We start from the raw sequence: 143250 nt of genomic DNA, 5'->3' as shown, positions 1-143250 counted from the left end.
GATGCAGAACACTCATCAGAGCGTTACCCAGACTCCAGGACTGGCCCATGTTCTTCCCCAACCTCCTCACTGTCCGAGTCTGTTGCCAGTTCCGCTGGCCGCTGGCGGGCCACAATAGCCACCTTCATTTCTAGCTGTGTTACATGCCAGTGTCAAGCTGCTGAAGTGTGCAAAAAACCCAGTGTTTGGAATTCCGAAATGTGAAGGACAACCAGAATCAACATGCATCCATTCTGACAACCACACCGCCCATGTTGGATGATGAACAGAGCAGAAAAACACAGCACATACCAGCACTTCGTACGGAGCACTGGGCACAAAATAACGCTTGGTTTTCGACAGGTCCACTGAATAAGGCGATGATATGAATTTCACCGAGGTGAGTTCTTGTTCCTCCAGTTCTCCACCTAGGAGAATGAAGAAAAGGTCAACAAGCCACCCGTAAACTTAACCAAGTATTGCAGAGACGCTGAAGTCCCAGGTTAGATGAGAAGAAGGTTAACCAATCAGTAACATTTACAGGGAGACCTCGACTTCGTTTGGTGACCATTCAAAGCTACAATGGCACTGAAAAATGTGACTTAGGACCATTTTTCACACTTACGACCATTGCAGCATCCCCACGGTCATGTGATCAGGATTAGGATGTTTGGCAACTGGTTCGTATTTATGGCAGTTGCAGTGTCCTGGGGTCATGTGATCTCCTTTTGTGACCTTGTGACAAGCAAATTCACTGGGGAAGCCAGATTCATTTCACAACTGTGTTGCTAACTTAACAGCCGCAGTGATTCGCTTCACAGCTATGGCAAGAAAGGCCGTAACATGGGGAAAAACTCACTTAACAACAGTGGTGGGATTCAGTCAGGTCGCACCACTTTGTGAGAACCGGTTGTTAACTTTCTGAGCAGTTTGGAGAACTGGCTGTTGGAAGAACGTAATAGGTCAGAGAACCTGTTGTTAAATTATTTGAATCCCACCACCACTGCTTAACAACCGTCTCGCTTAGCAACAGAAATTTTGGGCTCAATTATGGCCATAAATTAAGGATTACCTACATTTGCTTTGTTCAGTCTGGCTGATTTGAAACAATGAGAACAGTGGGAAACAAACAACATTTGTTAAACAAGCCCAGATTGACTGAGTTTATATACCACATTCAGCTACAAATTCTGGTTTATAAATCACAGTGGCCGGATTCATTCTATACTCTCAACTCTCAACCAAATTCTCAACTGGAGGCTAAAACATATGAAGAACGGTGGCAGAAATTGGGTATGCCTACTTTGATGAAAAGAAGGACTAGGGAAGACATGATAGCAGTCTTCCAATATCTCAGGGGCTGCCACAAAGAAGAGGGAGTCAAGCTATTCTCCAAAGCACCCAAGGGGAGGACAAGAAGCAATGGGTGGAAACTAATCAAGGAGAGAAGCAACTTAGAACTAAGGAGACATTTCTTGACAGTGAGCAAAATTAATCATTAAATGTCTTGAGTCTAGAAGTTGTGAAGGCTCCAACACTAGAAGTTTTTAAAAAGATGTTGGATAACCATTTGTCTGAAGTGGTGTGGAGGAGTGGTGGCTAACCTTTTTGGGCTCCTGTGCCAAAAATTGTGTGCACACTTGTGCTTGCGCGCTTGCCTGTCAGCAGCCAGAAGGCAATGTACCCGCCCCCCCAAACCCCCTGCACTTGCGCGCACAATTCCCCACCCCCTTAACCTGCACTGTTCCTTCCAGCTGATTTTCGGCCCATTTGAGGCCTTTTTCAGCCTCCCAGAGGCTTGAGGAAAGCCTGTGCAGCCTTTGCAGGCCGAAAAATGGGCCCGTTTCATCACTTCAGGTATCTCTGGAAATACAGGAAGTGACAAAACGGGCCTATTTTTCAGCCTGCAAAGGATGCACAAGCTTTCCTCAAGCCTCTGGGAGGCCGGAAAAAGGCCTCAAAAGGGCCGAAAATCAGCTGGGAGGTGAGTTTGCCATAGGTTCGCCATCACAGGTGTAGAGTTTCCTGCCTAGGCAGGGGGTTGGACTAGAAGACTTCCAAGGTCCCTTCCTTCTATTCTATTCTATTCTATTCTATTCTATTCTATTCTATTCTATTCTATTCCATTCTATTCTATTCCATTCCATTCCATTCCATTCCATTCCATTCCATTCCATTCCATTCCATTCTAAATAACTACATTATGGTTTAGCAGTGTGTGTGTGAATCCCTGCTTCTAGGGATAAAATGAGCTGGGGCAGTCAGTGGGTCAGTCCCATTGTATGAAAGAGGTGACACAGCTTTACTTTCGCATGAAGGCTTTCAAACCAGTCTTTTAATTGTGCAGTGGTTTTGCCCCGTTGACAGATTTTATAAAGGGTCCAGAGACTGCATTGTCTCCTGTCTATAGGATTTCCCGTACCTTCTCTCGCCATTTTTCTTATCGCTGGAAAATGGCTAAGAAAGGAAAGGCAGGTAGAGGAGGGTAAAAAAATAGGTCAGAAACAGGTCCGTTTTTAGCCTCTAGAGCAGTGGTCCCCAACCTTTTCTGTACCACGGCTCGGTACAACTGATCCACCGACCGGTACCAGCATCAGCACGCACGACCAAGGCAAGGCGAGCTGAGCGACCAGCCAGCCAGCCGTCCCCCGCTTCTTCCCGCCACCTTCAAGTCCTCCTTTGTACCTTCTCGCGGTCGATGGGCTTTTCGGGCTCTTTCTTAATCTCCTCAGTAACGTCATTGGGACTTCGCTCGAAGCTACCCCCGATGAAACTAAGGTGCGAGGATTCCTTCAGCACCCAAACACCACTTTCCAACCGACAAGCTCACCTGGAAGCACTTTCTCAAGCGCCGTCGAAACAAGATGGCGGCACCTAAGCAAAATAGGCGGCCCGGTACAAAATGATCCACGGACTGGTACCAGACCGGGGCCCGGTGGTTGGGGACCACTGCTCTAGAGGGCTTCCGGAGGCCGGGGGAAGCTGTTTTCGCCCTCCCAGAGGCTCAAGGAAAGACTCCGAAGCTTGGGAAGGGTGAAAACACCCCCCCCACACACACCATGGTGCAGGAGGCCAACTAGGCCACGCCACCATGGCCACGCCCTCCCAGCAACCGGGTAGAGAACCAGTTGCTGATATTTTTGAAGCCCACCCCCGGTGCCAGAGTAACTTCAAACAGTCACTAAATGAACTGTTTATAAGTAAAGGACTCCCCGTGCTATTCTTGAGCTGGGCTATAAGAACAGAATCTTGCAAATCTGATTGTCCTCCTCCTTCTTATACTCCGGTGAATTAGGGAGGTCTCTGTCTGAGCCATTTCTCAATGTTCTCTGGGCATTCAGAACTTAAAAACGTTTTAACCTTTCTTGTCTTGGCAACAGGGCCTGCCTATTTCCCTCAAAGTTGTCTTCCTTATCTCCACAGAGGTTCTCCAAGAATAGCCTGGGAGTCAAAACACACATTAGATCAGTGGGGTCAAACTCAAGGCCAGGGGCCAGATCCGGCCCACGGGATGCTTAGATCTGGCCCGTGGGGCTGCCTGGAAACAGAGGACCGGCCTGCGATGCCTCTGCCAGTGAAACCAGAGGCCATCTCAGATGAAAACAGAGCTCATGAGGGCTATGTGAGGCCCTCCCGAGCTCCATTTTCGCTGGCAGAGGGTTGCAGGAGGCCGTTGCAGCTGGAAACGGAGCTTGGGAGCCCATTTTCGCTGGCGGAGCACTCGGACCGCTAAAGGCGCCCCCGACACAAGTGACATCAAGCTGCCCAGGCCCCCTGGCCACGCCCCTCCCAGTCCTCCCAAGGTAAAACACAACCCTGATGTGGCCCTCAATGAAATCAAGTTTGACACCCCTGCGTTAGATGTAAGCCGTGGCCAATTCAGCACTGCAGCCAAGAAAATTCCCAGGGATGTGTCTGTGAAACCACAACTCGAAGGAGATGGTCCTTTTTTTTAAAAAAACAACAACTTATGGGCTACCACTAATATTTATTATTCTTGTTTAAGACCAGCTAGGCCTTGAGATTCTATCACCGAGCTCTAAGCCCAGTCCTCCACCCACAATAAGGCTATGTGTCCTAAGTAATAAAGTTTAACAATTGACAAACAAGTCTCTGGCCTGTCTGTAGATCGCTTCTTGTCAGTAGCTTATGAAGCCATCATGTTTCATTTTTGCTACGCTGCTCTCCTTTCATTAAACAAGGAAGTGAAGATGGAATAATTTCCTTTCTATTCCCTCTCTGACAGCATAAGTAAATCAAGTAACCCTGACAATACTCTTCTACAAAGCCCTAAAGAATAAATTTACGTAATACCACCTGACAGCAGTCCTTCTCACAGGTGTTGGCTAAAAAGTAATATAAATTTAGCACAAGCAAAGGAAGCTTCTCCCTTGCCACCATGAAAGCCTTGAAAAGCATAAACAATCCCAGCCCGTGTGGAATACAAAACACCCTTCCACCTTTATTTCTCCTTTATTGGTACTCTTCCACTATCTGATGTGCTCAAGATATCCGCTGCAAACCTAATACATTTGTAAGGGACAGAACTGGATAAAGCATTTGGTACAGTGGTACCTTGCTACTCATTGTTAATCGGTTCTGGGAGCCGTGACGAATTCCAAAAGTACCAAACGATTTTTTTCCCCATAAGGGATAATATTAGTGAATCACAAGACAGCTGACACAAACAGGTTCTAGCTTGTGTGTTGATTACTAAACAAACAATGAGGACCGGGACAAAATGTTCCCGTCAAAATGAGCACCAAATTCAATGAGTTTCAAAGCTGTTGAGTATCAAACTTACTTGCTGTCTCTATGACGGAGGCTGCGATGTAAAGGGATGTCCCAACAAGGTCCTGCAGGGGGCGCCCCACTTTCTCTCTGAGAAAACTGTGCTGCAAGACCAGCGAGCCTTCACCATCCTCGATCTGAAACAGGGCAAGTTAGGATGGGGTTAAGGTCTAAAAATCACACCTGGTGTATGCATGTTACCACAGATACCATTCGGCCAGGACTGAGATCCAGAAACAACGGAAATTTTAGGCTCTGTTTTGTTCGTAGGTCGAGGACTGCCTGTTCCTGTTCAGCTTTAGCTATAAATTCCACAGATTCACGTCAATCGTGTGATGGGCGGGGTATATATTTGATTAGTAAGTTAATAAGGAAGCATGTTAAGTTCAAAGCGGGCCCTGATTGCCACTTCTATGTAGTAATCAAGGCACCCAGAGCCTGTTTTGAAGTTAGCATGTTTATTTATTGAGACTATGAGCTCTAATGCTGCTTTAGGGTGGCTTTGGGCCAGTCCCTCCCTCTCAGCCAGGGATGGTCTTCAAAATTTTTTAGCAACCGGTTCTCTGCCCGGTTGCTGGGTGGGCGTGGCCAGGGTGGGCGTGGCCTAGTTGGCCTCCTGCACCATGGTGGGGGGGGGGGCTTTTTGCCCTCCCCGGATTCCCGAGGCTTTTCTTGAGCCTCCAGGAGGGTGAAAATGGCCTCCCCAGGCTCTGGAGGCTCTCTGGAAGCTGGAAACGGGCCCATTTCCGGCCTTCCCGAACTTCCGGGAGGCCTGTTTTTCCGCCGTCCCTGAGCCTTACCTGCATCCAAAACCGGCTGCGTGGGGGCTCCTGGGAGGAGAGGTGTCGGCAGGCCCAACCAGAAATGGGATTTGAGGGTTCTCTAAACTGCACAGAATTTTAGCTAGGGGCTCTTCCGAACCCCTGCGAACCCCCAGAAGTCCACCTCTGCTCTCAGCTCCAGGAAGGAGGAGGAGGAGGAGGAGGTAAGGACAGACCCCTTCCAAAAATGTACCTGAGAAAATTACACCAGGACTTGTCCAGGCAATCGCCAAGAAATCAACATCTACCTGACCCACGTGAGTAGGGAGGCAAGGAACGTTACGGGTCCCATCCCCTAAGGAGATACACCTGGTGGGAGCCAGAAGAAGGAAGGGCCTTCTTGTGGTGGCTCCCTCCCTCTGGAGCATCATCCCTGAAGAGATTAGAATGGCCCCCTCTCTAACACTCTTTCGGAAGGCCTTGAAGACGTGGTTCTGCCAGCAGACCTGGGGACCCAGAGTGGGATGATGCCCATTAAATGGCTCATATGAATGTGTGTTATGGCTGGGGTGGAACAGGGTGGGGGTGGGTTATTATTTTATTGTTTTTCTTTTTATTTCTTTTATGTGATGTTTTTATAGCCTTGCAAGCCACCTTGAGTTGCCATGTGCGAGTAGGCGACAATATAAATTTTTCCAAATAAAATAAATTGACTTGAAGGCATCAAAAGAAAACTAGGACATCTACAATATGGCTTATATGTGAACCCCAGACACTGTGATTTGTGAATGGGTTTAGGGTAGCGGTGGGCTGCTACCGGTTCTCCCTGGTTCGGGAGAACCCGTAGCTCATTTTATGGCCGTTTTATGGCTGGTTCGACAAACCAGCAAATCCCACCCCTGGCTGACCCCACCCATCTTGCTCCACCTCTTCCAGGAATCCCCACGCAGCCCATTTTGGATCCCAGGTAAGTACAGGGCCTGCGTGGAGACTCGGGGAGAGTGAAAAACTGGCCTCCCGGAGGCTCTGGAAGGCCAGAAACAGGCCCGTTTCTGGCCTCTGGAGGGTCTCCAGAGTTCGGGGAGGCTGTTTTTGCCCTCCTGGAGGCTCAAGGAAAGCCTTCGGAGGCCAGGGAGGGTGAAAAATGGGTCTATTGGAAGTTCCAGAAGGCCGGAAATGGGCCCATTTCCAGCCTCCAGAGGGCCTCCGGAACCCAGAGAGGCCGTTTTGGCCCTCCTGGAGGGTCAAGGAAAGCCCGCCTCCATTATGGTGCAGGATGCTGACTAGGCCACGCCCACCATGGCCACGCCCATCTAGCAACAGGGCAGAGAGCCAGTTGCTAAAATTTTTGAAGCCCACCCCGGTTTAGGGTTTAGCGAGTGGTGGAAATCCAACCCATGGTGGTTTACCCAATAAACTATGTTTAAATAAACTAGAGCTGTGGGTAAAAGGTGAACCTGGCCAACATTGCCTTTATGACTTGCTCAGTTCCAGGTCAGGTTCTTGTCCGAAGGGATTACTATTAAGGATTTAGCCTGTTTGCGTCATATAATATTATATATGGGAATATGCATACTTATTTATTTGTTTATTTGTTTATTTATTTGTCATGTTTATGTACTGTATATTTGAGGTTTGAGAGCTATACGCGAAGAAATGTCATTTTAATGTATGCCGATTAGGTGTACATTCAAAGCGACAATAAAGTTATTCTAAGTTCTCCAAGGCTAAATTTAGCCTGTATCTGTTTTCACATTCAGGTTTCAGACATGGGCATATAAAGGTAAAAGTAAAACATTTGTGTCTGACCGTAAGAAGTCATGATGCTTATCTTTGTTTCTTAGCCAAGGCAGCCAGCATTGTACAAAGATACTTCCGTGGTCATTTGGTGGCATGTTTATACACCGAGGCACACGGAATGCTGTTACTTTCCATTGAAGTGGTACCTATTTATCAATTCGCATTTGCATGCTTTTGAGAACTGCTGGATTGGCAAACCCTCACGTGGTACTTGGGTCTCAAAGCGTCAACCTTCTTGTTGACAAGTCCAGCATCTTAACCACTAGGCCTAGTGGATACGGTATCATGCCTAGTGGATACGGTATATGGTGCATATACCATAAGGCGGGGGTGGGCAAACTACGGCCCACAGGCCGCATCCGGCCCGTTGGTCTGTCCAATCCGGTCTGCCCCTGAAAAAAAATCAGTGGGTGTGGCGTATTTCCCTGCGCCGCGTGGCCCCCAAAGCTGCAAAACAGTGCGGAGCGCTCTCGGGGTAGGAAAGAAAAGAAGAACTTTGCAAAGGCCTCGGCTGGGAGTTTGAAATCACCTTCGAGTGCGACCTCTCCGAAGGTGAGCCTCCGCCAATCCTCCTTCTTTTTCCGGGGCTTCCAGGCTTAAACTTTGCAAAGGCAAAGTTTGCAGGCGGGAGCGTGTTCCCGCCGAGGAGCGGGAAGGGTTCCGCCCGGCGGGCGGGTGGGCTGCTTGGGGCCACCTAAAGCTAGGCCGCTGCTGGTGGAGCCTTGCCCTGCCTTGGTGCCCCGTTTCCCGGCTCGGTGGTCCTGCTCAGGCGGCACTTTAAAAGCCCTCCTCCTCGCGTATGTGCCCGACGAGCCGCTCACCACGACGGCGGCTCCCAGCAACTTGCAGCGTCCTTTTTCCTCGCAGGCGCTCGCGCCTAGACCTGAGCCATGCAGCGGAGGGGAAACCCGGAGCGCCGTCAGGTCGCCTCCTCCAGGGCCCATTATAAAATGCAGCAAATTATAAATAAGATATATATATATATATATATATATATATATATATATATATATATATATATTAATATTCTTATATATAATTTGCTGCATTTTATAATGGGCCCTCTATAATGGCCTTTAGTAAAATTGGTTCGGCCCTCGAATGCAGATCTGATTTTCCATGTGGCCCCCGACAGAAATTAATTGCCCACCCTGCCATAAGGGATAATATTAACAGAAAGATAAAGGTGAGCAACTGCAAGCACATTACTTTCACTGTTGAATAGTAGCTATTGAATCGTGTGCTAAGCGCAGGGGTGGGATGCTACCGGTTCTATAGAACCAGTAGCTCTGAAGAGCAGCAGATACTGAATCGGTTCTGTGTTTGCTGCTGTTTGGCCCACCCGCCCTCCTGGGCTCTTACCTGTCCTTTATTTCCTGCTTTTTCAAGCTCATTTCAAGGTTGAAAAAGCAGGAAAAAAGAGGCTTTTCAAACACTACGCACCCACGCGCAACGCTTTTCAGCTGTCCGGGCAGCACAGCTGATGTTTATTTTACACACACGCGCAGCGTGTAAGGAGACTACACAAAACGTAGTCACCAAACCGGTAGTAACACTGGTTGAATCCCACCCCTGGCTAAGCGTGCACTATTTAAATCAAACAATTAAACATTTTTTTAAAAAAAAACCTATTACATTTGTCCCATCCCAGTCCACAAAAATGCATTCCTGCAGGGAAGGATATATCAAATGATGGAGTTGTAAAATGAAATCTGATCAGCTCCTATCTTGTTTGGCTTCAGGAAATCATTAAAAAACGGAATTGTTTAAGGAGGCCCTTGATTTATAGATGTTGCCATCTGCTTTTATCGCTGTTTGGTTGATGGTTTTATGATTTTAGTTACCGTTTAATTTTGGGGAAATTTAGTGGGGAAGCTGCTGAAAGTTTATTGATTGTAACTGTATCACGGACATTTTTTGTTTCTGATTTTGTAATCTGGAGTCCCCGTTTGTAAACTTGGATGGTTATATAAATTTGTTTAATAACTAAGTATTAAAGAAATAAACCTGCTGAGAGACTTGAGGGCAGGCAACAAATAAAATAAAATAAAATAAAGCAGAGCAGAGCAGAGCAAAGCAAAGTAAAATAAAATAACGTATCTTACCTTGATTTGATATTTCAGTCCTGAGATATAAACCTTTTCCTTGTTCTCACCCATCACACCAAATCGCACATACGCTGTACCAGTGACCCCTTTCCCATAGAAAAAACTGTCGGAGAAGCCAAGAAAAAAAAAACATAATTAACTTATAATAAATAAGGAATAAAAGCTGTGGGTGACCAGAAAAAAAAAGATGTTGCCTTCATCTAATCCACACCAGGAAGGGATCTTTCTGATTGATGATGTGATACCCAGTTGATGTTACCTCTTAAGCAACCCCATGGTCAGGCTTTTCTCCATGAGGATCATCTGTCCCTAACCTGGTCCTTCAGGTTTTGCAACTGTGTCCCTCATCACCGCTATAACTGAGTCTGTCCACCTTTGGTTGTTCTCTTCTCCCCTTTCCTTCCACCTTTTCCAGCATTAGGAACTTCTTGCTGGATAGTTAGAATTATGCCACCCTGGCTGCTGGTGATTTTCTTTAATCAAACGATGTTATAACACGCTCCTTTTTTGCAGTATAATCTTTAAGATACCCAAGAACAAGAAATATTAACCTTCCCTTTTCCTTTCCTTCCATCAATCTACACGCTTTCCTTTCCTTTCCTTTCCTTTCCTTTCCTTTCCTTTCCCTTCATTAATCCACACACCTCTCCTCTCCTTCCTTCTCTCCTCTCCTCCCTTCCCCTTTTCCCTCCTTCCATTAATCCACACACCTTCCTCCTTTCCTTTCCTTTCCTTTCCTTTCCTTTCCTTTCCTTTCATTAATCCACACACCTCTCCTCTCCTTCCTTCTCTCTCTCCCCTCCCCTTTCCCTCCTTCCATTAATCCACACACCTTCCTCCTTTCCTTTCCTTTCCTTTCCTTTCCTTTCCTTTCCTTTTCCTTTCCTTTCATTAATCCACACACCTCTCTCTCTCCTTCCTTCTCTCTCTCCTCTCCTCCTTCCCCTTTTCCCTCCTTCCATTAATCCACACACCTTCCTCCTTTCCTTTCCTTTCCTTTCCTTTCATTAATCCACACACCTCTCCTCTCCTTCCTTCTCTCTCCTCCCTCCCCTTTTCCCTCCTTCCATTAATCCACACACCTTCCTCCTTTCCTTTCCTTTCCTTTCCTTTCCTTTCCTTTCCTTTCATTAATCCACACACCTCTCCTCTCCTTCCTTCTCTCTCCCCTCCCCTCCCCTTTTCCCTCCTTCCATTAATCCACACACCTTCCTCCTTTCCTTTCCTTTCCTTTCCTTTCCTTTCCTTTCCTTTCCTTTCATTAATCCACACACCTCTCCTCTCCTTCCTTCTCTCCTCTCCTCCCTTCCCCTTTTCCCTCCTTCCATTAATCCACACACCTTCCTCCTTTCCTTTCCTTTCCTTTCCTTTCATTAATCCACACACCTCTCCTCTCCTTCCTTCTCTCTCCTCCCCTCCCCTTTTCCCTCCTTCCATTAATCCACACACCTTCCTCCTTTCCTTTCCTTTCCTTTCCTTTTCCTTTCCTTTCCTTTCATTAATCCACACACCTCTCCTCTCCTTCCTTCTCTCTCCTCCCCTCCCCTTTTCCCTCCTTCCATTAATCCACACACCTTCCTCCTTTCCTTTCCTTTCCTTTCCTTTCCTTTTCCTTTCCTTTCCTTTCCTTTCATTAATCCACACACCTCTCCTCTCCTTCCTTCTCTCCTCTCCTCCCTTCCCTTTCCCTCCTTCCATTAATCCACACACCTTCATCCTTCCCTTCCCCCCTTCCTTTCCCCTCCCCTCCCCTCTCATGTTCCACCGTAACACCCACAACGTTTTCATCGAAAATTTTGACAACCTTCTGACCTCTTTTGCATCTGTTTTTTTCTAGGTTTATGATGAGAATGGCAATTCAGCTCCCCTAAAGGAAAGCTGCCTTCATTTCACGCTTGCAGTTGTCCGTTGCCTTACTTTGGATTGCAGCTATCCCCGAAAACTTTAGCAGTCTGAGCATATCATGGTTAATGAATCCATTGAATAAGGAAGAGTTGCTTACTTAGCCTGAATGTTAATTTGCAAGTCAGATGTTTGCTGTCCAGTGACCAGGATGTATTTCTGGTCTGGGACAATCTTCACCTCGAAATGAGGCAGGACTGATGAGAAAAAGGAAGAGATAGGAATTTGAGTTTCACCACCGCCACCACCCATTCTGTACATGCAACATTAATGCAATATCAGGGGCTTTCAATTCAATTGTATAGAATGTGAAGGATGTGTGTTTGTGTTTTTTTTTATAGTTATAATGTACACTGAAGATGGCCTTTAATTTCGTTGTATGAAGTGCAATGACAATACAGTAAACTAAACTTTGATTGCCTTGAAAACAATATCTTGCTCCTGTTTCTGTTCAAGCAGAAAACAATACCCTAATCAAGGAACCTTCAAGGAGAAAACCACACACACACACACACACAAACGGTAATACTGGCAGGGTAAGCTACTGTATATAAGCAGGGAGCAAACGTCACACTTATTACCGCTGATGATATTACCAAGTCGGGTAATGAAATGTCTGCAAGCAAACAATCAAGTTCAGAGACCACTGAGGACGCCACAGTTCAGCCTTGGGCTGCAAATATTCTCTTCTTTAATGAAAAAAGTTTAATAAAAAGGAGGACTAGGAGTGACATGATAGCAATGCTCCAATATGAGCCTTGGTGGCACAGACTGCAGTACTGCAGGCTACTTCTACTGACTGCTACTTCTACTGCAATTTGACAGTTCAAATCCCACCAGACTCAAGGTTGACTCAAGGTTGACTTCCATCCTTCTGAGGTGGGTAAAATGAGGAGCCAGATTGTTGGGGGCAATAGGCTGATTTTGTGAACCGCTTAGAGAAGGCTGTAAAACACTGTTGAAGTGGTATGTAAGTCTAAGTACTACAGACGATATAGAGCACTGCACACCAGAACTGCTAGATACAAGGATAGTTTTCCCCCCGAAAGCCATCACTCCGCTAAACAAATAGTTCCCTCAACACTGTTCAACTATTACAAAGTCTGCACTACTATTACTGTTAATCTCATCACTCCTTATCACCCACCCCCTCCCACTTGTGAAGGTATGACTGTAACTTTGTTCCTTGGATCCTAAGATTTATATTGACTGTTTCCTAGTATGATTTGGTTGCTTATTGTACCCTATGACTATTATTAAGTGTTGTACCTTATGATTCCTGACTCTTGACGAATGTATCTTTTCTTTTTATGTACACTGAGAGAATTTGCACCAAGACAAATTCCTTGTGTGTCCAATCACATTTGGCCAATAAAGTATTCTATTCTATTGCTATTGCTATCTAAGGGGCTGCCACAAAGAAAGGGGGTCAAAACCTATTCTCCAAAGTGACAGAAGATGAGACAAGAAACCATGGATGGGAACTAATGAAGTCCAGAAGCAACCTAGAATTAAGGAGAAATTTCCTGACGGTGAGAACAATTAATCAGTGGAACAACTTGCCTCCAGAAGCTGTGAATGCTCCAACATTGAAAGTTTTAACGAAGAAATTGGACAACCATTTGTCTGAAATGCTATAGGCTTTCGTGCCTGAGCAGGGGGTTGGACTAGAAGACCTCCAAGGTCCCTTCCAGGTGGCATTATACCTGGGGCAGGATAGAGCTTGCCAATTGGGGCAATGGATATATATATAGTTTTCTTCTGGCTCAGGGACTGGGGGATTAGCAGAGTGTTTTAATGTAGCCAGGAGAAAGAGTCCCCTGTGTATATTTGGGAACAGAACCAGGGTGCAGCTATGTCAGAACCTACCATATTTTTTCACCTCAAACTCTGTGCTTGTGTTGTAACCCTGTGCACGGAGAAAGTGAGCTGTGATAGTCCAAATGCCAGGCCTGAATAGGAGAGAAACAAGAACAAAAGAAAACCTTAGCTGACCTTTTTTTTTTTGAGGTCAGTCATAACTTTGAATAGTTGCGAAGTCACCAGTGGTAAGTTGGGAACCATTCATATCCAAAGCAGTGGTGGGATTCAAAAAATTTTATTACCAGTTCTGTGGGAGTGGTGTGGCTTGGTGGGCATGGCAGGGGAAGGTTGCTGCAAAATCTCCATTCCCTCCCCACCCCACTAACCTGCTTTCCAGCTCCATTCTCTTGTGCAGGGCAACCAAAGGAGACCCAGCCGATCAGCTGGGACTCGGGGGGGCAGAGAATAGATGGGGGCGGGGCCAGTCAGAGGTGGGATTTGCTGGTTCTCCGAACTACTCAAAATTTCCGCTACTGGTTCTCCAGATCTGGTCAGAACCTGCTGAATATGCCACCTCTGAATTCTTTCAATTTGTTTTAGGGTGCTTCACACTGCACCCTGTCACAAAGAGTGAGGCTTCAATCTCACAGTTCTGACACACGCAGAAATAACCTCCTGGCTCCAGGCCAGTGTTTCTCAACCGTAACCCTTTAGAGGTGTGTGGACTTCACATTCCATATGTCTATGGAGATTCTCAGTCATCCGGTTCTCCGAATTACTCAAAATTTCTGCTACCGGTTCTCCAGAACTGGTCAGAACCTGCTGAATACCCACCTCTGATGCAAAGTCCTTTAGATCAGCGGTTCCCAACTTTTGTGGCTTGGTGGCCTGGCTGGGAGGGGAGAAGGGAACCGAGCCGTGTGAGCGGCAGACTGGCACACACACACATGTACACACACCTCGACTTCCGCAAGTGGTGGGTCAGAGCGGGTGTGTGCACACGCTTACACACCAGCCCATCGCTCGTGCGGCCTGGTTGCAAATAAGCCACTGCCTTTGATAACACAAACATTGGAAAGTTCCAGGTAGCCTTGCGACTGAATCCAAGTCTGTTTCTCCCCATCCAGGTCCCCAAAGTCTCCTAGCCTTATAATTAGAACGGGACACAACTAGTATGCTGAATTAAATAGTAGACTTGATTAAATACATCTGAAATAACTGCACGGTTTTCGACCGCCGGATCAGAGTAAAAATCCCAATTTCACCCTTCAACATCACTGCATTTGTATTTCGGGAAAAGCTGGAGTGTTAAGTGCTTAGTGAAACTTACTCAGCCACGTCAGGAATTGACAGGTGGTCGTTTATGACAGATTTAAGTGCGGTGCGTTCAATCTTCTTGACTTGAAAGCCCCGTGGATTCTGAGGGAGTGAAACAGGAAGACCGTGAGTGATTTCATAAAGCAAAGGGTGTTACAAATAGCAAGTTTCCATGTACAATGCTCCAGTTAGTACTTTTTAAAAAAAAATTGTTTTGTCAGGCTCTGCTTCACTGCATTATATTTGAAGCGCTTGCTCATTACCTTCACTGTGATAACAACGGGGTTGTTGGTGGGACGTAACTTCTGATCCAGAGGGAAGACTCGGAAGTTCACTGGAATAAACGAAGGAAAGTGGCGTGTAAAAGAAAGGAGGGAACGAGGTGGAATAAACGAAGGAAAGTGGCGTGTAAAAGAAAGAAGGGAGCGAGGTGGAATAAACGAAGGAAAGTGGCGTGTAAAAGAAAGAAGGGAGCGAGGTGCTAAGGCAAATCCAGAATCCTACCTTACAGGCAGAGAGGCTCCTCTGAGGCCCAGAAGGCCCAAAACCAGGTGTGTGGGGGGGGGGGGTGGCAGCCGCAAAACAAAAACAAACCCAACGCCCACCCAGTGACATGGCCACACCCACCTAACCACGCCCACCAAGCCACACCCACAGAACCGGTAGTAAAAAGTTTTGAATCCCACCACCGGAGGAGGAGTATTGTGTGTGTTTGCCACCTTGACTGGCGAAAACGAACAAAGGCAGGCAGGGTATAAATGAATAAATAAATAATATCATGTTGAGTAATGCGGGCAGTCCTCGACTTATGACCACAATGGAGCCCAACATTTCTGTTGCAAAGCAAGGCAGCTGTTAAGTGGATTCTGCCCCATTTTAAGGACCTTTCTTGCCACAACGGTTAATCGCTGCAGTCGTTAAATTAGTAACCCGGCTGTTAAGTGATTCAATGTTCAATACTTTCCTTGTAAGAAGGTTGCAAAAGGGGATCACGTGACCCAGGGACCCTGGCAACTGTCATAACTATGAGCCTGTTGCCAAGCATTAGAATTTTGATCGCGTGACCATGGGAATGCTGTCATGGTTGTGTGAAAAAGAGTGAGAAGTGACTCTTTTCCAGTGTGGTTGTAACTGCGAACTTTCACTAAATGAATAGCTGTAAGTCATGGACAACATGTATTTGCACAACCTCAGTAATTGGACAGCGAATATATACATTTTCTACCTGTATAAACTGTATCATTGTTAAATAAAGGTGGTGTGTTGTTGTTTTTAAACCGGATGAACGCAAAGGACAGAGCAAGCGATTGCAAGGTGCGTGTGAGGCAGTCTCACCCTTTTGCCGGGGGGTGTAAATGGGCTTGTCAGTCTGTATCAAGAGGTACCCCTCTCGGGTGCTCCAACGCAGGTTGAGGGTTTGAAGGTTCCTGGGGGTGTTGAGCTGAGGACTCTGGGCCACCAGTTGGATATAGCGGTTTCGCCGCTGGCCGCTCAAACCGCAAGACTCAAACAACCGCTGTGTCACCTGCGTGAATGGAAACAGTTAGACGTGAGAGCGAGCGGTGCCGTCTGGAGAACAGAATAGAATAACAGAGCGGGAAGGGACCTTGGAGGTCTTCTAGTCCTGCTCAGGCAGGAAACCCTACGTCATTTCTGACGACCAAAACGGGGTGCAGCTTTCTAAGTGTGGCCTTACCAAGGCGTGATAAAGTGGTTATTAACACTTCACGTGATCTTGATTGTATGCAGAGGTGGATATTCAGCAGGTTCTGACCAGTTCTGGAGAACCAGTAGCAGAAATTTTGAGTAGTTCGGAGAACCGGCAAATGCCACCTCTGACTGGAGATTGTACAGTATCTTTCCCCTGCCAGGCCCACCAAACCACCCCAACAGAACCAGTAGTAAAAAAAAAAAATGAATCCCACAACTGATTCTAACCCTCTATTTATGCAGCCTAGAACTGTGTTGGCTTTTTTGGCAGAGAGGCAAGAGAACAAATAAAGTAGAACAGGGGTCCCCATATCTATCTATCCATATCATATCATATCATATCATATCATATCAATCCATCCATCCATCCATCTATCTATCTTTTATCAATCTATCTATCCATCCATTCATCCTATCTATATCATCTATCTGTCCATCTATCTTTGTCAGTGTGTCTATATCTATCCATCCATTATCATCTCCCTCATCTATCTATCCGTATCTATCTATCTATCTATCTATCTATCTATCTATCTATCTATCTATCTATCTATCTATCTATCTATCTATCTATCTATCTATCCATCCATCCATTCATCCTATCTATCTATCTATCTATCTATCTATCTATCTATCTATCTATCTATCTATCTATCTTTCATCAATCTATCTACCCATCCATTATCTATCTATTCATTATCTGTCCATCTATCTTTGTCAGTGTGTCTCTATATCTATCCATCCATTATCATCTCCCTCATCTATCAAGTTTGTTTTATGGCTGGCCTGATGTTCCCTTTGGGCTTTTCCTGCTTGGGTGTCACCACTGTCCTCATGAAGTTCCTTTCCACAGTCTCTATATCTATATGATATGATATATGATATCTATCTATCTATCTATCTATCTATCTATCTATCTATCTATCTATCTATCTATCTATCTATCCATCCATCCATATCTATCTATCTATCTATCTATCTATCTATCTATCTATCTATCTATCTATCTTTTATCAATCTATCTATCCATCCATTATCTATCTATTCATTATCTGTCCATCTATCTTTGTCAGTGTGTCTCTATCTATCTATCCATCCATTATCATCTCCCTCATCGATCTATCTATCCATATCATATCATATCTATCTATCTATCTATCTATCTATCTATCTATCTTTTATAAATCTATCCATTATCTATCTATTCATTATCTGTCCATCTATCTTTGTCAGTGTGTCTCTATCTATCTATCCATCCATTATCATCTCCCTCATCGATCTATCTATCCATATCATATCATATCATATCAATCTAACAGGCTGGCCATGGCCGGTTCGAAACCTGGCTATGGAAGAGATAGGCAAGCTGCACATGTGAAGCTCCACTCATACCAAGTGCTAAAATGGCTGCCGCTCCCATGAGCGCACTTGTCCAAATATCACAGAAGCTGGTCACATGATCCCGGGGACACTGCAACTGTCATAAATACGAGTCAGTTGCCAAGCATCCAGATTTTGATCATGTGATTATGGGGGTGCTGCAGGTGTGAAAAAGATCATTGGTCACTTTTTTCAGTGCCACTGTAACTTTGAACGGTCACTAAATGAACTGCTGTTAAGTCGAGGGCTGGCTGCCTCAAGGTTCACAGCGAGGGATCTCTGTTTCTGAAGGTTTTGAAGGTTTAAAAATCCATCAGTACGGTGAACAAATTTTTAGACTCAGAGGATCTAATTCCTGCTTAGCAGCAAAACTTGTTTTGTTCACCCTAAAGAGCCTCACGGGTGTGTTGCCAGAGTTCAGTGGGAAAAACCCCTTTATGGATTTTAGCATCCTGGGAAGCGAGATAAATCCCAGTGTTATCATCCTCATCTACTGAATACAGATAAAGTTAGACAATAAAAGCATTCAGAAAGGCGGGCGATATCTCTGTAAGGGACTGTTAGCATTTGTGTGAAAAGCAGAACTTTCCCCTTGATCACCGAACAGCAATCATTATGTCAATTTTTATTACCCCTTTACTGGAACTTCAGGCTATTTCAAGGCAGCGTTTCCCTTTTTTCATGTTTCCACATGCACAATATATCCTTTTTTTTCCCCCCCTCATCAACTTCCTCCTTCAAGTTCTGCATGGCAGTTCCAGTCTGGTACAGCGATTTTGGGCTGTCAGCATCCAGTCCGGAAAACAACAACAGGTCGCAGTTCCATTTCAGTTGGTAACTTGTTGGCATCAGCAGATTGTCTCACAGGCCATCTTAAGAGCTACAGCTGATCACTTGGCCAGCCGGTGTTTTCAGAAGAGCCTGCAGAAACTCTGCTGCTAATTTTTAATTCTGGCTGGAAGAAAAGGGTGGGCTGGCATTTATCCCAAACCAGGCAGGGAAGACGAAAGAAACAGTGCATCTGAACTTGAGGGTTTCAAGCCAGGTCTTGTCTTAGCCTGGTTTTATAATAGAGTAATAGAATTGGAAGGGACCTTGGTGGTCTTCTAGTCCAACCCCTTACTCAGGCAGGAAACTCTATCATTTCAGACATGTGGCTGTCCAATCTCTTTTTTTTAAATCTCCACTGTTGGAAATTCTGGAAGCAAGTTGTTCCACTGGTTTATTGTTCTGTCAGGAAATTTCTCCTTAATTCCAGGTTGCTTTAATTAGCTTCCATTCATTGCTTCTTTGTTCTGCCTTCAGGTGCTTTGGAGAATAGTTGACGCTCTCTGCTTTGTGGCAGCCACTTTTGTTAAATTTGCCACAAAAGTAAATCGAGATATTTGTACTGAGCCATACCTTCAGGCCAGAGCCAGAATCTGAGCCCTTTTGTGACCCATCCTTAGCTATACATCCAGAAACAAGAAGCAAAATATTATGCTTCTGAGTGGAAAAATCAATATATTCCTTAACTGCTTTCCTCAAAGTACCAAAAACAAGCACCTAGGTTACAATCACGTGACTATGGGGACGCTGCAATGGTCATAAGCATGAGGGCTGGTCATTACGTCACTTTTTCTATGCCATCATCACCTTAAAATAATTCATAAATAAATGGTCATTAAGAAAAAGTGTAAGCTTTCATCCAAAACTTGCTTTGTAAAGCACAACATCTGGTATCATAAGAACATGTTGAATCAGCTTCTCCTTAGTCTATATCCTCCAGATGTGTAGACTTTAACATCTAGAACAGTGTTTCTCAATAGTGGCAGGTTGAACAAGTGTGGACTTCAAGTCCCAGAATTCCGATGCTGGCTGGGAAATTCTGGGAGATGATATCCAGACATTTTGAAGTTGCCAAGGGTAAGGAATGCTGATCTAGAATTTCCAGCAGGGCCATTCAGAAAAATTTTAGAAGTTAAAGCTCACATATCTGGGAAAGGACACCCAGGCTGTAGAACAGGGGTCTTCAAACTTGGCAACTTTAAGACTTATGGACTTCAACTTCCAGAATTCCTCAGCCAGCTATGTTTGGAGACCTCTTGTTGTGGTTAGCCGGCAACAAGTACAGATGGCTGAGGAGAGCGAGGACCCTGATGAAGGGCCAGGACCATTAAGGGAGTGGACTGCTGCCTTCAGAGATTGTGGGGGCTGGCAGCAGTGATGAGGAGGTTCTTGAGGAGCCTGTGCCAAGTGCACGTGCACAAAGGATTGCTCGGAGGAAAGAACAATTACAGCAGCACCGGTGACTCGGGAGTAAGGCTGCAAGGTAACGGCCCCTCCCTCAAGAGGATAAAAGCCAGGTTTGAAAAAACGTTCTTTGCAGAAGGCAAAGAAGCTCTGAAGCTCAGCCTTGTGGACATCATAGTTCACATTTGGAAAATCTTGTAAATTAGTTCTTATCTCTGGGCTTTTGGCAGCCTTGACAAACAACTTGGCAAGGCTCTTTCTTGTCGGAGCTAATTAGTGGAAGGCAGCCTTCAGAATAGAATTCGTTATTAAACCTTAAACATTGGGGCCTGCTGCCTTTGTCTGTGTTTGTTCTTTGGGAACCCAGTTGGGTCAGAACATCTCTACTGTAGAAAGTGACACCAAGCCACCTCTAAACATATTGGCTAGTCTAATGAACAGAAGGACTAGGGGAGATATGATTGCAGTGTTCCAATATTTGAGGGGCTGCTACGAAGAAGAGGGGGGTCAACGTATTCTCCAAGGCAACACAAGGCAGTACAAGAAGCAATGGGTGGAAATAACCAAGGACAGAAGCAACCTAGGACTAAGGAGAAACTGCCTGACAGCGAGAACAATTAACCAGTGGAATCATTTGCCTTCAAAATTTTCAGATGCCCCATCACTGGAGGACTTTAAGAAAAGACTGGACAGCCCTTCGTCTGAAATAATATTGGGTCTCCTGCTCGAGCAGGGGGATGGACTAGATGACCTCCAAGGTCCCTTCCAACTCTTGAATCCATTTATTTTCTCTCCCTAGGGGTGGGATGTGCAATCCTCCCGGTTTCCGGTCTTACCTTCAAGGTCAGATCTTGGACAAATTTTTTGTGCTGCTTGTCCTGGAGGCTGAACGATTTTCGTTCAGAACATTCTTGTCTCGTCAACTCATTTTGGAAAAAGACGTAGCCCGTGAGCCCCGATGGAGCGCCGTCAACCTGAAGCACAATCCGCACATCTGTTCCCACCGTCACCACACTGGGGGCAACGATCATCAACCTGCAGCATCGAGGAAAAGCAAGAATATTTCATAGTGCGCGGGCCATCAACCCCCTTCAATGCTTAGGTTTTCTCAAACTCGCCCCCCAAAAAAAGAAAAGGAAAGGAAAAAAAATGGGAAACAAGACCAGAGAAGCCCCCAAACTAAGTAAGCCACGTGTTTTAAATGCAAAGTGTAGAGCCTAACTGTGACCCACAAAACACATAGCTGGTATTCACAACAGGGCAGGCGTCTGTGAGCATCTGAGATGCCTCCTGGGAGAGACTGAGAAGCCCAAATCCCTTTAGGGCAAATGTGACATTGTGGTAAAGTTTGTGAGGTAAACTAACTTTCTTTCTTTCTTTCTTTCTTTCTTTCTTTCTTTCTTTCTTTCTTTCTTTCTTTCTTTCTTTCTCCTCTTTCTTTCCCCTATCCCTTCCTTCCTTCCTTCCTTCCTTCCTTCCTTCCTTCCTTTTTTGAAATATCTTATTGATTACATCATTAAAACCTTGGATACGGTGTGGTCGTCCTGGCATTCATTTTTGCCATATGTACTAAAGTATATGATACATATCTTACATACATTTATACAGTTAACTTACATCTATTGTATTATCCATCATGTTCCATTGTCCTTATTTACATAACCTCAGTTATCCATTCTATTAAATCCTAATCATTTTTTTAAAATTCTGGGTCCCTCCTTTCTGTTCCCACCATTGGTAAAAATTATTCCATATCTTGTAATATTCTGCCTCATCTTTATCTTTCTTTTTTTCTTTTTTTCTTAATTTTTATTGAACATAACAATTAAAAAATTCAACTACATTGAATGTAGTGGAGTCGTTTTGACATAACTTTTGGTCATCATTCTAGTGAAATATAATAGAATATAAATCTTATATACATTTATACATATATACACACAGATATACATTTATTCATCCTTATTTACATATTCTAACACTCTTAGTATTATTTAAGTCTCATGATCACTGATAATCTTCTTAACAATTCTTTTCAGTGTTGAACCCTTCCTTTCTGTCCCTACCAATAGTAAAATCTATTCCAAATTATATAATATTCCGATACATCCTTATTTTTCATCTCTAGTGTTAGCCTATCCATTTCAGCCCAAGTCAAAATTGTATTTATTACTTCATCTTCACTAGGAATTTCTTTCTCTTTCCACTTCTTATCTTTATTTTTCAATTCCATAGTTAGTCTATCCATTTCAGCACACATCAGTATTTTCTTTATCACCTTTTTGAGACAAACTTTCAGTGGCATTGAGGGCCACCCTTAACATTTCTGGACAAAAAGCCAAGTGCAGTGATGCAACATGGTTGTGACAAGGATCGGCTGATCTCTTTCCTGGCATGGGCATAGGATTTGCTATGTTTTTGTCCCTTTACTTTTTAAAGGACATCAAATTCTTACCCAATGGCTTTCTTTGTGTACTCGGAAGGAGGGGAGAAAAAAATAGCTCAGTCAATTTCCATACTTAAAACTGAACCACATTTTGGCATTTGATTCACCATCGACCCATTTAATTTTCACATTCACATTTTTGAACATTCACCAGTTTAACTTGGTGAGCTCCTGACTATTGCATTTGGGGTTTACCACACTGAATAATTACAGGTAGTCCTCAGCTTACAACAGTTTGTTTACTGAGCGATCAAAGTTACCACGGCACTGAAAAAAAGTGACTCGTTGTGACTGTTTTTTCATATGGTACCTATGACCATTGCAGCATTCTCGTGGTCACGTCATCAAAATTTGGACATCTAGAAACTAGTTCATATTTATGACGTTTGCAATGTCACATGATCTTCATTTGCGATCTTCTGACGAAGTCAGTGGGGAAGCCAGATTCAATGAACACCCTTGCTGCTAATTTAAAACTGCATTCACTTAGCATCTGTGGCCAGAAAGGTCATAAAATGGGGTAAAACTCACTGAACAACTGACTCGCTTAACAACAGAAACGTTGGGCTCAATTGTGGTCATAAGTCGAGGACTACCTGTGTAACTAATCTTCTCTTTAAGTCAAGAACATTTATTAAGATGCCAGTTGCAGGGCAACACAGATCTTTAACAAAGCTCACTTCTTACTTCAGTCCGTTGGAAAACTTGTCCATTCATTCTTAACCTTTATGTTTTCTTTGCTAACAAGAAAGCAGTTTGTATAAAGATGGGTCTTTTTATCTCCATGGATGCTCTGTTTGCTGACAGCCTTAGAGGTTAGTCTAAGGCTTTTTCAAAATCCAAGTATACACTGCTGACAGAGTTACATCCATTCACTCTCAAAACAGCCTCAGGAGATTGGTCAGGAAACACCAACTTTTAACTTTGCAGAGTACTCTTATTTATTTGTATTTCTTCTTCTTCTTTTAGCTGCCACCATCAAGAGATTCTTGACGTGTTACAATATCCACAATAAAATGCCTGCAGTAATTTTACACAGCCGTAAACAATAATTAAACACAGATAAGATCATAAAACAGGCAATCAAAAAGTCATAAAAATATATAGTGATATCCTTTAGCAAGAGTTCCTCCCCCACCCCCACCCCCACCTAAGGCTTAGGAATTTTAAGTGAGTTTTCGGGACTTTGGAGAAGGTATGGAAACCCGTTTTGCAGAGCTGACAATAATGGCAAAGATCAAGAAAATGATGAGAAGACCGGTTCCTTGGTCTCTCTCTGGAAATGGAGAAGATGGGAGTGTGCCCATATGTGCTCCGGACGGCTGGTCCTCTCAAAGAGACCGCGGAAAAGTGGTTTTCTGTGTGTTTGAGCATCAGGAGACAATGAGATTAGCCATCCCACTTGCAACTGCTGTGGAGACTTTCTGAAATTGCCTTTCTGAAAGGCAGGTTTGAAAAACCTTTGTTGGATGAGTTTACTTCAAGCCATGAAGAACTCTGAATTAGAAAGGCTTAGAAAAAAAAATGAAGAAAAATTAGATCCTATGACAACATTTAAATGAACTAAAGATGAAAACAGAGAAGTAACAGGGAGGAATATAAAACTGGTTTATTTGATCAAGGTTAGAACAAGATACTACATCTTGTTACTTCTGGGCTTTCTGCTGACACCAGAACTGAAAAGATAGATACAATATGGGATTAGGAAGTAATGGTTTGTAACCTTACTGGGGGCGTTAATTTTTTTTATACTTGCAACAAAATTTGGAAGTGACTTCTTTATAAACTTTTCTCTTTATTACATTCTGATACTTTTCTTCTCTGTTCTCTTTTTCTCCTTTCTCTTCACTTTTTGAAAGTTTAGTTTGTATTAGATTTCGCTATTATTATAAGGCAAATTCTTAATAAAATTGTATTTTTTTAAAAAAGAATCTTTGTCAAGTTTTTAAAGTTTTTTTCTAGGGCTTAGAGTTTTTTTTTTTTTCTTTGATTACTATTTCTAGCTATAATTCATGGCTGACATTTCCAAAACTTTCCCTAAATCTCTCCCTTAAAAAAAAACAAACTGGTAGTCTTTTGCAATCCTTTTGGCTGGATTTGAGGGACAAGATATTTTTGCTAGCAAGTCGGCAAGCTGACATTTGGCAAAACATTTGGGCGGATGCTCTTGAAACATAGCCTCTCTAAAAAGTCCTGGAATTATCACTGTCTGACCATCTAAATTTTTCCACCATTTCTCTCATTATTTACTTGGCCCTAATTATCAAGCTTCTTCCCCCCGTTGCAGCTCAGTACATCACTAGCGGCTTTTAAGAAAGCTTTAAAGCATGCTGGCTGGGGAATTCTGGGAGTTGAAGTCCCCACTTCTTAAAGTTGCCAAGCTTGAAAAAAATATATTAATCTGAAAACTCAGATTAAATTTAAATGTAAAGGTGCATGGCAGAATGGTGGTTAGTAAAACAAAATGGTACCGCTATTTTGTGATAGGCAGTCTCCGACTTATGACCACAATTGAGCCCAACAGAAATATTTCTTAAGTGAGTTGGTGTGATTCAAAAGTTTTTACTATTGGTACGGTGGGCTTGGCTTGGTGGGCATGACAGGGGAAGGATACTGTAAAATCTTCATTCCCTCCCCACTCAAGGGGAAGGATACTGTAAAATCCCCATTCCCTCTCTACTCCTGGGGGGGAGTTGCTGCAAAATCCTGTTCCCTCCCCACCTCATTAACCTGCTTTCCAGCTCCATTCTCCTGTGCAGGGCAACAAAAGAAGACCCAGCCGATCAGCTGGGACTCGGGAGGCAGAGAATAGATGGGAGAGGGACCAGTCAGAGGTGGGATTTGCCGATTTACTCAAAATTTCTGCTACTGGTTCTCCAGAACTGGTCAGAACCTGCTGAATATACCACCTCTGGTTTTGCCCCATTTTTACGTCTTTTCTTATCACAGTTGTTAAGGGAATCACCCCAGTTGGTAAGTTAGTAACACGGTTGTTAAGTAAAACGGGTTTCCCCATTGACTTTGCTTGTGAGGACACGAGCCCGGGGACACAGCAACCATCATAAACATGAGTCAGTTGCCAAGAATCTGAATTTTGATCACATGACCATCGGGATACTGCAATGGTCATAAGCACGGGCGGGCTTCAAGAATTCCGGCAACAGCTTCTCTGCTGGTTGCCGGGTGGGCGTGGCCATGGTGGGTGTGGCCTAGTCAGCCTCCTGCACCATGGCAGGGAGCCATTTTTACCTTCTCCAGACGGCTTTCCTCAATCCTCTGGGAGGGCTAAAACAGCCACCCCCGGGCTCTGGAGGCCTATTTTACCCCTCCCTGAGCCTCTGTGTGGGCCCTGCACTTACCTCGCATCCGAAACAGGCCGCGTAGCAACTCCTCGGAAGGGAGGGGTGGGGCGGGAGGGCCAGCCATGGATGGGATTTGGCGGTTCACCGAACCATGCAGAATCTTAGCTAGAGGATTGCCCGAACCCAGGCGAACCCATTGCAGCCCACCGCTGGTCACAAGTGTGGAAAAATGATCCTAAGTCGCTTTTTCCCCCAGTGATGTTGTAACTCTGAAAGGTCACTAAATGAACTCTTGTAACTCGAAGACTACCTGTACAAGCAGACGGAACAGTTATCCGGTCTATTTGTGTGTACGATGTTATAGGTATATGGCTGTGATTTATTTATCCATGATAAGAAAGATATTGTGGTGCATACTAAATTTGTTGCTTTTGCATATTTTTTTACTTGGTAATTTTGAATGTGTTCGGCCTGTGTTCCGACAGGTTGTCAGATAAACATATTCCTTTTTTGTTTATTTGATTGATCTTTGCTTGGCTCCGCAGGGAAAGCCAAGAATTGTAATCTAACACAGCTGTAGAATACAGTTTAGAGAGAGCTCAGTTTAGACATTTAATCCGATCTACCAGGGCACAAAGTATATACAGTACATATATGCGCATGTATACATAAACATATATGCAAAATCAGTCAGGTTCTCTCCCTTCCAAGATATGGTGGCAATCTATCAAATGCTGTTTATGGGCTGAATTTATGGTCTTTCTTTTCTACACAAACGACAAGCTTTCAAGGACCAGAGTGTGTGGTTTCCACAATTTCGCAATATTTATACTGGCTGAATTGTAGGCATTCCAGCGCTTCCCACTCCCCAACTTCAAAGTCTATTATACCAATATCCATTCTGGACTTTTCAAAATTGCTTAAACTCCGATTTACACACTAGATTAAACTCTATATCCACGAAACTTCCCCCGCCACAGCCTAATTTTAGGCCTTGCGTATTGCTTTGGAAGCTTGTTAAACATTAAGGCTGAGATCCTTGCTACATTGGGGTCTGTTTACTCCAAGTACAGCCTGCCCACCCAACAGCAAGAGATGCTGTGAATAAAAAGGGAAGAGGGGGGGGACAATAGGTTTTCTCAGTTGCAGCAGCCCCTGAAAAGGTGTGAAGGCTTCTGCTTTTCACAAATCCTGTCCTGCTTTAGATGGACCGCATCACGGGCTGGAGAAATTAACCAAGATGATGTTGCTTATTATGGGTTTTATAGCAGGGGTGGGCTTCAAAATTTTTAGCAAAGGGTTCTCTGCCCGGTTGCTGAGTGGGTGTGGCCTAGTTGGCCTCCTGCACAGTGGCGGGAGGGGGGTGTTTTCATCCTCCCCGGGCTCCGGAGGCTTTCCTCGAGCCTCCTGGAGGGTGAAAATGGCCTCCCCTGGGCTCCAGAGGCTCTCTGGAAGCTGGAAACGGGCCCATTTCTGGCCTTCCCAAACTTCCAGGCCCATTTTTCACCCTCCCTGAGCCTCTACATACGCCCTGCACTTACCTGCACCCAAAACAGGCCGTGTGGGGACTCCTGGGAGGGAGGGGGAGGGGGAGGGGGCCAGCCAGGAGTGGGATTTGGAGGTTCTCCGAACTGCACAGAGTCTTAGCTAAGGGCTCTCCCGAACCCCTGCACACCCCCAGCAGCCCTCCCCTGGTTTATAGGCAGTCCTCGACTTACAACAGTTCATTTCAGTGACCATTCAAAGTTAAAACATCACTGAAAAAAAGTGATTGTAAAGAAAATTATGGACTGCGCAGAAATGGTAAAATTGCACGTTAGAATTGCAAGAGAGGGAAGAGAAGGAATATTGTACAGCCTGGAAAAAATGGTATAACTGGTCGGATAGTAGGACAGTAGGAATAAAAAATAATATAAACGAATAAATGTGTGTGTGTGTGTGTGTGTATTTAGATATGTATGGTATTCAGCTTTGTTCGGGTATTTTCCCAAGTCATTATAGCTGTGCTTTTAAAGTTGTAGCGATGTTTCGGCGGAATCTCATCTGCCATCATCTGCCGAAACATCGCTAACAACTTTAAAAGCACAACTATAATGACATGGGAAAATACCCAAACAAAGCTGAATACCATACATATAAATACCCATGAAAACTTAAGAAAACACACACACACACACATAGTAAGTATAATTAATTTTAGTTCCAGAGATCACAAAATGTCTTTTTCTTTTCTTACACACACACACACAGACACAGACACATGGATGTATTTGGGTGTCTGTATGTCTGTCTGTCTGTCTGTCTGTATGTATGTATATAGTTAGTAGAAACTGGAAAAGTCGATGTCACAACATTGCAAAGATTGTATTCATGTTGTTTTATTGTTGTGTTGTTTTGTAGACTACCCACGGGTAAGACTACCCATCTTTTATGATAGTAAACTAGGCCCTGGATCGTCTTACTCCTGTTTGCAACGCTCTCACCGCTATCCTAACCTGGTTTGGGGGCTGTCAGGGTGGAACTCAACCAGGGTCACCTGTGGATCTTCTGTGGCTAAAGAGGGATGAGAATCTGGGTCTCCCCACTCGCGGTCCAGCACCCTTCACATCACCAGGATGTAAAAATGATGTGGAGACTCTAGAAAGAGTCCAGAGAAGAGCAACAAAGACAATTAGGGGACTAGAGGCTAAAACATATAAAGAACAGTTGCTGGAACTGGGTATGTCTAGTCCCGTGATGGCAGAGCCATTTGTGCAGGCACGCAAAGCCCCAGCCAAACTTACCTTCACTGTGCAAGCGCGTGCCTCCCAGCTGATTTTCAGCCTGTTTGAGGCCCTTTTCACCTTCCCGGAGGCTCGAGGGAAGTGCCTGCATCTTCAGGAGGCTGAAAAATGGGCCTTCTGGAAATACCAGAAGTACGGGAAGGGGCCCGTTTTTCAGCCTTCCAAGGCTGCAGAGGCTTTCCTTGAGCTTCTGGAAGGGCAAAAATGGCCTCCAACGGGCCAGAAAATCAGCTGGGAGGCGCGCACATGCACAGTGCAGATAAGGGGGCAGGGTGGGGATATTACACGCGCATGCGCAGGGGGCTGGGGCACATTGCCTTGTGGGTGCCAGCACGCATGCGCTTTCGGCACACCGCAACAAAAAGGTTCACCATCACTGGTCTAGCCTGATGAAAAGAAGGACTAGGGGAGACATGATAGCAGTGTTCCGATATCTCAGGGGCTGCCCCAAAGAAGAGGGGGTCAAGCTATTCTCTCCAAAGTATCTGAGGATAGAACAAGAAGCAATGGATGGAAACTAATCAAGAAGAGAAGCAACCTTAGAACTAAGGAGAAATTTCCTGAGAGTTAGAACAATTAAACAGTGGAACAACTTGCCTCCAGAAGTTGTGGATGCTCCAACACTGGAAGATTTTAAGAAGATGTTGGATAACCATTTGTCTCAAGTGGTGTAGGGTTTCCTGCCTTAGCCAGGGGGTTGGACTAGAAAGCCTCCATGGTCCCTTCCAACTCTGTTATCCTGAATTCTGAACCTCATACTACTTATTAAAGAGAATCCTGCAGTTGTTCAGCGAAAGTGGGTTTCCCCACTGAATTTGTCAGAAGCCAGCTGGGAAGATTGCTAATGGCGATCACTTGACTCCAGGATGCTGCCAAGTTTGATTGTCAATGTAGATATTGTGATTGTGGGAATGCAGAGACCATTGTAAGTATGAGGACCGGTTGTGAGTCCCCTTTTTTTCACTGCCACCGTAACTTCGACCAGTTGCTAAATGAATGGTTGTAAGGTTAGGATTATCTGTATTTTCCTGTTTGCATTCATGACTTAATAATAATAAGCTACAACTCCTCCAGCAGGACCTTATGGATCACGATCGTCATTTATACCGTTCTATAAGCCCTGGTTTCTCTTTTTTATTTTTTTAAATGGAAGTTTGTCATCATATAAAATATACATGGAAACGAAGATAACAGGGAGAAAGGGAAAGGAAAAGAAGGGGAAAGATTGAAAGATAAAAGGAAAAAGAAAAATAACTAGGACTTCCAACTTCACCCCTGGAAGCTTTCAAGAAGAGACTGGACTGCTATCTGTCAGATATGGTGTAGGGTCTCCTGCTTGGGTGGGGGAGGGGAGGGTTGGACTAGATGACCTAAAGTTCCCTTCTCACTCTGTTATTCTGTTGTTCTGAAACTTTTTTTTGGTGCAGCAGAATACGAAGGGCAGTCACAACCTCAACTTTTCACTTTACATGTTTAGTAAGTGCTAGCTATTTCTGTAGTAGCACATTAATCTAATCATCAAAACCTAAGATTAAAGTTTCATTGTTTGTTTGTTTCGAGTATAAAGTCCAGAAGTGGTTTCCAAGTACAAAGAAAGTTCGATAAATTATTTTCTTTAGTTAGAGCAGTTAAGTTTTGCCATCTCTGCCACTTAAACCCATGTTTTTCAACCTGGGCTACTTTAAGATGTACAGACATGGCTGGTTGGGGAATTCTGGGAGTTGAAGTCCACTTATCTTAAATTTGCCTGGGTTCAAACAGAGCTTCCTAGCTGCTTAGCCTCAGGGAAAACGCAGCCGTACCCAGAGACTGTTTAGACAGCCAACTATATGTGGTTTCTTCCCCAAACCCCCAAAACTTCAACCTTAGACTGTCTACTATTGACCTCACCCCATTCCTAAGAGGTCTGTAAGGGGTGTGTGCATAAGCGCACCAATGTGCCTACCATGCCTGTCCTAATGTCCCCTTTTATTTGTACCCATTTCATATAATCTGATCATGTTCTAATTATATCTGTTATCTAATACATGCTTGACAAATAAATAAAATAAAATAAATAAAAATAGATTCAGTCAGAGATCATAGCTGACAAAGCAGACTGGCTGATTCATAAAACGCATAAATGCCTTTATGGTATATATTGCCATGTGTGAACCAGTCCTTGACAATGTTTGTATAACAGATGAGTTATTGTTTGTTTAAACTTCGTTTACTGAAAAGGTAATAAATTGGCTGTCTTCATGTATTGCATCAGTTTATACTGGTGGTTTGTGCAATATGATGGTGACCATGTTATCTCACTAGAGTACAGGACGTCCTCGAATTATGGCCACAACTGAGTCAAAAAAATTCTATTGCTAAGAAAGGCAGTTTTAATGTGAGTTTTTCCCCATTTAATGACCTTTTTGCCATGGTTATTAAATGAATCACTGCCATTGTTAAGTTAGTAACACAGTTACATGAAATTGGCTTCCCCATTGACTTTGCTTGTCAGAAGGTGGCAACAGGGGATCACATGATGTCAGAACACTGCAACCGTCATAAGTACATGCCAGTTGCCAAGCATCTGAATTTTGATCACATGACCAGAGGATTACTATAACAGTCATGAGTGTGAACAGTGTTCCTAAGTCACTTTTTTCAGTATTGTTGTCAGTTCGAATGGTCACTAAACAAATGGTTGTAAGTTGAGGACTACTTGAAAAATAGGAAAATAAAATACATGGCATTGCATGAAACCTCTCGGCTGCTCGCTCAATGCAGAGGTCTTCAAACTTGACAGCTTTAAGACTTGTTGACTTCAACTCCCAGAATTCTTCCCCAAGTCATGTTAGTTCAGGAATTCTGGGAGTGGAAGTCCACAAGTCTTAAACTTGCCAAGTTTGATGACCTTTGCGCTAGAGGAACCAATAGATTGAGTTCCTTAGGAATCAGAGGCGTTTTAAGAGTTTTTTTTTAAAGCTACCATTTTCCTCCTTAAATTCTCTTTCATAAACAGGTCCTGTTGGGATTGTTTATGAAGGAGTTGTAAAACCATTGGGGGTAACTTCCCTGCCAATCAAAGCCACGCATTCTTTGTCCCAACAATTTTTTTTAAAAAGAAATTGTTTATTTCATTTTCATGATCTAAACATATACAATAATATTCTAATACGTTTTCATTTTAAAAATCTTATTTAGGTGCCCTTCTGGTCACATACTTCCTTGCTGTGCGAAAAAATGACAGAAGCCTTGAAAAAAGTGCCTAATAATAATAATAATAATAATAGTAATAATGATGATGATGATGATAAGGAGGAGAAGGAGAAGGAGGAGGAGGAGGAGGAGGAGGAGGAGGAGAAGAAGAAGAAGAAGAAGAAGGAGAAGAAGAAGAAGAAGAAGAAGAAGAAGAAGAAGAAGAAGAAGAAGAAGAAGAAGAAGAAGAAGAAGAAGAAGAAGAAGAAGAAGAAGAAGAAATCATGTGTTATCTCAGTTGTAACTGGAGCCCTTGGAGCAATACCTAAAGGGTTGCCTCGCTATTTGGAAATTCTGAATTTATCAGACTTGAATACCCTGATTCTACAAAAAAACCCACCCTACTTGCAACAGCTTATATCCCCCTACGCTACATGAACAGTTCCTAGGTCCTTGGTTAGGTCTCAAGCTGTTGAGCTACCAACCAACTCCAAAGGCTGTGACTCTCACTAAAGATTTACTACTACTACTACTACTACTACTACTACTACTACTAATAATAATAATAATAATAATAATAATAATAATAATAATAATGCAACAACGTTCAGTTTGATTTTGAAATTGTATTTTAAAGGAAGGACGAAGCAGTCATAGTTCATGGAGCTAGCACTTGTTTTCCCAGCAGGTTTTTTTTCCAGCCTTCCTCTAGCAAAATCAAAGATAATGAAGTGAAAACAAAAAGCAGAGCCTGAATTTACAAACTCACAGCATGCAAGTAGATTTAAATAAAACAAAAGCGGCAGTCTCTTTGACGGCTGAGCCCCTGAGGCTTTACCTCAATGGCGAGGAGAAACCAATAGGTAAAGGTTTACTTAGCGAGATTGGGCAAAGGCTGTAAGAGGGATTTCATGTGCTGGGGATTGCCTTTGCTGTGCTAAAACAGCAGCTTGCTGATGAGAATTATAACTGAGGAAGAGAAGCTGGTATTTTTGCCGGACGTTACCCACCTTGGTGCTTGATGGCTGATCGCTATCAAAACTCCCATCCATGATAGCCAAAGAAGGAACCGGTTTGGAGAGGACATCTCTGGATCACCAGGTCTGCCCTGCCCGATGCTTTCTTCAGCTCTGGCCAAGACTGCGAGAGGATTTTGCAATTAATTGCAGGGACAAGGATGGGGGAGGGGGAGCACTGCGTGAGTCAGATAACATGGAAGGTTTCCAAGAAAAGAAAGCAAAACTTTGCAAGAGGTGGCTCAGCCTGGTTACCCAGTGAATTCTGTCTGAGCTATCCAGTGAAGCTGTCTGGAGCAGGGGTAGGGAAACTTGGCTCTTCTATCACTTATGGACTTCAACTCCCAGAATTCCTGAGTGAGCCATAAAAGGTTCCCCATCTCTGGCCTACTGGATTTTCAGTTGTGGGGGAAATCAATTTTTGATTTGAATGGGACTGTTTAATATACAAATGTAGGACACATAAAGAATAATAATATAAAGAATATGTCCTCCATTTGTATATTAACAGTCCCATTCAAGTCAAAAATTGATTTCCCTCACAACTGAAAAACCAGTAGGCCAGGGATGGGGAACTTTTTATGGCTCACTCAGGAATTCTGGGAGTTGAAGTTCATAAGTGATAGAGCCAAGTTTTCCCTATCCCTGATCTGGAGGAACCTCAGGTTTGATGGAATTGAGCTGGCTGTGAGTAATGGGAGCTGTAGTCTTAACTCAAAGGTGGCAGTTTATGCTGTATCCTAAGGCTAGCTGCGCACATTGCCCTTAGCTATGGCATGTTTAACTGTGGTTCATCAAACAAGCCATCATGGTATTGGTTGGCTCAGCACATGAAGCCATAAACCAGTTTCTAAAAATCCTCCCAATGAGTTATCTTCAAGTTTAATTCAAACCAATTACAGTTTGACTTATTCCAGTTGATGGCTTATGGTTTAGTGTAACATATGAACAGAGTCAGTTCTGGCTTTGAAGTTATTTAAACTGTCATTTAAAGGCTGGCTTGGTGCAATTCTGGGTGTGTACAATGTACTACCTTAAATGAAGTTCATGAGTTTGCAACTCAATGAGCCTTATGAAGCCAAACTCTGATTTGTAAATCTGTTGCCATGTACATTCAAGCCCTCTAACATTTTTTTAGCTCAGTGTTTTTAAAACTTGGCAACTTTTAAGATGTGTGGACTTCAACTCCCAGAATCTCCCCCCACCCCACCCCAGCCAGCAAACTAACTAGGTGAATCCTGGGAATTGAAGTCCACACATTTTAAACTGGCCAAATTTTGAAGGGGGAAAAAAAAAACAATTTTAGCATGACGTGAGAACCAGTCCATCAAATCAAACCAAACCTTTTACTTCTCCCCTTCTCTCATCAGCTTTTTTTTTTTAAATTACACCTGGTATCAATATGGATTAGAACCTTGGAACTGTAATTTTCAAGGAGTTCGGCCTGGGTCACAAGAACTGTCAGCTGTGTGCAGGGTGGAGAGACAATAACATCCAATAACCTTGAGTGACAGTGGAGAAATAGGGAAATTCCCTGCGATAAAAGAGAACTCGAGTCATTCCAGCAGATTAGCCAAGGCCTGGTTGTTATGTGTAAAATACAAGTTGATAAGGAAAACAATCTTCCATCTATCTGCTTGTAAACAAGTTATTTGCACATCTGCTGGGATAATCATTTGTATGAAATGGTATAGGGCCTCTGGGCCATGGCCTTCTAGTTTGCACACAAGCTGTTTGCACCCCGGTTGTGAAACACTGGGCGAGTACATGCACGAGTATCCCCACTTGTGCAAGCAGCGGGTTGAGAGCTCCATTTGTGTGAGCAGTGGGCGCACGCAAATGGAGCTGTGCATGCTTGCCGTCCGCATGTTCAGAACCATCCCTTTCTCCCCCACCCTCCCGCCAGTGATCCATAAAGCCAGAAAGATTGGGGGACTTTAGACTAGAAGATTTCCAAGATCCTTCCAACCAGAGGTGGGATTCAGCAAATTCTGACCAGTTCTGGAGAACTGGTAGTGGAAATTTTGAATAGTTCAAAGAACTGGCAAATACCACCTCTGACTGGCCCCGCCCCCATCTATTCTCTGCCTCCTGAGTCCCAGTTGATTGGCTGGGTCTTCTTTTGTTGCCCTGCACAGGAGAATGGAGCTGGAAAGCAGGTTAGTGGGGTGGGGAGGGAATGGGGATTTTTCTTCCCCTACCATGGCCACAAAACATCCACATCCACAGAACTGGTGATAACATTTTTTGAATCCCACCACTGCTTCCAACCCTTTTATTCTTTTATTGTATTACCGTATTTCCCCATGTATAAGCACCCCCTTTGTATAAGCCCCCCCCCCAATTTTTGGACTGTGAAATTTTGAAAAAAATATTTTATTAGAGAAACAAGTTATGAAGAAAGAAAATTTACAAAGAAACAAAATTCGACGTCTAGATCTACAACTTCGGTCATGACGCCGAAAGCAGTGCGGGCGACGCTAGCAATCTACGCATCGGAATGAGAGTAGGAACGAAGCATTCAGGCCGATGCCTAGCGTATGCATTTCTATCGCGTACTCGCACTCGTAATCGTATCATCACGTACAATTTTTACAAAAAAGTATAGCATACTGCTGGAAAACCAGTTTATTCCTACTTTATTATTTTATGCATTTTTCACGTATAAAAAGTGTACCTGCTTTGTATATGCCACCCCCCTACTTTTTGGGCTTGAAAATTTTGGAAAAAAGGGGTGGCTTATACATGGGGAAATACGGTTAGTTGTTTTCTTCTCATCTTCAGCCCCAAAGGAGGTAGATCAGGCCTGTCAAACTGGCAGCCCGCAGGCCAGATGTGTCACATGCAGGCCACGCCCACCCAGGCTCGGCAAAGGCAAAAAAATGTCACGATACATCACAATGCGTCACGTGACACGATCGAGTTAGACACCCGTGAGATAGATTAAAGTGGTATTTCTCAAACTCGGCAACTTTAAAATGGGTGAACTTCAACTCCCGGAATTCTCCTAGGCAGCCATTTTAAAGTGGGTGGAAGCGAGAATCGCTGCTTGAGAGGCATTAGAACAGGGGTGTCCAACCTTGGCAACTTTAAGACTTGTGGACTTCAACTCCCAGAATTCCTCAACTCCCCAACTCTGGGAGTTGAAGTCCACAAGTCTTAAAGTTGCCAAGGTTGGACACCCCTACATTAGAATATCCAGATGAAACTTGAGCTGAAATGAATGGCTTAACGCTGAATAAGTAGAAACATCCAGAAACTGGACAGAAAAATGAAAAACCCAAAGATGGAATGGGGAAACCTGATTTGGCAGCAGGATCTGGAGGTCCTGGACCACAATAAGATTTTTTTCTTAAGAATAAGAAAAATCTAGTTTTTGATAGTGTGTGGGATTCTACCGGTTCAGACCGGTTTGGACGAACCGGATGTTAAAGTTACATATTTCAACCGACGGGCTGGCTCCTCCCACCCTGCCCCTCCCCTCCCAGGAGTCTCCATCTGATGCAGGTAAGTGCAGGGTCCACCTGGAAGTTCTGGGAGGGGGAAAAATGGGCCTTTCCAGAAGTCTGAAAACGGGCCTGTTTCCAGCTTCCGGAGGGCCTCCAGAGCCCGGGGAGGCCATTTTGCCCTCCCAGAGGCACAGGGGAAGCCTCTGGACCCTTGGGAGGTCAAAAATGACCTCCCCTGGGTTCTGGAGACCCCCGGAAGCAAGAAACAGGAAGTTCCAGTAGGCCACGCCTACCATGGCCACACCCACCCAGCAACTGGGCAGCGAACCGGTTGCTGGGCTTTTGAATCCCAACCCTGCATATCATGTGTACTAATCAAACAGGTGGTAAAGAAGGAGAACTCACACATAAGACAGGTTATATAGAAAACAAACAGAGGGTCAGTCAAAAAGGATTCAAATGCCTACACACCAATGCAGAGTATAAGGAATAAACAGGATGAACTAGAAATCCAAGTGTACGAGGGCAGATATATCGTCGCCATTATGGAAACTTGATGGGATGAAACCCATGAATGGAATATACAGCGAGGGGGATTTAAATTGTTGAAAAGAAACAGACCAAACATATATAAGAAATAAATATAGCACAACAATGATGAAAACTGTTTTGAATGCACCTGGGTCAATGTAAAAGGGCAAAAAGTGATATAGGTATATACTATAGGCCAACCAAACAGAGGAAATAGATGGACTTTTTGCTTAACAGCTAAGTCATGTAGGAAGAAACCATCATAGTAATGGGGGGAACTTTAACTACCCTGACATCAATTGGGAGACAAAGTCTACACCAAAGGGAAGAACAAACAGTTACCTGAGCTGGCTGTGTGATCCAGTTGTTAAGAAACTATCCTGAAATCCATTAACTGGGACATAGAGTTATGGGAAGTGGGACATAGAGTTATGGGAAGTCCCTGCTTGGAATATTCAACCCTGATTTGGACACATACTTGAAAAAGAATTAAGGTCATTAAGCGAATCTATTGTCTGCAATGAGTGGGGGGTTTTTTCCCTCCTGGAAACCCATATCCTTTGCTGGTTTCAGGCCAAAAAAATGTAACTTGTCTATCAGAGCCCGGCTGTTGGAATTTTGAATCCAGGCGGTAAGTACCATTTTTCCATTGTTCACTAAGTGATTGGTTGCAAATCGAGGATCCGTTGTCATGCCAAATTAGAGCAACCGCAGAGGGCTTACTCAGATGGTAAGGGGTTAATGGTTTGTCATTTCAGGTCAGTCTTGATAGAACCTCCGGTTGCAGCAGAGAAAGAAGCTCCCAAAACCGTACCAAGGTCCTGAAGGATGTGGCATTTACAAGCAGAAGTATTCTCTTCCTTGCATTAGTTGAAGGCTGGAGTGCTCAGTTCCGGAGCTGTCCTTCTCCCATGGGAGTGCCTTTTAATAGCTGCATGCCAGGCAGGAATTCAACAGAGGCAGCTTCCCTAGGCTGAGAGTGGTAGCAAAGATGAACTGAAACCAATCTTTCCCCAACTCAAAGCCTTCTTCTATGTCAGTGGCCCCCAACCTTTTTTGTGCCAGGACCCGGTACCGGCATCACAAAATGATCCATGGCCCGGTATCGGCATCAGCACGCATGACAAGGCAAGGTGAGCCAAGCGACCGGCCAGCCAGCCGTCCCCCGCTTCTCCCCGCCACCTTCAACTCCTCCTTTGTACCTTCGTTGATGGGCTTCGCTTCGGGACAGCTTTGGGACGGTCTCTCAGCTCGCCTTGCCTTGGGTGCTGAAAGAATCCTCGCACCTTAGTTTCGTTCGAAGACCTCCCGCTTCGATGAAACTAAGGCGCGAGGATTCCTTCAGGACCCAAACGCCGCTTTCCAACCGGAAAAGCTCACCCGGAAGCACTTTCTCATCAAACAAGATGGTGGCGCCCAGCAAACCGGCGGCCCGGTAGGAAATGTTCCACGGACCGGTACCGGTCCGCGGCCCGGTGGTTGGGGATCCCTGATTGATGTGCTTTAGCTTAAATGGTGGGGGAGCTAAGCAGGTGTGCTTCAGAGGGGAATAACACAATAACGGAATAAGAGAGTTGGAAGGGATTTTGGAGGTCTTTTAGTCCAACCCTCTGTTCAAGCAGCAGACCCTATAGACCATTTCCGACAAATGGCTGTCCAGTCTCTTTTTAAAAGCCCCCAGTGATGGAGCTCCCACAACTTCTGGAGGCAAGCTGTTCCTCTGGTTAATTGTCCTCACTGTTAGGAAATTTCTCCTTAGTTCTAGATTGCTTCTCTCCTTGACTAGTTTCCATCCCATGGCTTCTTTTCTTTGTGGCAACACCTTAGATATTGGAACAATGCTATCATGTCGCTCCTAGTCCTTCTTTTCACTAGACTAGACAAACTCAGTTCCTGCAACCGTTCATCCTCCAGCCCTCTAATCATCTTTGTTGCTCTTTTCTGCAACTCTTTGCTGAATCTCAACATCTTTTTTTTATAATATAAGCAGGAGATGCTATACCAAGGGTCTTCAAACTTGGCAAGTTTAAGGCTCTTGGATTTTAACTCCCAGAATTCCTGAGCTAACATGACTGGAAGAAGAATTCTGGGAGTTGAAGTCCACAAGTCTTAAAGCTGTCAAGTTTGAAGACCCCCAGCGATATACCATTTCCAGGGATTAGATTCGTTGACCAATCTCTTCTTAAAAACTTCCAGTGTTGGAGCATTCACAACTTCTGGAGGGAAGTCTCCTGATTAATTCTTCTAACTGTCAGTCCTTAGTTCTAAGTTGCTCTCTCCTTGATTGGTTTTCCATCCATGGCTTCTTGCTCTGCCTTCAGGTGCTTTGAAGATTAGGTTGCCCCCCTCTTCTTTGTGGCAGTCCCTCAAATATTGGAACACGGCTATCTTGTCACCCCTAGTCCTCCTTTTCATTAAACTAGACATACCCTTGTGTGTCCAATCACACTTGGCCAATAAAGAATTCTATTCTACTCTACTCTACTCTACTCTACTCTACTCTACTCTACTCTACTCTACTCTACTCTACTCTACTCTACACTACTCTATTCTATTCTATTTTCTATTCTATTTTATTCTATTTTCTACTCTACTCTACTCTACTCTACTCTACTCTACTCTACTCTACTCTACTCTACTCTACTCTACACTACTCTATTCTATTCTATTTTCTATTCTATTTTATTCTATTTTCTACTCTACTCTACTCTACTCTACTCTACTCTACTCTACTCTACTCTATTCTACTCTATTCTCTACATTCTATTCTATTCTATTCTATTCTAGTCTGGTCTGGTCTGGTCTGGTCTGGTCTGGTCTGGTCTGGTCTGGTCTGGTCTGGTCTGGTCTGGTCTAGTCTAGTCTAATCTAGTCTAATCTAGTCTATTCTATTCTATTCTATTCTATTCTATTCTATTCTATTCTATTCTATTCTATTCTATTCTATTCTATTTTCTACTCTACTCTAGTCTAGTCTAGTCTAGTCTAGCCTAGTCTATTTTCTATTCTATTCTATTCTATTCTAGTCTAGTCTAGCCTATTTTCTATTCTACTCTACTCTACTCTACTCTACTCTATTCTACTCTATTCTCTACATTCTATTCTAGTCTAGTCTAGTCTAGTCTATTTTCTATTCTACTCTACTCTACTCTACTCTACTCTACTCTACTCTACTCTACTCTATTCTACTCTATTCTCTACATTCTATTCTATTCTATTCTATTCTATTCTATTCTATTCTATTCTACCCAATTCCAGCAACTCTGCTTTGTATGTTTTACCACCGCAAACCTGCAAGGCCCCCTTTTCTCCCCCTCCTCTCTTGTGATAAAGGTCTCCCTCCCCAGCCCTCCCCCGACATCCCACTCACTCCAGAACATCACTGGACATTGACCTGCTAATTTATTGACTGTCTGCACAACTCAGCCTCCCTCTGCTGGGAAACACAGCCCACATGATTACCGGGAAATTCCTTCGCCTGCAGAAAACGAAAGTTACTCCTGGTTGGGAAAGTTTTGCATCTGGCAGGGTGTGTGGAAATAGATGGAGGAGGGAGAGGATCTGGAAGCATTTAGTAGTGGGAAGTGGTGGGGGCAGAGGAGAACATTGGCAGTCCCCATCTCTTTGGGGCGGCATGGCGTAGCCTAGCAGGTGAGGAAAATATGGATTCATCCTTTTCCTTTCATGGTTAATTAGCAGCTCATTAAGCCTGCAGTTGGAGATGATATTAATTAGCACTGATTGGGAGACAGGAGTGGAACCCCTAATAAATCCCCCCCTTTCCTGCCTCTCTCTGGTTTTAATTAAGCAAAACAGCCTAGTAATTAGGAGACTAATTAGAGGAAGAAAAATGAGCCAGCGTGTCTTAGACTCTCATTGCTAAGCTGTTGTTGGACACGCTCTGTCATTCAAGCTATTCCTCCCTCCCTCCTTTTTTCTATCTTTCTTTCATTTTATGCTTTCTATAGCTTTTAGCCCCCAAAGCTGGCTTTCTATAACAAATGGAATACTGATGTTTCTGAGCATTGAATAAAGTGGGCAGGAATAATTCATTATTCCCCCAGATCTGTACTGTATGGTTCAGACAGTCCAAAGGTATGGAAACCGAGGTGCGATGGGAGAGAAGCTTTCAGGTGTTATTATAGGGAAAGTCCTCAACTTACAACTGTTCATTTATCAACTATGTCCATTGAAGCATCTGCATCAAAATTCGAACACTTGACAGCCAACCCGTGTTTACGAATTCTTCGCATCTAAATGAAGGCATTATAGGCTCCTGAGACTTGTCAGGCAGTGTTTCTCAGGCTTGACGGCTTATACCATGTGAGGACTTCAATTCCTAGAATTCCCGAGCCAGCCATTCGCCATGCTGGCTGGGGAATTCTGGGAGTTGAAGTCCACACATCTTAAAGTTGCCTTGGTTAAGAAAAGCTGTTCTAAAGCATTGTGAGAGACAATGTTTGCTCCCATTTCTCCTTTTTTGTAAGCTGTTTGTACAGATTGGGACCAAAAAAAGTCACGTTGGGGGGCAATAATGGTATTATCAAAGTTCTGCTCATTTTTCAACGTGTACTGCAAAGAAAAAGCGAATTGAAGCAGATCTCCTAAACTAGAATCGAGTAGAAACTAGATCTCCCAAACTAGGGGTCTTTAAGAATTGTGGACTTCAATTCCCAGAATTCCTCAGTTTGCATTAATTGAGCCCACACTGGCTGAGGAACTTTTATTTATTTTATTTATTGTTTGTCAAACATGTACAAGATAACGAGTACAGGTATAAACATAAACATGAACAAAGGAAGTAAATACAGATAAATGGGAACAGTAAGACAGGGACGGTAGCCACGCTGGTGCGTTTAAGCACGCCCCCTTTAAGGACCTCTTAGGAATGGGGTGAGATCCACAACAGACAGTTTGAGGTTGAAACTGTGAGGGCTTGAGGTAGGGGTGGGATGCAAATATTTTTACTACCAGTTCTGTGGGCGTGGCTAGATGGGTGTGGCTAGGTAGGCATGGCCAGGTGACTGGGAGGGCATGGCTGCTGCTGCTTCTTCTTCTTCTTCTTCTTCTTCTTCTTCTTCTTCTTCTTCTTCTTCTTCTTCTTCTTCTTCTTCTTCTTCTCTTCTTCTTCTTCTTCTTCTCCTCTCCTCCTCCTCCTCCTCCTCCTCCTCCTCCTCCTCCTCCTCCTCCTCTCCTCCTTCGCAGCCACTGCCCATGCACCCCTTTTTGCCTCCTGGGCCCCAGGGAAGCCTTCTGGGCAAAGCAATATGGCAGCGAGGTGGATCCTGCTACAGCTGATCATCGGAACAGCTGATCATTGGGAGGAAAAAAAAAAGAAGTACCTTAAGGAGTGACTGGGCAGCGGAGAATGCAGTCAACGATGTCGGGCATGTGCATACACGATAAGGACTGTCTGCATGGGGAGGGGAGGGGCAGGAGGAGAGGGGTGAGGCCAGCCAGGGGCACGATTTGCTGGTTCTCCAAACTGCGCAGAATCATAACGACCGGTTCTAGAGAACTGGTCCAAACCGGTAGAATCCCACCCCTGGTTTGAGGTTGTAATAACAGAATCAGGTAGAGCATTCCAGGTGTTGACCACTTCAATTTTGGGAATTGAAGTCTACAAGTCTTCAAGTTGCCAAGTATGGAGACCCCTGTCCTTGACCAAATCTCCGCCACACACTGGCAAAATGCAAAGAACTTACAGAAGAGACAGAGTTTGAATGTCACGGTCTTGACTTTTTTCCCCACACCTGCAGACCCACCCGTGCTTTGGTCAACAGGTTGATGTACATTCTTTGCCCGACATTCTCCCTTAATGTTTAAGACCGCTCAGAAGAGATAGCACTAATACTCCAGTGAGAGTTGAACTTGATGTTTCGACAGTTAAGTCCAAGTTTCTGAACTTTCTTAATCTAGATAGAACAGTGTTTCTCACACTTAGCCCTGTTAAAACTCCCCGAAATCCCCTTTTCAGCATTACATACACAGCAGTGGTGGTATGCTACCGGTTTGGACCGGTTTGGCTGAACTGGTAGGAAAAAAGGCTGGTAGGAAAGATCAGCTGAGAAGAGGAAAAAAAAATCCCCCGACAATCAGCTGAGAGGAAAACCAAGAGAAAAGAGCAGAATTGGCCGTCCCACCTACCCCTGCACTTTTCTCTTCTTTATCCTCTCAGCTGATTGGCGCTGCAGGCCTCAGCTGCTGTGTGCCAGTGTTAGGCAAAGCATGCCCACCAAGCCATGCCCACCAAAACCAGTGGTAAAACAATTTGAATCCCACCACTGATACACAGACAACATGACTACTCCTTTGGCTCTACCTAGCATTTCTAAAGGAGGATGGTTCCCCTAAGCCAGTATATCTCAACTCTAGCAACTTTAAGAAGTGCAGACTTGAAGTCCCAGAATCCCCCAGCCAGCATGGGCTCAATTCATGCGGGCTGGGGAATTCTGGGAGTTGAAGTCCACATATGTGAAAAGTTACCAAGTTTGACAAACGCTGGGACTCGTAGATCTATCCCGGATGAGGCCTCAGCAACTGGGTCAACAGCCCGATCCATTTTTTTCCAGGGCCAAGAGATATACAGGTAGTCCTCAACTTATGACCAAATTGAGTCCAAAATTTCTGTTGCTAAATGAGACATTGATTAACTGAGCTTTGCCCCGTTTTACGGCCTTTCTAGCCCTGGTTATGAAGTGAATCACTGCAGTTGCTAAATGAGCAACACGGCTGTTAAGTGGATCTGGCTTCCACATTGACTTTGTTTGTTGTGAAAGGTGCTCACATGATTCCTAAGACACTGTAACTGTCAAAAACTGTTGTATTTTGATTGCGTGACCATGGGGATGCTGCAATGGTCGTAAGTGTGAAAAATGGTCATAAGTCACTTTTTTCATCACCATTGTTCAGTGGTGGAATTCAATTTTTTTTACTCCCGGTTTGGTGGGCGAGGCTTGGTGGGCATGACTTGGTGGACGTGGCATGGGAAGGATATACTGCAAAATCCCCATTCTCTCCCCATTCCACTAACCTGCTTTCCAGCTCCGTTCTCCTGTGCAGGGCAACCAAAGAAGACCCAGCCGATCAGCTGGGACTCGGGAGGCAGAGAATAGTTGGCAGGGCCAGTCAGAGGTGGGATTTGCCGGTTCTCCGAACTCCTCCAAATTTCTGCTACCTGGTTCTCAAGAAGTGGTCAGAACCTGCTGAATACCACCTCTGACCGTTGTAACTTTGAAAGTCACTAAATGAATGGTTGCAAGTCAAGATTAAAGATTTTCCTGATCAATTATGTCGGGGCCAGCCGTGCTGAGTAAGGTTGCCAAGAAAGAGGAGCTATAGCCAAGAATGATGGGCATATCTGTATATTTGATTGGTTTGTGGTTGGGGTTTTTTGTTTTGTTTTTTTGGCTTGGCTTTGCTGAGCGAAGGAAATAGCAGGACAAAAAGCTAAACAGGCAGAATTTGAAAAAAGGAAAATAAATGAAGAACTTAAACCCGAGCCAAGATAAAAAGGAAGAAATGAGAGCATAAATAGATGTTATGCGAGAATCTTTCCTGGTGATTTTAAATTTATGTCCCTTCTCCTCTCCAGAGGTTTAAAGCCGAATCAGTAGAACTGCCTCCAATTGACCCTGGCAACAATAACCCTGCCAGGTTGGACTTGGATCAGAGACGAACTGCATCATAATTGATAATTAATTAATTAATGACCTTCTAGTGCTAAGGTGGACTTGAATCCAAATCTCAACTTTTTAACAGTCTGAAGTTGGTCCGTTTTGGAGCCATCCAGGAAAATAACTGAATAAAATCCTGAGGCCTGGCGAGCAATGGAAGCTGTTATTCATCATATTGAAACAGTTGGGGAGACTTAGACAAAAAGAACCTTCCGAGCCCGGCAGAGAGAGAGACTGAGAGAAAGTGCCAAATAGACCTTCCTTAGACAATCCAGAGGAAAGGATTGTCAGGAGGCAAGGCAAGGATAAGCAGAATAACAGAATAACTGAGTTGGGACCTTGCAGGTCATCTAGCTCAACCCACTACTCAGGCAAGAAACCCCAATGGTTATCCAATCTCTTCTTGTTGGGGCATTCACAGCTTCTGGAGGCAAGCCATCCCACTGATTAATATTTCTAACTCTCAGGAAATCCCTCCTTAGTTCCAGATTGCTTCTCTCCCCGATTAGTTTCCACCCTTTGCTTCTTGTCCTGCCCTGAGGTGCTTTGGAGAACAGCTTGGCTTTCTCTTCTTTATGGCAGCCCCTGAGATATTGGAAGACTTCTATCATATCATCCCTAATCTTTCTTTTCATTAGACACGGCCAATTCCAGCAACTGTTCTTATTATGTTTTAGCCTCCAATTTCTGAATTGTGTCCAAAGGTGGCTTTTCCAAAAAAACCCATCTTTCTTTCTCTTTCTTTCTTTTTCTTTCTTTCTTTCTTCCTCCCTCCCTCCTTCTTCCTTCCTTCCTTCCTTCCTTCCTTCCTCTTTCTTTTTTTCTTTTTCTTTCTTTTTCTTTCTTTCTTCCTCCCTCCCTCCTTCTTTCTTTCTTTTTTCTTTCTTTCTTTCTTTCTTTCTTTCTTTCTTTCTTTCTTTCTTTCTTTTTCTTTCCTTCTTCCTCCCTCCCTCTTTCTTTCTTTCTTTCTTTCTTTCTTTCTTTCTTTCTTTCTTTCTTTCTTTCTTCCTTCGTTCCTCCCTCCCTCTTTCTTTCTTTCTTTCTTTCTTCCTCTTTCTTTCTTTCTTTCTTTCTTTCTTTCTTTCTTTCTTTCTTTCTTTCTTTCTTTCTTTCTTTCTTTCTTTCTTTCTTAAAAAGCACCTTTAAGAGAACAATGACCTGGATGACTGAGAATCTCCATAGACATATGGAACGTGAAGTCCACACACCTCTAAAAGGTTACGGTTGAGAAACACTGGCCTGGAGCCAGCAGGTTATTTCTGCGTGTGTCAAAACTGTGAGATTGAAGCCTCACTCTTTGTGACAGGGTGCAGTGTGAAGCGCCCTAAAACAAATTATAAGAATTCAGAGGTGGTATATTCAGCAGGTTCTGACCAGATCTGGAGAACCAGTAGCGGAAGTTTTGAGTAGTTCGGAGAACCAGCAAATCCCACCTCTGACTGGTCCCGCCCCCATCTATTCTCTGCCTCCCGAGTCCCAGCTGATCAGCTGGGTCTTCTTTTGTTGCCCTGCACAGGAGAATGGAGCTGGAAAGCAGGTTAGTGGGGTGGGAAGGGAATGGGGATTTTGTACTTTCCTTCCCCTGCCACGCCCACCAAGCCACACCACGCCCACCAAGTCACGTCCACAGAACCAGTAGTAAAAATTTTTGAATCCCACCACTGCTACCGGTTCTCCAGAACTGGTCAGAACCTGCTGAATACCAGCTCTGGCCTGTTCTGAAGCACAATTCATTCAAATAACCACCCAAAAACATACATTCTTGGCAATATTCCACCAGATTTCAGCAAACAGGATTTGGGTGGGAAAAAGAAGGAAGTGTCCAACCGTCTGTATAATCTGCATTCTTCCTTGTGTCTACAGTCACGATATGGCGGCTGACTTTAGATATTTTTTTTTTTTTGTATATACAGTAAATCACCCGTTTGAATTCTCAGCGTGCTGTGGCTTATGTTACCAGGAAGAAGACACTAAACCAGCTGGGAAAACCCCGCAGTTAGCAGGTGTGTTCATTTTTTTGAAAAGGAAAAACATGAAGGATGTGCCCTCTAATTGCTCAGTGACGGCTAGGTAAGCTTAGTAAGTATGGTGTAAATGAGGGAGTGAGAATCTAAACACTGGTGAAGGAAGAACGGGCAAGAAGCAACGTCATCTTGTGAGAGATCCCCTTATAATTGCTGCCACTGGGTTCACGCATCGCAATAGGCCCTTGTTGAGTTAACCCTGGTTTCAGAAATAAAACCTAATTGAATAGGCTCACATGGATTATCACTCAGTCTCTTGAAACTCTTTGTGATCTGTTGTACATCATTCTGCCAGGATTGTTTGTTGGAAATTGTGTTTCTGAATTCTTGTGTGCTCTCTCTTGTGTCGTCAGTGATAGTTACCTCACCACCTTCACCTCAGTTTCCCTCTTTTTCAAATTCCTTTGATTTTTTTTCCCAGACATCAGGGTCTTCTCCAGGGATGCTTGCCTGTGAATTATATGTTCAAAATATTTAGAGCCCTTGGCTGGATTTCCAGAGATGAACTTAATCAGAGGTGGTATTCAGCAGGTTGTATATAGTTAGTTGGGAATGGGAGCTGCCAACTTTGCTGTCTCTCTAATTTTCTGCCTGAATATAGAGACAGTTAGTTAAACATTACAAAGGCTTCCATACAAAGTTTCTTTATTGGATCTCATTAGGTATCCTCAAGGTATAACTCACAGTTATGTTGAGATTCATCGAACGTCCAATCTTTGCATTGTTGTCTTCATAGTGTGAAAAGACGGTTGTCTTCATCCCATAACAATACAGCGAGGGGGGCTCTAGCACGATGCTGGGTCCAGGCAAGAGTGAAGAAAACTACCCCCAACCCAACCAAGGGTCAATTCAGTGACCAATAAGGGATTACAGGTGTGGCCACATGACATTAACCGCATCTCCCATGAGGCATTAACTACATTTCCCATGAAGCATTCCCTTGAGGGGAAAGCTCCCATTCCCAACTAACTATATACTATTTAACCAGCACAAGGTTCTGACCAGTTCTGGAGAACCAGTAGCGGAAATTTTGAGTAGTTCGGAAAACTGGAAAATCCCACCTCTGACCGGCCCTGCCATATTTTATTTAGAAGCTTCAAGTCTGACAGGTGTCTGACTCTTCATGACACTATGGGTCATAGCATGCTATGCCCCCCCCGCCCCGCTCTTCCCATGTTTCCTGGAGTCTGCCCAAATTTGTGTTCATTACATCAACGACACCATCCCACCATCTCATCCTCTGCTGTCCTCTTCTCCTTTTGGCGTCCAGCCAGAGGCTCTTCTGAGGCCAGGAAGCTCCCAAAATGGAGCATGGAGGGGTGCTCCATGTTTTTTTTTCTTCTTCCTGAGCCTCAGAGGAGCCTTAGGGGAGCAAAAACGCCCCCCCAGAGGCTCCTCTGAGGCCCAGAAGGCCCCAAAAATGGGTGGGGGAGTGGCTGCAAAAAAAGCAAAAAAAGCCATGCCCACCAAGCCACGCCCACATAACTGGTAGTATAAAAAAATTTGAATCCCACCACTGGGGCTGATCTTGGAGCCCAAGGAAACAAAACCTGTCCCTGATTTCATTTAGAACATAGAGCATAGCATATAAGAATTGAGGTCTTTTAGTCCAACCCTCCATTAGGAGACCCTATATCTGTGATGGCGAACCTATGGCATGCATGCTGGAAGTGGCAAGCAGAGCCATCTCTCGGGTCATGCCAGCTGTTGCCCGTTGCTCTTCTGGCTTCTGGCACTCCCAAGCGTGCAAGGGAGCTGCTCTTCCGGTTTCCGATGCCGCCCCCCCCTCCAGGCACGTGCATGCGTTCCCATTTTGGCACTCGGTGCTGAAAAGATTCGCCAACATTGCCCTATATCATTTCAGACCGATGGCTGTCCAGTCTCTTCTTGAAAGCTTCCTCTGATGAAGCACCCATAACTTCTGAAGGCAAACGGGAGTGAAATTCAAATTTTTTCCCTACTGGCTCTGTGGGCGTGGCTTGGCGGGATTCAGTCTCTAAAAGGAAGAAGGCGGGTGGGCGTGGGTGGGGCCAACCGATTCAAATCCCAAGATGGTGTGAGGCGGAGGTGGATATTCAGCAGGTTCTGACCAATTCTGGAGAACCGGTAGCGGAAATTTTGAGTACTTCGGAGAACCGGCAAATCCCACCTCTGACTGGAGAGTTTACAGTATCCTTCCCCTGCCACGCCCACCAAGCCACGCCCACAGAACCGGTAATAAAAATATTTGAATCCCACCACTGGTGTGAGGTGGTTGAATTTCACCCCTGAAGACAAACCATTCCTCTGGTTGATTGTTCTCATTGTCAGGACATTTTTCCTTAGTTCTAGGTTGCTTCCTTCCGTGTTTAGTTTCCATCCATTGTTTCTTGACTTGCCTTCTGGCACTTCAAAAAATACATTGACCCCCTCCTCCTTGTGGCAGACCCTCAAATATTAAAACCCTGTTACCATGTCACCCCTTCCTGCAACCTTTCTTCCTATGTTTTAGTCTCCAGTCCTCTAGTCATCTTTGTTGCTCTTGTCGGCATTCTCAAGATCTTTTTTTATATATATAATTTGGTGACCAAAACTGGATGCAGCAGTCCAAGTGTGGTTTTACTAAAGCTTTATAAAGCAGTATTTCTTCCCCTTCTATTTCTTCTAAAATTTTCTTCCCCTTCTACATGCCAGGAAATGATGGGATTTTTTTTTTTTTTTTGTCTACCACTGTATTATTTTTTTCAGCTGCTGGTATGTTTTCATATTGGTTGTTCTTTGTTGCTCCTTTTATAAACTAAATCCTTGCATTTGTTGCTATCTAAGACTGAATGGAAGGTGATTGACAGAAGATATATGTATATAGACTGAAACATGGTTTATGGTATGGGGGAAAAATAAAATTATGCAAAGTAGCAACAATAAAAACCCAATAAAAGGGCCGGGGTGTAGAGGAACTGAAAGCAGCTTGTAAGGTAAAATGTTGACCTAAAAATATTATTAGTGATGTATAACAAAGATAAAATAAAATGATACGTTAGTGATAGTACAGTAAAACTCCATATGTTTCAGCAATTAAAATAAAAGGGAGGAAAAACACGAAGAAAAAAATTCAGACAATACTAATGTAAAATTAACCGAATCCTTAAATTTATTCTTAAACCCAGAGCAGACAGAAACATGGAATAATGTGGAAACATGTTATTCCAACAATGAGAAGAAACATGCTTCTTCTCATTTTTAGAATATAAAGACATTTCAAAACCTGACGGAGCATGTATCTTGCATCCATTCCTTAAGATCAGCGCAGGGGTGTGTTGCTAGCGATTCGCACCGGTTCAGGGGAACTGGATGTTAATTTTATATCTGGTTTGCCAAACTGGTAGTTGCAATGACTGGCTGGCCCCGCCCACCATGCCCCTCCCTTCCCAGGACTCTCCACGCGGCCTGATTTGGTCTGCATGGAGACTCAGGGTGGGTGAAAAACAGGCCACCTGGAGGCTCCGAAGCCAGAGGAGGCCGTTTTCGCTCTCCCAGAGGCTTGAGGAAAATGCCTTCCTTCATGGTGCAGGAGGCCGACTAGGCCACACCCACCATGGCCACACCCAGCCAGCAACCGGGTAGAGAACCGGTTGCTAAATTTTTTGAAGCCTACCTCTGGATCAGCGCATAACTTTCTTTCCATCAATGTAAAATAGTTTTCTTTATCAAGGTTCGGATTTGATAAGATCAGCGTTTCATAACATGTCAAATTCCATATATGGGGAATAAAATTCAAAACCATGGTTACACCTTCGCCTGCTATGTTTCCCCCTCCCCTCCAAGTCATTAAAGAGTCTGTTCAGGCCCCAGGCTAGAAACTGCAATGCTCCGAGTTCTAATCCTGCCTTAGCACAAAGCCAGCTGGCATGAAGACCATGGGCCAATCCCTCTCTCTCTCAGCCCTAGGAAGCAGGCAAGCCAAGCCACCTCTGAAATCGAGCCAAGAAAACTTGTCCAGGCAATTGCCCAAAGTCAACACTGACATTAAAAAGAAAAGACTACATTATCATCAGTTGCAACTTGAAAGTAACTTGGAACATGCCAGAACCATACGAATAAAAAACAAAACCTCAAATGTCATACTTAAGTTTATTTGTTCGTTTGTTTGTTTATCACATTTCTACATCACCTATCTCACCTAAATGACCCCTTAAAAGACCAGCATGAGATATCTAATGTCCAATCTTTTCTCAAACATGTTTTGAAGAATATCTACGGAGATTCTCAGCCATCCAGGTCATAATTGTCCCAAAGCTGCTTTTTCAAAAGGCAACTGAACTTCCTTTGTTTTTCCTTGAAGACATTTCGCTTCTTGTCCAAGAAGCTTCTTTAGCTCTTCAATTAACTGCAGAAGCTTCTGGGATGAGAAGTGAAACGTCTATGTTGAAGAGCCTAATAAACAAAATCTTCTTTTTGGGGTGAATTGTTCACTTTCCCATTATACTGGCTGGGAATTTTAAAAATTCAACAGAATTGAAGAGCACCAGGAGAAACAATTTGGAATTACACCATCATTGTCTTGGTACAGCAGAAGAATAATTGGCAGACATGGTGATAAATAAAGAAAATAAACATGCCAAATTATGGTTTGACTAATTATAATACATTGCACAAATGAATAGAATAGAATAGAATAACAGAGTTGGAAGGGACCTTGGAGGTCTTCTAGTCCAACCCCCTGCTTAGGCAGGAAACCCTATACCGTTTCAGACAAATGGTTATCCAATCTCTTCTTAAAAACTTCCAGTGTTGCAGCATTTACAATTTCTGGAGGCAAGTTGTTGTTCCACTGATTAATTGTTCTCACTATCAGGAAATTTCACCTTAGTTCTAGGTTGCTTCTCTCCTTGATTAGTTTCCACCCGTTGCTTCTTGTCCTACCCTCAGGTGCTTTGGAGAATAGCTTGGCTCCCTCTTCTTTGTGGCAGCCCCAGAGATATTGGAAATAAAGACATGATAAACATCCACATCTAAACAATGCATGAAACTATGAACTACTTAAACCACAACAGCTGAATTCACACAACCTATTCAACCAGAAGTGAACAAACTGCCTTGTGATCCAACTGACATTCAGAAGAGCCAATACAGAACTCTAACAAACAGTGGCTTTTCTTAGAATAAGGTAGCTTCCCGTTTTCTCTGAATACATACACTGTACTTCCTCTAAAAGAAGGACGGGATACTCACCTGATCCAAGACTGGTCAGAGCCAGAAGGAGTCTGATTAGTTTTCTTGTTGTTATTTCTGAAAAAGCTCTCCAATATTAGCAGTCTGAAAAATCCATACGCAGGACAAATCTGTTGACTAGCCTTTTGGTTACTTAGTGTACAGGACTGTGCAAATCCAGAAAATGGATTAATTTAATAAGTAGGTGAAGCTTCTTCTGTGAATATAATCACTGCATCATGAAATTCCAGAGAAGAGAAACCAATTTTTCATGGCCAAATGAAGCCATTACTGACAACAGTTCATTTAGTGACTATTCAGAGTTACAGCAGCACTGAAAAGAGTGACTTATGACTGTTTTTCACACTTATGACCTTTGCAGCACCTCCCATGGTCAGACTCTTGGCAACCGGCTCATATTTATAAAGGTTGCAGTGTCCTGGGGTCATATGATCCCGCTTTGAGTCCTCCTGACAAGCAAAAGAAGCCAGATTCACTTAACAACCATGTCATTAACTTAACCCCTGCAATGATTCATTTAACTGTAGCAAGGAAGGTCATATTTTGGGAGCAAAATTACCAAGCATCTCACTTAGCGATGGAAATGTTGGGCTTGATTGTGGTCCTAAGCCGAGGACTACCTCTTTAGGCTCCTGTAATGCAGTGTTTCTCCACCTTGGCAACGTTTTAAATGCATGGCGTTCAACTCCCAGAATTCCCCAGCCAGTGGAGTGGGGAAAAAAAGAGAATTCTGGGTGTTGAAGTTCACACATCTTAAAAAGTGGTGGGATTCAAAAAAAATTTACTACCAGTTCTGTGGGCATGGCTTGGTAGGTGTGGCATGGCTTGGTGGGCTTGGCAGAGGAAGGATACTACAAAATCCCCATTCCTTCCCCACCCCACTAACCTGCTTTCCAGCTCCATTCTCCCGTGCAGGGCAACAAAAGAAGACCCAGCCAATCAGCTGGGACTTGGGAGGCGGAGAATAGATGGGGGCGGGGCCAGTCAGAGGTGGGATTTGCCAGTTCTCCAAACTACTCAAAATTTCCACTACTGGTTCTCCAGATCTGGTCAGAACCTACTGAATACCACCTCTGATCTTAAAGATGCCAAAATTTAGAAACCCTGCCTACTGGGTGACCTTTACAGTTTTGGGATCTGGATGGGACAGGGCACCTTATTACAACAACTCTTGGTGATTTTGCTATCACAATAGCACAATATCCTCCGGAGTTGCTTTTAAGGGTTGAGGGGGGGATCAGAGACATTTCCTACTTTGGTAGAAGGTTCCAGCTTGTGGGTGTTCTTGTTGTGCAGGGTTTGCTCTTCCTGTTTAATGTGAAGCTTCTGGGAGAGGCCGTCCAATACTTAGAAATGTGCATCATTAAATTGCCTTCCGAGTGAGTGCCACCTGCAGAGGTCACCAATTTTTTTTTTGTAAATTTTTTTTTAAGACAAACATATACAAAAACATAAAAACATAAAACCATCTTCCAGTTACATACATGCAGTGTGTCAGTTGGTTACAAATCTTTTGTGCTATCCTTTCATAGTCCTTACTCACAAGTTGTAAAGGCTCTCGAATTGTCAATCTAACATATACTTATATGTTTATCGGTTATGAATCATTCATTTGACTAAACTCTCATTCCATCGTTTCATACGAGATATTCTAGAGAGGTCACCAAATCCTTGTCCAACAGATGTGGAGGTCTGGATGGGATGAAAGATGCTAAAAGCTCTTGGTGCTTTGCTGTCCTCTGCTGGTTCCAGTGTCATCTCTCTAACACATAGCACTTCCCATAAAGTAGCAAGTTTGTGAATTGGGGTTCTCTTGGATTCACAGGCGGTAGAAACTAGATGCCACCGAGTGGTCCTTCTTAAAGCAAGAGGACCTGGCTACAAAAAACTCATGCCCTTATTGCTGGGTTAGACTTCTGCCATGTACTCTACATGGAGCTGCCTTTGAAGACCACCCAGAAGCTGCAATATGCCCATTGCGCAGGTGCTGCGTTGGCTGCTAATAGGTTTCTGGAGGAAATTGAAATGGCTGCTTCAGACCTAAGCCCAAGGATGACCCAGGGAGGGCCAGTCAAGTCCACTTCTTTATTTGCTTATGTCTGATAGACAGAATCTAGACAGACTGTTGGGTATAACATTGATACACCAACTAAGTTTGGGTGAATAAATATATAAACCAAGGTTTGGGTGTTTGTAACTTGTAGCTTTAAGCACCAAACTGCCTGTAATTAACTAATTAAGGGTGCGGTTACAAACGGCAATAAAAGGCAGTAAGAGAAACGTAACCTCTCTCTGCTTGCTCTCTCTGCTTGTTATCTGCTTGCTACTGTTTTGTTTGCTACTGTTTGCTACAACTGTTTGAATACCTGAACGAAAGGACTATTTCATTGATGTGCTGATATCCTGTGAATACTCAGCGTTGTCTTCAAAAGGAAAGGTATCAGAGGAGAAGATATCTTTACAAGCAGATAAGGATATAGAACTGACTTGTAAATGGACTAAGTTACTGAATGGATATATTTGTGAATGACATATGGACTGATTGACAATGTTTAAACTCTAATTGGATTAAACAACTATTTAAACTACAAACAGTGTTTGTCATCAGTGTGTGTAAACTCTAGGGCCCTTCCTCTCTCATTTGGCTGCCTGGCTTGACTGCTGCTGCACATTCTGTTTGGGGGTTTGTCCCCAAACACTAACACAGACTAAAGCTATAACCTTCTAACCCTGGGAGATTCTAGGCTGTGTCCCTACCCGGAACCTTTTCCTCTCTCCCTCAGCCAGTTGAGGACAGTGCAGTCTCATGTGCTGGGCCCCTCTCTGGAATGTGGTCCCTTCTCTCTGGAAAATTGCAGTGCTGTTGCCGATATTCCCTACTGCTATCTCTCATTTGCACATGGCATTACAGTGTTTGACTCATAAGGCCCAACATGGCTTGGGACTAAGATATTTCAATCACATGCCAGAAATGGTATAGGGTCCTGCTTGAGCAGGGGGCTGGACTAGCAGACCTCCAAGGTCCCTTCTAGCTTTATTCTTATTCTTATTCTTATTCTTAGTCTTAGTCTTAGTCTCAGTCTCAGTCTCAGTCTCAGTCTCATCCTTATCCTTACCCTTATCCTTGTCCTTATCCTATGATTCTATTCTGTTCTATCCTATCTTGTTGTTCTGTTGTTCTGACCTTGGCTTCACCAAACCACGAAGCGGACTCTTCGTCTGGACAAAACCCCTTTTATTTACGCTAATGTGAATTCCTCTCATTCCCATCTAGCCAAGTCCCGGCAAACAGTCTTTCAAGAGTGATTTACAATCATAGACCTTATCAAGCTTGGAGAGTTGCCAGGCCGATAGCTTCCAAGCACAATGCTATAGCACAGTGATTCTCAACCTTAAAGACTTTAAAATGAATGGACTTCAACTCCCAGAATTCCCCAGTAAGTTTAGCTAGCTAGGGAATTCTGGGAGTTGAAGTCCATCCATCTTAAAGCAGCCGAGTTGAGAAACATTGCTGTAGCAGAACATGCATGGCAAGGAGTCAGGAATAAATCTTTACCCTAATTAAATGAACTGTCTCCTGCAAACACCACTCCCCTTTCGCTCCTCTTTATTCCCTATGGGAGGGCCCATTCACTGTCTACCTGTGCCTTTACTTCCGAGTTGACCCTTGTTCCTTAACTGTTCCCTTCTTCTGGCAGCTCTGTGCATGTCCACATCGGGAACAGGCTCCCACTGTTCTTCTGCCCCACTGATCTCTGACTCTGAAGGCAGCTGATAACTGTCGGACAGCCCCGGTCCCATCTGTGCCTCCGATGCAGAGCACTTGTCAGAGCCTTCCACAGACTCCAGGACTGGTTCATGTTCCTCCCCAACCTCCTCACTGTCTGAATCTGCTGCCAGTTCTGCTGGCCATTGGTCAGCCACAACACCTATCCTATTTTCTATCCTCTCCTGTCCTCTCCTATTTTCTACCCCATGTTTTATCCTATCCTATCCTATTCTTTGCAGGAGCACTTGGCTCCCTTGGTATGGCTGTCCAAAATTAAGCGAAAGATATTCTGGAGACTTTTTAGAAATTAAATCTTCGGCGTCCATTATTTCAATATATTGTTTTGACACTGTTCTTACGTTGTTGTTTATTGTCTTACTTGGCTGTATTAAGTTACTTGGGTTGAGTTGCATATTTTATGATGTGGTGCAACCTGCAACTGAAGTGGAAGGAGCAGTTAAGAGACTAGCTAACCTGGAATTGCAGAAAGGGAGGAAATGACATAAAACAGACATTTCCCCCGCCCCGCACACCCTTGGAGTCCTTATTTAGTAGTTCTGTCTGGCAAGATTATTGAAAATAGGCAAGTAGCAATAAACGTACTGCTCTGATCAACTCTCTCATATTGTTCCGTTTCCGTGCACCTGACAATTATTTTGTAAGCTTTTGCTGTTCTAAGCTGCCAGGAAACGTCACATCCTAACATCCAAATCCTTTGTCCTCACAAGTTTTTTGAATCGGACGAATGCTACATGTGCTAGAAAAAACATGGGTCTGATTTGCATATATTGATATCCTAGACCTATCCTATTATCCTAGACTCATCAACCAGTCTTGTTCCTCTGCCTCCAGAAGGCTAGCGTTTATCCCCTTGGATTTAACATCTGCTTATAAAAACATGAAGATTTGAAATCTGATTTTTTTTTTTTACAATGATGAAAGCCATTATATAGAAAATTGCTAAATTTAATACCCAATATTTAATGTTGCGGTTCTTTTATGCTTGTATGGGATTGGGATGCCTTGTTTCAAATACACGTGAGTTTAGTGGACTTTATGCAGGTTTTTTTTAAATTTTGCTTTAGCAAACGTTTATCTTTATAGCTGCTTCGCTACTCTTACAAACTGGATTTAGGGCAAATGTTAAGCATATGATATTTTGGGGGGAATAGAAAAGAATATCTGCATATCTGTCTTGAACTGTGGAGTCTTTGGTGTTCTTTGAACTTGGTTGTTTACTTGCAAACTTCTCACCACCCAGCTAGGTAACATCATCAGGATGTTAACCAAGTGGAATTCTTTGCGGTTTTAGAAACAGCCTTCAAAACTACAGATGTTGCTTAGGTTTGTCTGGTCTGTAAACCATGATTAATACCTTCAGCGCTATGTGGACCGCTCAACTGTAATTTACCAAGTAAACTATGATTAAGCCAACTCCAGTTCTGTGCAATGTACAACCTCATAGTCCCTGGGCTGACACATCCCAGAAAGCCGTAATGTGTCTATTTCAGTTTGCGTGTCCATGGGGTAAAGGTCTCTCAGCCCAGTGATTACAGATGTAAAAACCATGGTTTACAGCTTACTTTTATTTATTATTATTATTTTTTTAAAAAAACACTATATGGGTGCGCATCTCACTGAATGCAACTTTGGGCGGTGTACAAGCAGCAATGAAAATTTAACAGAATAACAGAATTGGAAGGGACCTTGTAGTTCATCTAGTCCAACCTCCTGCCCAAGCAGCAGACTATGGCCTACACCATTTCTGAGAGACTGTCCAGTCTCTTCTTGAAAGTTTCCAGTGATGAAGCTCCCACAACTTCGCAAGGCAACTTCTGTTCCATGGGTTGATTGTTCTCGCCGTCAGAAAGTTTCTCCTTATTTCTAGGTTGAATCTCTTCTTGTTCAGTTTCCATCTATTATTCCTTGTCTGGCCTTCTGGTGCTTTGGAAAATAGCTTGACCCCTTCCTCCCTGTGGCAGCCCCTCAAATATTGGAAGACTGCCATCATGTCTCCCCTGGTCCTTCTCTTTATACTAGACTAACCAAGCCCAGTTCCTGCAACCGTTCGTTGTAATGTTTTAGCCTCCAGTCCCCTAATCATCCTGGTTGCTCTTCTCTGCGCTCTTTCTAGAGTCTCCACATCTTTTTTTTCTTTAATAGCGTGGTGCCATTCAAACACTTAAACGTAAATAAATAAAAGCCAGGCGGTTGGCAGAAGAGCATCCCTGTAACCGCCGCGTACCCGTACAAGCACCGCGCAGGCTCCCATTTCAACCTACTACACACACTTGGTTTGAAGTGTGCCTTTGATTTCAAAACGCAATTCACAAAGCCGTAGGCCAGCGCGACAAAACGGACCGAGTCCCCGGTTGGGTGGCTGAAGCAAAACTGTCCCCTTCCGAGCCAAAGCCAGCGCCACTCTTTCCGCAAAGAGCAGGTCCCTGTTTGGGGAGGCGCGCGCGCGTGTGTGTGTGGTGTGTGTGTGTCTGTGTGGTGTGTGTCTCTTTGGGATCTTCTGAGGCGGGAAGGCTTAGCGGGCGATCCCGAAAGATCCCCTTCCTAGATCGACCGTCCCTAGCGGGAAGGGGCAAGCGCGGAAAACGCGTTAAGCTCCGGGGCGCTCCAAGCCTTGCGCTCGCTCCCCGAGTGCGCAAAAGGGCCGCGCGGTTCCTCCGCTTCCTTTTCTTTCCGTCGGAGCGGCTTCTCCGCCTCCGGGAGGAAGCCGGCGGGCTCTGGAGGAGCAGCGGCTCTTGGTAGAGCGGGGCTGCTCGGCGGGTTCCCGGCGTTTTGCTTCTCCCAAGCCAGCGGAGGGCAGCAAATATAGATAAAAAGCACAGTTTGCGCCCCTCCGCCTGGGCGCACCAAGAGCAGGGGAGGAGGCGCCGAAGGAGGAGGAGGAGGAGATGAGAAAGAGAGGGGGGAGGAGGAGAAAGGAAGAAGCGGAGCTCCTCTCCTCCTTTTTCCTTCTCTTCTTTTCCCTCCCCCTTCTCAGCTCCTCCTCCTCCCTCCCTGCCTCCCTCCTCCAGCCCTTGTGCGGGACTCCATTTTCCAGTCCCAAAGTCTCCAAGGAAGGAGCCGTGGGAGCGCACTGCCAAGATGGACTAGCAGCGCGCCAGCCTTTTCTTTCCTCAGCGTCGCCCTTCCGTCTCGGGCGGCCGAAGCCGGAGCGCTCGCCCGTCCGCCCGCCGCCGGGGCTCGCTCGCTCGCTCGCCCGCCGCCCGCCCGCCAGCCAGCCCCGATCGCTTCCCTCGATCGCTCGCTCGCGGCTCGGCGTGGACGCGCGGGAGAGTGGGGGTGTGTGTGTGGGGGATCCCTTCGCCGAGCATGGATGATCCAGGCAGGCTGATCCAAGCGCGGGGGGCGGTGGGGATCGCGGGGCACCCCCCGGTCCAGGGGGTCCAAGCCATGACCCCCCACGCTCTCCACGAGCCCCCTTCGGATAACGGAGAGCCCCGGAAGCAAGATATCGGCGACATCCTCCAGCAGATTATGACCATCACGGATCAAAGCTTGGACGAAGCGCAAGCGAAGTTGGTTTCTCTTTCTCGAGTCTTTGGGCGGCCGGGGCGAAAGGGAGGGAGGGAGGGAGTGTATGTGTGTGGGGGGGAAACCGGGGGCCTGGAAAGTTGAGCCGGGTAGGGCTCCCTTTGTGTGTGCGTGCGGGAGAGGGGTGCAAACTTTTCCCACAAAGCCTCGCCGAGTTGTCGAAACTGGGGACCTGGAAGGCCCTGCGGGTGGATTTGCCGGCTCGCCTTCCCCGCGAGGTTTTTATTATTATTATTATTTTGCCTCGAGTGGCTGGTTGGAAAAGAGCGCCGGGTGGGAGACTTTGGAAAATCCAGGAGTGGGACGGGATTCCCGACCCAGGCACTTTGAGGGGGGTGCCCTGAATAACCTGGCCGTGATCGGCTCCTGGAAGCCAAATTCGCCTTTGGGGCAGAAAGTAGAAAGGGAAGTTCTGGAGAAGGAGATATTCTTTAAAAAAGGGGGGCGGAGAAATGTGGGCTTTGCAAAGAAAGGGGTCACTTTTGAGGTACTTGATGGGTGTGGGGGGAGTTTCGTCCCAGCTTGGCAATGCAGAGCAAGTTTTGATTTTTATTTATTGTTGGGAAGAGGTGAGAGGGGTTCGTGGTAGGAGGCATAAAAAGAACTTGATTAACAAGCAAACGTGCAAGGGATATTGGGCCTTCTGGATCTGGCATTCAGGATACAAAGAGGGAACTATATCCGGAGATGCTTTGGGCTTTACATGCAAATCTGTGTGGGCAAACTGATTTGCAGTAGAAAATATTTGCAAAAGCAAAAACAGCTGTCGGTTTGAGGAAAACTGTAAGAGAGGATTTAAATACCCATATAAAAATTCAGTGGATCTGTCTGAAACAGCGAGAGAAATAGGGATTGAACCCTTAGCACTAAAGATCTAAGAGCTGATTAGGGGAAAAAAAGGGGGATTCTCTCCCCAAATTAACCATTCATACTCTTTTCACTTCTTGACTTTCCGCACAATTTTAGTATTGATAATTATACTCAGTAATTTTTTGCATTTGTACCTTCTGATCTGGAGTGCAACACTGGCTTGGTATTAAGGTTGCAACTTCTGAATTTTTAACTTTGGGTGGATTCAGGTTGTGGTTTTCTTTTAAAACTAGTTTATTTCCTGATAGTCTTTAAAGAGCCATTGTTTTGTGATGTTGCTGGGTTTTTTGCCAGGCAGGGCTACTGAGATGTGTTTTGATGTTGTGTGTGAAGAGCTTTGTATTACATTAGTTTGCTTCAGAAGATGGATTTCAGTTCCTGGAAGGTATTTGTTTTTCAATTAGAATTGTTGCTGTGAGTGGAAAGTACTCAGGCTATACTACTTAACTCTTGTGAGGTGCCAGCCAAAAAGAAGGAATATGGTATATTTGGATGGTTCCTCAAGGGTGCATTTTAGTAAGACTTGTGGCTTTGTGTCTGTTAAATCTAATATGACTCTATAGTAAATTGAATAGCAGGCTCTGCATGAGGTGTTTTTATGTGGAATTGCTGGGCGCTGAAGCTTGTAAGACTCCAAAGAGGCTTTTGCTTTTAAGATTTTAGTTAGGATGGCAAAAGTTGTGTTTTAGTGTGGAAGGTTCATAATTTTCACTCCATTTTGGGGATACAGTAATAAAAGATTAGCCCTTTGCTGTTTTACTTAAAGATGTATTTGTATGCATCAATGTTATCTAGGATTCAGGTCTTAGTTCTCTTTCTAGGTGGTGTTAATTTACAAAAAAAAAAAACCAATTACAATACTTTGTGTATTGGGTTACTCTTTAGAAGTGGGGTGAATTGTGTATGCAAAATGGAGAATCTTATTTCATGGAGGGTCCTTTTGTAGCAGGAAGAAGAGTATTTGCATGTGTGTGTGTGTGTGTGTGTGTGTGTGTACATATACATACATACATACACACAGACACACACACACAATTAAATCAGGCAGAAAAATGGATTAAAAACATCAAAGCTTCAACAAACACACAAACTTCGGACTGGTGTATAGTCCTGGCAGGCAATGAGTATAGAGTTTATTATTTTGTGGTTTTGAAAAAGTTCTTGAAAGAAAAAGTTCTCCCATTTCACTGCCCGTGGAACATTGTCCCATAATTTGGATAAAAATGTTCCATAATGAAAGGAAATGCATGTGGTTTTTTTTTTTTTTTCATTGCTGGGGAAATCCGGATGTTGGAATTATATTGGGAATTGCTGGGGGGGGGTGTGGAACGGACTCTGCTAGACGTGGATGAATCTTCATCCGAGCGAGGCCTGTGAGCGATGATGGACACGAAGGTTCTCCCTTTCCTTGAAACCACAGAAAAGGAACCAAATGGCTTTATCTTCTCTCTTTCTTCCACTGTTTCAACTGCAGGAAACACACGCTGAATTGTCACCGCATGAAACCGGCTCTCTTCACCGTTCTCTGCGAAATCAAAGAAAAAACAGGTATTGTTTGGGTCGAGGGGTGGATTGCTGCATTTCTAAGCAAACCTGCAAAGGCATTATTATTTCGACCTGTTAGGAAAATGCCGCTTCTATTTTTTTTTCCCCCCCCCTTGGGAATTCAATGGTTTGGGGTTCCGAGAATGGGGTGTGTGTGAGAGAAAGAAGAGATGGGTATTTTCTCTCTAGAGGCCTTGCCGTTTCTACGCCATCTTGACGCTGGCGTGTCTGGAATTTCTTTGCCGTCTGCCTGGTTTTCTTTCTTGTTTCTTTATCCTCCCGCCTTCCTCCTCTGCGTCCTTCTTCCTTAAACCCCGTTTGGCGGGGGGGTGGCTTTGCGGTCTGGAGGGGGAAAGGGGTGCCTCTCGCTTTTTTTGTGTTTGTCAATCTTGCTTGGAAAAACGGGCGAGAAGCCGCTGAAAACACCTGGATCTTTTGTCTGCAAGAATCACCAACCTCCTTCCCTCCTCGGTGGGTTGGTGGGAACGTGTTTTGTCTCCCTTGCTTCGATTGTCAACATTGACCCTGATTTGAGGAACGTTTGCAGGACTGGATGGATGGAGAGAGGGTGCGAGTGGCTTAAGGATACTCGGGTAGTGATTGTGCAAGTGAGAGAGGGGGAGAAATGGTGTTTCTCCAGCTGTTTGCATTTGCACTTTCCCTAGATTAAAAAGTGAAAGAGCAGGGGAGGATTAGGGAAAGGGATTAAGGGAAGGGAAAGGATCAGCTTTCCAAGTTGTCAGGAGAAGTTCATCTAAGCCACCGAGATCCGGGCCTCTCTGGCAGCCAAAATAGGAAAATAAATCTCAGAGATGTGTAGTCTGTGAATGATATTATATATGTGTTGCTACATGATTTTACTTCAGAGAATGGATCCAGTGAGTGGTTCTCACCTCATTCTTAGTAGACTCCTATCGCGGGGGGGCTTCACTGCTGAGTGTTCTGACTTTTGGGGGGAAGGGAGGGGAGGAGAATATTGCTATTTCTGGAAGTTGTTTTGTAAGTGGAGGTGGGAGAGAGAGAGAGAGAGAGAGATCACAGTGAATCTCAGTCTGCAGCTTGTTTTTAGCTGGGATCTGGGTCAGAATGTTTGCAAGGGTTTAAGATTATTGCTCTGTGTTAGTGATCATTCTGAAGGTGGCTAGCTTCTTGCAAACTAAACCTGGTTAGTTAGAAAGAGTAAGGGGCTCCATATCTGGGCTATAGAATTCCAGATGATCCCTGGATGCAAGACCAGAGAAAGTGGGAACTCACCCAGATTATTGCAGGCCAAATATGAAGCTAATGGAAACATATACATATATTATTATTAATAATTGTAAGCTGCCCAGAGTTACCTTGAGGTAAGATGGGCCGCCTATAAATTTTATAAATAAATAAATACTATGATGGTTTTACCAGTGTTTCTATCGATACTGTATATTACCAATATTTCTACTGAAATCTGATTTCCTTGTCAATGTTCTTTTATTGATTCTTAGTTTATACTGCACAGTTTTATCGTCTTTCTATTTTTTTCTTGTTAACATGTTTCTAGAGCTCTATTTACTTAGAATACCCTTCTAACGTATCTGATAAAGTTACTGATAACGTTACATCGCAATAATCAATCAATTAACTCAAAGGTGCCACTGAATTGAAAGGGGCTTTCTTTCTGCCCAGTAAACACATGTGTGCCATTGGTGTTTTAAGTTTGCTGCCTTTACTTATTTGTAAAATAGCGGGAATATGGAAGATTAATTTAAATTTAAGATTTGGATTAAAAAGGACTATGCAGTCTAAACTGCAGAATTACAACTTTACATTTATGCCTGTGTATCATTCTGTCTGGATCTGTAGCTGCATATATATCCCAATTGTACATGTGGTATTTTGGTTGTATTTTTATCCAGCATAAAAATACCAAGGTGACCTTGAATTGCTAGTACAGCTCATACCACTTAAAAAGATTCCACCCTCTAGACCAGGGGTCGCCAACCTTTTGGACCTCAGGGACCACCAAACTCATAATTTTAGATCCCAGGGACTACTAACTGGTTCTGTGGGCATGGCCTAATTTGTGGGTGTGGCTTGGTGGTCATGTGACTGGCTGGGCATGGCTTGTATGTAAATATTATAAATATTTATATAAAAATTGAATTTTTTATTTTAAAAAAGAGCAACTTTTACCCCAAATCAGGCAAAGCAGGCAGGCAGATTGAGTTGCTCACAGAATCACAGATTCATTCAGAGATCTATCTGCCATTAGCTAGCTCAGTCTGTCACATAAAATTTGCTTGCAAGCAAACTCACAAAATTAACTCACAACACACCAGGCATGTAAAGATTGGATTCTTTATTTAAAAAAAGAGCAACTTTTACCCAAAATCAGGCAAAGCAGGCAGATTGAGTTGCTCACAGAATCATTCAGTGATCTATCTGCCATTGGCTAGCTCAATCTCTCAAATTTGCTTGCCGTGAATCTGCACTGAATTTGCTTGCAAGCAAACCTTCAGTCCTAAGGGAGGTTGGGGCTGTGCTGAGCCGAAGATCTAAAGACTAGCTAGAAAGCAAGAAATCCAACCATTTCCTTCTTCCTAGCTAATCTAAATCTCCCGGCAGAGCAGAACAGATGATGGTTGGGAAAAGGAAAAAAAGGCACTTTAGCAGGCAAGTTTACCGGGTAAGGAGTGAGTGGGTGGGGAGGGTTCCTGTGGGCGGCTCGCAGCCTGGATTAATTGTTTTGGGGGGGTGCTCTGGGGGTGAGATTTCTCTGTGGCCCACCAAAATTTTCTCCTGGCCCACCGATTGGCGACCGCTGCTCTAGACGAGAAGGCAGTTCAACTTGGTGGTTAAAGGCAGTGAAGTAGAAGCTGGAGTGACTCTGTAACCTTGCCTCAGACACAAAACCAGCTGGGTGACTTGGGCCTCTCTCCCTCTTCCCGCCCTCTCCTTCCCTCTCTCTCCATCTCTCTCTGTCTCCTTCTCTGTCTCCCCCTCTCTTTCTCTTCCTCTTTCTCTCTTATCTCTCCCTCCCTCTTTCTCTCTTCTCTCTCTCCCTCTCTCTCTCACCCACTCTCTCATTTTCTGCCTGTCTAATTCTCTCCCTCCCCTCTGAGCCTTAGAAAGAAAAAGACAAAGAAATTACCATTTTTGAAAATGTTGCCAAGAAAACTGCTGGGACTTGCAAGGACTATGAGTTAAGACTGATTTAAAGGCTCCCCACCCTCCCCCCAAAAATCCCACACCTGCAAAAATCTGCCTGAGAATTCTAGGTATGTCAGCTAATTTCTCAAACTCTGCAACTTTAAGATGGATGGACTTCAACTCCCAGAAATCCCCAGCCAGCATATCTTAAAAGTTACTGAGTTTGAGAAACACTCATCCCGAACAATGCTAAGTTAGAGATGACTGTTTTATAGAAATACACTATAAAATTTAGAATAATACTTTCAGGCAAGCGCTATAGTTTGTTTCAGTGTGCATTCCCTCCAAAATCAGTGAAATTAAGAAAAATTTAAATGAATAGTACTCTAAGTCAAAAATAACTTAATTTTAAAAATTGTGTCTCTCTCAAATCAAGCTGAACTCCTGGTGGTTATGTGGGGTGGTTGTGTGCGATTTAATGTAATCACTCTCCATATATTTTATTGTTTTCACTTTGGGGGTTTATTATGCATTTAAATTTGGCACTGTAATCAGGACTTTTGAAAAACCACATAAGCTGTCTGGTTTTAAGCTGTTCAGTTTAGATCAACATTTGCAAGAAGGAAAAGAGCTAAGGATTATAAAATTTGGGGAACATGTATTATTTGCCTCTTTCAGGTTTTTTGAATGTTTGCAAAAATAAGCTCCAGTATATAAAGAGAGCCTGAATGAATAGCAATGAATTGTAGTCCTTGTCTTTGATAAATTTCATCAACTAAATCTTCCTAGGTGCATTGTTCCATTGTGAAAAAGTCACTACCTTAACCCCACTTCAACCAATTCAGCTGATTCGTTTTAAAGGGATAACTAAGACCAATTGGGTGAGTTATTAAAAATCAATCCATAAGCACAATGTACAACAGTACAAAAACCCAGAACAGCATCCAGAGATCTGCTGGTTTCTCTTATTTCGAATAAGTCAGGTTACATGACTTAGCCATTAAAAAAAACAACAATAAAAATGGAAGGAATGAGGCTGTAGTTCAAGGGAAGGCCATGCTCACGGAGAAGAACGTTGATGCTCATCAAGTTTCTCCCCTCAGTGATCTTCAAGATTTATGGAGGAATATTCTATAGATAGATGTGTTTTGTTTGGCAGAAATCAAACCACCCTAAAAGGTGTCCATTAGCAAGAAAGGAAGTGCTATTGCCAGGTTTTCTGGATGTTTTCCTACTTGTGGAAGATGTCATAAGTTGAAGAAAGAATGACTCCTGCTTTGTCTCAGAGAATTCCACAGGAGAACTTCTCAAGGACATATTGAACTTGAAGTATGAGTGGATCAGGCTGCAAGACAAAGATGATGATGATCTCCAGAACACAGGTAGTTCTCAACTTATAACAGTTCTTTTAGTGATGTTTGAAGTTACGGCAAGAGTTAAAAAAAAAGTGACTCATGACTGTTCTTCACACAACCATTGCAGCATCCCCACTCATATTTATGATGGGTTCCCACCTTTCACAACCTTCCGATCAGCGAAGTCAACAGGGATGCTGGATTTTAGCGTGGCTTGCCTGCTGAGTTGTAAAGATAGTGTATTACTCACTTTAAAAAACAGTGGCAAGAAAAGTTGTAAAATAAGGCAAAACCCAGTTGACAAATGTCTCACTTAACAACCGAAATTTTGGGCTCAATTGTGGTTGCCACACTATAAAAAAAGATGTTGAGACTCTAGAAAGAGTGTAGAGGAGAGCAACCAGGATGATGAGGGGACTGGAGGCTAAAACATACGATGAATCGTTGCAGGAACTGGGCCTGGCTAGTCTAGTGAAGAGAAGGACCAGGGGAGACATGATAGCAGTCTTCCAATATTTGAGGAAGGGGTCAAACTGTTTTCCAAAGCACCAGAAGGCCAGACAAGGAATAATGGATGGAAACTGAACAAGGAGAGATTCAACCTAGAAATAAGGATAAATTTTCTCACAGAACATCAACCAATGGAACAGCTTTGCCTTCAGAAGTTGTGGGAGCTTCGTCACTGAAAGCTTTCAAGAAGAGACTGGACTGCCATCTGTCAGAAATAGTGTAGGGTCTCCTACTTGGATGGGGGTGGGGTTGGACTAGGTGACCTACAAGGTCCCTTCCAACTCTGTTGTTCTGACTACCTGTATAAGCAAATCTAAAACACATGGGGCATCTTGGAACAGCCTAAGCAAAAATCCCAATCAGACTAGTAGAACCAAAACCAAGAGGCTCATGCTAGAAAATTCTTAGCATTCACACGAGACTTCAGCCATTTTTTAGAATTCATTGGGAATTGAAAGGGAAGGTTAGTTGGAATTTGGGGGGAATGTTGAAAGATGAAGAATGCAAATAGCTATGGGAATAGCTTGTCCTTGAGTCAGGATTTTCCTGTAGCCTTCAGGTTAATCCCAATGGGCAAGTCCAGTACCGATAAGAGTATTGACACCTCTTTCCATTAAATCCGGGTGGTGGGGTGGTTCTAGATCCACTTGAGTTTGCAATTGCAGGTTGTCCTTGAGTTATGACAGTAATGGGGTCTGTCCATCGCAGTTGTAATTTATGATGTTTTTTAAGTGGGCTGGTCAAGTGATCGACTATACAGGTAATCCTCGGCTTAACGACAACAATTCAGCCCCAGATTTTTGTGGCTAAGTGAGACATTGGGTAAGTGAATGTTGCCCCGTTTTACAACCTCTCTTGCCACAGTTGTTTACGTGAAGCACTGCCGTTGTTAAATTAGTGACACAGCTGTTAAAGTGAATCTGGCTTTCCCATTGGCTTTGCTTGCCAGAAGGTTGCAAAAGCGGATCACATGACACACACACACCCCCGGGACAATAGAACCGTCATAAATATGAACCAGCTGCCAAGTATCTTTAGATGCGATCACATGACCATAGGGAGGCTGCAGCAGTCGTAAGTGTGAAATACGGTCCTAGATCACATTTTTCAGAGTTCTAATTTTGAACGGTCACTAATGTCAGCGTTCCAGAAAACCATTCCAACCAATAACTCCCAAGACAGACATCTTCTCAAAGGTTCCTTTTTATTTTGGATAGTAAACTGATGCACAACTGTGGAATCCCGAATCTGAAAGTTCTGGGCTTCCTTGCAATAAGTAAAAACTACAAATCCACCCCTGCACCCATCATCACATCACATGGCCCAACCACCATCCGTCCCAAGTTAAGACTTCCTCTCACTTACGTGCAAAACAACCTGACCTTGAATCAGAAAAAGAATGTTATTATGTCCAGGGGTGGGATGCTACTGGTGCTGCCCGGATCTATAGAACCGGTAGCTCTGAAGAACAGCAGACACAGAACTGGTTCTGTGTTGGCTGCTGTTTGGCTCACCCACCCGCCCGGGCTCTTACCTGATCTTTATTTCCTCCTTTTTCAACCTCAGCTGCTTTGCGCGGCACAGCTGAGGTTGAAAAAGCAGGGGAAAAGTGGCTTTTCAAACGCTGTGCACCTGCGCGCAGCGCTTTTCAGCTGTCTGGGCGACACAGCTTAAGGTCTTCTAACACGCGCACAAAACGTAGTCACCGAGCTGGTAGTAATGCCAGTTGAATCCCACCCCTGATTATATCTAACTAGATACACTTCAATATATTCCCTCTCCCACTTTCCCAGACTCAAATGGGGCAGCATGGGAGCATCGGACCTCAATATGGTTTCCAAAGCAGACAACTAAATGAACTGTTGTAAGTTGAGGACTTCCTGTATAACGTTTCTTAAAGATGTGTTAGCTGTGTGGAAAAACTTTGAAGAAAGTCTTTTCTCACCTAGAATGGGTTCCACGATCAATGGCGGAAACAAGGCATTATTTATTTATTTTTAAGAGTTCCACCACCGGTAGTCCTCAACTTACAACCATAGTTGAACCCAAAATATATGTTGCTAAGGGAGACATTGGTTAAGTGAGCTTTGCCCCATTTTATGACTTTTTCTTGTCATTTGTTAAATGAATCGTGGCAGTTGTTAATAATCTGGTCGTTAAGTGAAACGGGCTTCCCCATTGACTTTGCTTGCCAGAAAGGTTACAAAAGGGATCACATGACTCCACCCCAGGACACTGCAACTGGTGTAAATATATGCCAGGTGTCCCAAGTTTCGATGATGTGGCCACGGGGACACTAAAACGGTTGCAAGTGTGAAAACGGTCATAAGTCACTTTTTTTTCAGGGCGGTTGTAACTTTGAACGGTCACTAAATGAACTGTTGTTAAGTCGAGCACTACCTGCAGTTCCTCGTTCTAGGCAAAGTCAAGGCACATGCCTTAACTTTTAAGTTTGTAGAGATGCTGGAACATTTGAGGGCTCAGGTAGGAATGTCCTGTCTTGAAAATTAACTATGGAAGGTAGTTGAGAATCTCACCTGTATTGATAAAGGAGAATATTTGTAGCTTGGGATTGACCTGAGGGGGCCCTTGGCGCTCTCTGAGCTTGCTTGTTTTCTGGCAGACATTTCATTACCGAAACTAGGTAACTAGCTAGATCAGTGGTGGCTAACCTTTTTTGGCACTGAGTGCCGAAACAGGAGTGTGTGCATGCACACGTGCCCAGTGGAAACCGGAAGAGTAGCTCCCTGACGCACATGCAGGAGCGCCGGAAACAGGAAGCATAGCTCCCGGTGTGCTCATGGGCGCCAGCCACCTTGTCTTCTGGTTTTGAACACACATGCGTGCACAGACCAGCTGGCCGGTGCTCCAGTTTCTGGTGCTCCTGCACGTGCAAAGAACGCGGAAGAGCAACGGGCGACGGCTGGCGTGCCCAGAGAGATGGCTCCGTGTGCCACTTCCAGCACACGTCGCACAGGTTCGCCATCATGGAGCTAAATGTTCCTTAGTTTGGGTAATGAAACCTCTGCAAGAAAACGAGCAAGTTCAGAGACTACCGAGGACCCCAGATAACAGATAATCAGAGTTGGAAGGGACCTTGTAGGTCATCTAGTCCAACCCCCTGCCCAAGCAGGAGACCCTACATCATTTCTGACAGATGGGAATCCAATCTCTTCTTGGAAGTCTCAAGTGATGGCGCACCCACAACTTCCAAGGGCAAGCTGTTCCATTGGTTGATGTTCTGTGAGAAAATTTATCCTTATTTCTAGGTTGAATCTCTCCTTGTTCAGTTTCCATCCATTATTCCTTGTCTGGCCCTCGAGTGCTTTAGAAAACAGCTTGACCCCTTCCTCTCTGTGGCAGACCCTCACTAATCTCACCTGTAAATATTATCATGGTTTTCTTATCTGGTGATTCCTCATCTGGACTCTTTGTTCGCCTTTTACCTTTATGATTAATTGCGCAGCAGCACTGGGGATTCGTTGGAAATACACGTCTAATCCACCATAGCTATTTTATACAACAAATGTGGCAAACCCTTTGCACTGCTTAATCCTTTCCCTTTTAGTATTAAACTGGTTACGGGCCTCACAGTTTTATGAAGTGTAATTTTAGTATAGTAGACCATGTGTACATTGACAGACTGGATTTTATCATAGATTTTATCTGTTGCTTATTATTTTATTCTAGAATTTTTAATTGTATATTTACTGAGTGTTTTTATTTCTTCTAGTCTCTGTAATAAATTGAATTGAATTGATTCATTTAAAAGTCAGGTATCCATTCACAACTCCATTGAGGGATTGTAAATATGACCAGCAAGGCTGCCTTCTTCGCTTCTGCCTCTCAATCTGTGTTGGAGAAGAAGGTGACTTTTTGTGATTCTGACCCAGATCCATGGACCTCAGCCAGATTGCTATGTGGGGAGCCTGGCATGGAAGGACATTTTTTTTCTTCCAAGTCAAAGGGGAGAAGAAGGAATAAGTTCTAGATCGGGAGTCTCCAAACTTGGCAATATTAAGACTTGTGAGCTTCCAACTCAACTTGTGGAATTGACTGGCTGACTAGGGAATTCTGGGAGTTGAAGTCTACAAGACTTAAAAGTTGCCGAGTTTGGGGACCCCCCCCCCCAGTTCTGGATTAAAAGCACCCGGGGTTAAAAGTCACCCTGATTCTCTGTTAAAATCCTGATACAGATCGACTTGGGCCCCTGGAGTAGAAGTGATAGTTTCCTTCAGAAATGGTGTCACGTTTGGTTTGGGCCCTGAAAGGGCAGTTAAAAACCAGTCATCTTTAAATGGTGTCTATTTTGCTCTGGGGGTTTCTGCTTTGTTATTACGTCGTCCTCTTCCGTTGCTTGTCTTTTGTACGTTTTATGATCGCTGCGTTGTTGCAGATGTGGGCCCAGTTCTATTTTGCTGTAGGCTACCACAAAGTCGAGTAGTGGCATGCAAATTAAAACCATATTATCAAGTGTACAAATCAGTTATAATATATCTGGGCTTGTTGGGCGTACGTGCCAAGTCAGGATGTACAGTATATTATTTCCGCCCCTCTTACTTTATGACGTTAATTAGGCATACTTTTATTTATTGATTTGAATCTTCCCCCATGCCTTCTTGGGTGCCCTCTAGGCAGTCTAGTGCCTGGCCTCACCCTTGCCAAATCCACGGGACGGGATGTACTTTCCTGAAGACTCCCTGGCAGAAATTATCCTTACTGGGCCAAGAAGTAGGAAAAAATCGCTCGTAATTTTGCATAACTGTACTGCTTTGTATTCCTCAAAGCAACATAGAGATCTTCTTCTCCATGCCTGTGTATTTTCGGAGTTGTTCTCTGTATAGTCTCATGTTGAAGCAGTCGCCAGGTAACCATAGTCAATCTAACATTAGAAGTGAGCCGGCAAAGAGAATATGTCTTTCTTGAATATGTCAACAAAGAATATGTCTTTGAAAGATAACGATAATCCTCAACTTATGACCGGTTGCTTAGTGACGGGTCAAAATTATAATGGACCTCCCAAAAGCTATTTAGGGCCCAGTTTCAAGCTTACAATGCCCCCCCCCCAAAAAAAAGACCCTGTGATTACATTTTGGGTATTTGGGCAACCAGCCCACATTTAACAGTGGTTTCTAGTCTCCTGGAGTCACATGATTGTGGTTGATGATATTTTTGTGGGAAACCAGCATATATTTCCGGTTTCTGGCAAAACCTGGTGCATAGCATGCAGTGAGTTTGTTTAATGACCGCAGCATTTGTTTAACGGCTTAATGGCCACCACAAAAATAGGTCATAAATTGGGCTGGTCATGCAACGGCCCTTTTTACAACTGTCATGACTTACAACCGTAATTTCCAGACTGAATTATGATTGTAGGTTGAGGACTATTTAGTAACATGTCATATTAGAAATATCTGGCTCTAGAAAGGGTTCTTTCCCAAACTTTAGAGATCCCCAAGTGGAAGACCCTTGGTTGGGCAGGTCATTGAAAGGTTGCTGTAAAATGACTTTTGATCAAGGAGTAACCAGCCTTGAGGAACTTTGGGGGTGTTAAATTTGGAAAATGTGAGGGTGTACGTTAATGTCCTCTAGAACAGTGGTCGCCAACCAATGGGCCAGAGACCCCTGGTGGTCCGTGAGAAAATTTCAATGGTCCACAGAGAAATGTCATCCCCAAAGCACCTCCCAAACAATTAATCCAGGCTGCACGGGAACACAAGGCTGTGCTGCCAACATGGCCCGCGGGAACACAAGGCTTGCATTGCGAACAACATGAGGTAGTGAGCGGAGGAAGGGAACTTGCCACACTTGCCACACATGCCTGGCCTAGCCACCGGGCTGCTTCTTTCCGCTTCTTTCTTCTTCTGCTTTTGGCTGCAGGCAAGGAAAGCAGCAAAAGTATTTCTTTCTCTCCCCAAACTCCGCCAGAAATGAGTCTTTGGGACCCTGCAAGGCATCCTGCTCTAAGAGGCTGCGCTGGCGTGACAAGTCTCAAAAGACTCATTTCTGGCAGAGTTTGGGGGAGAGAAAGAAAGACTTCTGCTGCTTCTGCTGCTTTCCTTGCATGAAGCCAAAAGTCTCTCTCTTTCTCTCACCCCCTGAGAATGGAGCTGGAGACGGTATCCTGCGATCCCCAAAAAAGAATTATCAATTGGTAGGAAAACAGGGTGGGGAATTTCCTGCAGACTTTTGGGGGGATTTTCCCAGGATATCCCTGGTCCGTGGGATTTAAAATTATGAGTTTGGTGGTTCCTGAGGTCCGAAAGGTTGGCAACCCCTGATTTAGAACAATGTTTCTCAACCATGGCATTTGAATATGCGTGGACTTTAACTCTTAGAATTGCTCAGGTACCGCCATGCTGGATGAGGAATTCTGGGAGTTGAAGTCCAACATCTTCCATTTGCCAAGATTGAAAAACACCGCTCTAGAATATTTACTATGCCCTAAAGCCCGTCTATGTTTTGAAACATTTTATGAGCAGGTGCGTGTACTTCTAAAGAAAGCAGTCAGTATGAGGAGCAGTCCCAAGTCACTTTTTTTTAGTGCGGTCGTAACTTTGAACAGTCACCGAACGAACAGTTGTAAGTTGAGGTCTAACTGTACCTTTGTCTATTCTCAAGTTCTAATTCTTTGAGGTGGAGGAACCTGGCTTGGTAGACCAAAGATCTTGGCTTGGCATGCAGCAAAGCCTGCTGTTGCTTTCTTTAATTTCTCTCTGTTACCTGTTACAGCTCTAAGACGTGCTAGTCTTGGCAGTTTGAAATTTCAGTATTTATTTCTACAAGATCTTTTAAAAACCTGAAGACTCGTGGAAGAATCTTTTTCCTCATGGAAGTGACTCCTCCCACTTTTATTTCTGGAAAAAGTGGCTTTATTACAGGTAGCGCTCGACTTAACAGCCAACATTTCTGTTGCCCAGTGAGACAGTTGTTCAATGAGTATGGCCCCCATTTTACTATCCTTCTTGTTATGGTCGTTAAGTGAATCACTGCAGGTGGTTAAGTTAGCAAGTTGTGGAACGAATCTGGTTTCCACTTGGACTTTGCTTTCCAGAAGGTTACAAAGGGGCACCATAAGACCCCAGGGCACTGCAACTGTCATAAATATGAGTCGGTTGTTAAACATCTGAATTTTGATTATGTGACTGTGGGGATGTGCAACAGTTGTGTCAAAAACAGTTGAAGGTCGCTTTTTTCAGTGCCATGGTCACTAAATGGGCTGTTGTAAGTCGAGGTCTACCTGTATTGCGTCTAGAAGTACCACATTCTTTAGATTATGAACATTTGAGCAGCTTCCAGAATCTTAAATATTAATATTCTTTTATTAGAAGTATCTTAAACAAGTTTGAGTTTTCAGAACACCCTTATAAAAGTAAAGAAAACAGCAGTGGGTATATTGTCATGTTATACTGTATTTCTAGTATTTTATGACACTGAGATATTTATATACTAGGAGTCTCCAAGTTGGCAATTTGTCGACTTCAATTTTCTGAATTCCTCAGCCAGCCATACTGGCTGGGGATTTCTGGAAATTGAAGTCCATAAGTCTTAAAGTTGCCAAGGTTAAAAAACACTGCTATATAGCACTAAAACTCTCGTTCTGTAACCTTCAACTCGGCAGAACAGTGTATCATAGGACTAAAGTTTTTCAACCATGATACCTCAAGTGGGCCAACTTACAGAGCATATCCAAAATATGGGACCAGTGACTCTCGTGGAATTGAAATTTGGCCAGTGGTATGAAGCAAGTTATGACATAATGCAAAATATTGCAAAATATTTCCTGTGGCCAGTTCTTAATATATGATGTGCTGTACCAGAGTTCCCCAACTTTTTCGGATTGGTGGCCTGGACTGGGGCAAGAGGGGATGATTTTGTGAGAGGGGCAAGCTCGTGTGTATGCACAAGTGCCTACGACATTCACAACAATGCTCATGTGAAAGGGGCCGCAAGCGTCCGTGATAACGCTCCCACGATTGGGACCATGTGCGTGTGTGGAGGTGCATGCACCGGCCGATCCTCCCCCCCATGGCCCAGTGGAAATTAGCTCATGGCCCGGTAGTGGTCCATGGACCAGAGGTTGGAGATCCCTGTGCTATATAGTTTATTGTAGGCTGTTTTCAAGGCAGACACATTTCTGAATGTTTCCCTGAATTTTTAAGATCCTGTTTCCCTGAAAATAAGACCCAACTGGAAAACAAGCCCTAGCATGATTTTTCAGGACGCTCATAATATAAACCCTACCCTGAAAATAAGCCCCAGTTAAGATTGTTGGCCAGACGGATGCATTTGGAACTGTATTGTCCCCAAAATAAGTCCTAATGCGTCTTTTGAAGCAACAATTAACATAAGACCCGGTCTTATTTTCGGGGAAACACGGTATACATTAAGCTCTGCCATTGATGAAGGCCAATATCGAGAGATTTGGTAAGGAAATATCTCCAAAACAATGACCTCACAGGTCACGAGTTGTCCAGTATTTAATAATAGCAGCATTGCAAACAAAATTTACTCCCGTGGTGTTTCCTCCCCTCCCCCCTTCTCCTCTGGGATGTGCTTGGCTTCCTCCCAACTTGGCACTGGACTTGATAGATGTTCTTCTCTGGAGTTGAAGCATTGTGTTTCAGTCCTCGGTCACCCATTTTTCCAACTTTCTCTTATTCGAGGTGGATGGCCTTCATTTATGTTGCAGGCTCAAGCGTCCCTGTGTCCCCTTAAACCCTGGTTTAAAATAGACAAGGAGACGAGCAACTCGTGCTTTACAAAAAGTTGAAAAACAGCTTCAGCAGGAGGGTGGAGTAAGAGGATTGTCGTTGCTCAAGTTGCTTTTGATTTACCTCATAATTAATCTGTCTTTAGAATTCAGCACAAGTGGCTGAGTGACTCAACCCACTAAGCCTGTTAAACAAAAACTCTCTTTTTTTTTTTTTTGGCTTTCATTGAACAGGCTGTTGAACCAACCAGAGTTGGCTTTATTCAAGATATTCTCTCTACAGTTATAAGTCATGGTGGTTTACAAACCGCAGCACATAAATCCAAAAAAAAATCAAACAAATTGCATCTGTGCATTTGTCTAGATACGTCGTTGTCTATTCCCAACAATATGGAGTCGCAGCTGCCAGTTCTTTAGCTAGTGCTGGCTTTCATACGCATCGAGTTCTTCCCAACTGGTGCAATGTATGTGTGAATCCAAGCATTGAGTTCTTTTCAACGGACAGATGGAAATTTTATCAATGTGCAGATTTTCTAAACACTGGCCAAGATTTTTTCCATTATTATGAAAACTTCTCTTAATACCCCACTCCTTTTTCATTGGCAGGGAAGCTCAGGATACACTTTGGTGCTAGATTTTGATGTCAACCCATAGTAAACTTTCACTAACCCCTGAACACATGAAGACTAGAATTCTAAAAACTATGACCAATGAAAAACAATGGAGGATGCCGTGCATTTAAAATGCATGGATGAACTTTAGGTGAAGTTAAACTCTGGTGCTATCTTGACACTGTTTTTTTTTTAAAAAAATGCACATTTTTTTCCTTTTGAAATGCACCATTGTTTAGTTTACTTTACTTTATTGTTATTGCACCTCGTACAATGAAATCAAACACCATCTTCTTGTTATAATAGGAATAGTTTTAGGGGGGAAAATTGACAAAAATGCGGTCTGTCAAATTTTTTCGTGTGTTTTTAGGACTTCTATGGGAGTACCCAGTTGGCCACTTCATATGTACATTAGTTTTATTTATTCAAATAAATACTCGGTTTATTAAAAAAAAATTCTCTCTCTCTCTCTCTCTTTCTCTCTCTTACCCACTCCCTCCCTCCCTCTCTCCCTCTCTTTTCTTCCCCATTCTCTTTTCTTGAATAAAACTCCTAAAACACTGCACAAAATTGGGACACCCCCCCCACAACAATATTCATTTTGATTTAGATCAGAATGCGGTCACACAGCGAGAAATTTATCATTATCGCTTATTATCTGATCCCTTGAGTTGGAGATGGAAACTGGAAAGTCACGGCATGCCTGTGTAATGCGTATCTATTATAATAACATTCTTAAATCACTCATTTCCCTGGCAGGAATACCGCGTCCATAATTTTAAGTTGTGAAACAGGCTAGTAAGAACTGTTTTGCTGCCTGAGATCAAAATTCATTTGCCGGCGCAACCCTTCCCATTTTGTTTTATTTCAAATGCCCCCCTCCTGTTGGCGGAATAGATGTTTTTGCAAAACGATTTCTAAAAGGCTAATAAGCATAATTTTAAAACCACTCCAAGTAAGAAACGTGACATCCTGTGATCAGAAATATCTATTCTTTTGCCCTCTGAAGGGTTGAGCCGGCAAATGAATTTTGATCTCAGGCAGCAAAACAGTTCTTACTAGCGTTCTTGCCCCCAAATAAGGATTGTGATGCAGAGGTGCGCTTAGATTTGCATAAAACGATTTACAACATCTCTTACACGAGATCTGCAAATGTGTACGATGCGGCACGCCAGGAATGGGGTTCAGTTTTTTAAACAACCGGTTCTGTGGGCGTGGCTAGGTGAGCATGAGCAGGGCATGGCCATGTGACTGGGTGGGCGTGGTTTTTTTTAGCACTACCCCCTCCACCCGCTCTGTTTTGGGGCCTCCTGGGCCTCAGGGAAGCCTCATTGGGAGGGCATTTTGGCTCCCAGGAAGCTTCCCTGAGGCAAAAAATGAAGCCCGACTGGGGGGAGGGGGGGCGCAGCACACAGAATGCAGTCAGTGATGTCGGGCACGCGGGCGATGTTGCGCATGCGTGATAAGGGCTGACTGGGTAGGGAGGGCGGAGAAGGGCAGGGCCAGCCAGGGCCACAATTTGTAACAACCGGTTCTTTAGAACCAGTCTGAACCGGTAGAATCCCACCCCTGCGGCCCATTCTTTTTTGTACAAGGCCTTATATATATAATTGGAAACAGGAGCAGATTAACGAAGCACGCATTTCCCAAGGTGGAAACATTGCTTGCCACTAGTCCTCAACTTAAGAGCACAATTGGAACCGGAATTTCCATTGTTAAGCAAAGTTGTTAAGTGAGTCACGCCTAGTCTTTTTTTTTTTTTTTTGCTCCGGTTGTTAAGCAAATTGCTGCAGTGGCTAAGTGAAAACCAGGCAGTTGCTCAGTGAATCATTCACTTGTTGCTTGTTGAAAGAAGTTACACGTGGCGATCAAGGGGCCCTGCAAACCATCGTAAATTCACGCTGGTTGCTAAATGCTCAGATTTTGATCATGCTGCAGTTGCGATGCTGCCACATGGGACACTAGCGAGTCCCTTTTTCAGGGTCCTCGCAGTGTCCAAGGGTCGCTTAGTCGTAAGTTGAGGATGACCTGTAATTATTTCAGAGGCAAGGTTTTTGACTTACCCACTTAAGAAGGAGTGTGATTGTCCTGGTGTTGTGAACCAGCATAGTTGCTTCCGAACAATAAACCATCTACCAAAAGGAATTCTGGTTTAGTGTTCCTGCAAAAAAAAACCAAAAAAAACCCCCACAGGAATAATGTTTTTCACTAGCTTTTGTCCAGCTATTTGTAGAATAATATTACTGTAAACATTTCTGCCTCTTTTGCTCCTCAGGACCTAACTTTGGATGACATTTGATTAAACAACTAAAAGCACAGTTCATGAGAAAACAGTGGAGTCAGCCTCTAAAATTTGTTGGGATTAAGCCATGTTTACTGGCAGTTTGCAAATCTGCGTCTCCCCAGATGACTTTTAAGTACTTGAAGCAATTCCCATTTTTCTAGGCTGACTGCCTTTCCTGTATATATATAAAAAGGCACAACAACGTCCGTGCTTTCATTTTGAGAATTTCTAAAGGGGGACCTGTGGGGAGTTTTTTCTTCCAGTTTGACGTTGGGTTTAGGAAGCTTTTATCAAAGGACACAAGAGGCATTCAGTGCGACTGGGTTTTAATAAATCCCAGGTGCGCAATGCAATGAAAATCAGAAATACTAGATGGATTGAACTTGACAAAGTCAAAGTACCATGGAATGAATTGCATTTGGCTGCACAGATCTTAAGTGGAAACATCTGTGGAGCTAAATCTGAAAAAGCAGTTGCCCCTTTAGGTATAAGTGTGTGTGTGTGTGTGTGTGTGTAAAAAGATTAGTGCAAAGGTGGAGTCTCTATTACAACCTCTAAACAACTTTTTATTTGCTTGTTGGCTGCGTAAGAGCTCTGTAACACAAGCCCACGGCTTGCAGTGTAACACAACAAGGAAGCTTACAGTTCAGATCTTGGCACTGACCAGGATGCCGGTAGTCCTCGACGTACGGGCGTAATGGAGTCTGCTCATCAAGGTTGTAAATCATGACGCTTGTAAATCGGGTCACCCACATGACTGAACCAATGCTACAACCTTTTCTGTGGCAGTTGTTAAGCCATCACCATTATGATTTATCGTGGGCCAGTTTTGCTGAATATTGGAAGTAGATGCTGGCTTTCCGCAAAACTGCTGCAAAGTGCAGTCACGTGACCACGGGATTCTACAAACCACCAGAAATGTAGCCTGGCTGAGTGTCTGAAGTGCGGTTATGTGACCACGGGGGTGTGTCAGGTGCAAACAACCAGACCCACACACCAACAGTTCAGTTAGTTCTTTTATTGCTCAAGGCTCTATACAGGAATCTTCTCAGCCTAAACGTTTACACCTGGGTGAATCTAGATCAGTGGTCGCCAACCGGTGGGCCAGGGACCCCTGGTGGTCCGCAAGAAAATTTCGATGGTCCACAGAGAAATGTCATCCCCAAAGCACCTTCCAAACAATTAATCCAGGCTGCACGGGAACACAAGGCTGTGCTGCCAACATGGCCCGCGGGAACACAAGGCTTACATTGCGAACAACATGAGGTAGTGAGCGGAGGAAGGGAACTTGCCACACTTGCCACACATGCCTGGCCTAGCCACCGGGCAGCTTCTTTCAGCTTCTTTCTTCTTCTGCTTTTGGCTGCAGGCAAGGAAAGCAGCAAAAGTATTTCTTTCTCTCCCCAAACTCCGCCAGAAATGAGTCTTTGGGACCCTGCAAGGCATCCTGCTCTAAGAGGCTGCGCCGGTGTTACAAATCTCACAAAGACTCATTTCTGGCGGAGTTTGGGGAGAGAAAGAAAGACTTCTGCTGCTTCTGCTGCTTTCCTTGCATGAAGCCAAAACTCTCTCCCCCTAAGAACGGAGCTGGAGATGGTATCCTGCGATCCCAAATAAAGAATGATCGATTGTAAGGAAAACCGGGTGGGGAATTTTCCTGCAGACTTTTGGGGGGATTTTCCCAGGGTCTCTGGTCCGCGGGATTTAAAATTATGAGTTTGGTGGTCCCTGAGGTCCAAAAGGTTGGCGACCCCTGATCTAGATGATGTTCAACAGCGTTCAAGGGAGGGGAGGGAATCGGACTTTGCTCTTTTGTGCCCATGCTGGGATTCTAGACTAGGTCCCTGTTTGACTCCCCACCCCTACTGGCTCGGCCAGTCTCTCCTACAGCGGGGAACTGTTGGAACTTCGAATCCACAACATAAATACACCCCAAGTAGAGGGTAATTTGAAACAGTTGCTAAGCAACCAGTCGTAGGGTGAGGACCACCTGTGCATGACGTAGCTTTAAGCAAGGCTCTACTTTTCATCTCTTTCTTTCCATCTCCAAGACGGGAACATAACATTTGAAGAAATGATAATTAAAAAAACAAGAGGGAGGAAAGATACGATAACCGATATGAATGCCTGTTATAGGTAATCCTTGCTTAGTGACCAGCAATTCCATTGCTAAGTGACACAGTCATTAAATGAGATATCATATGACTGCAATGATCTTATGATGTCACTTCCACTGTGCTTGTTAAACGAATTGCCCATGGTCGTCAAGTGATTATATCTTGCGCTGTTAATGCTGGCTTCTCCATTGACTTTGGTTGTTTGAAGCATGCAAATGGCAGTCACATGACTGGAGGGACTCTGCAACGGTCACAAATGTGGAGGACTGATTGTAACATTACTTTTTCAGTGCTGTTGCAAATTTTAATAGTTGCTGAATAGAGAAGCTGTTAAACGAGGACTAGGGGACGCAGTGACCTCAGTGGCTAAGACACTGAGCTTGTCAATCAGAAAGTTCGGCAGTTCAAATCCCTAGCGCCGCATAACGGAGTGAGCTCCCGTTACTTGTCCCAGCTTCTGCCAATCTAGCAGTTCGAAAGCATGTAAAAATGCAAGCAGAAAAATAGGGACCACTTTGGTGGGAAGGTAACAGCTTTCCGTGCGCCTTCGGCATTTACTCATGCCGGTCACATAACCACAGAGACGTCTTCGGACAGCGCTGGTTCTTTGGCTTTGTAACGGAGATGAGCACTGCCCCCTAGAGGAAAGGAAAAAAATGGCTGATATGGAAGTTGATACTATAAATGTGTAGGTTGATCGTTCATTTATTACTGATTACACTTATTGTGCAATCTGGATCAGTAGAGGGTGCTGTTTGGAGACATGTTTCCTGTTCTTTTCTTATCATTTAATGCAGTGGTTTCTCTTGAAAACTAAGCAACCTGAAAGTGTGTTGACTTCAAATCCGAGAATTCCCCAGCCAGAATGCAGGTAGAAGATTATGGATCTGCTAGTTAAAGTGTCCATCCAATTGAATTCAGAATGCTCAGTAGCACCAAAACTGGGCTTGTTTAGATAACTGAAAAGTTTGGCTTGCCTCTTGATGTTTTTCCCATTTTTATAAAAACTTGCCAAATTTAAATCGCATTACTTTCTTGGATAATATTTGCACAGTTTTTAATCATTTCTTTTACTCACTCCTGGCAAATATTGTTACATTATGGGTCCAGATGCTAGACTGCAAGCTTAGTTTGCAGATTTTAAGGTCTAATGCAAATTTAAATCACTTTGAAATCACTAATCGCTTTCCATCCCAAAAAAAAGTTAGGGAGATTTTGCTGGCTGAGGAATTCTGGGAGTTGAAATCCACAAGTCTTAAAGTTGCCAGGTTGCCCTGTCTTAGATAGTCCCAAAAGTGGATTTATTCTGAGAGTTACAGGTTTCCTTGACTTCTAATAAAACCCATTGCAGTAAAACACTACTGGAACTAATTTAAATTTGTATTTGGCACATGCAAGAGCAGCTAAAAAATATGTTTTTAATAACTGAGCTAACAGTACCTTTATTGCAATGCATAAGGTAAAAAATGCGAAATGTCTTAATTCATAAATGCAAAATATTATAATTCATTTCCAATTTTCATTTTTAACAATGAAAAGAGTTGCTTTGGGAAATTCCAGGTGCATACCAAATGATACGTTGGGATTTTTATTCTATTTAGTTGCTTGAACATACAGACACACTAAATTATAAAACAATTTATAAAACAATTTAGTGTCAAGGAAGAAAAACCTACAGTAGATCCGAAATTGCTGTCACTTTCTCAGTGTTGTACTTTTTATTTCTAGAGAGTTTAATTTAAACATTAATTAGAAGTTAATCCCGAAGCAGAAAAATCAGAAATAGTCTTGCCCCTGGTTTCCAGGCTAAAAAAAACCCTTCCAAAAAAATACATCCTACAAAATCTTCTTTGATAAAATAGCGTTGAATGCCTATTGTGTTTATGTTCTTTTTCTGTACCTCCAAAAAAAAAAAAAATAAAGGTAGGTCACAATGAAATTCTTTGGCAATTGAACCCGAATCCTAGAAGATGCTATACGTTAAACAAACTATAGATAGTCCTCCATTTACAACTATAAACTTTAGTGACCGGTCAAAGATATAACATTGAAAAAAAGTGATTCGAAGTGAGGAGTTCAACTGGTCCTCACACTTACAGCATCCCCACAGTCCTGGATGAAAATTTGAGCAACCAGCATGTATATGCAATGATTGCCGTGCCCTGGAGTTATGTGAGGGCCATTTAGACCTGCCCAGTCAACTTCCAACAAGCAAAGTTAGTAGAGGGAAGCTGGGTTCGCTTAATGACTGCACGATTCACTTAACTCAGGGATATCAAACTCAAGGCCTGGGGGCTGGATCCAGCCCACAGGTGTTTAGATTTAGAAAGAACAAAGAACCGGCCTGCAGTGCCTCTGCCAGAGAAAACAGAGCTGTTTTTGGCTGTGGGCTGCAGGAGGCCGTCGCAGCCGAAAATGGGGCCTGGGGGGCACACGTGGCCCACCCGAGCTCTTTTCGCTGGTGGAGGGCATCGCGGCTGGAAATGGAGCTCAGGCCCGTTTTTTCTCTCAGAGCATTCGGGCCTTCAGAGACATCCCCGACACGAGTGACATCAAACTGGCCAGCCCCCGAGGTCAAACAAAACTCTGATAATGGCCCTCAATGAAATTGAGTTTGACACTCCTGACTTAATAACTACATTGATTTTCGTAACATTTGTGTCAAAAAAGGTTTTAAAATTGGGCACGGCTCACTTAACAACAACCTTGCTTAACAACATAAATTCTGGTTCCTGCTGTGCTCATAAGTCGAGGACCACCTATAAATTACATGGCCACAGTCTTTTTATTAATTTTGCCCCCCCCCCTCAACAATACATACAATTTCAGATCTATCGTGCAAGACATTCTGATCTCATCCTGTTTTCCTCTAAGATCATTTGAAAACAGTGCAACGAAGCGATAAGAGGTCAAAGCATAACTGTTATTTATCACATCTTGAGGAATCTCATTTTCCTTCTGGCTGAGATTAATAGTAGGGGGTTCATATTCAAGATTATGATTTCCGATTTGACAGAGAGAGTTTTAAATTGTCTCCAGCTTATTATTATTCTCCTAATTATCCTCCAAGACACCAGAGGGGGCAGGACAAGAAACAAAGGTTGGAAACTAACCAAGGAGAGAAGCAACCTGGAATTAAGGAGAAACTTCTTAACAGTGAGGACAATTAACCAGTGGAACAGCTTTGCCTTCAAAAATTGTAGATGCTCCATCATTGAATTTTTAAGAAGAGTCTAGACCTGTGATGGCGAACCTAGGACAGGCGGCACACAGAGCCATTTGTGCGGGCACATGAGCCTCAACCAAACTTACCGGTACTGTGCATGCGCGCAGCTCACAGCTGATTTTCGGCGCGTTTGAGGCCGTTTTCACCCTCCCAAGCCTGCGGAGGCTTCCCTTGAGCTTCGGGACAGGGGTGTTATGTACGCATGCGCAGGGGGCGGGGCGCATTGCATTGTGGGTGCCACATATGTGCGCATGCGTTATCACGCGCGCGCGCTTTCGGCACACCACAAAAAGGCTCGCCATCCCTGGTCTAGACAGTCACATCTGAAATAGTATAGGTTCTCCTGCTGGAACGGGGTTGGACTAGAAGACCTCCAAGGTCCCTTCCAGCTCATATATTCGTTCATATACCACCCTCCATGAATTAATGGAGCACGTTGTTGGCCCCCAAACGTTCAGAAGAAGGACTTGTAATAATTTTCCCCAGAACTGAGGAAAGTTTCAATCACCTCCCATTTTTTTATAATTTCAGTGGAAATTGTGAGCCCTGCTAATTAGTGTGTAGTGCAGGTATCCTCAAACTCTTCAGATCGTTAACTCCTCCCCCATAAAGTTTCAGATTGTTCACTGACACATACCCCGCAAACATTTATTTCGTGAAAATAAATTAATCCATACGATTTTAATTCATAGTACTACAAATAATGAGAACAATCCCTTGGAGAGCCAGTTTGGTGTAAAATTCTGGCCTAAAACCTAGGAGGCTGTGAGTTCTAATCCCCCCCCTTAGGCAAGAAAGCCAGCTGGGTGACTTTGAGCCCTACCCACCTCACAGGGTTGTTGTGTTGGAAAAACAAGAAAGGGCATTCAGTACGTTTGCTAGCTCAAGTTATTTATAAAACATCGTAATAAAGGCAGGATATAAATGAAAAAAATAAATAAAGGTTGCAAGATGAGCGGCAAATAAATTTCATAAAAAATACTTTGTCCCTTGGGAGTCAGTCCTGAGGACTTTTGTTTTTACCTGACGTAAAAACAAAATCTGCACCGGTTGAATTTCTGGCTTGAAGCACCAGCATATCTATTGCCTTAATGGGAAAGGACTTTTTCCCCCCCACAGCTTCCGTCCATTGCAAGTGACTTTTAGGTAGAGCTCGAAATTAAGAGCCTGGGAGGTTTTTTGATTTTATTAAAAAGCAGCTTGCTTTTGCAAGTTGCATTTATCAGAAAAGGTGCTCCGGGGCTCCTGATTTTCATTTCATTTTTAATTTTTTGGCACCACAGACCAGCCTTTCTTCTCCCACAAGGTGAGCAAAAGTGGAGGAAAGTCCACCATTGTTTGGGCCTCCAGCCTCTTCGTATTTAACACCAGCGAGGAAGCTTTTCCAGAACTGGTCAAGCGAGTTGCACAGATTTGCTCCCACGGCCCGCTCCCTGCTGGTGCAACCTTGCTTGGTTACAAATCTAATGCATTTATCCCATTTCTGTGTCTCAACTCCACACACACCCCTTCTCCACACACATCCACACATACTTTTTACTTCCAGTAAGTTGCCCTGCCAGTTGTGGGGCTGCCCCAGCTTGGCTTGGGCAACTTCCACACCCAGTGCATTTCCTAACGGGGAGGCATGAGCAACAGATGGAGTTGCACCCGCAGCCTCGCCCGGCGATTCCCTTACGTAGTGGGAGAGAGCATGGGGCGTGGGGGGGGGGGGTGCGGAGGAGAAAGCTTGTTAAAATGAATGAAGCCAGGCAGGTTTGTGAGTTATTTCTTCTCTTCTGGCTGCGTGCCACCTTTGGGGAGAGGCTGGAGTGGGGTGCAGAGAGGCCCCTGGGCTGCTGGCTGTGAAAAGCACAAAGACCAGCCCTGGATTGGGAACATGGAGGAGGGAGGGCAAAATTTCTCCTCCATACTTTTTTGGGGGGGGAGGGGGGTTAGAGAGCCAAACTGACTGATCCTCATTCTTGTTTCTGTGGGGGTCTTAGCTTGTGCTCTCCCCCCCGGCTGTCTGTCCTGCTCTCCTTCTGGCCAACAGACAGACACACACACACAACTCTGCAGGATGACTCCTGCCAAAAAACTGCTACCCCTTTTCTGGGCCTTCCGCTACCATAGCAACGACCTCCCTGCAACCCAGCCTCTTGCCAAGCGACGTCGAGACACCCGGAGGGGGAGGGAGTGGGGGGAGCCAAGTGAAAAATAGTGTACATGGGGGTGGGTGGGAGAGTTGGGTGTACATGCTTGCACCCCCACCCACCCACCCCAATGCTTGCACACAAGTCTAGGCTTGCTCAAACGGGTCAATTTAACCCCTTCCTTTCCTGATGATGATGATGCCTGCAGGGCTGAGCATCCGGAGTTCGCAAGAGGAAGAGCCGGTCGACCCACAGCTGATGCGCCTGGATAACATGCTCCTGGCCGAAGGGGTGGCCGGACCTGAAAAAGGGGGTGGTTCTGCAGCGGCGGCAGCAGCGGCAGCGGCGGCAGGAGGGGTATCCCCTGACAACTCAATAGAGCATTCGGATTACCGCAACAAGCTTTCGCAAATCCGCCAGATCTACCACTCGGAGCTGGAGAAGTACGAGCAGGTAAGAAGAAGACCAGAGAGCAGGCACCTTGTGTGTTTGTGTATTTGTGCGTGCGTGCATATATATTTAAAGGGATTTGTCCTTGATTTTTGCTCTCTAAAGCGGTGGCTGCCAAATTCTTTGGCTTGCACACACTTGCGGCAGTAAACCTTTTCGATCCTGCATTTCCCCATATATTTATATGAAGACATTTTGGGGACATAGGGAGCATAGATTTGCTGGGAAAGGGAGGGAAGGAAGGAAGGAAGGACGGACCAGGGGAGACATGATAGCAGTCTTCCAATATTTGAGGGTCTGCCACAGAGAGGAAGGGGTCAAGCTATTTTCTAAAGCACCCAAAGGTCAGACAAGGAATAATGGATGGAAACTGAACAAGGAGAGAGTCAGCCTGGAAATAAGGAGAAACTTTCTGACAGTGAGAACAATCAACCAATGGAACAGCTTTGCCTTCAGAAATTGTGGGAGCGCCATCACTTGAGACTTTCAAGGAGAGATTGGACTGCTATTTGTCAGAAAAGGTGTAGGGTCTCCCGCTTGGGCCGGGGGGTTGGATTAGATGACCTACAAGGTCCCTTCCAACTCTGATTATCTGTGAAGGAAGGAAGGAAGGAAGGAAGGAAGGAAGGAAGGAAGGAAGGAAGGAAGGAAGGAAGGACTTGATTACAACAATGATGAACTTGATTACAATGATGATGTTGGGATTAAGAATCCATACAAAGAATAGGGTTGGAGTCCAATCTGATCATTCTGGAGAAAATTTATTCCCGTGGCTTTTATAAGTCACCACTAGCTTGATGGCACATAGTCAAATCAAATGCTACATATTTTATTTTATTATTTTATTTTATTTATTTAAACCGTTTATATGGCTACCCGTATCAGACTCTGGGTAGCTTCCAATCAAGGATTAAAACAACATCAATAATAAAACAACATAATGCATAACCGTACATATACCTATTAAAACATTAAATGTATTAAGTGTTTCATTTATAAACCTATAACTAAATATTACTTACAACATCAAATAATGAATATTAAAAGCTGGCACCAAAGTTGATCTTCCACATGCTAGTTCATCGTTCAAACCTCTCGTTCACCTCATCCTGTCTCTGGGACTGAGGTAAAAGTGAGGTCTTAAGATCCTTTCAGAAGGCCAGGAGAAGGGAGGAAGGCCTGCTGGACTTCAGGGAGAACGGACTTCCATAGGGCAATGTTTAAATCAGAGGCCCCCAACCTTTAGGGCACCAGGGACCCGTTCTGGGAAGAGAGGTTTTTCCGTGGATTGGGGCAGGTGTGGTTTCATGCGCTGCCTGCATCCCATGGATGGGGCTTTGCTTGTTTGCGCAGGCCGGTTTCTGGCAGGCCGTGGCCAGAAGTGGTATTCAGCAGGTTCTGACCAGTTCTGGAGGACCGGTAGCGGAAACTTTGAGTAGTTTGGAGAACCGGCCAATAAACCTCTGATTACCCCTGCCCCTATCTATTCTCTGCCTCCCATTGAGTCCCAGCTGAACGGCTGGGTCTCCTTTGGTTGCCGTGCACAGGAGAAGGGAGCTGGAAAGCAGGTTAGTGGGGTGGGGAGGGAATGGGGATTTTGCAGAGTATTCTTCCCCTGCCATGCCCACCAAGCCACGCCCACAGAACTGGTAATAAAAAAAAAAATTGAATCCCACCACTGGCCGTGGCCTGGTTGCGGGTCCATGGACCGGGGGTTGGGGGCCTCGGGTTTAAAGGAAGGAACTAGGAGCGGGCCCACCCTATCTGACCTGGTCAGACTGGCCTTAAGAAAAGGAAAGCCCCATTCACGGGATGCAAGCAGCACACCAAACCACACCCCCTCCTGCCTTAAGAAAAGGCAGTCGTGCAAATAACCTGACCCAGTGGTGCCAGGATTCAAGTTTTTTTTTCTACTGGTTCTGTGGGCGTGGCTTAGTGGGCATGGTGTGGTGGGTGTGGCTTAGTGGGCGTGTAAAATCCCCATTCCCTCCCCCCCCCACTAACCTGCTTTCCAGCTCCATTCTCCTGTGCAGGGCAACCAAAAAAGACCCAGCCGATCAGCTGGGACGCGGGAGGCGGAGAATAGATGGGGGCGGGACCAGACAGGGGTGGTATTTGCCGGTTCTCTGAACTACTCCAAATTTCCGCTACCGGTTCTCCAGAACTGGTCAGAAGCCACTGAATTCCACCTCTGCCCTGTGCCCTACAGGGCTTTAAAGGTAATAACCAGCACCTTGAATTGCACCTGGGAGGAAACTGAGAGCTAGTATAACTCCATGCAACAAGAGGTGTTCCATGGAGAAACCCAAAGGACGCCCATCACTGTGCTTGCCATGGTCACATTCTGGTACTGGCTGTAGCTTCCAGCTGTTCTTTATTAAATTGGTCATTCACCTATCTTACCACAGGGTATTTCCGGGCTGCTCACAACGCTAAAAAGGAGAAATCTATACAAAACATCATGCATGTAATTAAATCAAATACTAGTACTAATTTATCAACCCTAATAAAAGATGAGCGAAGGTGTGGTAGGATGAGGAGGGAGGAGGATGGGTTGTGTTCTCAATCTGTCTGCCATCTCCAGTGTGACAGGACTCGCCCCGCACTGGAGCTCCAAGCCAACGGACAGAGTCAGGTCTTTTGAGGTCTTGCGGAAGGTCGGAAGGGTGGAATCTTAAAGGGCAGCCCCATGTAGAGTTTATTGGAGTAGCCCAAACAGGAAGTGACCATGAGCCCAAGGCCTCCTGGCCCAGAAAAGGGCAGAATCAGCATACCAGATAAATCCCCACCCCACTTTCATGCCATGACTGCCACCTGCTCGTTGAGCAGGAATCATTGAGTCTAGGAGGATCTGCAAATGGTGCACCAGCTCAAAACCATTGACCATTTTTTTTTTAAAAAAATTACTAGATTCAGGGGATGATTAGGGGACTGGAGACTAAGGCATACGAAGAACGGTTACAGGAACTGGGCATGGCTGGTCTAGTGAAGAGAAGGACCAGGGGAGACATGATAGCGGTCTTCCAATATTTGAGGGGATGCCACAGGGAGGAAGGGGTCAAGCTGTTTTCCAAAGCACCCGAAGGCCAGAGAAGGAATAATGGATGGAAACTGAACAAGGAGAGATTCAACCTGGAAATAAGGAGAAACTTTCTGACAGTGAGAACAATCAACCAATGGAACAGCTTTGCCCTCAGAAGTTGTGGGAGCGTCATCAGTTGAGGCTTTCAAGAAGGGACTGGACTGCCATTTGTCAGAAATGGCTTATAGGGTTTCCTGCTTAGGCTGCGGGTTGGACTAGATGACCTACAAGGTCCCTTCCAACTCTGATTATCTGTCATCTGTACCTGGAATTCTTGTTTTTAAAAAAATACAAAAGGATGAATAGAGGAGACATTGATATAGATCAGGGGTCTTCAAACTGGACAGCTTTAAGACTTGTGGACTTCCACTCCCAGAATTCTTCCTCCAGTCATGTTAGCTCAGGGATTCTGGGAGTGGAAGTCCACAAGTCTTACACTTGCCAAGACTCTTGATGTAGATGAAAGATGAAATCTAAAAAAGGCTGACACCCACCCACACAACAGCACAGATAGATGTATAGTTATGCATTAGATGCCCTTCCTTCATGGAACAGTATTGCTGAATACATTTTAAGCAACACTGTTAGGATTGGCCAGTCAGTTTTAGTGGCCATAATTAGTGTTTTCGAAGGACCACAATGGGCAACAGGATGAATAAATAGAAAACCCTACCTTTTCTAGGGAAGAAAATAATAGGACTATAGGTAGTCCTTGAGCCCAAATTTCTGTTGCTAAGTGAAACAGTTGTTAAAGTGAGTTTTGTCTGCCTTTTACAACCTTTCTTGTTACCGTTGTTAAGTGAATCATTGCAGCTGTTAAGTTAGTAACACTGTGGTTGAGTGAGTCGGGCTTCCCCATTGAGGTTGCTTCTCAGAAGTTCGCAAAAGGGGATTGTAGGACCCCAGGATGCTGTGACCGTCATAAATACGAACCAGTTGCCAAGCATCTGAATTTTGATCCTATGACTAGGGCAAGGGTCTTCAAACTCGACAGCTTTAAGACTTGTGGACTTCAACTCCCAGAATTCCTGAGCTAACGTGATTGGAGGAGGAATTCTGGGAGTTGAAGTCCACAAGTCTTAAAGCTGTCGAGTTTGAAGACCCCCTGATCTAGGGATACTGCAAAAAGAGAGAATAATGGTTGTTAGTCACTTTTTTTTAATGCCATTGTAACTTTGAACGGTCACTAAACGAATGGCTATATGTTGAGAGGAACCTCCAACTAAAGTTGATTAGTTGGAGGATCAAATTAAGACTCGGTGGCCAAAGATGGTGAATCTCTGGGATGGAGGACAGGTTGTTATGGATGGGGAAAGTGTCACGTCCTTGCCGTCATAAGTTTTGACTCACCCACCCAGCACCTCTTCCTTTCCACTCCTCGTCCCGCCAAGGCTTGCAATGAGTTCACAACCCACGTGATGAATTTGCTTCGAGAGCAAAGCCGCACACGCCCGGTGTCGCCTAAGGAGATTGAGCGCATGGTCAGCATCATCCACCGGAAGTTCAGCTCTATCCAGATGCAGCTGAAGCAGAGCACGTGTGAAGCGGTCATGATCCTGCGTTCCCGCTTCCTGGATGCCAGGTGGGTATTTTATTTCAGAAGTGAAATATGGCCCCTTTATGACTTGTGGACTTCAACTCCTAGAATTCCTGAGCCTTATGACTTGTGGACTTCAATTCCTATGGCCCTTTTATAACTCGTGGACTTCAACTCCCAGAATTCCTGAGTTTTATGACTTACAGACTTCTATAGCTCTTTTATGCCTTGCAAACTTCAACTCCCAGAATTCCTGAGCCTTATTACTTGTGGAGTTCAACTCCTACGGCCCTTTTATGATTCGTGGACTTCAACTCCCAGAATTCCTGAGTTTTTTGACTTGTAGACTTCAACTCCTATGGCCCTTTTATGACTCGTGGACTTCAACTCCCAGAATTCCTGAGTTAAGCTATGCTGGCTCAGGAATTCTGGGAGTTCAAGTCCACGAGTCATAAAAGAGCCATAGTTTCCCCACCCCCATTTTATGTAAACAGGCTGTAAAATTGGAGTGGGCCTTGCCAGCCAAAACAAATGGTGGGATCACCAAAGTCTTCCCTCTCCTCAAGAGTTTAATGCAGTTTTCCTCAATTTCAGTCACTTCTAAAAGATACAGGCAGTCCTCAACTTATAATCATAATGGAGCCTGCCCACCATGGTCCTAAGTTATGACGGTCATAAAAACCTTGGTTTTTGTGACAGTCATTAACCAAACACCACAGTCATAAAGTGGACACTGTAGATGTTAAGCAAGCACCAAGGTTCTTAAGCAAATAATGATTGGCCTTGTGTGGTGTGGCTTTGCCGAAAACCAGAAGTAAATGCTGGGAAGTTTTTTTTAGCGAAACTATTGTAAAATGCAGGCACATGACCACAAGACACTGATGAAAAATCGCACCTGGTTGCCAAATACCTAGTTTGGTCACATGACATGAAATACACGAACTGGGTCTGGCTAGTCTAGTGAAGAGAAGGACCAGGGGAGACACGATAGCAGTCTTCCAATATTTGAGGGGCTGCCACAGAGAGGAAGGGATCAAGCTATTTTCTAAAGCACCCGAAAGCCAGACAAGGAATAACGGATGGAAACTGAACAAGGAGAGATTCAACCTGGAAATAAGGAGAAATGGACAGGTAAGAGCCCCAGGCGGGTGGGTGGGCCAAACAGCAGCAAACACAACCGGTTCTGCGTCTGCTGTTCTTCAGAGCTACCAGCTCTATAGAACCGGGCAGAACCGGTAGCATCCCACCCCTGTCTCCTTCTTGCTCACACAGCAAATATTGTTTCAGTTTCCAAACAGCCCTCAACTCTCTCACACACTGACTGGACGCTAGCCAGGTGAATGCCAATGGATGCTGGTAGGCAGAGGCACAAATTTTTCCCCCTTATTTTCCTCCCCCAAAACTAAGCCGAATCACATAGTTTCGTAGCGAAGCACAGGTATAGAGCTAGTATAATTATACACAGGAAAGACTTACCATACTAATGCAAAAAACCTGCAATTCGGTGGCAATTGATTAAAAATCAGAAAAGGAGAAACACTAAATGTTTAAATGTCTGTGGAGATTCTCAGTCATCCCGGTCATAGTTATCCCAAAGGTTTTTTTTTTTTTTTCAAGAAGCAACTGGACTTTTTTTTTTTTTCTTTGAAGACATTTTGCTTCTCATCCAAGAAGTTTCTTCATCTCTGACTGAATGGTGGGGAATGGAAAGATTTATAGTCCTTGCAGAGGCAGCTGGTCATTTGCATTCTTTTAGCGAATCATTGAGGCCACCTGGAGGTTTATTTTGAAGGCAGCAAAGTCTATATTATAGACCGAGAGGACCACTGGTTTGAAAGAAAGGAGTCAAAGAGGCCATCTGTGCCAAAATTGAACAGCCCTCTCAACAGAGAGAGAGGGGGATACAACAACATGTATCTCCAATCTACAGCACAGTCCTTTCAGCGGTTCCAAAAAGGCGACTCATCCATTTCCACTACGCAGGTGACCCTAAGGACACAAATAAACCTCCAGGTGGCCTCAATGCCTCTACAAAATGCCGATGACCAGCTCTGTCTGCAAGGAGTATAATTATCCTTCCATTCCTCACCATCCTGTCAGAGGTGAAGAAGCTCCTTGGATGAGAAGCGAAATGGATTCATAGGAAAAACAGAAACTCCAGTTGGCTCTTGAAAAAAACACCTTTCAGACACTTAAGTGTGACCAGGAAGGAGATTAGTCTCCAGGCAATCTTGCTTGGCGATTAAAAGTTTCATAAATGGAGTTTGATGTTCCCTTCTGCCCAAGAACTCCTATTCTATTCTGCTGATGGTTGTATCTGGGCGACCTCCCATATGTTGTGGAATACCTAGCTTCAGAAATCTTGGAAACATGTAAATGTTGGCAAACAAATGTGTGTGTGTGTGTGTGTGTGTGTGTGTGTGTACATATGTACACACACACACACACACACACACACACATTCCCGACTGTGGGAAATACAAATATATCATGACTTCCTGTAGAACTGTGCATACTTCCTACTATTTAAAACTGCGTCAAGAATAATGGAAAGCCACCGAGTATTTGCATTCTGTAAACCTAGCGAACATTTGAATGTGTGACTTTGCAGAACTCCTCCTTTAGCATCTGTGATTGGAACCAGCAACTTGGTTGTTAAACAAATGGATCACTGGGTGAAACCACAAGAGTTGTTTTATGATCTTTAGCTTTCCTTTTTGTTTAATGGATCCTCGAAGGTCATAAATGCCCCAAGGATTGGTCACAAAGTTTTTCATCCCCGTCGTAAACTGTGAATGGTTGCTGTACAAGGTAGTGAGGAGAGAGGATGGATCTGGAGATAGTGGCGATATAGCAATAGCACTTGGACAGGGTCAGCCTATTGCCCCCAACAATTTGGGTTCTCGTTTTATCCACCTCAGAAGGGTGGACAGCTGAGTCAACCTTGAGCCTGGTGGGATTTGAACTGCCAAATTGTAGGCAGCTGGCTGCAGAAGTAGCTTGCAGTATTGCTCTCTAACCACCGCGCCACAGAGGCTCATATGTTGTTGGACATCTCATTTGGAGAGTTGGGGGCTGCCTGCATGTTTTCAAGAAAGCTTGGAGAATCGCTGGAGTCTTACCTGGAAAGAAAAGTGTTAGAACTGCATTTCTCAAGAGCATCTCCACATATTTTAGCACTCCTGTGGAATTTATATGTCAAGTCCAATTCTTCTTCTGACAGGCGGGATTTTTAAGTAATTTTGCATGGCGAATGAAGGCGAATATATGCACGTCCCAGAATAATGTTGCGGGATCCAATCTTCAGCGGGTATTGGCAATCATCTTGTTCTCACGGTCAACCTCTTCCCACCCACCCCTCTTTGTCCCACACAACGGACAGGCGGAAGCGACGCAATTTCAGCAAGCAAGCCACCGAGGTCCTGAACGAATATTTCTACTCGCACCTGAGCAACCCGTATCCCAGCGAGGAGGCCAAGGAGGAGCTTGCCAAGAAGTGCGGCATCACCGTCTCGCAGGTACCAGGACCTATGCGGGGGGAAGGTCTGAAGCTGAACCGAGCAGGCTACGAGACTGTCTGCAAGAGACGGTAGGGTCACTTCGGGAAAGAAGGTCAGCCGGGGGAAAAGGGTCCAGGTTTGGCTGACCTATCGATCCATAATTCCCTTCCTTCCTCACCCCTCTTTCCCCCCTCACCCCACCCCACCCCTTGTTCCCCTCCCACTTCCTGCTCCTCCATGTTGACCTCTGCCCTCTCCCTCCCCTCCCTCCTTCCAGGTCTCAAACTGGTTCGGGAACAAGCGCATCCGTTATAAGAAGAACATCGGCAAGTTCCAAGAGGAAGCCAATATTTACGCCGTGAAAACGGCGGTCAGCGCCGCACAGAGTGGGGGCGACTCTCCCAACACCCCCTCCTCCGCGGGTAACTCCCCTCCTCCCCAAAACTCCGCTACACCCCATGTTGGTGCAGGAGTCCTTGCTGGGATTGGAGAAGCATGGAACTGCCCCCACATCCCACTCCAACCAGTGGTGGAGCTCCTGAGGAGAACCTCCGTCCCCGGCTCTTCCACCCCTTTCCAAACAAGCGGTCATCCTTACTGAGTGCAGACCTAGATGCTTGCTTCTTTCTTTCTTTCCTTCCTTCCTTTCTTCCTTCTCCCCAACCCCCTCTCCCCCAGGCCAATGTCATGGTCTGTGGGAATGAAGAGCCCCAGACTAGACCCCAGTCAGATAAGACCACAGCTGGAATGTGGGCCTTCCCTGGTTTCTTGGATGGTAAAAGTGAAGGGGGAGAGAGGAGAAGGCGTGCCTTCAGATTGGCAAGATTTATTTACTTATTGGTTTATTTATTTTTCCAAATTTATTGGCCGCCCAACTTACCACAGAGTAAGGTGGGGATCCTGTTATAGTTCTGTTACTATAACCTTACACAAAAGATAAGAGCTTAGTATTCCCGGGTGCGCTTGGGGCTCTTGGCATGCACCTCCACTTAATGTAACTTCTCAGCAGCCTTAATCTTTTCTTTCCTCGAAAGAGCGGCGTCTTCCCACCCGTTCACTCTGTTGCTCTTTTTTTTTTTTTCTCCTCTCTTCCTTCCGATTTTCTCGCAGGCTCCGGAGGCTCCTTCAATCTTTCCAGTTCGGGCGATATGTTCATGGGCCTTCAAGGGCTAAACGGAGACTCCTATTCTACATCACAGGTTAGTTCTGTCCCATCTCGTCCCCCCCCTCGCTCCCTCCTCCCAGCTTGGGACTTGCCGCATCCGCAGAGAACTTCACGCAACCCATCCGCTGTTGAAATGATAGAAAAGTCCGTTCTCCTTACTGTCCCAAAGACGCTTCTTTTCTTTCTTTTTTTAAAAATAAACTATTAATTTTACAGTTAAAATAGACAAACAACACGTACATAAATGTGAGAAAGGAAAAGGAAAGAAAGAAAAAAAGCGTAGAAAGAAAAATCAGAAAACAATTAAAAACACTTTCATCCTCAACAGTTTGTGGGACCTTATTTTTAACCTTATTTTATGCCATATGCACAATTAATCCTTGATGCGTGTATATATATGTATGTGTGTGTGTGTGTGTGTGTGTGTGTTTTGTGGGTGTATACATACACACACACACACACACACACACACACACACACATATATGGTATTCAGCTTGGACAGCATGAATAGAAGAGATGATTCCACCAGACTGTCAATCATTTGGAAGCCTGCACTCACAAACAAACAAATCTCCACACCACAAGCCAGGCAAACACCTGGGCACAGACAGATCCCCCTGATACCTCCAGCTCAAACACACCCCAACCAGGCACCCAGATGAAACCTAGCTTCCTAACTAATGATAGCCGTCCATTTACCCGGGACCAAGCTGCACTAAAGGCCTCCAATAAAGTAACACAATGTTGCCAGCCAATCAAGAGACAAAAAGAGCCAAAAAACAGACAGGAGATATTAGAAACACCAGTCAAGCAGAACACAGCAAACTCCAAGACCAATAAACACAGACCAAGACTCCCAACCAATCTGGGATGAAGGAAAAACCATTCTGGCACAGCAGTAGGTTAGCCCCAAATTTAAAACTGAAACGGCTGTGAAAGTCTGACTCACAGAGGAACACAATACAGAAGCCTGATGGTGGCAGATGAGATTCTGCTAAAACGTTGCTACAACTTTAAAAGCACAACTATAATGACATGGGAAAATACCCGAACAAAGCTGAATACCATACATGTAAGTACCCACGAAAACTTAAGAAAACATACACACACACACATTTTCGTAGATTTTCACGGGTACAGGTATGTAGGTCTAGGTGTGTTCGGGTCTTTTCCCGTGTAAGATTAAGAGTATCTTGGCGATGTTTCGGCGAGGTCCCACTCGCCATCCTCAGGCTGGTGCTTTTGGCTTCGTGCCAGTGCAGGCAGTGTGTAATCGGAGCTGCTGTCTCTCTATAAATACTGGTGGTGGGGGCTGGTGTGTTGGGCTGGTTGGCTGCGCTGCTGCCTCTTGATTGGTTGATGGAGTTGATGTTGGTATAATGGGCTGTGTGATGGCCTTGTGAGTTTTGTTGTGGAGATATCCTGGATCTTGTTCTATAATCTCCTGGGTCGTTTGTTTTGTAGTGATTTTTCCATTAGCCTCTTGTGTTTTAAAGGCTTGGGTAATGGGTTGTGTGATGGGCTTGCAAGTTCTTTTGTTGTGGTATCCTGGGTCCTGCGTTGTAATCTCCTGGGTCATTTGTGTTTTGATCCCCCAAAAAACCAAAACACAGAACAAGACAACAACAATTACCCAGCCACGTACATTGGACAAACCAACAGGAGAATAAATGCATGTATCGCAGAACACAAAAACGCAGTCAGAAAATAAGAAAATACTTCCTCCCTCTTCCAGCACCTTAAAGCCACAGGACATGAAATTAATTTCGAAGGAACCAAATTAATATCCAACACTGAACACTCCAGCAAGAGAATAATCAGGGAAGCCATCAAGATAGAGAAACACCCCCATAACATGAATAGATAGGACGATACCTCCCACCTACCAGACATCTGGAAGCTAGCCCTCACCAACAAACAAGTCCCAGCCACGAAAACCAACACCAGACCCAAAACAACACGGGATATCACCGCCAACCCCCCTCATCAGACCCAGGCCCAAGCCCATCCTATAAACGAAGGACAACCACCATCCAGAAAACAGACCACGGCTGCTTCGCCAGCTGTCACACACCCTGACCCCCAAACCAAACAAGCTGACACACTCCAAGAACACAGACCCAGACCCCAAGCTCAAAGCCAGACTAAAACCCAGAAAGCTACATCACAGCCACCCACGCAGGATATCACATCAGAAAACTCAGGAAATTACGCCACAACAACTCAAGAAGTTGCAACACAGCAAATGACCCAGGATATCACAGCACAAGACCAAGGATACCACAGCAATAAGTCTCACAAGGCCATCACACAGCCCATTATACCAACATCAACTCCATCAACCAATCAAGAGGCAGCAGCGCAGCCAACCAGCCCAACACACCAGCCCCCACCACCAGTATTTATAGAGAGACGGCAGCTTCGATTACACACTGCTTGCACTGGCACGAAGCCGAAAGCACCAGCCTAAGGATGGCGAGTGGGACCTCTCCGAAATGTTGCCAAGATACTCTTAATCTTACACGGGAAAAGACCCGAACACACCTAGACCTACACACACACACACACACACACATATTTGTTTTCTGAGGTTCTCGTGGGTATTTGTAGGTGGATCTTTGGTTATTCGGGTTTTCTCCCGCATAAGATTAGAAGTATCTAGGAAATGTTTCGATGAAGTCTCATTCATCATCTTCGGGCTTGTGTCTTCAGCTCTGTGCTTTTCAGCACAGAGTGAATCACTCTGAGAAGCACAGAGCCGAAGACACAAAGACACAAGCCTGAAGATGATGAATGAGACTTCATTGAAACGTTGCCTAGATACTTCCAATCTTACCTGGGAGAAAACCGAATAACCGAAGATAGATAGATAGATAGATAGATAGATAGATAGATAGATAGATAGATAGATAGACATACATATACACATACACACACACACACACATATATATGCCTGCATACCTGTCTCCGTGAAAATCTATGAATATATATGTAGAGCTGGTAGCGGCGATGAGCAGCAGAGACAGAACTGGTTCTCTCTGCCACTCCGCGGTTGGGCCCGCCCAGCCTCCCATACTCACCTTTATCCTCTGAATTTGAAGCGCAGCTGCTTTGAGTGGCACAGAAGAGTGCCGCGCGGCAGCTGCTGCAACAACTGGGAGAGTGCAGGCTTGCAGGAGGCGAGTTAGAACGCCTCTGTGCCTGTGCAAAGTGCGTGTTTGGCGTGCACGCACGCGCAAAGTGTGTGCACGCAAGCAAAGTGTGCCCACCAAGCCACGCCCACTGAACCGGTGGTAAAAATATTTGAATCCTGCCACTGACAGAGAGGATTGCTGGTTTGAAAGAGGGGTTAACAAGGAAGAACAAGGAGAACCAAGCACCCCTCCACCTGGAATCAGCACTCAGATCAGCATAGATTAACTCCAAGGTTGACTTTAGACCAACAATCAAGTAAACAAACAATTAAACACACATAAAGACTACCCCACTCCCAGTCTGGGTTTTTTAGTATTTATAATACACATTTTTATTCTGTGTTATTTTAATTGGGGGCTGTTGTTTTCCTTGTTTATTGTGAGTCAATGAGGTTTTTATGATTCGTAATTATCGTAATTATCCTAACCAACCTATATTGGATCCTGTATAATCCTAACCGACCCAGATTGGATCTTGCATAATCATCATAATTTATTATACTTGTAGGCTATCTGATTCCCAACCACTCTGGGCGGTTAACGATGAAACAAAGAAATTAAAATTGATAACAGTTGGCAAGTACAACATGGATGGAATGAAGCCAGCGGTCCCATTGTCCTGTGTCAAAGATCTGGTGAAATGTCATTGTCAGGCAATTTTTGACAACAGCAGAGAGGGGGGTGGCATCTGGATCTCCGGGGACCTCTCATTCCAAAGGATATAAATTTGATAATTGTAGATAATTTGAACATTGTAGATAAATAAATGGCAACCAAGCCAAAAGTTGCCACAGTTCAAAGCCAATATAAAAAATAAAACAATATAACAATGCTCCTAGCCAAGATTGAGTATGAAAAGGACGTATCCTCCCAAGAGAATGGGCTCACCAATGTATGGGAAGAAAGCCAAGTCTTGGCAGCTCTGTGAAAAGATAAAAAGAGTCTAACGTTAAATTTCTTGGCTGCAGGAACTGGAGAGGAAGTTTAAATGGCTGTTTCCCTCACACATCATTTTTTCTTTCTGAAGTACTATGTTGCGTTAAAGAACAGGGTGAATCTATGGCAAAATATGTGTTGTGTCCAGAATTGATAATGGATATTTTTCAGTCTCTCCCTTCATCCTCCCAAGCTTGTATTCTTTCTACCTTTTGTCTTGTTTTTCTTTTAACTCCTAGGTGGAGTCGATGCGTCACTCCATGGGGCCTGGTGGCTATGGGGACAGTATGGCTGCCAACCAGATGTACAGCCCACGAGAAATGAGGGTGAGTTTAGGTCAAGAGTGGGATAACTTCTGGTTTACTTTGGCCTCTGGCAGGATCATTTCCAACTGGTTGCTTGGCTGTGCTACGTAATACAGAGTTCCCCAACCTTTCCGGGATGGTGGCCCGGAAAGGTCGGAAGGCGGAAAGAGGGGATGGTTTTGTGGGAGGGGTAGGTGCCTGGGTGCACACAAGCATCCATTACTCGCACGAGTGGGGCTAAGAGTGCCCACAATACTTGTGCAAGTGGAGCTTCAAGCACCCATCATACTCAAGCAAGTTAGGCCAAGAGCGCCCGTGACGTTCGCGTGAGTTAGGCCACGATGCTGGCACGAGTGGGGCCGAGAGCGCCTGCGACGTTCGCACAAGTGGGGCGGTGCGCATGCGTGCACATCAGCTGGCTCCTCATATGAATTAAAATGCCATCTTTCAGTTTCGAGACTATGGTATCATGCTATGAAACCGGTAACTGCCACTTCCCATGTTGTTTCAATGCTCTATGCCCGCAATGGTGAACCTATGGCATGCGTGCCACAGGTGGCATACAGAGCCATTTGTGGGGGCACGTGATTCCCCAGCCAAACTTACCTGCACTGCGCATGCGTGCTCTTCCCAGCTGATTTTCGACCCATTTGAGGCCGTTTTCGCCCTCTTGGAGGCTAAAGGAAGTGCCTGTTTTCAGCCTCCGGAGAGCCTCTGGAGCTCAGGGGAGGCCGTTTTCGGCCTCCTGGAGGCTCAAGGGAAGCCTCTGCAGCCTCGGGGGGGCAGAAATGAGCTGGGAGGCGCGTGCATGCGCAATGCAGGTAAGGGGGCGGGGCAGAGGTGTTGAGCGCGCATATGCAGGGGGAGGTGGGGGGTGCGTTACATTGTGGGTGCCAGCACATGCACGAGCTTTCGGCACACCACAACAAAATGGTTCGCCATCCCTGCTGTACGCAAAGCTGGAGTATCCTTTCCAGAGCACGAGGCCTGGGTGGAGGATAAACTGTTGCCCAAGCAGCAGATTCTCCACTCTCCACATTACTGAAATAGTCTAATGGAACGGCAGAGCCGATACGATTAGGTCCAGCTGCGTCGCAGGAGTTTCCCAGAACGTGATTGTACGCAATCACAAACTGCTTCTGGGACTCTGGCTCCGGATTTTCCTTCGAGGTTGACTCCGGCCAGAAGCCTTTTCCAATAATAAGATAGAGCCACAAGGCAGCGGAGGTTTGAAATCGAAGAGTTTCCCCTTTTCCTAGAAGATGGTTCTACCGTTTTATCTCCCATTGAGGCATAAAGCCCTCTTCCGCCCTCAAAACTGTTGACCATCTTCTCCTATAACCCTGGAAAGGGGCCCTTACAAGGTGCTACTAGCCGGGTCAGCTGGACCAAGGTTTATTAAGGAGGCCTTGCTCCTCCGACTGACAGCAGCTCTAGTAGCTTCTCAGAGAGAACCGGTTCGGTCTTGGACAATCTTGACCGCTACCAGTATGCCAGAACCGGGCTGAACCTATAGAATACCACTACTGGTACATACATTCTCCGTGTACATAAAAGAAAAGATACATTCATCAAGAATGATAAGGTACAACACTTCATGATAGTCATAGGGAACAAATAAGCAATCAAATCGTACTAGGAAACAGTCAATGTAGATTATAAGAATACAATCGACAAAGTTACAGTCATACAGTCACAAGTGGGAGAGGATGGGTGAAAGGAAGGATGGGAGGATTAATAGTAATAATAGTTCAGACTTTGTAAATAGTTGGAGAGTGTTGAGGGAATTATTTGTTTAGCAGAGTGATGGTGTTCGGGGGGAAAAAAACTGTCCTTGTGTCTAGTTGTTCTGGTATGCAGTGCTCTATAGCGTTGTTTTGAGGGTAGGGAAGGGAGATTTACCATCCTTCTTTGTTCTTTCACTACAGGCCAATGGAGGCTGGCAGGAAGCAGCCACCCCATCTTCTGTCACCTCCCCAACAGAAGGTCCCGGCAGTGTCCACTCTGACACCTCCAACTGATCCTGCTGTGCTGGCCGTTCCCCTCCTCCCCCCTTTTGACCTTCGTCCCGATGCCAGGGAAGAGAGAAAAACGCAGTTTTGAATGGGCTGGGCAGAGACAGGACTCCTTTCATTGCCTTAGGGTCACTGCATCACCGTGCCGGGGAAGGGTGGGGGAGGGGAATCTGATGACCCGATGATCCTTGGGGGGGGGCAGATCGTTTTGAGGTGCGCCCATCGTCGGATAGAAGACGGAGGTCCTTCTGTGATCCTGAGTGATGTCTTTGATAACCAAGGCCTGACTCTTTAAGCATCCTGGAGGGGGGAACCCAGCATTATTGGGCGGTGGGTGGGAACGGGTGGGCGAGGTGGGTGTCCCAAACGGCTTATCAATTTGCAGGGGTTAAGGGATAGGCTACTGTGGTACCTGCAACCAATGTCATCGTCTGATGGATCTGGTTCATAAGGTTATACACGCCCCCCCCTCAAAAAAAAAGATCTGTGACTGGCAGTGTGGACGGATCTCTTGTAAGAGAAAGCGCAACGAAAGCTTGCTGGACGGGGCTCGTGTTGGCATCTCTCCGTGATGGGATGATTCCAAAGGGATAGACCGGTGCCTTCCTGTACCAGTTCAACCAGGTGAAATCGTGGGCGATCCGGATCCTGTCCCAGACCAAGATGGCGCTTCCTTCATAGGTTGTAATCAAGGATAATCATTTCTCCTACGGGCTATTTCTGAAGACAAGAAGTGCTCTTTTCACTCCTCTCTTGCAAGCGGGGTTGTGTGGAGTCATGAGGCTACCCTTCTTGGACCGAACCACCCAACATGCCTCTCCGTCTATCAGTATGTTTTCCTGCGTCTGAAGACCTAAAAAGTTGGGAGTTCAGAAAGCAGCTGTTTCTCAGGCAGATCTCCTTCAAGAAAACATGTGGGAAGCCAAGGTGTCGAGTAATGTTGGTAAGGAGGTTAGAGACAAGACTTACCTTTATCCAAAGGTAGTGGTAGAATTCCATTAGAGGAGCAGTCCCCAACCTGCTCTTGTTGGGGGGGAGAGGGGAACTGGCTGTTTGTGCAAGTTGAACTGCACACACACGTGTGCTCCAGCCAGCCGCTCACGTGGCCTGATGCCAAACAGGCTGCGGCCTAGTAGTAGGCCGTGGCCAGAGGTTTGGGGACCCCTGCATTAGAGCAGTTAAAGGTCTTTAGGAAGGAGAACTAGTGTTAAGCACAACATTAGGGAGAAGTGGATTTTCTAGAACAGAGTTTTTCAAACTACATTGAGTGGAACCCTATAAGACGCCATGAGAATTTGATGGGGTTCCATAAAGGGGGGGGGGATAATAATAATAATAATAGAATAACAGAGTTGTAAGAGATCTTGGAGATCTTCTAGTCCCGTGATGCAAACCTGTGGCACGCGTGCCACAGGTGGCACGCAGAGCCATTTGTGCCGTCACGTGAGCTGCAGGCAGTCTTACCTCACTGCGCATGCGTGCGCCTTACAGCTCTTTTTCGGCTGGTTTGAGGCCTTTTTCAGCCTCCCAAAGGCTTGAGGAAGGCTTCTGCAGGCTGAAAACTAGCCCTGCTTCATCACTTCCTGTTTTTCTGAAAATACTGGAAGTGATGAAACGGGCCTAGTTTTTGGCCTGCAAAGCCTGCAGAAGCCTTCCTCAAGCCTCTGAGAGGCCGAAAAAGGCCTCAAACCGGCCAAAAATCAGCTGTGAGGTGCAGTGCAGGTAAGGGGGCAGCGGGGGTGGGTGAGTGGGGATTGTGCATGCATGCGTAAGGGGCATGGGGGCATCCACATTGCCTTCTGGGTGCTGGCAGGTGAGCGTGCAAGCCCACGCACAATTTTTGGCCCAGGAGCCCAAAAAGGTTAGCCAGGAAATTTCTCCTGTTTTTATTTTTGCTTCTCTTCTTGATTACTTGATTACATCTATTGCTTCTTGTCCTGCCTTCAGGCGCTTTGGAGAATAGCTTGACACACACACCCCTCAGATATTGACACAGCTATCCGTTGAATGTGACAATTTGCTGGTCACCGAAGTTTTGACTCTAGGTCAGGGATTCCGGGATTTTATTTTTATTTTTTTTAACTCACCATTTTGTGGCCTGGAAGTATCTGGGAAAAGGTCTTGCTCTGGAATAATTGGGGGAAATCAGCTTGGACTCTCAGCTTACTATAAATGTTACACCCTGTCAGTGGTGGGAGCTTGAATTTCATAGAGATCTACAGGATGTTGGACTAGAAAGACGCTCCCCAGTGCATACAGGCACATATACGACCCCTCACCTCTTAAAGAAGACATATTTAAGGAGACCACCACAAACCCACACCCACTCCGAAGCACTTTGTCCAGGGGTGGGAATCGTCCGGTTCAGACCGGTTTGGGCGAACCCCTTGCTCCGAAATTCCTGCTCTTTCCTGTGCTTTATTCCCTTTTAAGAGCACAGCTGATTCGCATGGCAGAACAATTTGCTGCGCCTCAGCTGTTTTATTCACAGGGACTGCAGTAGAAAGTAGGTATTAGAGCTTTTTTAGATGGTGAGCGTGCGTGAAGCGCACGATCACCGAACTGGTTGTTATACCGGTGGAATCCCACCCCTGACTTTGTCACACCCTGTTGGAATAGCTTTAAACTCAAAAGCTTGTGTTTCCCTGGAATTGACTGAGTACCATACAGTCCTAGGTGTCTGTGGAGATCCTTAAGCCATCCAGGTTGTAATTGTCTCAGCGGTGCTTTTTGTCCCCAAAAGGCAACTGGGTTTTTAAAAAAACAGACCAGTTGCCTTTAAAAAAAAAAAAAGTACCTTTGAGATACACGGCAAAATGTGACTCTTTTAAAAGGAGGGCCTAACGTGCACCTTTTTAGTATCAGATTTAATGAGGTGCTGAACTTTGTAAATCTTTTGCATCTGTTCTTAACAGAAAGGGACCTTGGAGGTCAACTAGTCCAACCCCCTTGCTCAAGCAGGAAACTCTATAACATCTCAGACAAATGGCTGTCCAAACTCTTTTTTAAAACTTCCAGTGTTGGAGTATTTACAACTTCTGGAGGCAAGTTGTTCCATTGATTAATTGATTTCACTGTAAGAAAATTTCTCCTCAGTTCTAGGTTGTTTCTCTCTTCCTTTAGTTTCCACCCATTGCTTCTTGTCCTGTCCTCAGGGGCTTCCCTCTTTTTTGTGGCAGCCTCTGAGATATTGGAACACCACCACCCTGTCTTCCCTAGTCCTTCTTTCCATTATCTTTCCTTTGCTACTTTTCTCTTTCTTCAGCTAATGTCCCATTAGTTCTTACGTATCCATATTCTTTTTGTGGTTTATTTTTGTTTTCCCTTTTTAATATTTTCTGACATCTGAACTTTGGTTCTGTTCCATTACCAGAGTAGAGTTTTTCTACTTGACCAAACAAAAACTCAACCTGCTAGATTCCTGAACTATATACATTTTCACTGTGGCGATTGTGCAAATCATAATTTGTGCCAGTTAGTGAAAAGGGCTTTTTACGTTTCTTTTTCAAAAGGAAAGAACATGAGAACATACAAAATGGTGTGGCAGGCCATTGGGCACAGTTATGTCAATTGCTGTTTATTCGATTAGTATATCCTTAAGAGCCTCCGTGGATAATCATGGATGTGCTTATGGCCAAGATGCTTTGCAGTATTATCTTTCTAATAATATTGGAATGAAAACAACGGAAGGGGCCTCCGAGCAGGATTGTATTGGCTAAGAGGAGAAGCCTTTTATTTTGGAGGGAGAATTTTTGGGATGGCAAGTGGAAGTGGAGGAAAGATCTGCTAGCTTTTAGCAACCTTACACCAAATGAATGGGACATTTATGTAAGTTAAAACGTCCAATTCACTTTGGGAATCTTGGCGTTCCTTATAAGTATTACCTGGGTTTTTTTTAAAAAGAGGTGAAGGTAGTCCTCAGCTTATAACCACATCTGAGTCCAACATTTTTGTTGCTAAGTGAGACAGTTAAATTGAGTTTTGCCCCATTTTACGATTTTTCTTGCCACAGTTGCTAGTGAATCATTACAGTTGTTAAGCTAACCACACTTTAAGTGAATCTTCCCCTCTGACTTTGTCAGAAGGTCCCAAAAGGTGATCATATGACCCCGGGACACGTCATAAATATGAACCGGTTACCAAGCACCTGAATTTTGATCACATCACCATGGTCATAAATGTGAACATGATCGTATGTCACTTTTTTTCTAGTGTTGTTGAAACTTCGAATCGTCACAAAAATCAAGGGTTTTTAAAACGAGGACTACCTGTATTGAAAAAAATTGTCATTACCAGTTCTTCCACCAGCTACAAATTCTGATGGTGAAATCACACACTTTCCCCCAAAAAAATATTGGAATAAAAGTAGGTGGAAGGACCTTCAAGCAGGATTGTATCATGTTGATCTGATCAGGTAACTGGGTCTGACCCTTGCAGAAAATTATAGTCACCACAAGCCAAAACATGTGGATTAGATATCAGATTAAGTCCCAGTATTGGGCAAGAATGTAGACAAGGCAGGAAGCTTTGAGGGCTCACACCGATCCTGTTTGCTCTTGGCCTACCTAAGGAGCCTTTAGGGAGGGGGAAAAGATTTGAACAAACCAGAAGTACAGTTGGACCCTCAACGACCGCAGTAGTGCTTAACATTTCCGTTGCTAAGCAGTTGTGGTGAGTTCTGCCTCATTTTATGCCCTTTTGGGCATGATGGTTAAGCAAATCGCCTCAGTTGTTAAGTGAATCATGCAGTCGTTATTAAGCAAATCTGACTTCCCTCGTTGTCAAGCCAGCTGGGAAAGTTATTTTAAAATGTGATCACATGATCCCAGGCAGGACAATTGAAGTGTAATAAATATATGCCAGTTGCTAAAATGCCCAAATTTTGATTACGTGACCATGGGGATGCTGCAATTGTGTAAAAAAAACAGGCTGTAAGTCACTTTTTCCAGTGCTGTTGTAACTTCGGTCAGAGAATGAATGGTTATAAGTTGAGGACTACCTGTATTCCACCTTCAGAACCTTTTTTCTGTTCTTCCCTTTTTACAAGTGTCGTCACAAAGGCAGAGCAGGACATAATTTCTTCCAGAGGAACAAACATCAAAATCTGCTGCTTCCCAATATATTGGCCTACAGCTCCCATCATGCCCCACAACTCCTCCTGACAGTGAGCATTGGGAGCTGTAGTCCTTCCTATATAAAATTCGCCAACTTGGAAAGTACTAAAATACGTTTCCATCTTAGGCACAGGGCTTAATTTGGAAGGGTATTTTCTTTACCAGGATTTGGGGTGAAGGGGCATGTGGGGGGGGGGGAGTGTGATTGTGTAAATAGTTTGGTGGGCAAAGTGAATGATCCGTGAGGCAGAAAACCGTGGCAACCACCACAAATTAGCTCGAAACGCGCAAAAGCAGGTGTGGAGGGGTGTACAGTGGAAGACTTGTAGGAGAGTAGATGTTAAAATAGTGGAAAAGGAAGGAAGTAGGCCTTTGAAAATCTCAGAAAGGAAACTAAATAAAAACTTGAGGGCAGGAAGATTCAGATTAGACAAGTAAAGCTTGACATGTTACATCGGACAGGGAGAAACAAGTAATCCAATAGTCCAAATATATTTTAAGAGAAGGTTTCTCAACCTTAGCCGCTTTAAGAGATGTGACTTCAACTCCCAGAATTCTTCCTCCAGTCATGTTAGCTCAGGAATTCTGGGAGTTGAAGTCCACAAGTCTTAAAGCGGCTAAGGTTGAGAAATGGTGTAGAGCAGGAGTCTTCAAACTTGACAGCTTTAAGACTTGTGGACTTCAACTCCCAGAGTTCTTCCTCCAGTCATGTTAGCTTAGGAATTCTGGGAGTTGAACCCACAAGTCTTAAAGCGGCTAAGGTTGAGAAATGGTGTAGGGCAGGAGTCTTCAAACTTGACAGCTTTAAGACTTGTGGACTTCAACTCCCAGAGTTCTTCCTCCAGTCATGTTAGCTTAGGAATTCTGGGAGTTGAACCCACAAGTCTTAAAGCGGCTAAGGTTGAGAAATGGTGTAGGGCAGGAGTCTTTAAACTTGACAGCTTTAAGACTTGTGGACTTCAACTCCCAGAATTCTTCCTCCAGTCATGTTAGCTTAGGAATTCTGGGTCCACAAGTCCACAAGTCTTAAACTTCCCAAGTTTGAAGAGCCTTGGTGTAGAGAGTATAGGAAAAGATTGATGGGGCGGGAGGAGGAAGCTACTAGGGCAGCTTTTCCCAACCGATCGGAAGAACCTGTTGGGCAGAGGAGAGGACGCCAAAAACAAGATGCAACAAGAAGACGGTTGATCAGCAATTGATTGCATGGGCCACTGGAAGAAGGATCTGAATGGTGCCAGCACCAAAAGGACACCGAGGAAGGGCGATTGCTAGTGTTTCATCACAAGGATGACCGGCACAACTTCCCAGCGATGGAAGAAAAGGGACACCTCCGATCCACAGAGACATCCAACCTGCACCCCTACTCCACCCCACCTCTCAGGCTGGCGGGGGGGGTTGGGGGGTTTCCACGCTAGTCAGTCCAATAGCTTTATTACCTCATGGCAAGAGAAACCAATAGAGACTTGGGACAGAGAACTTCTGAACCTGCTACCTCTGTGTACCCTGTGTGTGTGGTGGGGGCGGCGGCTGGGAGATGCCCCCCTCCCAATCTGACCTGACCTTAGGGGGGTGGGATGTGGGGGAGGGGGGTGGACTCATTGCCCGACTGGCCATGTGACTTGTTCTGAGTTTTGCTCTAGATTTTCCTTTGCTTTTATGATCATTATTATTTTTTTCTTCTATAAAATTGAAGACACGTTTTGCCCTGGGATTCATTTGGAGGGAGAATGGGGGTGGGTGGGAGGACGGTGGGGGGAGACTGGAGAGGATGAGGGGGTGCGGTTTAGTTTCTGCCATTGCTGTTTGTACAGGTAGTCCTTGGTGTTTGAAGAAATACCCTTCTGGGTTCAGGTCCAAGTGGGGAAAAAGACACTGGAAACACGGAGGCTGTTTGGAAAGATGGTTTAATGGTGGACAGATGGCTTGGAGCTCCAAAGTGAAAAGGGTGATCACATGCTTCAAGATGTTGGGTGAAGGAAAAGAAGGGCCAAGATACTGAGAGACCCTTAGTTATATACCCTCTGTTGGGCCTCACCTTAGTGTTTCCTGTTCCTGTGAAAGAAACGGGGGGGGGGGTCTTAGCTGGACCACACGTGTAAGTGGTGGTGGGGTCTTAGCTGGACCACATGACTTCACCTGAGTGCTGGCTAATGCAATCTTCCCAAGGCCACAGTGGTGAGATGGGTAGAGGGTTTTGTTATGTAGAATACTCTGGCCCAGGCCTTAACAATGGCCCACTCATTAACAAAAGTGGGGGTGAGCGACTGCTTCTGAGGTGAGTTTCTACTTCTGAATTTCAACTTCTCTTTTTAGGGCAAATATTCTGCCTTTTTAATATTTCCTCGGATATTTCATTTTTCTAAGGAGAGGGGTGGGTGCTAACTTCCTACACTCGGTTGATGACCCCAATGGAGCCCAAAATTTCTGTTGCTAATAAGCAAGACAGTCGTTGGGTTTTGTCCCATTTTGTGAACTTTCGTGCCCACGGGGTGTGTGTGTGTGTGAAGTGAATTGCTGCAGTTAAGTTAGTAAGGTGGTGGTTAAAGTGAAACTGGCTTCCCCATTGACCGCTTGTCAAAAAGGTCCCAAAAGGAGATCATATGACAACCCCCTAGGACAGGGGTCTCCAAGCTTGGAAACTTTAAGCCTGGCGGACTTCAACTCCCAGAATTCCCCAGCCAGCTTTGCTGCCCTAGGACACTGCAGCTGTCATAAATTTGAGTCAGTTGCCAAACCTCGATTATGTGACCGTGGGGATGCTGCAACAAGTTCTTTAAGTGTGAAAAACGGTCATAAGTCACTTTTCCCCCCCAATGTCCTCGTAACTTTGGATGCTCCCTAAACAAGTGGTTATAAGTTGAGGATTACCTGTACTGAAGAGTCTAAGGTTGCCTGGCCGGAATTCCGGACTTCACTTCCCACAGGCACCCCTGGGAGCAGGGGCAAAGAATTATGGGAATTGTGGTTGCAACAAGGGTTAAAGTAGCTGGCCCGGAGCATTCTGGGAGTTGAAGTCCACACATCTTAAAAAGTTGCCTAGGCCGAGAAGCACTGACTTACACAAAGCCCGACCTATGTGATTTGGGATCTAACACAGCCCATTAATAGTGGGTGGGATAGGAAATGAATGAATCCAGGTAAGAGGGGACTCCATTTACCAGCTATAATATGTTGTGGAGTCCTTGGTGCTCTTCGAGCTTGTTTGCTTGCAGATGTTTCATTACCCAACCATGTTAGAATAGAACAACAGAATTGGAAGGTACCTTAGAGGTCTTCTAGCCCAACCCCCTGCTTAGGCAAGAAACCCTACACCACTTCAGACACTTTTTAAAAAACTTCCAGTGCTGGAGACACTGTTATCTGTGACCGAGTGCAATTTTGAGATTTTCTCTTCCTTCACACCAGCTCAGAGGGAAAAATATTCGATGTGGTGAAAACTTGGTTGGTGTCAAGCGCTTCCTTTGGGCCAGTGGTGGGATCCAGATTTTTAAACTACCGGTTCTGTGGGTGTGGCTTGGCTTGGTGGGTGTGGTGGGGGGAAGGATATTGTAAAATCCCCACTAACCTGCTTTCCAGCTCCGTTCTCCTGTGCAGGGCAACCAAAGGAGACCCAGCCAATCAGCTGGGACTCGGGAGGCAGAGAATAGATGGGGGCGGGGCCAGTCAGAGATGGGATTTGCCAGTTCTCCGAACTACTCAAAATGTCCGCTACCGGTTCTCCAGAACTGGTCAAAACCTGAACACCACCTCTGGAGATGCTTATTGATTCCTGGTTCCTGTAATCCCATTTTTACAGAAATAAGCTCAGCTTTGGGCACGGTTCCCCTAAATTGGGTGGGAAACCAGGGCCCTTTCCTGACTTGTGGACATCAACTCCCAGAATTCCTGAGCATGGCTTGGCCTGGCTGGCTCAGGAATTCTGGGCATTGAAGTCCGCAAGCCACAAAAGGGCCATAGTTCCTGACCCTTGCCCTAAAAGCTTCTCTTTGTGACCTAATGACAGCTATTTTCTACCCTGGGAAGGGGGAGGGGAACATTAGCTATATTTCCTCAGCTGTGCTTTTATTTTATTTTTAATTAGCCTATTGGTGGTTCTGATTTTGAGTGATGGTTTTCCCGGGACCAAAGCTGGTTCGCTTCCACGTAGCAAAGGGGAAGACAGCAGTTCAAAAAAGAGGAAGCCCCACACTTTTGAATTTCCACATCGGGCTTCAAATAGCTGAACGGACAAAATGAGGAGTAGCTGTAGGCTAAATTAAATGCACAGGAGGCCTGTTACTAAGATGTCCCCAAGTTTTTTTTTTTAAGGTGTGGTGATGCCCGGTTTTCCCAAAATTTTCTAAATTTTTTTAAAAAACCAACAACCCAATGTCCTCTGTATTTTGCTCTGTGAGGCAAAGGAAGGTGCGTTTTAATGGAGAAAACGTTACCACGCACCAAGTTGCTATCTTGAGTTTACCTTCTCTGGTGGCTAATTTCACAAATCGGCAATTTCACACACAGCTGTCCAAAAGGTGCTTATTCAAAAGGTAACTGGAATATTTTTCCCTCCTGGAAGACATTTCAATTCTCATCCAAGAAGCTTCTTCACTTGTGCGTGTGTACACACACACAATATACTCCTAATGAGTTTTGCTCTCACAGTACTAAAATTCCAGATTATTATTTAAAGCGGGTGGACTTTAGCTCCCAGAATTCCGTAGTCAGCTGTCAAATCACTGGCGTCTGCTTGAACGACGAAAGGTTGTTCGGGGTCAGGGTGCTTCAGCGCTGGTTCTTTTGCAAACTGTTCTTTCAATGTTTCAAATGCCTTTTGGCAGGTTAGATGCCACTGTAGGGGTTGCCCTGGGCGAGGTTTCGTTCCTGGACTCCCTGTCTTTAGAAGGTCCATCATGGGTTTGGCAATCCTCATGAAGGAGGGGATGAATTGCCGGTAGAAGTTTGCAAACCCCAGGAAGCTTTGTAGCTGTCTGTGGGTGTGAGGGGCTTGCCAACCGAGGGGTCAGGCTGTACTTTGACTGTGTCTATCTGGGAGTCCAGTACTTGACTCACTAGAGTTACGTGGTCATCCATCGTCTCAGTGTAAATGAGAACATCATCCAAGTAGACAAGGATTTGAAGGGGGGCGTGGATGCCGGAGCCCTGACACCAGCATTGCTAGCTGAAGAATTCTGGGAGTTGAAATCAATCCACCAAGGTTGGGAAACACTCTTCAATACTAAACCGAAAAGGAACCATGCTGTCTCTTAACAGGATATTTGAGTCCTGCCACTCTATGACAAGCTAAAAGGCAGCCAATGGTATGTTCTCCAAAATGGAAACTGTCAGTTGTCACCTCTTGTTTTCCTGTTGAAAGCAATTCCCCGGTGCCGGGTCAGTTCGGAAGTGCCTCTTCATAAAAAATGGTGAAAAGGGTACTATCTCCCACAAAAAAGGACTTCAGATTAGAAATTAAGTTTTTCCACTCTTATTGACATCTCAAAATCACTATGGTTAAGAAACACTGCAACTAGCTATTTTGGCCAGGGTGCAGTGACTTATTTTGGGGGAATGACTGGAGTCCCTCTCCCAAATAGTGCTCCTTCAACATCTTCCTCCAATTGCATTTTTAAAAAGTATTATTGTCAATGTAATTTGGATTTTATGTAGAATTAAAATAACAAGAGGCACAATTCCCTAGTTGAGCCAGAGCAAAGCAAAGAACTTTAGAGCTATGAGGTAAAGACTGGCAGAATTACACTCTGATCCAGGCAATATAATCTTTTTTTTTTTTTTGCAGAGGGATTTTTTTCCTGTCCCTTGCTTATTCTTGTACAATTTTGCCAAAACAATAAAATATATTTTCCCCACTGACGAGTTTCCATTATTGCTAATGCTCCTCTGGAGAATGTAAAATTCTCCCCAAAGGCTTCCAAATAAATTTTGCCATCAGGGGCATAGGAGGAGGTGTAGTTAGAATACATACGTGATGCTAAATTAAGGATATAAAAACTGGCTTATGAGCCACAGTTCGCTCAATTGGAGCCCCAAATGTGCTGCATTTTGGTTTATACTTGGAGTGAATTAATGAGGGTTTAAAACCATCTTGAGGCCTATGATAATCACTTTGTCACTCAGTAAATTCAGTTCTCCAAAATACCAGGCCCAGGAATGCTGATTTCTCCTATACCAGGGGTCACCAACACACCACCTACTACCACGGCGTGGCCTATTTGGAACTGGCCCACGCAAGCAACGAACAATTCGAGCTGCATGTATGCCCACTGGCCCGCTACTCGCATGGCCCAATTCCCCTGTCCCCCAGCCAGGCCACCAAGATGCAAAGGTTGCAGACCACTGTCCTACACCACTCTTGCCATTTTTCAAAAGCTTGATGGACTTTTCATGCCAACCAAAATTGTGCACGTAAATTTTGCAACATAAATTTTGGGCACAGCTGTGGTCGCACGTTGAGAACTAACTGCACTAAGATATCAGAGCTCAAAAGGAGCTATAAGTTTCAAAGTCCTGGTTTACCTGCTAAGGAGGAAGGACGAAACTTACATCTTTCCTTTTCTCATGAAAAGGAAAGTGTGTGTAACACAGAGCTGGTTTAGAGTTGGAGAGTGTCTAAGATATAAGTAGCACAGCTAGGTGTGAGACAGTCTAGTAAGAGGACGGAGGGGGAGCTCCTCAGTGGCGGGATTCAATTTTTTTTACTACCAGTTCTATTGGTGTGGCTTGGGGGGCATGGCAGGGGAAGGATAGTGCAAAATCATATTCCCTCCCCATGCCAACCTGCTTTCCAGCTCCGTTCTCCTGTGCAGGGCAACAAAAGAAGACCCAGTCAATCAGCTGGGACTCAGGAGGCAGAGAATAGATAGGGGCGGGGCCAGTCAGAGGTGGGATTTGCCGCTTCTCCAAACTGGTCAAACTTTCCGCTACCAGTTCTCCAGAACTGGTCAAAACCTGAATACCACCTCTGGAACTGCTTATTGATACCTGGTTCCTGTAATCCCATTTTTACAGAAATAAGCTTTTACAGAAAAAAGCAAGCAGGTGACTTCACCTGTCTTAGCAGCAGATTATAAAACGGGAGAATGTGTTTTCTCTGCTACAAGGGCCAGCCAATTCCGAGAGTCAATTTACACAACAGTTTATCTAGGGATGGAATGTAATCTCCTCTCATCATCAGAGACTGCATGAGGTGGAAGACAAGATTGAAGAGGCAGCTGAGCAATGCTCCTAATTTCATTTCCTGAGTTTGCATTTCCTCAGGGCGCTGAGCAATTTATGGACAAGATAACATCTTTTAAAAATGTAAGCGGTTAAGACAAGGCAGGAGTGAACAAGTGATCTGGAGAAAACATCTCTGCCAAGGGCTTCCTTGGTAAATAATTGCCACAAAGCCAGGCTGATAACCATCAGGTCATTCTAGGTTTTTACTCCCTCGTTCATTTTGGCTCATTTGTGGATATGTTCAGTTTTGTTATTAGAGGGTTGGATGTCTGGGTCAATGAAGAAGATATATATATATATATATATATATATATATATATATATATATATATATATATGGATCTTTGGTTATTCGGGTTTTCTCCCGCGTAAGATTGGCAGTCACACCCCCACTAGCAGTTAAAAGGAAGAAGCAGCTGCAAGCTCACATCACTCTGAGAAGCACAGAGCCGAAGACAGAAGCCTGAAGATGATGAATGAGACTTCATCGAAACGTTGCTAGATACTGCCAATCTTACGCGGGAGAAAACCCGAATAACCAAAGATCCACATACAAATACCCGAACCTCAGAAACATATATATATATATATATATATATATACACACACACACACACACACACACGAACAAAGCTGAATGCCATACACACACACACACACACACACACATATATATATATAATTTGTAGTTGTGCTTTTAAAGTTGTAGCAACGTTTCGGCAGAATCTCATCTGCCATCATCAGGCTTCTGTATTCTGTATCAGACGAACACAATACAGAAGCCTAAATCTGTTTCTATATCAAGGTATTGTAGGAAGAAAGCTATGTCAAGTCTATAGACAAAATATCAGGAATCTAGTAAGTAGTGTTTTCTCCAAGCAACAAATGTTAAAAGGCAGAATCTTTCATGAGCTGTAGTTTTAATAAAAGGCTGAAATTTTCAGGAGCTGCAGCTTGTGAAAGATTCTGCCTTTTAATAAAATTTTGTCGCTCGGAAAAAGTACCCTCCAGATTTTATCTTAAAGCGAGCTATTTACTTGAGGTTGAAGTGCCACGCTGCCTAAAAGGTTGGATTTTCAGGTGCAATTGCAAATATCCTACACAAGGAGATCAAAACTTTCGGCAGCCAGAAAAAAAAGATTGTAATTGTTAAATAGCTGCGATAGGCTCCTCATAACGTGACACTATTTTCAGGCATGCCAACGTAACAGTTTTGATACTACAGGTAGTCCTCAACTTACGACTGCAATGGAGTCTATAACTATGGAGTTATACCTCGTAGTGGTCATAAAACAGGTCGGCCAAACAACCAGCCTGATTTTATAAACTTTTTGCAGCAGTCGTTAAGCAAACCACTGTGGTCATTAAGCGAACCCAAGGTTGTTAAGTGAACATCAACGTTGTTGAGCAAACAAATGGTTTGCTCTGGGTGTGGTTTTGCCCAAAACCGAAGTGCGGTTTTGGGCAAAACCGTCGTACGCTACAACTGGCTATAAATGCATCTGTGTTGCTAAGTGGCCAAAATTCAGTCACGTGACTGCAGAGGGAGACCAACCTTCAGAACTTCAAATCCAGATCCTAAGTCCCTTTTTTCAGGTCCACATAATTTAGGAGGGTCACTAGGTGACGGTTGTAAGCAAAGGACTACCTTGCATATTGTAGCATTCTGTGCTTTTCCCTCCTCAACGGGCGCATTTTTCTCTCAATGACTCTTCCTTCGACCAGATAGGAATCACGGGTGAATTTAATTAAAGCATCGGTTAATCGACATCGCATCTCTTCTCTGTCCCCCTCAAATGAAGTCACTACCCAAGGAACTTTTGGACCACAAAATACTGTTAGTCAAGACTTATAATGTCCGGTGACCGACCATCCCCGTTGCCAACCCTCAACGTTTCCCCGACATTTTTGGAAGAGCTAAGAGCTGGGTGGATGAAGCCTTAACAATCGTCGGCAAGCACACACACCCCCATCTCAAAGGGTTGGGTTACTCCAACAGAAGAGCAAAAGGGTTAAATAACCTTCCTCAAAAAGAGAGGAGGGGACGGGGGAGAAAAAAAATACCTACCGTAGCAGGGGTCTCCAACCTTGGCCACTTGAAGACTCGTGGACTTCAACTCCCAGAATTCCTTCTCCAGTCGCGTTAGTTCAAGCATTCTGGGAGTTGAAGTCCACAAGTCTTTAAACTAGCCAAGTTTGAAGGCCCTTGTTTGAAGATCCAATGTTTCTCCTCTTTGGCTACTTTAAGACATGTGGACTTCAACTCCCAGAATTCCCCAGCAAGCATGCTGAGTTGAAATCCACAAGTCTTAAAGCGGACAAGGTTGGAGACCCCTGCCACCATAGCATATCCAAACTTGGGCAGTTTACCCTATCCAAAAAAAGAAGAAGCCATGATAAGCCCTTTGGGGAATCCCCTGGTCTCAAAAGAATTATGCAGCCACTTCCTGCGGGATTCGGAAGCGACAGGTTGTCTCCTTCCCTGCCTTTCAAATATCTCCGCTCCCCTTTCCACAATTGCTTCCTGTGGTAGCGGGCTGAACAAGGGAGACTGACTCCCCATCACCACATCTCTATACAGAGACGGAATCTGTCCCGCTCCGCTTTTGCTTCCCCTCCCAAAAATCCCTTTCTTTGGATTCGTACACTTTTTACGCAAAGTGGAAAGTCTAGCCGCTTTGGCCCAATCGGACAAATGGACTGCCGATTGTGAGGCAAATGCTATTGCAACCAGAATGGAGCGGGTGGGTATGTGGGAGGGTGCTGGAAGGAAGATGCACAAGGCCCGACTTCCTTCGTCCTGCTTCTTTGATGGAACCTGTAAAGAATAAGTAGTCCACGCGTCGGCTTGTTCCAACCTTTCGCGGCCATTCGAGCTTGCCCTCACCTTTTGAGATTCTTTGAAGAATAGAAAGGGATCCTTCTAGACTAAGGGCCTTCCCAGGCAATCCGTAATGAGGTTGGGGGTTGTGTGTAGACAACTGTTTGCAAACCCACTTGGGAAGAAGAAAGCATTCCTCTGAGGGGTTTTAATTCCCAGGATGGTGGGGGTGAGGGGGATGAAAAAGGGAGAACTTCACTCCATCATATATAGCATTTAACCCCTTTCTGCCTCTCCTATGCATTCAGCAAGCAAAGCCACCCACCCAAAACCAGTCTCTCTCTCTCTCTCTCTCTCCCTCCCTCTCTCTCTACCTCTTCCCCCCACATTAACCCGCCCCCCAATATCAAAGTCCTTTCGTTCTGTTCTTTAGATTTTTTTTTTTTTAGTACAGGTTAAGCTCAGCGGGGTCCAGCCAGTTATACACTGAGTAACCAGAAGAAAAAGAAGATGGCAATGAAAAGAAATAACGAATCCTGCCAGCTGGATGGTCTGGGCGCATCTGTATCTGCAGAAAGGAAGAAGAAGAAGAAGAAGAAAAAGAAGAGTTAGCTAAAGTGAAATCCAAAAGCAAGTTGGCCGGCATTTGAACGACCGGTTTAAACGCTGAACTGCTCACTGATGCCGTCGTAGCTCTTTGCGACCGGTTGCTAACCAAGGACTGTCCACCCGTCCCAATTCCTCTGCTCCCGCCTGGGGCTCCGTGAGCGGATAGTTCAAACGCCACCGATGAACTTTGGCTACATCAAGGGCTACGCTTGGAGCCCATTCCCGTGGATCTTATCTCTCTCCCTCTCTCCAGAATATGCGCCCCTGGGCTATGCGTTGTATTTATAGGGTGCTTGGCTTTTAGTTGTTAATTAGGGTTTAACGGGCCATCAACAACCCAATTAACAATTAGAAGCCTGTCAGATCTGCTTCACTTCACTTCGCTTGGATGGCAGCCTGCCATAAAAATATGGGGAGGGGGAACGGGAAGATACGGAAGGGCGGGGGAGGGAATGACAGGAACTAGAGGTGCCATTCAGAGACAACGGTTAAAAAGATCCAAGGACGCAGCCTGGGGATGGAATGCGAAACGCCCATCCAAAGAGGCGCCAAAAAGTTACACCAAAACATCTCACGTGAGCCTTATTCAACATCACCAAGATGACCAAAGCGGAGAGGGGCTTTTTGGGAAAGGTAAAATGACTGGGATTACATAGGAAATCCTCAGATCTGGCTTTGCCGTGCTTTAACCACCTGGCTTCAGTAAAAGTCCCAAAGGTGCTTTGTTTTTGTTTTTTTTTTCCCAAGAGGCAACCGGCCTTTGTGTTTTTTTTTTCTTTGAAGACGTTTCACTTCTCCCCCAAGAAGCTTTTTCACCTCTGACTGGATGGTGGGGGGATGGAAGGATTTATACTCCTTGCAGATAGCTGGTGATTTGCGTTCTTTCAGCAAGTTGTTAAGGCCACCTGGAGGTTTATCTATATTGTCAAGTTCACTTGAGTGGTACAAATGGGTATGGAGCCTTCTTGGAACTGCTGAAAGCACCATGTTGTAGACTGTAGATGATGTCATATCCCCCCTCACCCTGTGGAGAGGGGGTTGTTCAATTTTGACATATGTGGCCTCTTTGACCCCTCTTTCAAACCAGCGGTCCTTTCTGTCTACAATGTGGACTTTGCCGTCTTTAAAAGAGTGGCCTTTGTCTTTTAAATGCAGATGGATTGCTGAATCCTGACGGGTTTGTTCTCCTGTGTAAGTGCTATGCATTTATGAAGTGGTTGTTTTGTTTCCCCAACATACATGTCCTGCCCTTGTTGGGGTCTGATTCTGAGGGGGAGATTGAGCAGCTGACAGGGAGTGGGAGTGTGGCTCCGGTGGAAGAAACGGGGGAAGGGCACAGTCCGGCTGGGCATTCAGTCAAAGGCCCAGGGCCACCCCCTCTTCATCCTAGGGTAGGGGTCCCCAACCACCAGGCCGCGGACCGGTACCGGTCCATGGAACATTTCCTACCGGGCCGCCGGTTTGCTGGGCGCCGCCATCTTGTTTGACGAGAAAGTGCTTCCGGGTGAGCTTTTCCGGTTGGAAAGCGGCGTTTGGGTCCTGAAGGAATCCTCGCGCCTTAGTTTCATCGAAGGGGGGGGGCTTCGAACGAAACTAAGGCGCAAGGATTCTTTCAGCACCCAAGGCAAGGCAAGCCGAGCGACCGTCCCGAAGCAAAGCCCATTGACAAAGGTACAAAGGAGGAGTTGCAGATGGCGGGGAGAAGTGGGGAAAGCTGGCTGGCCGGTCGCTCGGCTTGCCTTGCCTTGTCATGCGTGCTGATTCCGGGCCGTGGATCATTTTGTGATGCCGGTACCGGGCCGTGGCACAAAAAAGGTTGGGGGCCACTGTCCTAGGGGACGCAGGAAGGAACGGAGAAGGGAGCAACATGGCTTGTGGGAGAGGAAAGGGCCCTGATCCCTTTCATTAGTTGCAGCTGAAGGAACAGGATATAAGAAGGGCGTTTGCACACAGCACCTTGCTGGAAGCAAAGCGTGCATTATCTTTGTCGAGGTTAATCTTGGTTTTGGTGTCCTCCCAACTACGTGTGCTTTGTTATCCTTTGGAAGTCTGCAATTTATCATACTGGCCTATTGTGTTAATTACTTCAGGATGGTTTGTGTTGGTTTTGTTATTTCCAATTTATCTTTGCTTTGGGTTCAGATTGCATTTCTTTCCTTTGTAAACTGTTTTTTGGGAGAGTTTTTTCCTCCAGCCGATGATAACTGGACATTGGGGGCCAAGTTGGAGGTATTAAAGGGAATTTATCTGTTTTTGTGACTTGGTTGCTTTTGTGCCACGCCCCGGGTCATCACAGTACAGATCTGCACTAGGCTCATTGCACTGTACTGCATGTACCACGTTGCTCACTTTGTGTCTGGATGCTTTATCCTTGGGGTGGACAAGCTTCTGGGTTGGTGTATTATTGGGTTTGAAGTTTGCCCATATGTTGTGCTAGCTGAAGATCCTCCTGAGCTTTTCTGATAATCCTTTGAAATGTCTTCCAATATTCCTTTAAAACATCTTCAAAGAAAAACCATAAAGTCCAGTTGTCTTGTGATGACCCAGGGTGGGATATCAAACAAACAAACACAGTCACAGAAAACAGGTGAAACCCCTTTTATTCCTTCACTTTGCTTCCCAGCTCTGAATATTCTTGACGGAAGATAAAAAAACTCCCACACAAACAGTTACAAGAAGAAGGAAAAAAGCAATACAAACCAAGCAAGATAAGGGCTGAAGGAAGTCCACAGATAACACACACTGGGAAGGACGCCAGACTTAGAGAGGAACTATAAACTAGAGATATTTCAATGCTTTGTTTCCAGCATTCGTCATATGCAAGTCCATCCTCTTATTCAGTTGTCACAGCTGTAGCCCATGAAGAGGATCAAGGCCCTCTCCTCCCGAGCAGACCACGTCTCTCCCTTATCCTCTCCTCTCTGCATGCCCTAGGATGGACAGGGTATGGGCCTGGGTCCTCCTCTGACTGCTCAGCCGGCCTCTGCCCTTCCCCAGCCTCTTCCCCAACCTCCGGAGCTACACTTCCACTCCCTGTCGGCTGTTCCTCCTCTCCCTCAGAGACAGTCTCCATCAGGGGCATGATATGTCTCTTGAAAAAACACCTTTGGGACAACCATGACCCAGATGACTGAGAATTTCCACAGACCTTCAGTTAAAAGAATGCTTTTCACTATAAATGGAGTCGAGGGTCTTTCTTTCCTGAATATCCAATCTGGGACAGGTCTGACAAAGCCACACACAACCAGGCACCATATAAATACAACATGGAGCCCAGGGCTCACATTCTGGAGAAAGAGACGTTCCCTGAGGATGGGCCCCAGCACAAGCCTAAAAGCTTGGAAGAATGGAGTCTCAGTAGAAAAATACGGTCATAGGGAATTCTAGCTGAGGACTGAGTAGAAACTGGGAGAAGTTACCCAGAGTGGGCGGAGCTAGGCTAATAAGCCTTTTACACAGACTCAGTCCTAAAGAAGAGAACCACCCATCCTGACCTGTCGCAGCCTTACAAGGGGGAACCCCAAAATTCTCTAAGCACCCAACCCCCCTCCCCCCTTCACAGCAGGACCTTACCTGCTCTTTCTCCTGGAGCACTGTAGCCCGTAGCAAAAAAGCCAAAAGGGAAGGCGCCAATGCCAAATGCCATGTGGAAGCCCGTGGCTGCTTCAGGGAAACTGCCGATGCCCTGCTGGGGTGGAGAAAGGGAGAAGAAAAAGGAGAAGGAGGAAGGTGGGGCGGGGGGCGTGTTGCAGATGAACCAAGTTAGTCCCGCAGAAGAACCAAGTTAGTCCAGGATGAATTTGGGAAGGGGAGTTAGAAGCAGGCAACACTCACCCCTCGCGACTCAGGCTCCGGGCGCTGCCCTCGAGGTCTGGGAGGAGTTTTCAATCTGCATGATGGAGAAAAAAGGCAGGATTATGCCCCTCCCGCCTCAGTCCTGCAGCTTCTCATACCCTCCAGTCTTTGGATTAGTCCAATACATCCTAGCCAGCAAAGGAATATATATATATCCCTGCTCCAAAGCGTTTTACAAATTACGACCAATAAAAGAGCATTTTTTTTGTAGTTCAGAGCTGCTGAGGGGATCTGAACTTGGTTTTTTCCGTGCAGATGTAAACAGAGAGCACACCTTGGTCCTTGCTAGCCCTGAGGATGTTATCTTGTTGGTCTCCAAGAAGACAACAGCCAAACTCAGAGAGCCCCGAGGACCCCGCCAACCGCAAATTTACAGCAAAAGAAGGAGAAGGAAAACACGATTTATTTCCGTTTCTTTAAGTGGCAGCTGTGTTTGCAATGGTGTACAGGTAGTCCCAAAGGTGCTTTTTCAAGAGGCAACTGGACTTTCTGGCTTTCCTTTGACATTTCGCTTCCCATCCAAGAAGCTTCTTCAGTTCAGTAGTGAAGGGAGACAGGGATCAGAAAACATCCTGCAGAAAGCACAGCTCCAACTTCTCAATGAAAGAATACGACAGATTAATTACACAATTGAAGTGTTGAAAGAGGGTAGAACACAAAGTCCAAGAGCTGAAAATCACTTTTACCAACAGAAGCATTGGAACAAGTCACACAATTTATAAGGCAAAACTAACACAGCACAGAGAGCTGAAGAAGCTTCTAGGATGAGAAGCGAAATGTCTTCAAAGAAAAACCAAAAAGTCCAGTTTGCCTCTTGAAAAAGCACCTTTGGAACAAGGATGACCTGGGTGACAAGGATGACCTGGATGACTCCATAGTAATCCTCAACCTACGCTCAAAATTTATGTTGCTAAGTGAAAAATTTATTGTGAATTTTGCCTCATTTTACGACTTTTCTCAGTACATTTGTGAAGTGAATCACCGCACTTCTTAAATTAGGAACATGGTTAAGTGAATCTGGGTTTCCCCATTAACTTTGCTTTTCAGTAGGTCACAAAAGGAGATCACGTGACTCCAGGACACTTTAACCTGGAGGTTTATCTGTGTCGTCCAGGTGGCCTCAGCGACTCTCTACAAAGAATGCAAATGACCAACTGTCGGCAAGGAGTATAAATCCTTCCATTCCCCACCATCCAGTTAGAGCCGAAGAAGCTTCTTGGGTGAAAAACGAAACATCTTCAAAGAAAACCCGGAAAGTCCAGTTGCCTCTTGAAAAAAAAGCACCTTTGGGACACCAACGATCGTTTCTTCTTTGGCAACGTAACTTTAATGTAATTCATTCAATTTAATCATCCCAGATGGGCTACAAAATCCACGAAAAGAATTAAAACAGTTACAGGTAGGCCACGACTTAAAAGTGACCGTTCGAAGCTACAAATGGCACCGAAAAATAGTCGTATTTCAGGTATTCAAGACCACTGCAGCATCTCCGTGGTCACATTATCAAAATTTGGACGCTTATCAGCTAGCGGAGTAAACTCCGCGGGGACTCCTTTACCTTTAACCTACTGAAAACACCGATAAAGGGGCACCTAATATCACATGTGGTGGACACACGTGAAAGCAAAGAAATACTGGACAAAAACACACACATGGTTAGAAAAAAATGTTAAAGCTACAAATCGATTATAAGCCAGAAATATTTTTTGTTAGCTATAATACCAGAAAAGTATGAAAAGGGGAATTTGTATGTAATATTAGGTGTTTTGACAGCAGCAAGGACTGTATTCGTACAGTATTGGAAAAAAGAGCAAATTCCAAGAGAAGAAGATGTAATTTAAAAAAAAAAATTAGACTATGCAGAAATGGATAAACTGACATTAAAGATAAAAGAAGACAGAGTATTTTTGATCATGGGACTTATTATATAAACGGTTGGAGAATAGAGGTAGAAATTAGGAGTGGGGAAAGTATTATTATGTAAGCAGATTGACCCGGACAATACAAAGCACTTATGTATTTTAAATGAAAACCTATAAATAAACTGTTAAAAAAAAAACCCACTGATAAAGAAGGGAATTCTTTACCTGGGATCCTGCTGAGCAGAGCTCCCACGCCCGTAGAGAGGGATGACTTTGTCCCGACTGATGCCTGCCTTGCACACAGGACATTCCTGACGCTCCGGCTGAGTTTCTAGCCACTGAAGGGAAGAAGGACATTTATAATGGACGTACACAGAGAGCATATGCACCACAGACGAATTCCTTGTGTGTTGGACAATCAGCTCCTTGTGCTAATCAGGCTGCGCTGAAACTGACTAGGCTTTTTGCTGTTTGCTGCAAGGAGGCAAATTGCTGGGAGGAAAAGGCAGATTTTTTCCCCCACTTGTTTTCCTCCCCAAAAGCTAGGTGCATCTTATACTTTGGAGCATCTTGTACTCTGAAAAATATAGTAGGTTATCGTCTCAGTTCAGTCCGGACTATAGTACAGGTAATCCTCAACTTATAACTACAATTTGGACTAGAATTTCTATTTAAGATGGTTGTCACAGCCGATTTTGCCACAATGAAGTGAATGGCCGCAGTTCTTAAGGGAATCGTGCGGTCGTTAAGCACACACACACACACACACACACACACACACACACACACACACCCTGTCACTTTGCTTTTCAGAAGCTGGCTGGGAAAGTTACAAACGGTGATCAGAGGATCCTTAACAGTTGTTAAGTAATTATTTAAATGCAATGGTAAAACCAAACCGTCACTAAACTTGTGGCGGTAAATTGAAGACTACCGGTATTTCCTCCTTCTCAGCTTTAAGAGCCAGGGTGGGAGAAAGTTGAATGTGTTAAGACTGGAAGTGAAGAGACCCAGATCCTGGTCTCTGTTCAGACACAGAACCTCCCTAGTGCTTTACAGTAGCGGCCTCTAACCTTTTGGGCACCAGGGACCGGTTCCGTGGAGACAGGTCTTTCCTTGGACCGGAGGGAGCCTGGTGTTGTGATCCAGCTCCCCAAACATGACAAACCCTCTGACGTCAACTCAAAATATTCCTTTATTAGGAATGGTGGCAGCCCCGGCAAAAAGTTTCTCTCACAGGCTAACAAGTCCGTCCGGCCAGAAAATGAATAGTTGCCTGCCACACCTATTCATCTCCACTTCCTGCCTTTTATCCCCAGAGCTAGGATGGGGCCTTGCTAACAGCGGTAGCTCTTCCTTCCCCAGTTTCTACTGGATTTCCACTGCTCTCCTCTTCTCTGCCTTAAGTGCATCCCCGCCTCAGGCACTGGACCCAGCTGTTCCTCCTCTTCTTCATCAGCCACCTCCAGATCTGTTGGCTGTTGACTCTCCATCTGAGGGCTGATGGACGGCTCAGGCTCCATCTCTGTCTCTGTCTCTCTCTCTGCCAGCACCATTCCCCTCTTGAATTCCCGGGTTGCCCTGATGTTGACCCTGACTCCCATGCCTCCTCCTCTGATTGGGCTGCTGGAGGGGCCAGCAGCTGACAGACCACGCCCACCTGGTTTCGTGTGCTGCCTGCATCCCGCAGATGGGGCTTCGCTTGTTGTTGTCAAAAATGTACGGCCCAGGTGCCAGTCCACGGACCAGGGACTGGGGACCCCTGCTCTACAGGCTAGCACCTCTAGCCCGACTTATCTCACAGGGCTCTTCTGGGAGAAAAACACCTTGAGCTCCCAAATGGAAGGCAACATACAATCTAACTCAACTTACAACAGTTCATTTAGTGACCGTTCAAAGTTACCACGGCAATGAAAAAAGCACCAAATGTTTTTCACACAAACGACCATTGTAACACACACACACACACACACACACACGGAACATGTGATCAAAATTCAGATGCTTGGCAAACTGATTCACACTTATGACTGTAGCTGTGTCCCAAGGTCATGTGGTTCCCTTTTGCAGCCTCCTGACAAGCAAAATCAATGGGGAAGCCAGATTCACTTAACAACCGTATTACTAACGTATCAGCTACAGTGAGTCACCTAACAACTGTGGCAAGAAAAGCTACAAAATGGAGCAAAACTCACTTAACAAATGTCTTACTTAACAACAAAAATATTGGGCTCAATTTTGGTCGTAAGTCGTGGACTATCTGTAATTCCAGTGCTCTGGAACAGGTCCACTGTTCCTTTCCCTAAGTAATTCCACAGCAGGAACTTAAGAAAGCTTTGAAAGCATTTGGCAATAGACCACATTAGCACAATGGGAGAGTAGGGAAAGAACCAGCAAATTGTGAGGAGCACAATGAAAGTTTACATTAACTTATCAGTTATCATTAGGCTGCAGAAGATGTAAAACATTTCTAGGACAATTCAGGAAAAGGCTGGCTTTGAAATTTTGCAGTCATACTTTCAAGGCTGGACCAATGAGATTTCAGATTTACTTTTCTTGGTTTAGCTGTTATTTCAACTAAACATTAACTTGTTTTAAGTGGGATTTTAATTGTCTAGTTTGTAACAGCACTAGCACTTCGACTTACAGTGCTTAGAATCACAGTGCTTTACAGCCCCCTCTAAGCGGTTTGTAGAGTCACCATATTGTCCCCCAACAATCTGGGTTCTCATTTTACAAATCTCGGAAGGATAGAAGCTGAGTCAACTTTGAGCCGGGGTCAGAATCGAACTGCTGAAAGTTGGGCAGAATTAACCAGCAGTACAGCATTCTAACCACTGCGCCACCATGGCTCTACTGGAATTGCTTATTGTTATCCTCAATCTAATATAATTTTTGAAGCTATGTAAGAAATCCGGCCCATCTGTACTTCAGCCAAGGAGAGATTCACTTCAAGGACAGTTGCTCCGATTAAAAAATGCTTTACTAAGAGAGTCCAAAGGTCCACAGCAGTCAGTCAGATGCCTATTCAAGAACTGAAAGCAAGCAGAGGTAACCTTCATCAATCGCTATAGTCATCTTCTTCAATGTTGGTTATACAGTATGTACAACCACTTGACCACACAAGAAACCATCATACTGACCAGTTACAGAAAAAGTCCTCCAGACTCTCATAAGAATGATCGTTATTCACCTGTTCAAGCTAAGGCAGTTAAGTCCTTGACTTTAAACAGTTCGTTTAATGTACAATGGCACTGAAAAAAAGTGACTTATGATCATTTTTCACACTTACAACCCTTGCAGCATCTCTATGGTCACGTGAGCAAAATTCAGATGTTTTGCAACTGACTCATATTTATGACGGTTGCTGTGTTCTCTTCCGTATTGATTGGAAACTGTTGTGGCCCGCCAGACTCGGACAGTGAGGAGGTTGGGGAGGAACACGGGCCAGTTCCGGAGTCTGGGGAAGGCGCTGATGAGTCTTCTGCATCAGAGGCAGAGATGGGACCAAGGCCGTCTGACAGTTATCAGCTGCCTTTGGAATTAGACATTAGCGGGGCAGAAGAACAGCGGGAGCCTGTTCCCGATGTGCACATGTGCAGAGCTGCCAGGAGAAGGGAACAGTTAAGGAACAAGGGTCGACTCGGGAGTAAAGAGGAGCGAAAAGGGGGAGTGGTGTTTGCAGGAGACAATTCATTGGTTTTATTAGTGTGAAGATTTTCTCAGAAACTCTTTGCTAAGTATTTCCTTGTACAGCTTTGTGCTTGGAAGCTATTGGCCTGGCAGCTCTCCAAAGCCTAATAAGGTCTGTAATCCTAATTCACCCTTGAGAGACTGTTTGCCCGGGACTTTGCTGGATGTGAATGAGGGGAATTCACATTAGCCTAATAAAAAGGGACAAGGAACCTGCTTCGTGATTTTGTGAAACCTAGCTCAGAACAGAAACATGCGGAAGAGGTTCTTCATCCTCCAATGAATAGACAAAGGCTAAAAAGGATGATAATGAAATTTAGTGTCCGGGATATGTGTGTGTGTGTGTGTGTGTGTGTGTGTGTGTCATGTGATTCCTCTTCCGACAAGCAAAATCAAGGGGGAAGCCAGATTCACTTAACAACCAGGTTCCTAATTTAACTGCAGGGATTCACATCACAACTGTGGGAAGAAAGGCGATAAAAAGGGGCACGACTCACTTAAACAACTGTCTCGCTTCGCCAAAGAAACATTGGGCTCAACTGTGGTCATAAGTCAAAGACTCCCTGTAGTTTGCCTGAACATATGGCCATAATTGAACCCAGAATCACGGTTGTAAGTTGTGCTGGTTGTTAAGCGGGTCACAGATAAGATTTTACAACCGCTTGGCAGCAATCATTACGCAAATGCAACAATTGCAAAGGGAGCCATTGTATGCAATGAGTCTTTTTTTGTGTGCTAGAGACAGGACGTAAATTGAAGTCATATAAATGTGGGACTCTGCAAACAATCCTACGTGTGGGCTGGTTGCCCAGTACCCTAAATGCAATCATAGGATCACTGCAGGGGGGAAGGGAGAGGGGGCAGCTGTCAGTACTTCAAAACTGGGTCATAAGTACTGGTAGTCCTCAACTTATGATCACAACTGAGCCCAAATTTTCTGTTGTTAAGTCAGACATTTGTTCAGTGAGTTTTGTCCCATTTTAGAATAGAATAGAAGAATAGAATTCTTTTATTGGCCAAGCCTGACTGGACACACAAGGAATTTGTCTTGGTGCAAATGCTCTCAGTGTACATAAAAGAAAAGATACATTCGTCGAGGGTCGATAATCATAAGGTACGACACTTCATGACAGACATAGGGTACAAATAAGCAATCAAAGCATACTAGGAAAGAGCCAATATAGATCGTAAGGATACAAGCGACAAAGTTACAGTCATGCAGTCACAAGTGGAAGGACGACGACGGTATAGTGGGCGATAAGGAGTGATAAGAAGATTAATAGTAATAGTAGTGCAGACTTTGTAAATAGCTGGACAGTGTTGAGGGAATTATTTGTTTAGCAGAGTGATGGCATTCGGGGAAAAACTGTCCTTGTGTCTGGTTGTTCTGGTGTGCAGTGCTCTATAGCTGTGATGGTGAACCTGTGGCACGTAGAGCCATTTGTGCCGGCACACGAGCTGCAGGCAATCTTACCTCACAGTGCATGTGTGTGCCTCACAGCTGGTTTTCAGCTGGTTTGAGGCCTTTTTTGGCCTCCCAGAGGCTTGAGGAAGGCTTCTGCAGGCTTTGAAGGCAGAAAACCAGCCCCATTTCATCACTTCCTGTTTTTCCGAAAATACCTGAAGAGACGAAATGGGGCTAGTTTTCGGCCTGCAAAGCCTGCAGAAGCCTTCCTCAAGCCTCTGGGAAGCCAAACAAGGCCTCAAACTGGCCGAAAATCAGCTGTGAGGCGCAGTGCAGGTAAGGGGTGGGGGTGCGGATTGCGCATGCATGAGTAGGGGGCGCATGCATTGCCTTCTGGGTGCTGGCACGTGAGCATGATCGTGCAAGCACACACATGCAATTTTTGGCACAGGAGCCCCAAAAGGTTAGCTACCACTGCTCTATAGCGTCGTTTTGAGGGTAGGAGTTAAAACAATTTATGTCCATGATGTGAGGGGTCTGTAAATATTTTCACAGCCCTCTTTCTGACTTGTGCAGTATACAGGTCCTCAAGGGAAGGCAGGTGGGTAGTAATTGTTTTTTCTGTAGTCCTAATTATCCTCCGAAGTCTGTGTCTGTCCTGTTGGGTTGCAGAACCAAACCAGACAGTTATAGAGGTGTAGATGATAGACTTAATAATTCCTCTGTGGAACTGCATCAGACTATCTGTAGATAAGCTCATTCAGAATGTACATAGAAAAACAGTTGTGACAAGTTGTCTATTTGCAGGGGAAAGCGTTCCTCTAGCACTAAAAAGTTAGTGATAAGTTAGGAACACGGTTGTTAAGTGAATCTGGCTTTCTCATTGACTTCGCTTGTCAGAGGGTCGCAAAAGGGGATTCCCATGACCTTCTGGGAGACAATAACCGTCACAAATACGAACCAGTCGGCAGCAGCTGAATCTTGATCCCATGATTGGGGGGGTGGGGGTGTTTCCTGCAAAGGTTGCAGCTGTGAAAAACTGTCATTAAGTCACATTTTTCAGTGCCACTGAAACTTTGAACAGTCACTAAATGAACTATTGTAAGTCGAGGACTACCTGTACCTTTGTGGTGACCCAGGATGGGATACAAAATAAACACCGTTACAAAAAAAACAGGTGAAGGCCCTTTTATTCCTTCACTTTGCTTCCAAGCTCCACATATCCTTGGAGACAAAAAAAACTCACACACACAAAGAGTTACAAAAAGGAGGAAATGCCGTTTAAATTATAAAGAGCGACACAAACCAGGCAAGATAAGGGCTTGAAGACGTTTTCCACAGACATCAGAACACACACTGGGAAGGATGCCAAACTCAGAGAGGAACAATAAACTAGAGATATTTCCATGCTTTGTTTCCAGCACTCGCCTGTATGCATGTCTGTCCTCTTATCCAGTTGTCACAGCTGCAGCCCATGAAGAGGATCAAGGCCCTCTCCTCCCCAGTAGACCACGTCTCTCCCCGATCCTCTCCTCCCTGCGTGCCCTAGGATGGAGAGGGGATGGGCCTGGGTCCTCCTCTGACTGCTCAGCCGGCCTCTGTCCTTCCCCAGCCTCCTCCACCACCTCGGGAGCCACACTTCCACTCCCCGTTGGCTGTTCCTCCTCTCCCTCAGAGTCAGTCACCACCAGGGGCATGGCAACCTTTTTCCAGATTCACTGTAACTCTGAATGCTCACTAAGTAACTGGTTGTAAGTTGAGGACTATCTGCATTCACTCCACAGATTACTTTTTGTCTAGGAATACCAGATTTTTTTCCAGATCTTACCTGGAAAACCAACACAACCCAGGTCCAACAGAGACTCCATTTCCTCAGGGTCTTGCGAAAGAATAAAGTGGAACAATGACTGATGACCTCCTTTTACTAGTCCACAATAGAAAGCGTCCTCACATACTGCGTTACGGTGTGGTATGCTGGCTTAACAGCCGCAGAGAGAAAGACATTACAGAGCCGGGTGAGCACAAAACATTGTGGGCTGTTCCCTGATACCATTAGATGACTTCACTAGGGCTCACCGCCTTAGCAGAGTGAGGAAAAGTTTCAGGGATAAGTCACACCCCAGTCAGCACTTCTTCACTCTCCTACCATCAGGTAGGAGATATAGAAGCATAATAGCCAGCCGCACCAACAGGCTGAAGAACAGTTTCTACCCGTGGGCGGTCAGACTTCTGAACGGAAAATAACTTCATGTCAACATAGTAGGATAGACTTGTGGGGGCGGCGTGTTGTTCAACAAGGTCACATAATGTAATAAGATTGGGACTGAGTTAGGGATCACTGTCCTCACTGTGAGTTGTGTTGGGGTGGGTGCACGAAGGGAAGCTCAGACAATCTCATTGTACACATGTACTCTGTCAATAAAGGTAATAATAATCATTTGTCCAATATTAGGCCACCCTTAGCTGACCTGGTATCATCAAAATAATTTCAGACTATATCACCCATAATCCCCAGCTACTAACTATACTGTCCCCAACCAGTAACTATGATGCCTAAGATTTCTGGAAAACTGTAGATGTTAGTATATCTGGAAGAGATACATCAGGGAACATTAATTAAGCATTTCAACTCCAGTCAATCTTATAGTCCAGTGTCCAAATAAACAGAGCAACTCACCTGGTGTAGGCAAGGCCAGCTGCAAAAAGAGAAGAAAAAGTACAAGACCTTTTAAAAGAAATCTGGATCGAACCAACATGAAATATACATGCCGAATCAGGGTTTTGATGGGCACACAGAAATCAACACTTGTAGGCAGCTACACAAATTTAATAATCAATACACGATGTAAATACAGATAGTCCTAAAGTACAATCACAGCTGAGCCCAAAATTTTTGTTGCTAGGCGAGACAGTTAAGTTGAATTTTGCCCCATTTTACATCCTTTCTTGCCTCCGTTAAGTGAATCACTGCAATTGTTAAGTTAGCCACACGGTCATTTAAGTGAATCTGGCTTCCCCATTGACTTTGCTTGTCAGGTGGTCGCAAAGGGGATCATATGACCCCGGGACACTGCAACCGTCATAAATATGAACCAATTGCCAAACGTCTGAATTTTGAGCCCGACCATGGGGATGCTGCAACGGGTCGTAAGTGTGAAAAACAGTCCTAAGTCCACTTTTTTTCAGTGCAGTTGTAACTTCAAACAGTCACTAAATGAATGATTGTAAGTCGAGGACTATCTGTAAAGTCAATCATAAACCTAAGTGAAAAAAACACCACTGCTGGGTTTCTCCAATTGATTATTTACTCCGGCATATAAATCAAAGTATACCCTGGGGTGTTTGGGGGTGGTTGTTACCCCACTTGTAAGGCCACAAACTTGTAAGGCCACAAACTACACAAATCAGCTTAGTGTAATGAAACCAGCTTGACAATATTGTGAGTTGCTGGTGGCCTTTGGGTCCTCCAAACCAGGCGTCACCAACCTTTCTCAAAGACCACTAAATTCATAATTTTAAATCCCGCAGACCATTAATATGATATGGCTAATGACCGGCTAGGTGGTCATGTGACTGGGTGGGCGTGGCCAACTTGATGTCACTCATGTCAAGGGGCGCCTCACCAGCCTCTCCTCACCTGCCTGGGCTCCTTAGGGCCCCAACAGGAAGCAGTTGTTGGAGCTAAACAGCCACCACGAAAAAAAGAGTTGGCAACACTGCTGGCTCAGTTTAAATTGGATCTGACCAAGAAGGAGGCTCAGCAGAAGCCCCTCACTGAGGACTAGGAGCATAGGCTTTCCAAGCATAGGGAAGACCTGCAGGTGTGCAAGGCCAGGTACCGGTGCCTGGAGCTCAGCGGGCTGAGATGGTCAGCCAGTTCCAGGCCATGATGCAGTCCCACTGGAACGAAGCCCTCTGGCTCTTTGCCACCAGCAGCGTTTCCTTCCAACCTTTGCCCAAAGCCCTGAAACCAGGGGGCTGAAGCGGACCCCAAATAGGAATTTCTGCCCCTCCTCCGACCCACACAAAAAGACCCCAAAGGGGCCGTAGTTTGAGGACCCCTGATTTAATGCAATATAAAAAATGCAAATAATTTTTCTGCAGACAACCAAAATTTTCTCACAGACCACCAATTGGTGACCGCTGCTGCAGACCCTCCTTCCAGACTGGTGGGACAACCAAAGGGCTCCAGTGGCGGGAAATGATGGGGGTAGCAGCCCCCCACCCCACAAAAAAAACCCCTGCTCTCTAACCACTAAACCACACTTTTCTATTAGACCTGCCCCAGGGGTCTTCAAAATTGGCAGCTTTAAGACTTGTGGACTTCAACTCCCAGAATTCCTCCTCTAGTCATCTTAGCTCAGGAATTCTGGGAGTTGAAGTCCACAAGTCTTAAACCTGCCAAGTTTTGAAGACCCTTGGCTTACATCCTCAAATGTGGCCAACCAAGCAACCCAAAGGCGGCTGTTGGAGCTTATTTGGAGGGAATGGAAATAAAGCAAAAGAGAAGAAGCGCAGTTTCACCTGTTGGATTTCGGCCTGTCCCACCTTTTTTATTTTATTTTATTTTTTATTAAATCAGCCTCTTGGTTCTCCCCTTCCCTGTGCCACACCTCTCTGTACCTTTTCCCTCGCTCACCAGTAGAGGTGGCCGCACAGGCCGATGACAGCTTCTCTGGCAGGCTCCAGGCAGATGTTGCATTCAAAAGCACTGCGATCGCGGTTTGACCCCTCCGGCTCCCCATCTGGGACCCCTGGACCTGTCCCAGCTGCTGCCGCCGCCGCCATCTTCCGCCCTGACGTGAAGGGGTGGGAGAGATAAATGTAAACGCCTGCTGTTTAATCATTGGCCCTTCTCGCCGTCCGTCGCACTCTTGTAGACATTTCATTGGTGGCCAAGATAATTATTTGGGGGCACCTGGCAAAGCTGACGTTCCACTTGGTCCCGCCTTCTATTCTGTGCAGGCTCTTAAAACTTTTTTGATTGGGTGACACTTGGGTGTCGAATACGCGACTACATTATTGGTTGAAACGCCGTACTCCCCCCCCCCCCCCGCCAACACACAGAGACCTTAGTTCCCTGAACAAAATAACATGTCATATGACTGGGGGCGGGGGAAGGAATCAAGGGGCGCGTCATGATTGACAGAAACGCCAGCCTCTCCAAGAACAAAATGACCGAAAGGTTGTGGTGGAAAGGGAGGAAAAAAAGTCTTCGCTTTCTTTCAAAACCCGCCCACTAAAAAGCGCGTGGCTATGGGACATAGCCTTGGACTTAAGGCTGGACCTGTCCTGATTGACGCATAAGTTAACCAATAACAATTCAAGAAACCTTGGCTTCAAAAGAGAGGCACATGCGCGGAGCTTGATGAAGTGTTGAAGCTTGTTCTTTGTAAGCGCGGGACAGAAAGCCAAATAGGCAACAAGATCGAATCCCGCTATTCTGTTACTATGGCAACTGCCCAACTGTATTCCTATCTTGCGGTCAATCTAGGTTTCTCGCCATAGGCTTCCTGATCCAGGCTTCAGTCGTAAAGCAAGTGGCTACCACAGTTACCGAACAGCCATGAAACATACACTTAGGCAAGAAAAACCAAAAGTACACATATAGACTGGGTGAAACCAAGCTTAATAGTAGTAGTTGCAAGAGGGATCTTGGAGCCTTAGTGGACAACCCATTAAATATAAGCCAACCTGAGCAGCGGCAACCAAAAAGCCAATGCAATCCTAAACTGCATTAACAGAGATACAATCAAGATCAAGGGAGGCTGTAATACCACTCTATAAAGCCTTAGTAAGACCAAACCTAAAATGCTGCATCCAGTTTTGGTCACCACACTGTTGGAAGAAAAATCCTTCTGGGTTCAGTTCCAAGTGGGGAAAAAGACACTGGAAACATGGAGGCTGTTTGGAAAGATGGTTTAATGGTGGACAGGAGCACATGGCTTGGAGCTCCAAAGTGAAAAGGATGATCACATGCTTCAAGGTCAAAAGAGAAAAAGGGAGGACCAAGATGCTGAGAGACCCTAATATATCCTCTGTTGGGCCCTACCTTAAAGTTTCCTGTTCCTGTGTAAGAAATGTATCCCATTGGTTGTCAGACTCCCAGGGGCAGGGGTCTTAGTTAACTTGTAGGCTTGTCTGGACCATATGGTTTCACCTGAGTGCTGACTGATGGAATCTTCCTAGGCTGAGTGGTAAGATGGGCAGAGGCCTTTGTTATGTAGAATACTCTGACCTAGGACTTAATGGCCCACCCATTAACAAAGGTGAGGGGTGAGCTTCTGAGGTGAGTTCCTGCTTCTGAGTTTCTACTTCTCTTTTTAGGGAACATATTCTGCCTTTTTAATATTTCCTACGATATTTCATTTTTCTAGGAGAGGGGTGGGTGCTAATGTAGAAAGGTGTCAAAATGCCTTTCTTCCGAGGATTCAATTTTCCCGCTGGGAGAGCTCCAGCGCAAGGATTTGGACAACTGCTTGAAAGCTGGATCTTTTTATTTTTCAGGAAGGCGGTGGACAGCGAGAAGTCTGCGTTCCTGGGCTAGCTGGCTTCTTATGGTAAGTCCCTGGTTTTTATACCCTTTTCTCCCTTTGTGAGTTGATTTCGTGTGAATGTTTGTATTTGTGCTTAATGTTTCAAATCCTGTTTGAGTTTGTCTTTATTCCCGCCGGAGGGCAAACTCCGCGGGGTGAGGAAGGCAAACTCCGCGGGGTGGTTAGATTGTATTATCGGTTTTTTCTAATCTCTTTTAGCTTTATAATGGGTTTTTTTTTCATATTTGTTTTGTGGCAATCTCCTGTCTGTCTCTTTTGTAATTTATATTTTTTTGTGTCTTTTGTCTGTTTGTTTTGCTTATTTGGTATGTCCTGTGTTTGTAAGAGTTTCCTTTTCTTATTTGTCTAGTTTTCTTAATTACTTAGGCTTTTGTCTATAGGGATTCTTTAATACCTTTTATTTGATTCCTTTTCCTATGTAAGTTTGTTTTATGGCTGGCCTGATGTTCCCCTTGGGCTTTTCCTGTTTGAGTGACACCACTGTCTTCGTGAAGTTCCCTTACCACACTAACTTCCTACAACACTATAAAAAAAAGATGTCGAGACTCCAGAAAGCGTGCAGAGAAGAGGAACCAGGATGATTAAGGAACTGGAGACTAAAACATATGAAGAACGGTTACAGGAACTGGGCATGGCTAGTCTAGTGAAGAGAAGGACCAAGAGAAACACGATAGCAGTTTTCGAATATTTGAGGGGCTGCCATAGAGAGGAAGCGGGTCAAGCTATTCTCCAAAGCACCTGTAGGCCAGACAAGGAACAATGGATGGAAACTGAACAGGGAGGGATTCAACCTGGAAATAAGGAGAAAGCAATCAACCAAAGGAACAGCTTGCCCTCGGAAGTTGTGAGAACTTCATCACTGGAAGTTTTCAAGAAGAGATGGGACTGCCATTTGTCAGAAATGGTGTAGGCCAGTAGTGGGATTCAAACTTTTTTAATACCGTTTCTGTGGGTGTGGCTTGGTAGGCATAGCAGGGGAAGGATACTGTATAATCTCCATTCCCTCCCTGCTTCTGGGGGAAGATTACTGTAAAATCCTGTTCCCACCCCACTAACCTGCTTTCCAGCTCCGTTCTCTTGTGCAGGGCAACAAAAGGAGACCCAGCCAATCAGCTGGGACTCGGGAGGCAGAGAATAAAGGAGGTATTTGTCGGTTCTACTCAAAATTTCTGCTACCAGTTCTCTAGAACTGGTCAGAATCTGCTGAATACCACCTGTAGTGTAGGCCCCATACTGTAGAGTCTCCTGCTTGGGGAGTTCGACTAGATGACCTGGAAGGTCCCTTCCAACTCTGTTAATCGGTTAGTCCTTTGCTTTGGCTTCTCAGGCTGTTTGACATTAAGTATCCCTTTAATCTACTCCAGCCAGATACGAGGGGGGCAGCTATCACCATTTTTTTTGCAGCAAGCCATCCCGGAGAAGACATCACCCTTTTTGACAGCCTCTCCATTTCTGCCCAATTCCAGCCTGTTACCCCAACTTTCAATCAATCTGATTAGAGCTGTAAGGGACCTGGGACGTCTTCTAGTTTTATCCCATTGCTAAAGCAAGAGACCCCGTGACGTTTCAGACAAGCGACTGTCCAGTCTCCTCTTAAAACCCTCCTGTGATGGAGCACCCACAACTTCTGGTGGCAAGCTGTTCCGCTGGTTAATTGTCCTTGCTGTTAGGAAGTTTCTCCTTTCCCCATGGCCTATTCACCGCAGCCAACTCAACACGGCCAATTCGATTAGAATAAAGCTGGAAGCAGAGGTAGGATGCCCTTATATTAATATCATGGCTGGCTCAGGAATTCTGGGAGTTGAAGTCCACAGGTCGTAGAGGGGCCATAGTTGCCCACCCTGGACAATGGTTAGATAAGAGGCAGTTGAGACTGAAGAAAAAAATGGGGAAGGGATAAATATCTCAATTTCTAAACCTCACTTTAGCTTATTCATGTTCTATTTTGTGGCCCCACCAATTCACAAACAATTATCCAATCTCTTTGTCAAGCCTGAAACTGACATAAGTGTAGCCATTTTAGTTTGTCTTAGTATATATTCTTTTTCTTATTTTCTCTGTGGCAGTGGTGGAGGGAAGGGTTTCTGGCTTGACACATTCCTAAGGAGGGAGGAGTGGAGATAAAGAGAGTGTTTTGGCTAGGTGATTCTTCTTCCCGTGGGAAACGAGCTGTCCTGGCTTGGGCCCCTGGTGGTGGAGATTTATGACATCAAGCAAAGTTGAATTACTTCTATTGGAGAACGTGACTTTTGGGGATTGTTTCTACCTTCTAATATTGTGGGGTAATTCCGGGTTGGGTCAGATCCGGAATTACCACGGACTTTGCCAATTTGATGCTTTCCTAAATAAAAGAAATCTTTTTGAAGGTGGACTTTGTTCTTTTCTTTTAAAATGGATTTCATCACTTGGAAACCTGACGCTCTTCTTTAAAACTTCCAGACTTGGAGTATTCGCAACTTGTTGCGGTTAGCCGGCAACGGGTGCGGACGGCTGAGGAGAGCGAGGACTCAGATGAGGGGCCAGGACCATTAGGGAGTGGACTGCTGCCTTCACAGATTGTGGGGGCTGGCAGCACCTATGAGGTTCCCGAGGAGCCTGTGCCAAGTGCTCATGCACGCAGGATTGCTCATAGGAAAGAGCAGCTGCAACAGCACGGGCGACTCAGGAGTAAGGCTGCAAGGTAATGGCCGCTCCTTCAAGAAGATAAAAGCCAGCTGTGAAATGAACATACTTTGCAGAAGGCAAAGACGTTTTGAAACTCCAGCCTCGTGGACATTCCAGTATCCTGAGTTTGTATTTGAAGATTCTTGTACTGCAATTTTTTTTTGTCTGTTATCTTTTGGCAAGTCTCGCACAGTTTGGCAAGGCTTGTGCTTATCACAGCTAATTATTTTGCAAGGCTTCTGTTCTCTCTAGATTGTGTTTGATTTGTTGGAAAAGGGTGTGGGTCAGAACACAACTTCTGAAGGCAGGCCATTCCACTGATTGATTGTTCTCACTGTCAGGAAATGTCTCCTTAGTTCTGTTGGACGAATTATCCTTCTGGGTTCAGTTCCAAGTGGAGAAAAAGACACTGGAAACATGGAGGCTGTTTGTAAAGATGGTTTAATGGTGGTCAGGACCTCATGGCTTGGAGCTCCAAAGTGAAAAGGATGATCACATGCTTCAAGGTGAAAAGACAAGGGCAGACCAAGATGCTGAGAGACCCTTATATACCCTCTGTTAGGGCCCCACCTTAATGTTTCCTGTTCCTGTGTAAGAAATGTATCCCATTGGCTGTCAGACTCCCAGGGGCGGGGGTCTTAGCTAACTTTGTAGGCTTTGTCTGGACCACAGGATGTATATTTTGTGTATATTCGTAGATATTGTACTCTCTAATTGCAAATGGAGATGCGGGTACTCTATTTTTTTTTATCTTCATCTTTAAGTGCTCTGGTTTTATTGTATTGTGAACAGTTGCTGTGGTGCATCCACAGTTTCATTGTACTTGTACAATGACAATAAAATTCTTCTTCTCTTCCTCTTCTTCTTCTTCTTCTTCTTCTTCTTCTTCTTCTTCTTCTTCTTCTTCTTCTTCTTCTTCTTCTTCTTCTTCTTCTCTCTTCCTCTTCCTCTTCTTCCTCTTCTTCTTCTTCTTCTCATGGCTTCACCTGAGTGTTGGCTGATACAATCTTCCCGGGCCAGGTGGTGAGATGGGTAGAGGCCTTTATTATGTAGAATACTCTGGCCTAGGCCTTAATGGCCCATTAGCAAATGTGGGGGTGGGGTGGGGGGTTAATTTCTGCCTCTCTAAGGTCAGTTTCTGCTTCTGAGTTTCTTCTTTTTTTAGGGAAATATTCTGCCTTTTTAATATTTCCCAGGACATTTCATTTTTCTAGGAGACTGGAGGGTGCTAACTTCCTACAGTTCTAAGTTGCTTCTCTCCTGGTTTGTTTCCACCCATTGCTTCTTATCTTGCCCTCAGGTGCTTTAGAGAATAGCTTGACTGTCTCTTCTTTGTGGCAGCCCCTGAGATATTGGAACATTGCTATCATGTCCCCCCACCCCTCAGTCCTTCTTTTCATTAAATTAGATATATCCAATCCCAGCAACTTTACCTCATGTTTTAGTCTCCGGTCCCCTAATTGTCTTTATTACTTTTCTCTGCACTCTTCCGAGAGTAGTGGTTCCCAAAGTGGGCGGTATCGCCCTCTAGGGGGCTGTGGGATGCCTTAGGGGGGGCGCTAAGAGGCAAGGGGGCTGGCAGGGGGGCGTTCAAGACATCGGCCCTGCAGGTTCACCCATTGACTGTAGCACCGCTCCAGAGCCAGCGCCTCCAATGCAGAAGTGGTGGCACGTTATGTGCTGCCGTGGCCGCGTTTGACATGCCGCCCTCCTGCCACCTCTTAGTGTCCCCAAGGGGTCCGGCAGAGGGGCACTAAGAGGCAGAAGGGGGGCGTTTGAGGCGTCGGCCGGCCCTGCAGGTTCACCCACTGACTAGCACCACTCCGGGGGCGGCGCCTCAAATGCGCCCCCCTGCTGCCTCTTAGTGCCCCTCTGCTGGCTCCCTTGGGGACGCTAAGAAGCAGCAGGGGGGCATTCAAGGCGCTGACCCTGCAGGCTCACCCCATTGTTGTATCACATCCTGAATGTGGCAGCACGTTGGGAAAAGCCGCCGGCACCGCTTTCCCAAAGTGCCGCCACTGTTGCATTCTGTCTCTGTACATCCATCCGTCCATCCATCCATCCAAAAGGTCTGTCTGTTTGCTTGCCTGCCATCCTGCCTACCTGTCTATCTTTCTACCTACCTACCTATCTACCTATCCATCCATCCATCCAAAAGTTCTGTCTTCCTGCCTGCCTACCTACCTATCTATCCATATATTCATCCAAAAGGCCTGCCTGCCTGCCTGCCTGCCTGCCTGCCTGCCTGCCTGCCTGCCTGCCTATCTATCTATCTATCTATCTAGCTATCTAGCTATCTAGCTATCTATCTAGCTATCTATCTAGCTATCAATATATCTATCTGCCCTGTCTGCCTCTCCCCCACCCTCTCTCTCTAACTGTCTATCTTTCCTCCATCCATCCATCCATCCATCCATCCATCCATCCATCCATGTTCGAAGCACTGGCCCCGCAGGTACATCGGGAAAGTAGAGCAAAATCAGTCTGGAAGGGAGGGAGGGAGGGAAGGAGGGAGAGAAGGAGAGAGAGAGAGAGAGAGAGAGAGAAAGAGAGAGAGACCTGATGCATCAGATTGAATGAGGCCTAGTTTAGACTGAGGCCCTTTTCCACATTAAAACATCTTTGCCAGCACATTGAAACCTCTTTGGCTTCTGTTAAACATTTTGTGGACGAAACATGGTCAAGACTATCAGGAAGTTCTCACATTTTGTTGAGGCTTTAAACAGGATCCATTGGAGCAGATCTCCACCCTAAAAATTACTTTTCCCCAATGTATTACAGTGCCAATTCTGAAGAAGGCAAAACCAAAATGTACTGATAAATTACAAGGAGAACACACACACACTCTGTTGAGGTAATTCCCCGTTAGGAGAATGAGCGCACACAGGGAGACGTAGTGAGACTGGTGAGGAATAACACACAACCAGCACACAGATACACTGTATAGTAAAATGTAGGTTTTTACTTCCAGTAAACGGTTAAGCAAAGTCCAACAAGCAGTCCAAGTCATACATGGTTAAAGCAGTCAGTATTCAGTCCAGGGATAATCCAAAATCAAAGTCCAGTAACATAAACAGTTCAGTAAATAGACTCACATCAAATCCAAGAAGAACTACGATCAGCAACAGTCAATAGGGAAAAATGCAGGAACCAAAAACATCCAACAAGCAACTACCAACAACAGAACATTGACCAACTAGCAACTAGCAACACTCTCTGGGAAACCAGGTTTCCAGCTCCATCTTATGGCCATTTGAGGAACCACACCCAATTACAATTTTTAGCATTCCCTTAAAGAGACAGTATTAAATGTCTATCCTGGTTTATATATTTCCAACCCAACGGTTAGGTGACTTACATTCCTAACACACTCCCTTCTAACCCTGCTGGAGCAGGTGATTGGACTAGAATAGATATCTCATTATCTTTCTCCTCTCTCCCTCCTTCTTTATTTCTTTTTCTTTCTGTCCCTTCCTTCCATCCTCCTCCTTTGTCCCTTTTTCTTTCTTTCCTTTTTCTCTTTCTTATTTTTCTCTTTCTCCTTCCCTCTCTCAGGCTCACCCCTTTAGATCAGGTGTCACCAAATTTTTGGACCTCAGGAACCACCAAACCAGTGGTGGGATTCAAATTTTTTTACTACTGGTTCCGTGGACGCGGCTTTGTGGGCGGGGCAGGGGAAGGATACTGTAAAATCTCCAGTCAGAGGTGGTAGTTGCCAGTTTTCTGAACTACTCAAAATTTCTACTTCCGGTTCTCCAGAACTGGTCAGAACCTGCTGAATACCACCCCTGCACCAAACTCATAATTTTAAATCCCGGAGACCACTAATATGAATTTTGACTGACGGTGGCTTTCTGGTGTTGGTGGCAGAGAGAGAGAGAGAGAGAGAAATCTGATCCAACCTCTCTCTCTCCCCCTCTTTCTCTCACACACAGGCAGAGGTGGGATTTAGACCCTGATCTAAAGCTGTCAAAACTCCAAAAACAGGTCAAGTAGCTCTGGGAAGGCCAGTCATGAATTAGAACACTTGCTAAACAACGGGCCATTAAGTGAGGAGGACCACTTGTATTTGGTTTGCCAGTCACCTGGCCATGCCCACCCAGTCACGTGATCAGCAAGCCACACCCACCCAGTCACATGACCAGCAAGACACACACTCAAATTAGGCCACGCCCACAGAAGTTTGAATCCCTCCCCTGGGTGGGGGGCACTGAGGATAAGTTTGTAGCACCAAGGGGGCGGTGGACTTAAAAAGTTTGGGACCCACTTTTCTAGAGTCTCAACCTACAGACAAGTTATTAGGGTTAATTACACAGCCAGCCAAATGTCGAAACTGGATTTAGCCTTTTTGATTCACCCATTGAGCCCTTCCCAAGGATCTGGGAGAGGCAGATGTTGAGAGGCGGCAAAATAAAGATAAAGATTATTCTTCTTGTGCCATATCCATCCTCATATGTTGACGATCACGTTGGTGACCCTATTTTCATCAACAGCCGCGTGAACAAGCCCTGCAGAGTTTTGTCCAAATCAGATTTGAAGCCATGATGATGTTCTTCTTCTTAACAGATAACAGATAATCAGAGTTGAAGAGACCTTAAAGGTCATCTAGTTCAACCCCCTGCCCAAGTGGGAGATCCTACACCATTTCTAACAGATGGGAGTCCAATCTCTTCTTAAAGGTCTCAAGTGATGACGCTTCCACAACTTCCGAAAGGAAGCTGTTCCATTGGTTGATTGTTCTCCCTGTCAGAAAGTCTCTCCTTATCTCCAGGTTAAATCGCTCCTTGTTCAGTTTCCATCCATTATTCCTTGTCTGGCCTTCGGATGCTTTAGAAAACAGCTTGACCCCTTCCTCCCTGTGGCAGCCCCTTAAATATTGGAAGACCGCTATTATGTCTCCCCTGGTCCTTCTCTTTATACTAGACTAGCCAAGCCCAGTTCCTGTAACCGTTCTTCATATGTTTCGTCTCCAGTCCCCTAATCATCCTGGTTGCTCTTCTTTGTACTTTTTCTAGACTCTCAACATCTTTTTTATAATGTGGTGACAAAAACTGGGTGCAGTACTCTAGGTGTGGTCTTACTAAGGCTTTATCGAATGGTATTAGTACCTCGCTTGATCTTGATTGTATCCCTCTGTTAATGCAATTTCTTCCTGGACCTCATTTTCCTTCAATCTTTCCCTGAAGGATGAAGTGAAGTATGTCATATTTTTCTGGGTGCCACATCACACGTCCAAAATATTCTTCTGCTTTTTTATGGTTTTGATGATCTCCCTTGCCTTTCCCAGGAGGCTTATCACCTCATTTCAGATTTTATCAACCCAGCTTATACGCAACAGCCATCTGTAAAACCACATTTCTAATGCTTTTAATCTCTTCAAGTGGCTTTCTGAGTAGAGACCAACTCTCTACTCCGAAGAGCAGGATAGAAAATATGTAACATCTGACAAGCCTGATTTTCAACCTTAAGCTTATGTCGTGACTGTAGAAGATTTTTTTCATTTTGAAGAATGCTTTCATTCGGGTTTTTTTAACCTAGGAATCATGGATCCACTTAGTGATATGTGAACAGATTTCAGGAGAGTTGGTGCCTTTGATGAATGCAGAATGTAGAATATAGAACAGAGTTGGAAGAGACCTGAGAAATAAAATACCACTTTATGTTCATTAAATATAAATAAAATACTTTATTTTCATTATTTCATTGTCCTCCAAGTAAAGTTTAGTTTTTCATTCAAGTACAAAGTAATGTGTAGCCCCCCCATCCAAAAATATTGACTTCCAGAAATCTCACTGCTTAAAATCATTATTCCCTAAAAAGGACATTGTCTTTTAATTGATTTAATAGATTAATAAGCATTTATATTACTGTATTACAAAGTATGTTTGATATGGTAACTGTATTTATTATTTTATTTTATTTAAAACACATAGCCGCCCATATTTGACCATAGTTGCTTTCTGTGTAGTACAGTCTACATCTACGTATTTTGTATGATACATACAAATGTATTTTTCTAAGAAAGGTCTATAAATTTCACCAAACTTTCAGAGGCAGTC

At 44.7% G+C, this 143250-nt stretch overlaps 3 protein-coding genes across 14 annotated transcripts in view; 1 reads left to right on the top strand and 2 right to left on the bottom strand.

Moving 5' to 3' along the window:
* Positions 1–32655, bottom strand: part of LOC113450112 (complement C4-B-like) — a 104386-nt gene extending 71731 nt beyond the window's left edge. For all 3 annotated transcript variants that reach the window (XM_087928494.1, XM_087928492.1, XM_026721265.2), the window contains exons 1-10: positions 32499–32655; positions 20620–20818; positions 15797–15986; positions 14725–14795; positions 14475–14563; positions 13211–13293; positions 11442–11538; positions 9437–9542; positions 4784–4907; positions 292–407 (exon numbers count right to left, since the gene is read on the bottom strand). In XM_087928494.1, coding sequence (XP_087784620.1) covers positions 292–407; positions 4784–4907; positions 9437–9542; positions 11442–11538; positions 13211–13293; positions 14475–14563; positions 14725–14795; positions 15797–15986; positions 20620–20818; positions 32499–32575 — 1152 coding nt within the window. In that variant the 5' untranslated portion in view covers positions 32576–32655. The remainder of the gene's footprint in view (positions 1–291; positions 408–4783; positions 4908–9436; positions 9543–11441; positions 11539–13210; positions 13294–14474; positions 14564–14724; positions 14796–15796; positions 15987–20619; positions 20819–32498) is intronic.
* A 4222-nt stretch (positions 32656–36877) lies between these two features.
* PBX2 (PBX homeobox 2) lies at positions 36878–105285 on the top strand. Of its 6 annotated transcripts, XM_087928535.1 has the most exons (10): positions 36878–37115; positions 46074–46163; positions 61058–61131; positions 85414–85658; positions 90129–90319; positions 93657–93792; positions 94052–94196; positions 94885–94973; positions 99313–99399; positions 101307–105285. In XM_087928535.1, the coding sequence occupies exons 3-10, from the start codon at positions 61083–61085 to the stop codon at positions 101397–101399; spliced, it is 1035 nt and encodes a 344-aa protein (XP_087784661.1). In that variant the 5' UTR covers positions 36878–37115; positions 46074–46163; positions 61058–61082; the 3' UTR covers positions 101400–105285. The 6 variants fall into 6 exon arrangements, 4 of the variants coding, with proteins under 4 accessions (XP_087784661.1, XP_026577045.1, XP_087784660.1 ...); XR_015742520.1 differs by lacking the exons at positions 36878–37115; positions 46074–46163 and adding an exon at positions 58067–58697 and having other exon boundaries at positions 93657–93863; positions 94052–94100; positions 101307–101357; XM_026721260.2 differs by lacking the exons at positions 36878–37115; positions 46074–46163 and adding an exon at positions 58067–58697.
* Positions 105286–115451: 10166 nt separating this feature from the next.
* Positions 115452–132874, bottom strand: RNF5 (ring finger protein 5). 5 transcript variants are annotated; one of them, XM_026721263.2, is made up of 6 exons: positions 132594–132874; positions 130648–130666; positions 123098–123210; positions 120990–121044; positions 120729–120843; positions 115452–117114 (listed from the first exon to the last, which is right to left on the bottom strand). In XM_026721263.2, the coding sequence occupies exons 1-6, from the start codon at positions 132857–132859 to the stop codon at positions 117026–117028; spliced, it is 657 nt and encodes a 218-aa protein (XP_026577048.2). In that variant the 5' UTR covers positions 132860–132874; the 3' UTR covers positions 115452–117025. The 5 variants fall into 5 exon arrangements, with proteins under 5 accessions (XP_026577048.2, XP_087784676.1, XP_026577046.1 ...); XM_087928550.1 differs by having other exon boundaries at positions 120729–120840; XM_026721261.2 differs by having other exon boundaries at positions 132610–132797.
* Positions 132875–143250: the final 10376 nt, after the last annotated feature.

This window comes from Pseudonaja textilis, chromosome 2, assembly GCF_049901715.1.
Source record: "Pseudonaja textilis isolate UNSWEBS1 chromosome 2, rPseTex1.2, whole genome shotgun sequence".
In the NCBI taxonomy this organism is placed as follows: Eukaryota; Metazoa; Chordata; class Lepidosauria; order Squamata; family Elapidae; genus Pseudonaja; species Pseudonaja textilis.
Note: the sequence above shows the minus strand (reverse complement) of the source record. Positions and strands in the feature narration are given on the sequence as shown.

What these genes read in the sequence shown, in the direction of transcription:
- PBX2 (XM_026721258.2), top strand. Translation starts at nt 58,492, where the DNA reads ATGGATGATCCAGGCAGGCTGATCCAAGCGCGGGGGGCGGTGGGGATC. An exon ending in TTGGACGAAGCGCAAGCGAA is followed by an intron (nt 58,698 to 61,045) that starts GTTGGTTTCTCT and finishes TTTCTTCCACTG; the next exon opens with TTTCAACTGCAGGAAACACA. An exon ending in ACAGCCCACGAGAAATGAGG is followed by an intron (nt 99,400 to 101,306) that starts GTGAGTTTAGGT and finishes CTTTCACTACAG; the next exon opens with GCCAATGGAGGCTGGCAGGA.
- RNF5 (XM_026721263.2), bottom strand. Translation starts at nt 132,859, where the DNA reads ATGAAATGTCTACAAGAGTGCGACGGACGGCGAGAAGGGCCAATGATT. An exon ending in TCTGCTCAGCAGGATCCCAG is followed by an intron (nt 121,045 to 123,097) that starts GTAAAGAATTCC and finishes TCCATCATGCAG; the next exon opens with ATTGAAAACTCCTCCCAGAC. An exon ending in TGCTCCAGGAGAAAGAGCAG is followed by an intron (nt 117,115 to 120,728) that starts GTAAGGTCCTGC and finishes TCCTTTCTGCAG; the next exon opens with ATACAGATGCGCCCAGACCA.